General features: G+C 36.4%; 3 protein-coding genes and 1 non-coding gene across 6 annotated transcripts; 2 read left to right on the top strand and 2 right to left on the bottom strand.

Moving 5' to 3' along the window:
* Positions 1–5,117: 5,117 nt before the first annotated feature.
* On the bottom strand, positions 5,118–23,925 carry LOC129943116 (adenosine deaminase 2). 2 transcript variants are annotated; one of them, XM_056052356.1, is made up of 9 exons: positions 23,589–23,925; positions 23,216–23,236; positions 9,866–9,990; positions 9,409–9,772; positions 9,172–9,341; positions 8,930–9,111; positions 5,783–5,919; positions 5,360–5,717; positions 5,118–5,288 (listed from the first exon to the last, which is right to left on the bottom strand). In XM_056052356.1, the coding sequence occupies exons 1-9, from the start codon at positions 23,674–23,676 to the stop codon at positions 5,189–5,191; spliced, it is 1,545 nt and encodes a 514-aa protein (XP_055908331.1). In that variant the 5' UTR covers positions 23,677–23,925; the 3' UTR covers positions 5,118–5,188. The 2 variants fall into 2 exon arrangements, with proteins under 2 accessions (XP_055908331.1, XP_055908332.1); XM_056052357.1 differs by lacking the exon at positions 23,216–23,236.
* Positions 23,926–44,700: 20,775 nt separating this feature from the next.
* Positions 44,701–73,423, top strand: LOC129953883 (eukaryotic translation initiation factor 4E transporter). The gene is made up of 3 exons (XM_056067409.1): positions 44,701–45,113; positions 45,298–46,922; positions 69,759–73,423. Exons 2-3 carry the CDS (start codon positions 45,338–45,340, stop codon positions 72,674–72,676), a joined length of 4,503 nt encoding a protein of 1,500 aa, XP_055923384.1. The 5' UTR covers positions 44,701–45,113; positions 45,298–45,337; the 3' UTR covers positions 72,677–73,423.
* Positions 73,424–87,848: 14,425 nt separating this feature from the next.
* LOC129940687 (carotenoid isomerooxygenase) lies at positions 87,849–120,113 on the bottom strand. Of its 2 annotated transcripts, XM_056049100.1 has the most exons (8): positions 119,865–120,113; positions 108,016–108,157; positions 98,489–98,747; positions 98,312–98,419; positions 89,188–89,441; positions 88,348–89,117; positions 88,188–88,286; positions 87,849–88,114 (listed from the first exon to the last, which is right to left on the bottom strand). In XM_056049100.1, the coding sequence occupies exons 1-8, from the start codon at positions 119,967–119,969 to the stop codon at positions 87,938–87,940; spliced, it is 1,914 nt and encodes a 637-aa protein (XP_055905075.1). In that variant the 5' UTR covers positions 119,970–120,113; the 3' UTR covers positions 87,849–87,937. The 2 variants fall into 2 exon arrangements, with proteins under 2 accessions (XP_055905075.1, XP_055905076.1); XM_056049101.1 differs by lacking the exon at positions 108,016–108,157 and having other exon boundaries at positions 119,865–120,112.
* Positions 98,193–98,264, top strand: Trnap-agg (transfer RNA proline (anticodon AGG)). Its single transcript has one exon. It is a non-coding gene; the product is annotated as a tRNA-Pro (tRNA).
* Positions 120,114–122,876: the final 2,763 nt, after the last annotated feature.

Here is a 122,876-nt window from a genome sequence, read left to right as displayed (position 1 = left end):
AAGATCGTTTGTTGTTGTGTTGCTTTTTAAAATGCGATGGAAGGATTGTGGTCTTTTTATTTAAATTAGTAGTGGGCGTTCGGGTACTTATGATTTTGTGATTCAATAAAATAAATTGAAACATTTTTTTGACAGACGTAAATGATAGTTATTGTTATTTTTACATAACTTTTGATGCAGGTTCAGTTAAAATAAAAAAGTTTGTTCGTCAATAACCGGTAATGTCTTGAGAGTTCTAATTTGGAAAACATAGCTATAAAAGCATCTTGTCAAAAATTAGGTTGTTATTTATTTAAAATTGTATATTTAAAGTAAGTTTAACTAATATATGTACAAATTCTGCACCTTTATAGTAATAAGAATTGGCTAAAATAAATTACAACGTATAATAATTTAAAAAGACTACATATTCAATATTGCTTAAAGGCAAATCGGTTTTATTTGGAACAGCTTGTTATTATGGATGTCATTTTTGAAACTGCCATGTTTTGACAATTGGTAAATTAAAATAACGCTATTGGAAAACCCTTTACAATAGGCAAGTTCAGATAACATAAGAGACTTCCTTTGGAGTTAACTGACATCTTTAAACATGCATAGTTGAAAGCATTGCTATCCGCCTCAAAGCTTCATCGCAGTGGACTAACAACAACATTGACCACTCTGAACTCGTAGGTATGACTCAATACCAAAGCCTACAGACTACACCATCCCCCAACTGCGATTCGACAGAAACTTCCAGATTTCCATACCTTCCAGATCTTTCTGGGAGAATAGAGCATTCATGGAAGACGAGTCAATCCATTTTTTACAGATGGTTTAAAAACAAAAGAAGAGGTTGGTGGAGGTGTGTACTCTGAACGACTGAAATTAAGTCTCTCATTCCGCCTTCCCAATCATTGTACCGTGTTCTAGCGATAATATTGGCGTTAAAAGAAGTCTTGCCCTGGCTTAAAGAAAACGCATCTTCTCAGATGGTCAGGATGCTATCAAATCTCTGGACTCTACAAACTCTATAACAGTCCATAACTGTCGATCATCTCTAATGGAGATGGTACAAGAGTTCAATGGCTGAAACACATACACGCTTCAGCTTCGGCTTCGTCTGCGTTACGTTAGGCCTGCTTCGAGGTTGCTTTGAATGATATTTCTATTATTTCATCCCTGCAAAGGGAAAATATTTTGTTTGTTGACATTTTTTTACAGCTGATAAGCTGTCAGACAAAGCAAATGTTCAGATAATTGAACTAGAGCTTCCGTTTGGAGTCACATTACGTTACATTACGTTCTTTTCCTTACGATTGTTAAACGAAACGTGAGGTCGAAGCTCCATTGTGATAGCATGCATTGAATTCCTATGGCTGAACTCGTAAACGTCAGGCGAAGCCGAAGCTGAAGCGTGTTTGTGTTTCAGCCATAATATTCACGTTCGCTTGGTGCCGGGCTATAGAGGTATTCTAGGTAACTGTAAGCCAGACAAATTTGCAAGGAACGGTAGAGTACAGCCCATCCTACCACATTTGAAAAATTCTGGCATACCAATCGCTACTATGAAGAAGGCAAACTCCAGGTGAGACAACATCACCACGTGTCAGGTCACAAAAACCATCTGGCCAACACTAGATTTCAAGCGTTTAAGGTGCTTGCTATCTCTAAGTAGATCGCATATAAGCTCGATAATAGGTGTCATAACCGGACACTATCTAATAGAAAAGCACGCCACGCGGCTAGGCATATTCTAAAATGACTTTTGCAGAAGCTGTATGGACGAGGAAGAGGAGGAAACAGTTATTCACCTTCTCTGTACATGCCCAGCACTAGCTCGAAAACTATAGAATTACCTAGGAGAATTCTTCTATAACACTCTAAAAGATCTAAATTATATCAGAACAATCAGCCTCTCACGTTTTGCAAGGGACTCAAACTGGTGCCATTGATCTAAGGAGGAAGCCTCAAGATTCATGTGGTATCACATGTGTCATATTCTCTCATGGACAGCCACTTTAACCTAACCTAACCTTAAACGTACATTTTGACCAAGGCAACCAGTTAGTTTTGTCCTAATTTTCAAACTCGGAACTTTACTCCACTAACTTCTTTCTTCAGTTGATCGTGCAAGAACTACCAGAAATATTGTTTAAAAAACATTCTTTTAGCAAGCTATAAGTCTATTTTTGTTATAACCCGCGTCAAAACTGTTCAGCTAAAGAAGAACTCCTAAGAGAACCGTTTGGCAATAGGAGAAAGCCAACTGAGATTGTCTCAATAACTACTTCAGGATCTTTAACTGGTCACTATGCTTCCTCGATAGTGACGTTGACGCCAGCGTTGATATGAACACAAGTTTAATTCTCCTGGGAATGAGAACTTTTATACCGAACAGGGTTAAAACAATCACACCTTAGGAAAACGCATGGTTTGATTCGAGCTGGTCCACGGACCAAATTTTTACATGACCAAAAATTACGGCAAGAAATATTGCAATGTCCCAAAGGCAGTACAAATTTTTGGTCATTTGTAAAAAATATGAGGAATTCTTCCTTTTCCTCGGTTCATACGCTAGTTTTCAATGATACTCAATTTGTTAGCTCTTAGAGAAAGCTAATCTCTTTGCTAAGCAGTTCGCCGCCAATTTTCGCCAGTGAGTGTTATGACGCCGCATGTTATCGAGCAAGTTAGTGGTTCTATGAAACCAATCGCTTTGAAGAAAGTAAGATTATTGCACTTGGTATTTCAAAAGCATTTGATAGGGTTTGGCATTAGGCTCTCTTATCGAAAATGAGTGCTTTCGGTCTTCATGAATCCCTGCTTCGTTAAATAGGATTTGGTATTGATAAATCTCTTCTTCGTTGGGTTAGTACTAACCTTTCGGTTCGTTCAATACAAGTAGTATTAGATGGATTCAAGTCTAAAAACCATAAAATAAATGCTGGTGTGCCTCAGGGCTCTGTTCTATCTCCCACACTCTTTCTCATTTTTATTAATGATCGCTTGTCAGAAACTTCTAATCCAATACATTGTTACGCTGACGATAGTACTCTAATCTTTTCATATTCGTTTTCAGACTCACATGCCTCTTCTTTGGATGTGGAACTTCAACGACAAAATATGATAAGCTCATTTAATTCCGACCTAAACAGTATTGTTCAATGGGGATTAAAAACCCGCCTGGGTTTTTCCACCTCTAGTAAAACATACGCGATTTCGCTAAAAATGCCGTAAGGTGTTTGGGTTTCCTTAGGCGATGAACTAAATGTTTCACCCCTTCTGATCTGACTGTTATATTAAAGACTTATATACGTCCAAAGCTTGAGTATAACTCCCATCTCTTTGGCTGGTGCTCCTGCGACTTTCTCCTCTTGAACAGTATTAAACGTAGGGCATTTACATTGATTGGTGATATTACCATCATATGATCATTTTCGTCGCTTGAAAATCGTAGAAATGTTTCTTGTCTCAGCTTCTTTTATCGTTATTTTAACGGTTTATTCTCTAGAAAAACAGCCAGTTGCATTCCTCCTCTTAAACAGTTCAATCGTAATACTCTCGCTTCTAGAAATGCTCGTCAATATAACCTAGAGCCTAACTTCGATCGTACTGTCAAGTACAGAGATTCGTTCTTTAGCCGTACTACGCGAATGTTGAATACCTTACCACACTCTGTCTTTCCTATTCATTGCAATATTCAGTAATTCAAAACCTGCCCAAACAAGTTGTCGACAAATGAAGGCTTTGTAAATTGGAAAAACTTCTTGCACCGTCGGAGACATTATAAGCTACTTGCAGCGTTTTTGGCGATTTCGAATAAGTGCTTCTGATCATTCCATAACAGGTGATTTGTGATACTCTACCGAGCACTAAAAGTTAATTAGTTTCCTGGTTGCAAGTGCAACTCATGCATAGCGGCATCCGGGGTGGGTTATACTTTAACGACAGGAGACAGCTTTGAAATTTTGAAGGACGAAATTCTAAACGATTCGTAATTCTCCATTGCACATTTGGCAATGCTGTCAAGATCGGAACTTAAAGAGCTTATCGTATGCTGCAGTTCAATTTTCACATCACAAAAGTACAAAGATAAACTGAGGGTACTGTCGTCAGCGAAACTGTTAAATGGATAAAAATTGACAGATAACAGATCACTTATGAATAAGAGGAGGACAGTCGGAGATAAAACGGAGCTCTGGGGCCCTTCAGCGTTTATTTTGTGAATATCAGATTTGAACCCGTCCAATACTACTTGAATTGAACGGTCCAAAAGGTTAGTTCTAACCCAACGAAGAAGAGATTCATCAATACCAAATTGATGCAAACTCTATCAAATGCCTTATCAAGTGCAATTATCTTTCTTTCTCCAAAACGATGTAAAGATTAGTTCCATTGTTGGGTAAGATAAACCATAAAATCACCAGTTTATCCATTGCTACGAAAGCCGTACTGCCGGTCGTTAGCTGAAAATTAATCAGAATTTTCATGACGTTGGAAAGAAGGATTTAAGTGGAGCGTTTGAACCGAGGATGACGTGGTGTTTCTTACGTTTTTTACAAATGACTAGAAATGTTTACTTCATTTGGGAAATTGTAGTATTTTTTGCCGTTGCAGGTATTTCTAGCCTGTTTGAAGTTATACTGGTTTTCCACAGTGGGGTTAGCTTTATAACAACGGAAACTCACATCTCTGATCCTATTTACCCCTATACAGTTCGAACCAATTCATAAGTTCTCTTCGGTTTTTATATCATCAGGGAATAAATTTCTCATTCCAGAAAGAATTAAATTTGTAACAAAATTTTGCGCTGGAACCCTCGTCACTATTGAGGAAGCTAGGTAACCAGTTAAAGTTCAACAAGAATACACTTTAAGACCGTCCAATATTGCCAAATGGTTCTCACAGGAGTTCTCATAAAAAATGTATGACCTTTGGCACATGCAGTTTGGCGCGTCATGCCACACAGTCCATTGCTTCCAAATTCAATTTTTTACGCACAACATTCCCAAACCGTATTTTCAACTGTCTTGGCGATGTCAATTGGCTACCTCGGAGACCCGATTTGAATCCTTTTCACATATTTTCTTAGGACACGATGTTATGTTATTAGAAACAATGTTTTCAGTGATTTTAGAATAAATATTTATTGAATAACATGCATATAAGTACGAAAATACATAAGTTCCTTGAAAAAATATCTCTAAAATCTCAAATTTGTAACATCGTCGATAAATTCATCCCATTTCCTTCTGAAAACTTTATTGATCTTTCGACGTTCATCTCCATTTAACACTGAATATCTATTAAATAAAAAAAGCAAATATGAACATTTAAAAAATTTATACAAAGAAAAACATAAAAAAACACTCACTTAATTGAATTTAAGGCAAATTGTTTCAAAATTCTCAAATCTGCATCAACCGGAGCAAAGCTCATGAAAGCATAATAAAAATCATAGCTTAAACCTTTGGCATTCCATATCCCTGGATCATCGGCTGATATAATTATGGGTATATCTTCAGCAATAAAAAATGATGCTGGGTGATTTCTCAAATCCCAAACTAAACCAAGAACTTGATTTGAAATTGGATTAACTTCAATTGCAATACCACGATTCTTCACTGTATCCCAAAGTTGTGGATGTTTGGATAAGGCAAATCCATGTCCAATACGGCGAGTATTCAAAAGAATAGCATCCATAAGATTCCAATCTGTTTTGCCATACCATTCTGGAATCATCAACCAAAAACTATTTAAACACAAGAAGTTTGAGAAACTTATTTAAACTACAAACTTGTTTCGCCAGCATGAAAGAAGAAATGAGCTCCAGTTGGTATATCAGATAATTCTGTGACAAACTTGTGCAAGGGATCACCTAAATCTTCTTGGCCGACCAAATCAAATCCAATTATAAAATTCGGTTTAGCTGAGCTGAAAAAGAAATATCAAACTTAAATAAAAACTTTCAGAGAGACAATCGGGTTAGGGACTTTATGTGACATTATCAATCGTAATTGACAGTTTTCACTGATGTTTAGAAATTTAAATTAAATATGAATGACGGGATAGCATGAGAATAGACAGGTTTATGTCACATAAGGGATCCGAAAGTAGAGCAAGTTTCTTGATTGGCCAGGTACCAAAAACTTGCCCTCCAATTAAGGCTACTTTATTGGAAATTTGACTGGAAAGTTAGACAAGAAAAATCTCCCTAACTCCACTTATGTCAAAATAACAGCTAATCATGCTTTTACATTCAACTGAACATTGAAATTTATTGCTCTTTAATTTATTTATTTTATTTTATGTTTTGTATAAAAGGGTTCCTTGTCAAATTGGAAAAGGAATAAGTAATCTTTCTTCTAGTACAAAATACAAGTCGTGATGGACTTGTAGCTTGCCTAAGAAGTGTTTTGTAGACAACAAAGGTTTTTTCACACTATAAACTGAAGGTAGAGGTTTGTGAAATAAAATTCTGAGTTTGAAATGTATGAATCTTGAAAAACAAATAAGTTGCCTAGTTGTCAAAATGTACGTTCAAAGAATGCAGTAGACTGCAAATGAAATCCCTAATGGACACTATTAAGAATTTACAGCCCTTTTAAGTCATTAATTAAAAAAGGCACTCACAATTGAAATTACAAAAACAACCTAAAACTAATATTGGCTGCATCATGTTTTTAAACAGTCCAAAGTCATGTCAGAAACTGTCAAATGTTCATATGAATGACGTCTTCTAATATCATACATCAATAGCAATAGCTAACAATGTTAGTTCTGTCAATAGTGTCACACCTCATTGGCTGCGTTCAATCTCGTGTTGGATAGGGTACTTGAATCTTGGATAGATGGATTCTTAGATACCTTGTTGAACGAGTTGGATGGCTCCCTGAAATTACGCCATAGGAAATTACGCCAAAAACTGTTTTGGAAAAAAAGCCCAAATAATTTTGGCGTAAAATAATAGGAAAAAGCGCCCAAAAACAAAAAGGAAAATACGCCAAAAAGTGTGGAAATTACGCCAAACTTTTGGAAAAAGAGCCAAAATACTAAAATGGAAAAAACGCCAAGAAAATAAGAACTTTTTGGTGTAATTTCCAAATTAGTATTGAAAATTAAGCCTTTAAAGAATGGACAGAGCTTTTTCTGCCTTAATTTCCAAAATTAATTTGGAATTAAAGCCCAAAAAGTCTATGAAAGAATCTGAACGTACGACGTAACATGGAGCGGCGCGGTGCAACCCGCGTGGCGCGGCGCCGCGCGCGTCGCGCCGCAACGGCGAACGCGACGCGTACGCGCTGCCTCCCCCGCCGTTGATTATATCATAGGTACTTGTGCATTTGTTTTGTAGAACACATTTTCTTATAATTTTGTTTATTTCAATTTTTCAATTTTTGTATAGGTATTAAATGTAAACCTGAAGGACATCTGCCACATTTTCCCTCCCGACAACACGGACATTGGTCAACGAAGTTCTTTGCTTTTACACACAATCCATCACTTTTTACTTTCATTTTAGCACCACAATTGTTAATATAACAAATGTAATGAACATCTTTTTTATACACACATTTTTTTTTGTGTATTTGTTTTTGTTCTGTTACGTACAAAAGTTTGCTATTTTTTTGTTTACCACTTATAATTTCATAATCAAAACTTTCCATTTTGTCCATCGCTTTATCAAAATGCTCTTCTACTAATGGTAGGGAAACAACAAACTATCAATCACTACTGATCACGTTAAAAAATTTAACAAAATATTGTTATTTGCCGTTACATAATTTTGTATACCATATGAATACATTCGACAAACATGTACTTTTTTGTTTTTGATTTGGAAGAACGAACGGTTAATTTTCTGTTTTGTGGCGTTTTTTGCTTTAAGATTTGAAAAAAAAACTAAAAAGTTTATTTTTGGTCGTTTTTTTCCTTTTTTTGGTTGGAAAAAAAGTCCAAAAGCAAATTTTTGGGGTTTTTTCCAAACAAAAATTGTTTGGCCTTTTTTCATTATTCTAAAAGGAAAAAACGCCAAGAAATTTTCGGAAAAAATAGCCAAAAAATCCGGAATTAACACCAAACTATTTGGGTTCTTTTTCCTAGGAAAAAAAGCCAAAAAATTGTATGGAGAATTTTTGGCGTTTTTTCCATTTTATTTTTTTGGCGTAATTTCCTATGGCGTAATTTCAGGGAGCCAGTTGGATAGCTGTATTGAGATAGCTGTCAAAAAAATAAAAACAACTTTCAGCTGTTCACAAAAAAGCAGAGAAACATTTAAGCTTCAAAGTCAAAATTGTTGTAAGATAACACATTTAATGGATAATTCAACTGATTCGTCGGACGATGACAATTTAATAAATAAGAGAATAATAATCTGTAATCTATGTTAAATTTAAGCATAGCTCAATTGGAATTCTATTCGATTAATAATTTACTTGCGAAATCTGCGGTTTTAAACGATTTACGTATCTTTTTGTTTACCAACAAATACAAAAAGCTGAAATCAATTTTCAAATTTCTTGAAATTCAAACATGTGTTGAATCAGCTGTTCTGTCAGATACCTACATACCTCGGAAATTCTTAGATACCTTTGGATTCCTTTTTTGACATCTCAGCTGTTTTTGATCAGCTGTTATTTTACACGTAAAACACTAACAAAAAGGTATCCGGATACATTATCTGTCTGAGGTTGAACGCAGCCATTGTAATTTCAGACGATTGCAAGACATTTGCGTTTATTTTTTTAACTGATACAATATTTGACAATCGTTTTCGCTTTAAAACTGGGTTTAACAACTTAAAGGCACTAAGAGTATAAATTTTGATATTAACATTAACAAAATTTTATTTTTACTCTGCTAAAGAACATCCCATGCGGTAAGTAATAATTGCAATTATTAAAACTTAAGTACAAACAAATTAAAATAAATATTTCTTTCTTACTGTAACTCTTTAAATCGAACAATCCTCTCAGTCATATCATCAACCGTCCCTTTATTCTTTTTCGCATAAATAACTTTCATGCCAACAAAATCAGGATTCGAATCTTTGTATTCGTTAACGACTTTTTCTAATTCATCTGCAACTTCCAGGGCATCATATGTTTTATTTTTGTCACCATAAAGCTGTCAAAAAATATATTCGCCTTAAGCTTCAACCACACTTCATATAAATTTTAAACTCACCTCAGACAGTGAAGCCCGAATTTCTGCATAAATTATATTATCCTCATATAATTCTTCCATCATACGTCGATGGTAGGCTCGAAACACTGGCAAATACCTATAAAAGTTATCGATCGAATCAAAAACATCCTCGAAACGTCTCCAGATTTTCTGATTCTCTGTGATAAGTGCTGAAATCTAATATATCTGCAGAACTTTCTAAAATTGGTGCGAGCTCCGCCAAACAATTATACTTACACTCTGGATGCATGGTGTACATATTAACGTGTTTCTCTAGCTGTCGATCATATTGACGTCGATCGTCGGTATTCAATCGTTCAACACACACGTTTTTCAATTCACTCGAACATCGACTCGTATTGCGAAATGTAAACAACATCACGCCTCTTTCATCTCGACACGTGTAGACATTATATTGTGATGTTAGATTCTTGATGACCCATTTAGATGACACAATTCCCTTATTGTGTCCATGAAGAAAGGCACCTTTTGGCATTTTTTGAATAATCCGAAACACCTCACTTTGACGTATTAACGGTTTCGCATGAAAGAAATGCATCCCCGGTGGATACATGTCAGGTTTTTTAAGACCTTCTGCTATCTGAAAGTAGGCATTTATATAAAAATAATTATGGGAGCACAAAAACATCCAAGTCATTCCATTTAAAAAAAAATGTGTGAAAACCAATTTAACCTCTTGACGTTTGGCGTTCATTAAAATAGAATTGGCCTTCTCTTCTTTCGGTGACAGCCACAAATTACCACCAGTAGCAGATAGACGTTCTGCTTCCATGATTTTCTCGCGTACAGAATCATAAGCTGAAATGCAAATGTAATAAAGTTGTTAGTACCAGTTGACAGATGTTTAGCAAATTATAGTGTTAAATTATTTGCAAATTTTTATTAAGTGATTTAAATAGATTGATCTTCTTTTTGTTCAAATTATTTGGTTGAGGTAACTTGCGAGTTAACTGATTTTCTGTTGTTTAAGTTACAGCTAGATGTATGATATTCAAATATGGCTTTTTGTTAATTTTGTATTCAAGATATGACCTTGTTGTTCAAGAAGTGGGACAGGGAAGGGGACGGTGCAAAAGCAAACAATTATTGAAGCGTTTACAGTAAGTGACATTTTTAAATATGAATTTTATTAGTGTGTGAAAGTGTCGAACGGTAGCTTTTTCTTTTTATTATTATCTCATTAATTTTTGATGGATAAAAAGAAAAGTTGTTATATGTGAAATTAAAAACGCCAATAGTTTACATCGTAATATTCTTAAGGACCACTTCTGCAAACTTCTTAACCTCATAAGCAACGGTTCAATAATCCAATATGCCAGCCCTTTAGTTGTAAATGATTACCTAGACCATCACACATATTTAAAGGAAGTTAAAGAGGCTATTATCAGAACCAAACATATTGGGTTTGTTAACAACCCTGATGCAAACTCAGTATGATCGGGTTGTTATGTCATAACGTATTACATCCCTGGTGGCTAGCGGCTTTCGGATAAACAAATTTGCCGGAAGTTTCCGCATACAAATTGGCATCCATTTTAACCCTTTTTTATTCTACCATTTTCATTCCATAATTTGAGCACGCACAGAACCTTAAAAACTATAATTGTATAACCTAGATAATCTAATAAAATTTTTAAAAAATCCTAAAATTAAGAAACTAATGTGAGTATAGTAAAATGCTATAATTAATAAAATTTATTTCAAAGGATTTTATAACTCCTCCATACAGACAATTGTGTTTCACTGAAGAGTTAGTAAAAATAGTTTCTGTTGCTACCAAATCGTGCCAAAAGGGTTAACGCAAAACTTCTTTTCCCATGGATTTGTTCCCATATACGAAAAATTGGTATCGGGAATTTTTCAAAATTAGGAAAAAAATCCTATGGAAAATAAATATCAGCAACTTTTTTTTATGGGAAAATCTTGTGTTTTTCTCTCTGAATATTTCCCCGTTATTTAGTTGTCGGAATTGAAAGCGGAGCAAACAATGCAAACAATTCTCAACAATATAATAATGGAAACATTAATAAAAATGTATCTTTTTAAGGTCGAATTCAACAAATACCTACTCACAAAGTTCACGTTTTAATTCGTTTTATGGAAAAAATAACGAGATAATGCTATAATGGTTTCACAACAAATCGTTCTAAGAAAGATGTACCTATCCACATTTTGGAAAGAAGTAGAAAAAGAACTTAACAGTTTGGGCCCACCAACAAAATCTATTTCCGAATGGAAAAAAAGTAAGTAATAAGTTGATAACCACAATTTTTGTTGACCGACGGTACTTTGAAGTACCACAATGTTTTACATGAACTAAAAACTATATAGCGGTAAATTTTGGTTCTGTTGACCAACGGTACTTACAAGTACCATAATAATCTCTATACATTTTGGTGTTTGTGATTTTTTAATTTATTTTAGTGAGTGTTATAACTGTTTCTTTAATAGATATTAAGACTTAGAAGAGAGTAGTTTTAGTTGATTTTTGGTTTGAAGATCTTAGTTGGCTTGGTAGCTTTCGTATTTTTTTTTTAATTTATAAGCTTATCTGCATATCTAACTTTCTAAAAAACAATACATCAATTGAATTTATAAATATTTTTTATATATTTTTGACAAAAAGTAAAAGTGGACTGGTAAGTACCGTCGGGCTGTGGTGTTTGTAGTGTTTTGCAGTGATACAATTTTCATATAGGTATATCCAGATAAATTGAATTATGTCGGGTGTAAAGAATGTTTTATTCAACGATGATGAAATGTTGGCTATGGTTGAAGATTTGCCATCAGATATTAATGAAAACACTGATCTTGAAGATGATGATGAAGTGGATTTACTAACGATACGTTCAAGAATACGCGCTAGAGCCCAACTCAATATGGAACCTAATGAAGCTGTGCTTCAAGATCAGCTTGAAGACCTACCGGGTGAGGAAATTTCAGACAATCGTCCGGGATGTAGCCATTGGAAGAAAAATATACGCGAAGACGAAAAACATCGCCAATGGAAAGCTAAGGATAGTGTTTCACAAATTCCTGAATTCTCATTACCCGAGGGTCCTGTTCCTGGTCTGTTTGAAAGCTGCGTAACTACTACTGATTTTTTCGTCAGTTTTCTTGAAGGTGCTCTTGATAATATTGTTTATCAGTCCAATCTGTACGCCGTTCAGAAAAATAAGGTACTAGATTTGAAGAAAGGTGAACTACTGGCTTTCATTGGAATAAACTTCCTTATGGGATACCATAAACTACCAAGTGGGAGGCACTTCTGGAGTGAAAGTCAGGATTTGGGAGTTTCCTTAGTGGGCAAAGCGATGAGCCGTAATAGGTTTGACGCTATTTTGAGCAATTTGCATGTAAACGATAACAGCTGTATACCAAAAGATAATAAAGATCGTCTTTTCAAACTTCGCCCATTGTTTGAATACTTGAATGAAAAATTCGAAACTGCCTACCATGGAACAAGACAACTCTCTGTTGACGAGTCAATGATTCTTTTCAAGGGCAGAAGTTCCATGAAGCAATATAATCCAATGAAACCAGTAAAGAGGGGTTACAAGCTTTGGTGCCTGGCTGATCAATATGGATACATACAAAAATTTTCCATTTACCAAGGAAAGGACGAAAAGCTGGAAAACAAATATGCAACGTATGGGCTCGGTGAAAGAGTTGTTCTGTCATTGACTGAAAAGGAGTGGGGAAAAGAGAAAATTATTTTCTTCGATAACTACTTTTCTTCAGTCAAACTGCTGGAAAAACTAAAAAATGAAAATACTCTAGCTTGTGGTACCATTCGTGCTAATAGAAGAGGCAACCCAACAAATTTGAGGGATGAAAGAAAAATGAAAAGGGGAGATTTCGACTACCGATCTTCGACAGATGGAATCAGTTTTTAGAAATGGAAAGACACAAAAACAGTACTGTTGGCTTCAAATTACCATGGCAATGAGCTTACAACTGTTGCTAGAAGAGATAAATCAGGAGTGCAACACGAAGTCAGTTGTCCTACAGTCGTAAAAGACTATAACACATATATGGGTGGAGTGGACCATGCTGATCAACTTCGGGCTGCATATGGCCTAGACCGTAGGTCAAAAAAGTGGTGGCATCAGCATACATTCCATTTTATATTGAAATAGAAACGAAAATAAATTTTAATTTCTAAATACTTTTTTTTCTGTACCCTAAAGCCCAACGGTACTTTTGAGTATCACTATCATCTATGGTCCTTTGAGGGCCTTGGAAGAAAAAAAAATGAGCCATACTTTTTAAGAAACCCTAAATTTAAAAACATATCGACAAAAAAATATTTTGTGTACCATTTTTAATAGCTTGGTCAACAAAGGGTTAAGGTATGGCTCGATAGAAAAAAGTACGTGAAGAAGAAAATGTCTGAAAACAAAACGAGAAATTGAAATCCAAAAAAAGAACTCTGCAATATGGTTGAAGAGGAAGTTAAGGCTATGAAGCGACACCAAAAAGAAATAAAATACCATTACAAGAAAACATAAAGGTCCAATGACAAAATTAGTGAGTTTCAGAAGAAGATGTTGGATGAAACCTGAAGGCAAAACCTTGAAATGGAAGCGATGAGAAAGGAGGTTAAAGCAAAGCTCAAGTTCCATTTACTTGAGATGGCCTTATGGATTAATAATAAAAAGGATATTCTTTGCATTTTCCATTAAGGTTTAGGTCTATTACTAAGAACCGACTGTCAAATCATTCCAAAACTATGTTGGCAAAATTTGTTCCCAAGGAAAAAGAATTCCGTAGGGAATTCCCGATAGTAAGAGCTTGCTCCAGGGAAGGGAAAAATATTTCCCAACGAATTACCGATAAGGCTGAATAAACCATCAGGTGAAAACCGAAAACCATTTGAATTCTACAAAAATTTTATAAAAGAAGCTTTAATTGTGATGGTAAACTCGTTCAATCAAATATTTAGTGAAAGCATTTTACAACAAGGTTTCCGAAGGCGACTTGGATTCATTAGAGAATTATAGAGGTACTTCCTTCCTGAATTATTGTTCAATAAAGATTGTCGCCCTTGTACTTTACACAAGATTCACAGCATGGGTCGACAATAAAAAACAAATGTTAACCATTAGGAATATTGCGCAATCGTTTCAGGATAAATATAGGTAACTAAATACTTTTTATGTAGACTTCAAAACCGCTTTTAATTCAATCGATAGAAGTTCTCGTGCTTGGGCACAAAATCAGATGAATGGAATGGCAAGAATCCGTTAAAATGGCTTGCAACAACAATGGGAGTAAGACAAGGGTGCGTACTAAGTACCCTATTGTTTATCCTGTTTATTGATGACCTAAATGAAGTGCTTTGTGGTGGAATATTGTGGGCCGGGAGGAGAATTAAAATACTCTTTACTTTAATATGAACAGCCATCTTTCCAAAAAGCTAGAATTTGCAAAAACAGAACATAGAAGACCTGTATGCTGTATGAGTACAAATAAACTCAGTTTTAGTGTGAAGTAAAAACTGTTGGAGTCAACTTTTAAATCAGTTTTGTTTTATGCCGCTCAAGTTTGGGGTTATCAGCAAAATTAAGAAGTTGAAAAACTACTTAGATTTTTTCTGAAACAAGTGTTTAAACTTCTACTGAGGAAAGCCGGAAAACGTTCAAAAACGCCAGGAAGGCCTGCATCGCCCATATTCGACGGACCATAAAATTACGGCAGTAAACACTGCAATATCCCAAAGCCAGTACAAATTTTTGGTCATTTGTAAAAAAACATGAGTTCTTCTCTTTCCTCGGTTCCTACGCTCGTTGTCAATGACACTTCTTTTGTAAGCTCTTAAGAGAAAGCTTATCTCTGTGCTAGGAATTTTGGCGCCAATTCTACGCTGCCAGTGACTGTTATGACTCCGCTATTACTTGAGCGAGCAAGTGATTCCATGGGACCAATCTTTTTTCGCACTCGTACTGTGGCAAGAGTCCTTAGAGACCTAAGCACCGCTATTGTTCTGAAGAGGTGTTCTTCAACGCTGCCAAACCACTGCGTGAGCTTTTTCATCTATCCTACTCCTCAGGTCTCGTTCTGAGCGGATGGAAAACGGCATTTGTCCAGCCCATCCCCAAAAAAAGCGAATCTTCCTCACCTTCTAATTACCGACCGATCGCAGTTACGTCCCTTCTTTCAAGGTCATGGAAACGCTGATTAATTATCAACTCAAGAAATATCTTGAATATGGAAAGCTTCATGCTTTCGGTTTTCATGAATCCTGCTTTATTGGATTAGTAATTACCTTTCGGATCGTTCAATGCAAGTAGTATTGGATGGATTTAAGTCTGAAAGCCATAAAATAAATGCTGGTGTGCCCCAGGGCTCTGTTCTATCTCCAACACTCTTTCTCATTTTTATTAATGATCTCCTGTCTGCAACTTCTAATCTAATACATTGTTTCGCTGACGATAGTACTCTAAGCTTTTTATTTACGTTTTCGGACTCATATCCCTCTTCTTCGGATGTCAAACTGCAACGACAGAATATGATAAGCTCATTAAATTCCGATCTCAACAGCATTGTTCAATGGGGATTAAAAAACCACGTGAAATTGTATGCTTTGAAAACCCAATGCTGTCTTGTATCGTTAAAGCGATATATACCCCATTATGAGACTGAACAACCTCTTGTGGAACGATTACATACGCGATGTCGCCAAAAATGCCGCAAAGTGTTTGGATTTCCTTAGGCGATGCAAGAAATGATTCACACCTTCTGATCTGGCTGTTATCTTCAATACTTATATACGTCAAAAGCTTGGGTATAACTCCCATCTCTGGGCTGGAGCTCCTGCAACTTACTTAAGCCTCTTGAATAGTGTTAAACGTAGAGCATTTAAATTGATAGGTGATAATATCATCATAAGTTCATTTACTTCGCTTGACCATCATCGTAAGGTCTCTTGTCTGACCCTTTTTTACCGTTATTTTAACGGATTATGCTCTAGTGAAATAGCCAGCTGCATTTCTCCCCTTAAACAGCTCAACCGTAATACTCGGGCTTCTAGGAATGCTCATCAATATGCCCTCGAGCCCAACTTTGGTCGTACCGTCAAGTACAGAGATTCGTTCTTTAGCCGTACTACGCGAATGTGGAGTGCCTTACCACACTCTGTCTTTCCTAGTCATTGCAATATTCAGGAATTCAAAACCAATGTGCACCGACATCTCCTTTTAAACCCTCTCTCCTCTTTCTAGTATTCACACTGTGCCTCTCCATAATAAGGGTAGTGATATCCCCATAAGTGTGGACTTATTATAAAAAAAAAAAACATCAAAATGAAGTAAGTTACTGGAGAAATATGTTGAAGTGAATTGTAGCTGTTGTAAAATTGTTAGCTTCGAGACTCAAAAGGGTTGCCATTTCGTAGACAATTAGGTCCTCGGATCTCCCAAACCGAAGTGTCATTTTAGAAATGTCATTCAAAGCAACCTCGAAGCATGCCCAACGTAACGCAGACGAAGCCGAAGCTGAAGCGTGTTTGTGAATCAGCCTTTAAAGTTACATTACGTTTTGTAAATTCTTATGTTGCCCTTTATGACACATGATTAAGGAAAGTCTGTCAAAACCCCGATCGCTCTAACGAGTGGTTTAACCATATAACTGTTATACAATATCTTTACGATCTTATTAAATTTCTCTGGAATTCCACCTAGTTCAAAATGTTTTATGATTCCTCTCCTACGTACTTATCAAAAACATGTGTTCACTTGAGACTCTAATTTTAAAAGATTCAAGTGCCAAGCCAAGAGTAAATAGTCTAATAAACCTCAAGTCACTCTCAAGAATATGTTCTCAAGAGGATATACGCACGAATAAAATATAACATTGTTTGAGGCAGAGATAATTTATCAGTCGGCTTGTTGAGGATGAGTAGTAAAAGTTAAAGAAATGAAAAACAAAAGAAATCATTATCAATATCGTTTCAAAGACTATTAAAAGGTAGAAAAACTTAATGCGCACCAAAAATTTAATGTAACAATAAATAAGTAATTTATACTGATTAATTTCGAAAATTGAAAGTGACAAACATTTGTTACGATTCTTTAACAATTTTTATAGAAAGTTGTCTTTCTATTTATTCTTTGTATTCATAACACTACGATGGAAGATATAATAGGGGACTTCTCCATAGCAAACATAATCTTAATGAAGCAATTATTATTATCAAAATAGTGTATTTGATAATTCCCATGATAACAAAAAGAAACGTCAGAGTGAAATTAAATCATTATTCACCTAACTTAAAAACAGCGGTGAATTGCGCTTGAAATGATCTGGTTTTTTGTCTGTGAGATTTATATCAAAACATTTTGGGAAAAACACTTAAAATAAATATGTATCATTATGTTTAGTATTCTAAATTAAATTAAAAGTATTAATGTCACTCAAGAAAATTCGAATGTACTTGAAAGAGGTTGCATTATAGATTATAGTAATTATAAGAAATAAAGAAATGGTACACCTTGGCGAATAGAAACTTCTGTTATAATAATATAAGCGGAAGAGATACTGACCTTGCAAAGCGACGTAATTCGGTCAGTTTGGCAATTGAATAAAAATAATATCAGTAATTTCAGGTCTAAGTAATAATTACAATTTTTTGTTGTTCGCTGTGTTGGATGCAATGATTCTCCGCAGTGAATGTATGGCTGTAACTCAAACAGGCTTAACCAATGGGAATTCCTCCAAAAGAAAATGTATTCTACTTGTTGACTTTTTTTTTACAGCTGTTGAGCTGTCAAACAACGCAAATGTTCAGCAAATTTAATGGCTGAAACACATACACGCTTCAACTTCGGCTTCGCCTGACGTTTACGAGTTCAACAACAGGAATTCAATGCATGCTATCACAATGGAGTTTCGTTTCACAATCGTAAGGAAAAGAACGTAGTGTAAAGTAATGTGACTCCAAACGGAAGCTCTAGTTCAATATATCTGAACATTTGCTTTGTCTGACAGCTCAACAGCTATAAAAAAATGTCAACAAACAAAATATTTGCTCTTTGGAGGGATGAAATAATAGAAATGTCATTTAAAGCAACCTCAAAGCAGGCCTATCGTAACGCAGACGAAGCCAAAGCTGAAGCATGTTTGTGATTCAGCCATAAACTAGAGCTTCCGTTCTTTTCCTTACACGATTGTCAAACGTAACGTGATGTGAAAGTTTCATTGTGATAGATAGCATGCTGAACTCGTAAACGTCAGGCGAAGCCGAGGCTGAAGCGTGTTTGTGTTTCAGCTTCCTGCATATCTCTTTCCGCCATTAGAGTTTTTTTTAACTTTCTGTAATTCTAGATAGCGCAGGGTTTCATCTTTTTAAAAAGTAATAAGCTTAGTTCGTTATTGTAAACAAATAGCATAAGCTTTGCGGTCAAGTTGGCATTTGTTTTTAAAATGTAGCTGAATTTTCACAAAAATGACTGAATGAAAACAAAATTTGTATTTTACTTTCTAAACTTTGTTGTAAAAAGTAGCACTTTTAACTGTGGACTGGACCAAGAACATAATATGAATCTGACATTCAGCCCTATTCGAAAAATATAGCACAAATACATCAAATTTTGACCAATGGACGATCCAGGGCAGAGGGGGGTCATATGAGCCATAAAGCTTATACAATTAAGATGTAAAAGTAAAGATTTGTTAGTAATTTAACGACATTCACCAAAAAGTTGTTTGCTGTCAAAAACATTTTAAAAGGTTCAAACAAGCCAGAAAGACCTGCAACACCCATATTCGACGGACCAAATTTTTACATGACCAAAAGTTACGGCGAAAAATACTGCAATGTCCAAAAGGCAGTACAAATTGTTGGTCATTTGTAAAAAACATGAGGAATTCTTCCTTTTCTTCGTTTCCTACGCTCGTTGTCAGTGACATTCCTTTTGTTAGCTCTTTAGAGAAATCTTTTCTATGGGACCAATCTTTTTTCGCACTCGTACGGCGGCAAGAATCCTAAGAGATCTAAACACACATAAATCCGCTGGTGCCGATAGTAGAGGCGTTCTTCAACGTTTTCAAAACCACTGCGTAAGATTTTTCATCTGTCCTACTCCTCAGGTCTCGTTCCGAGCGGATGGAAAACCGCATTTGTCCAGCCTATTCCCAAAAAAGGCGAATCTTCCTCACCCTCTAACTACCGACCGATTGCACTTACGTCCCTTCTTTCCAAGGTCATGGAAACGCTGATTAATTATAAGCTCAAGAAATATTTTGAAAATCGAAAGCTTCTTAATGACCGAAAATACGGCTTTCGTAGCAATAGATTCACTGGTGATCTCATGGTCCTTGTCACCGAACAGTGGAGCAAATCTTTACATTGTTTTGGAGAAAGTAAGATTATTGCACTTGATATTTCCAAACCATTTGATAGGGTTTGGCATCAGGCTTTCTTATTGAAAATGCGAGCTTTCGGTTTTCACGAATGCCTACTTCATTGGATTAGTAATTATCTTTCGAATCGTTTAATACAAGTAGTATTGGATGGATTCAAGTCTGAAAACCATAAAATAAATGCTGGTGTGCCCCAGGGCTCTGTTTTATCTCCAACACTCTTTCTCATTTTTATTAATAATCTCTTGTCTGCAACATCTAATCCAATACATTGTTTCGCTGACGATAGTACTCTTAGCTTTTCATATTCGTTTTCAGATTCACATCCCTCTTCTTCGGATGTGGAACTGCAACGACAAAATATGATAAGTTCAGTAAATTCCGACCCAAACAGTATTGTACAATGGGTAATAAGAAACCGCGTGGAATTTAATGCTTCAAAAACCCAATGCCGTCTTGTATCGTTAAAGCGAGATATACCCCCATTGCCATTATCCATGGATGGCACTTGCATCAATGAGACTGAACACCTCGATCCTCTCGGTATGCGTGTCACCAACCACCTCTTGTGCAATGATCGCGATGTCGCCAAAAATGCCGCAAGGTGTTTGGGTTTCCTTGAGCGATGCAAGAAATATTTCACCCCTTCTGATCTGGCTGTTATCTACAAGACTTACATACGTCCAAAGCTTGATTATAACTCCCATCTCTGGGCTGGTGCTCCTGCAACCTACTTAAGCTTCTTGGATAGTATTGAACGTAGAGCATTTAAATTGATAGATGATAATATCATCATAAGTTCATTTACTTCGCTTGAACATCGTCGTAAGGTCTCTTGTCTCACCCTTTTTTACCGTTATTTGAACGGTTTATGCTCTAGTGAAATAGCCAGTTGCAGTCTTCCCCTTAAACAGTTCAACCGTAATACTCGCGCTTCTAGGAATGCTCATCAGTATACCCTCGAGCCCAACTTCGGTCGTACTGTCAAATACAGAGATTCGTTCTTTAGCCGTACTACGCGAATGTGGAATGCCTTACCACACTCTGTCTTTCCTAGTCATTGCAATATTCAGGAATTTAAAACCAATGTGCACCGACATCTCCTTTTAAACCCTCTCTTCTCTTCCTAGTGCTCACACTGTGCCTCTGCATAATAAGGGTAGTAATATCCCCTTGAGTGTGTGTTTATTATAAAAAAAGTAGTTTAGGGTATGAAAACACTGGTCAAAAATGTACTTAAGGTAGCAATCAAATTATACTTTTTCTAAGGTTTTTGATTGCTTTAGTTTTAAGGCCCCCGCAGACTACAGTTTTTTTTATCGGCCGATAGTTTATCTAAAAGGATATAGATACTTTTTATAGGTACAGTTGTTTAGTTTTCATAAACCTCGTTCTTGGAGCTTGGAGGTATATATGCTGATACAATAAATAAATGTCCTATTGCCATTTTAATTTTCAAGCATAGTATTTCATCTGTCTGTTGATTTGATCGAAAGTCGTCAATCAGGTAACCAGAGAGAGTATTGTTGATAGCGACAAGAATTTCGCCACCAACGGCGTTTGAATCGTCTGAGTTATTACGATCACGTCCAAAGACTTGATAATAGGAGTCAAATAGCTCCGAGTCCGAGATAGAGTTGTTGAGCCATGTTTCCGTCAATATTATGATATCGTGATGAAGATTGTTAATGTTTTTGTAAACCATGTTGGTCTTTGTACGAAGTCCATTTACGTTTTGGTAGTAGATTAATACCTTTTTAAGCTGCTTTGACGGTGGTTTAGCGTTGTCCGATACTGACGAAAAGAGTCGTTCGACTTATTCATTAATTCATGAACTATTACTCCTTTAGGCCAAAACAATGGTGAATTTAAAACATTGAAAATCGAGTCAGGTGCACGTATTTCAAACGACGAATACTTATTATGGTTACGATTCAAAGTTTTCTCAAAATTTAACGTAAATAGGGAACCCAGCTTTTCGGACAAGTGATTTTTTATGACAAGTGCATTTGTAGACGGTGCAAGTTTGTTTGCCCTTCAACAGCCTTTAGTCCGGATACAATTGGAGATGCTAGTGAAGTAGTTATTTGGGCTTTTGTGCCCAACCAAAAATAACCTCCTTCTCTTCTTTTGACGAACAAAAACTTTAATTTATTTAATTTTAATAATTTAAAAATACAATTATTTTTTGTGGTATGTGCCAATGTGATACAGTGTTGAGTGTTGCGGTCGCAGTCGAAACCACAATGCCAGCCTATTTTTTACCGCCAGACAGCTAACAAATAAAAAGGATAATTTCTTATTTTCTTACGGTGCTTTACTTTATTTAGAAGAGTCGCGTTGCATGACACTCGGGTCATTTCACTCTCTCCGAAAAATGTGTAAAAACTAAAATGCGTTCCGGGATTAAGTAAATTATTTTTATTGATGGTGTGTTAGCATGTGGAGGTCCGTCCGCCACAGTTTCATTGGTGAATTTTGACAAAAGTATGTTTTTCGACAAAGTAGAAGTCGAAGAAACCACATTCAGTTGGGTCGTTTAACTAGATGGCGAGGGATTAACAATATTAGGTGCTGATATCAGTGGTAATGTTAAAGAAGACATAGATAACGAAGCAGGTACATTGTTGTTAAGAGTTAAAATTGGCTAATGGGCGGGATATTGCAAAGTCTTTTAATACGGAGGTTGCAACTTTCTTTGGTAAATGGCATATATCAGAATTTTATTAGTCAAGATGATCGTTTTTACGTTTGGGTAAGGTTTTTGTTTTGCTTCCTAAATCAGAAGTTTTTTCTTTATTAATTTTATTTTCAATATTTCCTTTGGTGCATGTCAGATTTTCAACTTGAACAGGTTACTTGAAGTAATTCAGAAATCAGGAGGAAGCACACATCACTAAAAAGTATTTTAATCCATAAGAATTTTTGTTATTTTCTTTACTATAAATGGTCTAACAGATAAATTTATATCTAGTCCTTATCCATGTGATTCATGCAAACAGGTCCTTTTTACGACCTTCTTCAGAAAAACCACCATAAAACTTGTATTTATCAACTTAATCCAAATTTTGTTTACAATATAAGCTTAATACATACCTGATTCATTGGAAAATATCGTCAAATAAAAAAAGAAATAAGCTTGTCCCTATTCATGTGACTTAAAGTGTATGGACATCTAAAATCGAAGATTCGATTCGGAATCAGCACTTAAAAATAACTCAAAATCATAAAAGAATCAAATTCATTATTTTTCAAAAGTTCAAACGGAGTCAAATGAAGATCCATAAGTATTCTCGTAACTAATAAGAAATTAAGAAAACTAAAGTGGTATTAATTGTTAAGCGATGTGTTAACTTAACCTTAAAAACATATTTTTAGGAACATATTTTTATAACCTGACGTGATAAAAAAAAATTGAAGGCTAGATTCGAAATGAGGACACTTTTATTCTTCAAAAAGTATTGCTAAGTTTTTGCACCAGATTACAAAAATTTGTTTTCGATAGTTTTGTATTAGTTCTTTTTAATTCTCAAAACTCGCACTTTAGAAGTAAGTGGTTAGAAATGTAAAATTAACAAATTTTAGAGTGCATACATTTATTAGGTGTCTCACCAATCATTTGAAAACTAAAACTGAAATAATTTAAAATAAAATACATTACCCCATTTTTTAGTAAATCCACCTGCAAAAATTCAAAGAAAATATACATATTTGGATATCCAGTTCAACTAATAAGCCAACACAAAACAACAGGTAGAAAAGACAAAACTATAATGTTACTCACTAAAAAAAAAACACAAAACCATCAGGCATCATATCAACAAATTGTTATTATTGTTATCAACAAAAATCAAACTAAATTATTATCCAGGGGATGCATCAATCCCCTTTCTTCAGCTAAAAACACAACAACAACAACCAAAATCGAAAAGAAAAAAAACCAAAACGAATAAACAAAACGGTCATCCAATTCAAAATTATAAAATATGATTATGTAGATAAATATTCTATTTTAGCATTGAACTCGTACTTACATAGCTCCAAAGTTTGAACTAAACGCGAACACGATAAAAGCAAATTGATTGCGACAACATAAGCAATGAATAAAATAATTCGACTCATCTTTGCAAATTATTTTGCAGTGCAAGCGAATTTCGAATATATTTTCGTTTGAATACTTTTTTTCCGTTCCAAATTAGTTTACGTCAGAAAAATGTACAATGAAAAATCGAAAAACCCTTTGCGGACAGGAAATATTGATAAAAACTTCCCGACTTTGACGTTCCAATTAGATTTTTGACAGTGACATTTAAACAACAGACATACAAATTTAATTTTCAAACTTCTACAAATTCGAGTTCCGAAAGTGTTCCTTTTCCAATCCGACATTTATGAAATCGCGAACTCAACTGAGGCAATTTGTCGTGTGGATACGAGATATTTGCATAAGTGGGTGACGGAAAAAATGCAAACAAAAATAAACTATACTCCCAGCTGATGCTGGTCCAGTCCAGAACATCGCACTGGGTGATTCCCGCATATTATGTACAACCGAACGTCTACATTTTATGAACATATGTACCTCATATCAACATCATGATATTTACATATCAATCATAAACAACGCAACGAACGCCAACAACCAACGACGGCTCACTCTCCGAAGCTCTGAACTTGTCAAGTTCAGGTCAGTGTGGCAATATCTGACGTTGACATTCACTTGTTATGTGCATTATCTATGAGGTAGTTATACCGATGGTACATACACCTTTTACGATATAATTGAGCAATCTAGGGCACGAATCTTATGCAGCACAACGAAAAAAAGCTGAAATTGATTTAACTGGAAAAAAATGAAACCAAATGGTTTTTTTGATGGCACACATCAAGGACCAAAGTGTGTTCGTACCTTTAAGAAAAAAAAAGTGATGTTTTGCAGGAAATTTTTTGATTGGCAAATTAAGTAATCAATAGGAATAGGACTAGTGTCAATTAAGAATGATGGACATCTAAAGCTGTGTTAAAAAACTAAACACTAAAATTTCTTATACCTTTCTTCGAAATCTAGTTTATTTATTAACAGGCGCAGGATGATTGCACCACAAATTTTTTCTTTATAAATAGAACTTAATTTTTTGTATGAATAATGAATAATAATGCCATACCCATGGCAGTTGGGCAATATTATCGATGGCAATAAACGATAAATGAATTAAGATCATATTATCACATTTAATAGGATCTCATTGAATTCGGACCTGTGGAAATATTTAAATGCTTCAAAATCCAATGATGTCTTGTGTCACTAACTGCTGGAACACAATGCAAAATCGGAGCTGGAGCCGTAACTGGAGTCGGAAAATCTGTCACAAGTTGTGGTACGTTTCACAAAAAGTACGCACCCAATGTGTCGTACGGCTTTTTGATGTTATTTGGTATATTTGCAATTTACAACCATATCAAATTTCTCAGAAAATAGTTGTTTGTTCACTTTTATTTCTTATTTTAACTATTAAAACAAAATATAATCACCAAGTTATTCACTTAAAGAATGGAAACGTCACATGTGTCGTACGTCAAAGTTAAAAGTTGATCAACTCTTCCGACTCCGGCTGCGGTACCGATTCCAGTTGCCCCGGGTTGTGTTCGTACACTTGCATTTGCGTACATTGAATACTTTGACAGCTATTCCAGTTACGACTCCGACACCATTGTGTTCCAACAGTAAAGCGGAATATGTTAAACTTGCACTGCAAACACAAATTTTTTCTCCTTATGATCTATGATCTATAAAAACATTAGGGACTTAAAAACTTGTGAAATCACTGAACGTACACACTTCAAATGGTCCATCGGTTATAAAGTGTACTTTACCATAATGAAAATTGATAATGATAGTGAAAGGGTGTGTTCACAAACTAAATTGATTATGTTTGTTTCCCTGTTACACAACCCGATACAAACATACATATGTACGTCCTAAGCGCGATTACTGCTACCATTAGGGGGTAGGTGCACCACTATCTAAGCCTTTTATATATTGTTCAAAGAAGAGGTTTTAGAATAGTGGTGTGAGAAATCCCAAGTAGTCAAAGTAATCGATTACTTACTCGAGTAACGATTACCAGTCGAATCCATTACTTCTAGTTACTTTGGGATTTGATTACTTATTGCAATGGGTCCGATTTGTCAAATTGAAAATTTTGACATTTCTCGACGTTTCAAGGTCCCTAGAGTCGAAATAAAAGATTTTTATAAAGATGTCTAGAAGGGCTCTCAAGAAAATTGCGTTTGTTGTTTTTTACCAAAATATCTTACGAACCAAAAATGCTAGAGACTTGAATTAAATTTTATATAATATTGTAGCGTGATACCAAATAAATATATTAAAAAAAAAATTAACGGTTGTTTTATAAATCAAAAAAACTGAAAAAATATTCACCTCGAAAATGTTACGAATACAAAATTATATTATCTCCAAAAGAATTTTGTGCCACAAAAATAGAATTTATAACATTTGGTAACATTTTGAGAAAAATCGAATTTACAGTTTTATTTTATAAAAAATAAAAACATAAAAAAAACATTACTCAAAGTTTATAAAAATTGAATTTTGACTCAAATATCTTTTCAAAAATTGGAGATTACGGCTTTTAACTAATTTTAAGTTATAAGAAATATTGTTTTTAACATTAAATAAAATTTTGACAACAATCGAATTGACAGTTTTTTTACCAAAAATAAAACTAAAAAAAATTCAATAAAAGTTAATAAAAATTGATTTTCGACTCAAATATCTTTTCAACACTTTGAGATTATGGCTGTCAACTGATTTTTACTCATAAGAAATGTTGTTTTCAACATTCGGAAAAAATTAAGAAAAATCGAATTGACAGGTTTTGTACAAAAAATAAAAGCCTAACAAAAAAACAATACTAAAACTTGGTACAAAATTACTTTCGAATTAAATAGCTTTTCAAAAATTAAAAATATTGCCTTCAAATATTGTTTTCGATATTCAGTAGTTTTTCCAACCTTCCGGGCAGTATTATCGATGGCAGGAAACGATTAATGAATTAAGCTCATATTGTCACATTTTATAGGATCTCATTCAATTCGGACTTGTGGAAATAGTTAAATACTTCAAAATCCATAGAAGTTTTGTGAGTTTTAAAGAGAAATATGTCAAACTACTGGCACTGCAAAAATGTTCTCTCCTTCTGATCTATGATCTATATAAACATTAACGACCTAACAACTTGTGAATTCGCTGAAAGTACACACTACAAATGATCCATCGGTTTAAAAGTGTACTTTGCCATAATGAAAATTGATAATTGATAATGACAGTGAAAGGATGTGTTCACAAACTAAATTAATTTGATTCCATGTTACACAACCCGATCCAAATGTACATTCTAAGCTTCTATATCGGGGTTGGTGCCGTGCTTCACTATCTAACTTAAACCTTTTATATATTTTTCAAAGAATACGTTTTAGAATAATTGGTGACAATAACATTATAGCATTTACGTCACCTGCATATCCTCCTCGGTTCAAAAAACGTTTGAATATGCTCTATCTTTAGTGAAAATCCCGGAACTTGATGGGCCAGTTTCAATGAAAGATTTGCAAGATACTTTGAAATCAATGACAAATGATAAGTCTGCGGGAATTAATGGCATTCCCGTTGAATTTTACAAAAACGCATAAGAAATTTGTTTAGTTCATATTAATTTATTCTTTATTCCCATACAAAAATGATATGACGAAATCATAAACGAAAAATTTCACTGTGCTTTTCGTTTTTCAGTACGCTGCTGAACGACGAAATGTGTCATTTTAGTGGATAGCTGTACTAGATTTCTTATTACAATTCTCTACTCTTTTCGTCCTCAATTTAATTGCTTGCGAAATTTTGACGTTCAATTTATTTATTGAAAAAAAAATGTTTACCAATCGTGACTTTCGGTGTTCTGATTTATCTCTGATTTAAAATTCAATAAAATGGATTTTTCTAATGTGTTCCAACATTAAATTTCTTAATCGGAAACTCAGGATGTTATTAGTGATATGCAAGAAGTGATGAAGACAAGCAGTGAACTTCAACTTCCAAAAAATAAGCCGAAGAAAAAAAAATGATTTCTCTTCGGAGGGAAAAAGAAACTAGCCTCGTTGGTCGAAACCATTGGAACCACTATTTGGAAGTTGGAGCATAGGCTTCACAAAAATAATTCAGCCGTTGCGAGCCTCTGGAGTAATATAGCTGCAGAAATGAAAAAAACAGGTACTTACTTCTCAATGAAATATTAAAATAGAATTCCGCGTGTACGCTTTTTTTTATTCCAGTTGAGGATTGCAGGGCAATGTGGCGTTCCTAACGTGAAAGCATGCGCTACCAGCAGGAACAAGAGGAAGTCAAGGCGAGATATAACGGGAAGAATCACAGGAGATAGGCTAGGAATTCAATTGTTTTTGACAGCTGACAGAACTCTCCACAAATATTTTTCCGCTGTTGTTTTCGTTTTCATTTTGCTCTGCACTTGGAGACCGCTGAAAAAATTCGTTTCACTTCAGCTGCGTACTAGGCTTTAACAGGCTTCTTGAGGAAGAATCTTTTCCAAAATCTTTTTTAAGAGAATTGATTTGCGCAATATTTTCTGTGTCTTGGGAAAATATTCACCCATCTTTTATACCATAGGCTGACGAAATCGGTTGAAAAGAATCAACTACTTAGTATTTTCCAAATCGGTTTTTGATCGGGTCTATAAACAGTTGACCATATATTTGCACTCACTACTATAGTCGAGATGTTTTTAGAGAGTAAAAAAAACCTTCACGTTTTTTTGGTCGATTTAGAAACTGCCTTTAATACGGTTAACAGGAGTGATTTAATTTATTTAATTTCTACCCTAGGCTTCTCAACTAAATTTCTCAACTTTTTGGAACGTGAACCAATAGAAATAGTAAATCAGTTCAAATACTTAGGTTTCTTGATAACTCGTTACCTTGATTTTCACACACATGTAAAAGAAAAATGCACTGCGGCCAAAACGGCAATAAATCTTATGTGGAGTAATATCTTCTGCAACAAGTATGTGGATGGAACTGATAAATTTAGAATGTTTGATGCAACTTTTAAAACATGCCTGTGCTATACAAATCAAGTGTTTGGCTATCAAAACTTAGAAGAGTTTGAAATAATTCAACGCTTATTTTTCAAGCACATCTTTAAACTGAATAACTCAACACCTACATATGCAATCCATACTGAATCGGGAACGCCACAAATATTTAAACAAAATCTAAAATCAAATGCTATTACATAATAAAAGTTATGAAAAGGCCTGACTCAAAACTTCAAAAACAGATATTAAAATATGCACTTAGACGTCAAATATAACCTTTAAGAATGGAATGATCTAGCTTTTAGACACAGCGTAGACTTCGACCTCAATAATACAGCCCATACCAATTGGCAGGACTTATTTTACAGCTGTATAGCTAAAATATATGATTCCCTGTATTTGCAATGTCTGAATAGAGTGCAAACATCGACAACTAGGCTTATATATAAATGAATGTGTGTGAATAATCTTACAAGAAATCCGCAGGATTTACTTCTCAACTTTTCTATTTTCTTAATCTTCATGCTGTGTCAATGGCTTATCATCTTATCATAAACATTTTATGCTCAGATTTCTCAAAGCAAAAGTAAGGAATTTATTTGTATTAGCTATTTTGTTCATATTTCGGAGAATGCAGACATCTCTGAGATCTTAGATATGTAGGGTGATTTTTTAAGAGCTATAGCTACGAGTATATATTATAAAGGCTTTTAGTAAACAATGCGGGCTACAGCAGCAAATGCACAATTGTCTTTGAGCGACGCGTCGAAAATGTATTTATATGTTTTAGTTATGTCATCGGTGGCTGCAAAATGTTTTTATCGAAATCGTTTTTTTTTTTAATTTTATCAAAATCCTAAATCTACCTTAAATCTAGATAAAAATTCTTAAAAAACTAGCGTACATTTCAAATACTTAAAAAAAATATCTTACTGGCCCTATGCGGGCGCTCTAAGTTAATCCATTATCTTATAATTACTGCCTTTTGGTCAAAAAAATAATTTTAAAGCTAAATAAATCGGGTGCCTAGTACCTCAACTGGAGATTGGGTTCCAACCCCAGTGGAAAGTTGTTGGGGGCAGCAAACGAGAGAGGGGGGGAGAGGTGTTTCCACTAAGGCACCTCTCCTTATCCAGGCGGCAGCGGACGAATTCTCGAGATAGAATCAACGGTGGCGTCTACAGTTCCAGTAAGGTCGAACTACTTAGTGAACACCTTACAGGGCTTTTTCGACATATTCGGAGCCCAGGCCTATAAGGAGCGGTTCATCCGGCTCCCCTTCCTTGGAGTTATACTAAGGATCTGGCCCTCCAGGTTGGGGGTTGTGTCGTCGGGGTGACTTCCTGGCCACGTAAAAACATCATAGTTTCGAAGCAACAACAAGCCTCGGATACGGACGGATTCACTGTTGACAACCCACGCAAACGAAATAAGGACAACGAGCTTCGGATATGTACGTGGAATGTTAGGTCCCTTAACAGACCACGTGCAGCCGAACAATTAGCGGAAGCCCTAAACTGCTGCAAGGCAGATATTACAGCCATCCAAGAAGTGCGATGGGATGGACCGGGCAAACGCAAACTAAAAGACTGCGATATCTACTACGGCGACTGCTACCGACAACAAAGACAGCGTCTATTTGGGTGTGGATTTGTTGTTGGAACTAGGCTCAGGCAAAAAATCTTGAGTTTCAACAGTGAGAGCGAGCGCATCACGACGATCCGCATCAAAGCACGACACTACCTCCGACAACGGATTCAGACTGATCGATTACGCTGCGGGGCGAAACGTTCTGGTAGCTAGTACGCAGTTCACACATCTTAATATCCACAAGGGGACATGTAAATCTCCTGATCAATCAACCGTCAATCAGATTGACCACATTGCGATCGACGCACGACACTTCTCCAGTATCCAAGATATCCGAACATTCCGAGAGGCCAACATTGACTCGGACCACTACCTCGTTGTAGCCAAGGTACGGCTACGGATATCCCGATCCAAGCCAAAACAAGGAAGTACTGTGAGAAGATTCGACGTTAGACGGCTACAATCGCAAGAGACTGCCATGTCCTTTTCCGATCGAGTCTCTAATAACCTCCTAAGGAGTCCTATGCTTCCTGCATTAAGCATTGAAAACCAGTGGCAACATTGCCTTGCAGCCATCAGAGATGCCGCCTCTGAAGTGCTAGGTTTCACACGGCCACCACAGCGAAACCCCTGGTTTGACGACGAATGCCGGCAAGGTCACGCAGCGAAACAAGAGGCATACAAAACGGCGCTGCACAAAAGGACGAGAGCTGCTCGCGAGCTCTACGAGCAGAAGAGGAGAGAGGAACACCGGCTTCTTAGACGGAAAAAAAGAGAGCATGAGAAGCTCGCGATCGAGGAGATAGAGGGATGTCACAACAGGAATGAGGTTCGTAAATTTTACCAAAAGGTAAAAAAAAACCTCCCAAGGGTACCAGCCACGAACCGAAGCCTGTAAAGACGATCAAGGGAACATCGTAGTAGAACCACAGTCGATGCTGAGAATATGGAAAGATCACTTCTCCAAATTATATAACGGCGATGACGAACCGAATTCTGCTGTAAGGGAGATAGAACCACTCAACCTAGGCGACGCAGATCAACAATTCCGCCTACCCGACCTTGACGAAGTGAAGATAGCTATATCTAAACTTAAGTCAAACAAAGTTGCTGGAGCTGACGGCATCACCCCCGAACTATTCAAAGCAGCAGGCGATGACTTGGTACGGAGCATGCACCAACTCATCTGCAAAATTTGGTCGGAAGAAAGCATGCCCGATGAGTGGAATCTCGGCATAGTGTGCCCGATACATAAGAAAGGAGACCCTCTAAACTGCGCCAACTACAGAGGCATTAGTCTCCTTAACATTGCGTATAAGATCCGTATCTGCCGTATTATGTGAACGTCTGAAGCCATTCGTCAACAACCTGATTGGTCCTTATCAGTGTGGCTTCAAACCAGGAAAGTCCACTATCGACCAAATATTCACACTACGGCAGATCTTGGAAAAAACCCAGGAGCTTCAAATCGATACCCACCATCTCTTTATCGATTTTAAAGCCGCATATGACAGCATCTATAGGGAAGAGCTCAACCGAGCAATGGCTAGTTTTGGCATCCCTGTCAAACTTATCCGTTTGTGCAGAATGACGATGGAGGATGCACGCTGCTCTATCAAGGTCGGAAAAGATCTTACCGATGCATTTGATGTCAAAAAAGGTTTTAGACAAGGCGATGCACTGTCATGCGACTTCTTCAACATCGTTCTGGAAAGAATTGTGCAAAACTCAACCGTCAACACTAGAGGCACAATCTTCCAAAGATCCATCCAATTACTCGGATACGCAGATGATATTGACATAATTAGAAGATCAAAGCGTGATGTCAGTGGAGCGTTTTTGAGCATTGCGACGGAAGCGAAGAAGATGGGTTTAGTGGTCAATGAGGGCAAGACCAAGTATATGCTGTCATCAAAAAAGGACACTGAACGACGACGTCTTGGACAAAACGTCACCATGGACAGCTTTAACTTTGAGGTAGTTAACCCTAGAAAGATAACCTTATTTCATATCCCATAAGTGATACACATGATTTTTACGTCTATTTGACGTAGGTTATCTTTCTAGGGTTAAGGACTTTGTCTACCTAGGCACCGCTATTAATGCAGACAACGACACCAGCGCTGAAATCAAACGAAGAATAACTCTTGCAAATCGCTGCTTCTCTGGACTTAGAAGGCAATTGAGAAGTAAAGTCCTCTCTCGAGCATGTAAAATCACCATCTATAAGACACTCATCATCCCGGTTCTCATTTATGGCGCTGAGGCCTGGACCCTGTCAAAGAAAGATAAGAGCGTCTTAGGATGCTTCGAGTAAAAAATTCTTCGGGCGATTTTTGGTCCCGTACGCATAGATGGAGAATGGAGGAGAAGATATAACGACGAGCTGTACGGGCTGTACAGTGACACTGACCTAGTTAGCAGAATCAAAGTCCAACGGCTTAGATGGCTAGGTCATGTAGAGCGGATGGACATCAACGCTCCAGTCCAGAAGGTCTTCGAATCCAATCCCGAGGGACGGCGCAGTAGAGGAAGACCGCGACTCAGGTGGCGCACCCACGTGGGAGAGGACCTCAACCAACTTGGCGTGCGAAACTGGAGACAGCTAGCTAGGGACCGAGCTGGCTGGAGACGCTTGTTGGTTGAGGCCCAGGTCCGCCCCGGATTGTAGCGCCACCTTAAGTAAGTAAGTATCTTTTTCATTATTTTTTAATTTATATAAAACTTAAAACGAAATTAAAAAACCGAAACTCATTATAATACTTAAGCTGCTTAAAACCAATAATAATACTACCAAATCTGTAAACCTTTGTAAGCCGGCTAAGACCTTTGAAGGCACAAAAACTGGTTCTCCTGCTACAACCTATATCTTTGGTCCCTATCGGAAACAGTCCTACTGAACCGACCCAAGCTTCAGCAAGAAATTATCTATTTTGTTTATGTTGGCTCTGTTGTATACAACCTGGTTGGAATAGTTATGTTTGTACTCCGATTCTGGTGATCTGTGTAGTCAAAGGCAACGTCGCAGACATTGTCTCTCAAACACTGGAACCTTTTCCGTTTCAGATTGAGCGCAGTCCTGAACAGAATAGTTTCGAATTTCTGAAAGTTGATTTTCAACTTCAATTTAGATATTACATTACCAATTTTGACAATAAACCGTCTGCCATTAAGCATGTCATAAGACATATACAACAGTGGTTTACTCATGCCAAGTCTGTTTAACTACAGATACAGACAATATAACCATAATGTGTCGGAGGCCTTCTCCAAGTCAACCAAAGAAGCACCGTTGCATTGTCTTTTAGATTTGTTCCACTAGATATCAGCATGAATAGTGTCATTTCCCGCCTAAAAGCCGAACTGATTATCCGGAATGATTTTGATGTTCTTAGCCCACTTGGACAGAGCTCTATTAATAACCTTCTCGAATACCTTACTCATACTTGGCAGAAGCCTTATCGACCGGAGAATCGCCTGATTGGAGTTTTCTTTCCCTTTTTCGGGAGAGGATGTACCACAGTTGGTTTCCAACGGACCGAATAATATGCATTATTCAGAACGTTGTTGAACAGAGTGGTAAATGTCGTAGTACAATGTTGGACATCGACAACTGCTGACATTTTTTTTTTTAATTAATCGAAGATGATCTGGAGCTCTATCTTCGTGTCATATAGGGTATTAGTCCAGTTTTGCTCGGTGATGATGGTATTTGCCAATTTTTCGTCATTTTACCTGGTAAAACCGAGGTTCTAGAATTACCACCGTGTTATGTCGTTACGCAGGTAGAAGTGGTGCTGGAGGACTCTATTCTCCAGGTCGTGATTAGGGCGAATGCTAGAATCCACCTAGTACACTTTCTGGAAAGCCGCCCCAACCACCTCTGCTCTCTCCTGACGAATCTTCGACAGCAAAAATGTAATCGTCCAAGACGACGCGGCGGCGCGGCGGCCGGCGTCTCTTGAATCAATTCCTCCTGTTGGACGTACGTCTCTATTCTCTGTCGTACTCTGAAGCTGAAGACAAGGGAGGTCGGTCTGATCATTGCTTCTAAAGATCTTGTTAAACATACTCGGGTCACTAGGCTGCAAAATACTCATCATGTTCCCGTGTGGCCTGTGGTTGTGCGTATGATTTCATACCAGAAGTCTTGGGTTTGATTCCTACCTGTGCCATCTAAAGTTTTTAAACGGGTACTGGCTCTTGCGAGGAATTGACAAATCTTGACATATTTTATTCTCTTGCGCTGTCAATCTGACTGATAAAATTCTCAGAAATCTTAGAAATATAAACTGGTCAATAGTTATATCTTGACAATTGTCAAAAGACAGTTTCGAAATTGACAGCTTCCAATTTGCATGTTAATGTTGGAAATAATTTTTAAAGAGAGAATAGGAAATTTCGGTCTATCGGTTTAATACCTTGAAAATTCTCAACAAACTATTATTGATTAATTTAAGACCTTAATCAAATGCAAGATCTTCACAATGACTCATTTTTCAGGATTAATATGTCCCTTGGAAAAGAAAGTCCTAGACGTTCCAATGAGCTGGTCACTCAAAAAGCTACGCTTAGCTAAGGGTGAGGTACATTATTTTTAATAAATTTTCTATATGACTTTTCTAAAAACTAGTGTTAATTAGAATGATATTTTTTTGACAGGTGTCAGTGATTACAAAATTATATAAACTTACATCATCATAACGTATGCACCTTTTTACATGAATACTGCGAATTTTTGTACTTATTATACACATTTAAATAATACAATAAACACTTTAATTTAAAACAAATGAATATAAAAAGTTATGTATGTTAACCTTTCAGGTTGTCTTTTAAAATAAGAAAGAAATAAAATCGCTTAGTAGAAGAAATTTAGATAACATATAAGCAAGTTACCATTGAATTAAATATTATCTAAAAAAAAATCGATTTATTTTGACATAAACAAAACAAATTTAAATAAAAAAAATCACATTAAAACTGAAATTCCAGATTTCTGAACTAGACTTTTTACATAAGACAAAAGTTGTTTTAGTTATTTGTGCAGAATAAACATTTAAAACAAAATGAATTTGCATAAAAGAATAATAATATAAAAAACTTGAATTGAATTCGGGAATATTACATTAGATTAAAGTTGATAAGTTATTTGTTTATGCAGAATTATTTTTTTTACAGAACAATAACTATAAATAAACAAATGTAGATATTTCACCCCAAAATTGAATTTCAAATTTTATTCTATTAGTTTAGGTTAAAGTGGCTGTCCAAGATGGAAACGGACACACTTAGGCCAGTTTAATGGCCCAATGTGATACCACTTGAATCTTGAGGCTTCCTCCTAAGCTCAATGGAACCAGCTTGAGTCCCTTACGAAACATGAGAGGCTGATTATACCGATATGATTTAGATCGTTTCGATCGTTAAAGAAGAATTCTCCTAGGTAATTCTTGAGTTTTCGAGCTAGAGCAGGGCATGTGCAGAGAAGATGAAGAACCGTTTCTTCCTCTTCCTCGTCCATACAGCTTCTGCAAAAGTCATTTGAGAATACGCCTAGTCTCGTTGCGTACTTTCCTATTAGACAGTGTCCGGTTATGACACCTATTATGGAGCTTATATGCGATCTGCTTAGAGAGAGCAAGCACCTTGAACGTTTTAAATCCAGTGTTGGCCAGATGTTTTTTGTGGCTTGACACGTGGTGATGTTGTTCTACCTGGTGCCTGCCCTCCTCGCAGCGTCTTGCATTAGCAACAGTTTACAAGTAGCGATTGGTATGCCAGTACTTGCCAAACGTGGTAGGATGGGCTGTACTGTACCGTTCCTGGCGAGTTCATCTGCCTTACAGTTACCTGGAATGTCTCTATGGCCCGGCACCCAGCAAAGGTGAATATTTAACTGTTGCCCCATCTCCATTAGAGATGATCGACAGTTATGGACTGTTATAGAGTTTGGAGAGACAGAGTCCAGAGATTTGATAGCGGCCTGGCTGTCAGAGAAAATACGAATATCAGATGTTGATATCACGTTTTCTTTGAGCCAAGACAAGACTTCTTTTATAGCCAAAAGTTCCGCCTGGAACACGCTACAATGATTGGGAAGGCGGAATGAGAGACTTAATTTCAGTCGTTCAGAGTACACACCTCCACCAACCCCTTCTTTGGTTTATGACCCATCTGTGTAAAAATGGATCGACTCATCCTCCAAGAATGTCCTATCCTTCCAAAAAGATCTGGTAGGTATAGAAATCTGGAAATTTCTGTCGAATTGTAGTTGGGGGGATGGTGTAGTCTGTGTGCTTTGAAATTGATTCTAAGTACCTTAGAATTACGGAGTGGCCAATGTTGTTGTTAGTCCACTGCGACGAAGCATTGAGGCGAATAGCAGAGCTTGAAGCTATTTGTTTCCTAAATATGTCAAGAGGTGTAAGGTAGAGCAAGGTGTCCAGTGCCGCAGACGGGGTCGTTCGAAGAGATCCGCTTGTACATAGGCAGGCTGAACGTTGGACTTTATTTAACTTATCCTTGTTTATACCTTTCTCTAAAGCAGTCCACCATACTGCCACACCGTACGTTAAAATCGGTCTGATTACCGATGTGTATAGCTAATGCGTGATTCTGGGTTGTAAACCCTTTTTATTACCAATAGCTATTTTGCAAGAAAAGAGAGCTACAGTAGCTTTTTTGACTCTTTCCTGTACGTTGCGTTTTCAATTTAGTTTTTTGTATGTATTTGAGCGAGTCATCGGCGAATAGAACACTCTCACAGTCGCTGGATGCGGGTTGGTCGCTGGTCATCAAACTGAAAAAGAACTGTCCAAGTTTAGAGCCTTGAGCTACTCCTGCTCTTACGATTTTCACTGAAGATTTGCATTTTCAGAATTGAACAAAGAAGTTCCTGAAAAAAAAGAAATTAAAACAACATTTTAATTGGAACGGCTGCGGTATGGTGATTGAATTTAAACAGAATGTGAAGTGTTGAGCGCTTTTTCTGAAAGCCAAACTAGAAGTCCCGGGTTAGTTTTCTAAGGATGACCTCTTCTAGAATTTTGCTGATGTTCTTGAGGAGGGAGATAGGTCTGTAGTTATTGATTTCGTTCTTTGCTCCTTTCTTGGGATATCCAAAAATGTCGCCATTTTCTCTTCAGCATGAAGTTGGAAATTCCATCAGGTTTTGCGGACTTTTTTGATTTTTGGGTGCTGATTATTTCGCTGACTTCTTCCTTTGTGGACAAATTTTCATATTTGAAGGGGTCATTGTTTGGTTGACCAGCCCTTTGAATTAAATCTCAATTTCAACAGCTATTTTGTTTATTTTCTTGAATGCTCTGGGACCGGGTTTTATTTCCTGGAGTCTTCTAAGGAAATGAATGTTGTTCAATTATGCACAATGCAAAAAGGCTTGTTTTTCTTCGATAGAGGTCCTAGGAAATGTCAATTAATTTTCAAAAGTGTAAGTTAATTTTTATTGCTTTGGAAAGTTGGAAAAGAAAAATCACCCTAACTGTCAAGTTAAGTTTACTTATGTCAAATTTACAGCTGATTATTTCTTTTCATTCAATTGAAAGCTGAATAATCTGTGACTTATTTATCTCCTACAAAATTTCTTTTAATGTGTTATATAAAATGGTTCCGTGTAAAATTGGAAAAGGAATAAGTGATATTTCTTTTGATATACAAATCTTGATGGATTTGTAAATTGCCTGACATTTGAGGTTACTCATGGTAAGACATAATATGCCCAGTCACAAAAAAAAACAATGGATTGCGGAAGAGAAGCTGGATTGGATTTTACTCTTGTGGAGCCTCAGGGTTAGCTCTGTCTATCTATTTGGATTCTCTGCAAGTCAAAAATAAACGAGCCTTAGCCAACTAGCTAACACTCGGCTCTGTGGCTCTGTCGTCTGTGGAAAATTAACTAGCCAAGTAATTCTGTCCGATTACACGATTTCAGCTACAATCTTACAACTACATATAATGTCCGATTTCATAAACAAACACTATTATCTTAAAGCTTTATAAATTTTATCAGGCTTTTAATATAAGTTTTTAGTATCAGTTTCACCAAGCTTAAAATGGTAAATTTCAAGGATATTTTTGTTAAAATAGAGTTTTCTTCACAACCCTGTAAAATAAAACCCCTTTTTTCTTTCTATTAAGCAAATTGTGTGTGAAAAAATGAGAAAGCATTATATGTTGAAATAAATGACAGGAATCACAAAATACAACAGTGTAATCTTGTTCAAAATCAAAAACAACCATTTGAGTAATCGTGTATCGTTCAATCATAAAATATAAATACAATTTAAAAAAAAGAGAACAAGGAAACAATTATAAAGTGGCTGAAAAATGGGTTAATAGATCAGATATTGTTGCTCAATTTAGGTATAAGGAAACAAAGCCACAGATAGGGTGACTGTGGATAAAAAAACAAAGCATAGCAGGAGAAAACAAATATCTTTAACTCCACTGTAGCATTCTCGGGCGAAATCAAAGGCTAATATTCTAATTAGAAATTAAATCATAAAAATGATATCATAAATAGTAATGTGAATTTTACAAAACAAAACATCAGCTGTCAATCTGTCATATTCATTTTTTAATGACAATTTTAAAATTTATTGAGTCAAAAATGGGCATTTAGTTTTAAAAGGTAATTAAAAGGCTTGGTGAAACCAAAATATCCCATTTTACAGTTTAAACTCCTGTTAAATGTATGAAAGCTGTTTATGAAATCGGACATAAAACTATTTCAGTCTATCCCATATAATAATTGAATGAACAATTTTAAAAATTGTATTAAAGACAGCTTTAAAATAGAAAATATGAAGTACAGTTACCTTTTTTGGTCATATTCTTCTACCTAAAATTTAGTAATTTTAGTATTTTTGAAACAAATAGCCGTCAAATTTTTTTTTAAATTAATGAATAATTTTAAAATAAAATCTAAACAAATTAAAATATTTCAATGAAATCAACAATAAACTAAGTATGGCTGCACTGAAATGAAAATGACAAATTAAACCATTTTTAGATGTGTTTCAAGTCAAAAAGTTAATTTAGAAAATTAATTTCCAATAGAAGCAAATGTTTTCTCGCTCTTATATTGCTATCACGCATTTTTATTAAATACAAAAAAAACGTGAATATTCGTGATGCGGTAAAGTTAATACAAAAAATATGCAAATAATTAATTTGTGAAAGTGGTTCTTTCATGAATGGCCAACGTAAGATAAAGAAAGCAGTCACTGATGTCTGTATATCTGCAATATGAAACGTAGAACCATCATAATAGCCTTTTCACACCGAACCTAAAACCCGGCGAAATTTTCTGTTTTGGCCGAAAACCTACATCAAAAACTCAAGTCCTCCCATACATTTTTGGTAAACCACAAGTTTTATTTTATATATTTAAAACCTAGCAATTCAAAAATTGAACTAAACAAACAAACCTTTCGAAGCTGATAGTTGCTGTCAAAAGAAAACTTTGGGGAAGCCAAATGAAGATTACCTGCTGGATCACTGGGCCAAAAGTAAGAATGAACTGCGTACATACACTCCAGAGGAGATCAAAATGAAAATGCACAATCCCAAAACTAAATATTTGTAAGCACACAAAAGTCTGCATTATGTACTGTTTATTATTTTGCATTATATTCTCATTGTATTGAGTAGTATTGAAAGAAAAAAAAAAAACATCGGCCCTTCCGGAGGTTCACCATCTGAATGGCCTTTATTTAATAAAATTCATACAATTGTTGGTCAGCATAAAATCAAAAATTTTGATTACTCTGTGAATGACAGAAGCCCCCAGGTAATATTCATGCTTATTTTAGGATTCGGACGAAACGTTGATTCGAAGATTCAATGTAAATTCTGTGTAAATTATTTGACATTTTGATTTGGTTTACACACTAAATTTTTATTTTTTGAAGAATCTTATTTTTAATTCAGAGTATTTCACAGATTAACATTTTCTGAATTGAAAAATTAAGTGAAGTTAATAAAGTAATAAAGAAAAACATTCAAGACATAAAATTAAACATTTTTTCAACAAACGTAACCGTTTTGGTTTAAATTTACATGTTGTGTTTATACTGTTTAAAATGCTATGTATATTCGTCACACATGGTCACACTTTCAATTGAAATGAAAACAATCAAAGTTTATAAACTTCAAATCAGTGTAGTTTTTCTTATATCGGACAAAATGTTTACTTTGGCAAAAGTTTTGTTTCTTAATTCTAAAGGCGAAAACATAAGAACTTGTCAGCATCTACACGCGGTTTACAGAAAAACCCTTTTCTACCTCCGGATTCTCCTTCATCAATCTTATCGGGCTTTCTTTTTGCTCTTTATTGCTCCAATTAGAATGTGACTGTGCCCTTTATAAAATAACAAACAAAAGCTCGTCAATATAACCAACTTCGTTTAATAATCGTATACAAATTGTTAAAACTTACATGTCTCTCTAACTATTCACCAGAAAAATATTTGAACGACACAAAAATGAAATTTGATTCGAATCATTCGAAAGTCAAAGTTTACTTAGGCAGTATTCACATGAGCGCGAAAAACAAACGATGAATGAATTACAAAATGTGAGTTTATATACGTTTGAAGGCATATAGTTTCTATTTATATAAATTTAAGAAAACAAATTTATTCGTCGCGAAAAAAATTGTAGTTGATACGAACTGTCAAACTTTATTCGCGTTCCACATTATGCACACGAATAAAATAATCGCTCATACTTTACCTAAAAATATTATTCTTGTTTTGGTTTCGGTGGTGAATGGTGTTTGGCTGTGGCACCTTTTCAAACTTCATTAGCGACGAATTAAAAAGCCTCATGTGAAAGAAATGTCAAAATCGAGGAATATTCGTTCGTTCGTTGGTCGTGCTCATGTGCTTTAGTTTAAACAAAAAATGAACTTTCGATTGAATCAGCAGTCAGCACACTTTCGAATCGATCGAATCTCGAAATAAAATCTTCTCGAATTCGAATGAATTTCGATCGAAAACGAATATCAAAATAAGCGTGATTAATAAATAAGACAACACAAATTTCAGAGGAGATATCATTAGATGTATTTCCGGCTTTTGGTGACTCGAGAAGGTACTCTCCATCCCAATATGAAGATGATGTCAAAACTCCGTCGATCGAATTTGCATCCTGTTCTTCGCGCTCTACTTCATCGAGGAAGAAAATAAATAAAATATTGCATTGCAATGGCTATTCTTTTTTGTAATGGTATACACTTCCAGAACCTTTCAATGTCAAAAAAGGTTTTAGACAAGGTGATGCGCTGTCATGCGATTTTTTTAACATCGTACTTGAAAGAATAGTGCAGAGCTCACACGTCAACACTAGAAGCACTAATGGCTAAATCACAAACACGCTTCAGCTTCGGCTTCGCCTGAAGTTTACGAGTTCAGCCATATGAATTCAATGCATGCTACCACAATGGAGCTTCGACCTCACAACGTAATGTGACTCCAAACGTTAGCTCTAGTTCAATTATCTCAACTCTAAATCGAGCACCGAAACTATCGTGCTGTCGTCGTTTAGTTCAATTATCTGAAAATTTGGCTTGTCTGACAGCTCAACAGCTGTAGAAAAAATGTCAACAAACAAAATATTTGGTCTTTGGAGGGATGAAATAATAGAAATGTCATTCAAAGCAACCTGGGAGCAGGCCCACCGTAACGCAGACGAAGCCGAAGATGAAGCGTGTTTGTGATTCAGCCATAACTTTCAAAAGTGTGTTCAATTACTAGCATATGCTCATGACATTGACATACTCGGAAGAACTCAGCGTGATGACAATGGGGCTTTTGCGAGTATTGAGGCAGAGGCTGCAAAAATTGGCGCACACACCCAACTTAGAGCGCGAAACTGGAGACATCTGGCTAGGGACCGAGCTAGATGGAGAAGTTTGTTGTGTGAGGTCCTAGTTCACACAGGACTGTAGCGCCACCTTAAGTAAGTAAGTATACACTTTCCAAAGTTTGTATCTTGCAAATCCAGATCCTTTAGTTCATTGCAGAGCATATCAAAATTTCTGCGACTCAGTCTGAAATGTTGTTTGAAATACTCATCATCGTTTACTAACATTTCACGTTCCCAAAGAGCGCTGCTACGTACCTTCATAACATATTTAGATACGTATAAAGTTTTCTATTAATTGAATTTTTATAACAAGGTAACCTTTAACTACATATTTCTTGGTCGATTTTCAACTGCATCAATTAAAACTTTTCTTTCGAAGTTTCATGATTTGCAGAAGAAAACGACGTATTTTTTTATGATAGAGGCTTAAGATAATGAAAAAAAGTTAACAAAATCTTCATATTTTGGGTTTGGTGTAAAAAGGCTGTAATAGGCTTTTACACCAAACCGAAAACACGGTTTTCGCAAGTTTATCGGTTTTGACCGAAAACCTATGTACATCGAAAACTCAATTTTTCCCATACATTGTTGGTAACCTACAATTTTTCGTAAACCACAATTTTTATATAAATCCTCTCGAAAACTAGTAGCAATTCAAAGTTCAATAAACAAACAAACCTTTCGAAACATTCAGCGCTCAAATTAATGTAAACAAAACAGCTGATGGCTGTTGTCAAAACAAATAAATTTGGTCGTGGTAAGTAAAATTATTTATACAATTTCCTAACAAAATAAGATTCAATGCTTTTTGTTTTTTATTTACAGAATATGGAACATGTGCCAATGTCGAGAATAAAAACCCCGGTGACTATTTGCGGCACTGGCGGTTCTTTAAGATCCTCCACAGTTTCAAACGCTCTTCGTTAAGCAAGGAACCGGAATTCACTATGGCTACTGGCGTGACGACCCTAAGGACGAGGAAGACTTGCTCATAGTTTGTAATGACGTTTCCAAGGGATGCGTCTTCCAACTCGTCGCCACAAATATGTTCGACGCTTTCGCTTACTACCTGGAGAAAGACTTGCCTTTAACTAGGTTCAATCACAAGGGTTTCGGAGATATAAGAAAGGCGTAAAGTTCATTTGTGGAGGAGAATAATTATGAAAGAAAATTTCTGGTGGAGGCTAGGTCGCAGCGGGCTGGGAAAATTTGTGTCAAAACATTCCACAATATTGGGATCGTTGTTCCAGTGAATAAAACCACAAAGTGGGCTTTCGTCTCTTGATGGACAGCGTTGCCAATATCAAGAAGATCCTCAGTCCTTTGGACAAGCCATGCGAGTCCTCAAAGGAGGTAGCTAAAGAGATAGTCATCGAGAAATTGCAGCCCATCATAACAGCTTCATAACAGATCACTCTGAATGAGTGTGATTTTGGTACGAATATGGAACTAGGAATTGACTTTTTCTGCTCAGGCCATAAGGACCTACACGAAATCGTTCAGAATCTTCTCAACCCCGCCTATAAGTTGCTCTGACAGCCATAAGCTCAGTATTTTGGATTGAATTTGTTGTGAAAGAAGAAGAAAATGATTTAAATAAATCAATTTTTCTTGTAAAAGTTTTGTTTGTTGTTGATTCTATGAAAAAAGGCAAGATGGCAATACTGAATAAAAAACAGGTTAGAAATGTCAAAATCAACCATTTTTGCATGTTTTGTTTGTAAAAAAGTGAACTTTAAAATAGAAATTAATGTTTCCTCGCTCTAAAACTGCAATAGTTATTATTTATTTGCACATATCTATCAAATAAAAAAACCGCGAGTAGAAATTCGTGCTGCGGTTATGGAAAGTTGAGCCATCCTAAAGTAGTATTCACATGAGCGCGACCAACGAACGACGAATGAATTACAAAATGTGAGTTAATATACATTTGAAGACATATTTCCACACAAATTCTTACCAAAACGATAGCAATATAGTTTCTATTTGATTTATGACGCATACTTTTAATTTTCAATAACATATATTAATAAATTTAAGAAAACAAATTTATTCGTCGCGAAAAAAATTATAGTTGATACGAACTGTCAAACTTTGTTCGCGTTCCACATTATCCACACTCGCAACGAATAAAATAATCGCACGTACTTAACCTAAAAGAATCATTCATGTTTGGTTTTGGTGGTGAATGGTGTTTGGCTGTGGTTCCCTGTCAAGCTTTATTCGCGACGAATTAAAAACTCAAAACTCTCATGTGAAAGAAATGTCAAAATCGACTAATATTCGTTCATTCGTTGGTCGTGCTCATGTGAATAGTCCTTATCTCTTAACAAATTTGTGTTCTATGTGATAATAAGATTCCAATATGAAACAAGAGCAGAGAAAATATTGCAAAAAGTAAATGGAACACACCTTCTACAGAAAGTACTAACAGTACTAAACTAAAACTTCGCCATTGTATTTCCACCCCAATCGGCCCATCTGTGGTACGCGTTTTCTCACCCAGTGGAACGCATCGCACATATATTCCTTGACAGTTCTTAACAAACAGAGTCGCTCATTTTATTTGCAGAAAAAAAAAAGAAAAAATCGTTTTATTTTAATAAATTAAATTACTCAATATTTAACCATTCAAGAGTTGTCTAAACTAGCATAAGTCTATAGATTAATAATAAATATTTCATTTTCAGTTTATAAGAACATTGCACTTAGCCCCAAAAGTTCGATTAGAAATGTTTTATTCACAACACAGTTGTTCGCTCGCGTAGTCACCATCACCATCACCAACCAACCAACCAACTCAGTAGTGTCACATTCTAGCTGCTGCTCTGGCTCTCAGCTCAGTCTCAACTCAATGAAAAAAGTTCCTTATAATATGAATATGTATAGTCTACTTCTTCTGCTTTAATTTCGAAAAAAGAAGAAAGAAAAATTTTAAATCCTAAATAGGTAAATTGAAAGTGTTGATTTTGATTGTTGGGTTTTTCGGGGGAGATGGATTTTATTTTTTAATGGTTTTGGTTTTAGTTTTGTTTTAAATATTTTGCAAACAATGTGTTTTTTTTTTGTTCTGTGCCGATTCTGGTTTATTGAATTTTATTTTTCTCTTGTCAAAATTTTATTCTCGTTGTAGCCAATTGCAGTGAGGAGAAGGTGAAAGTTTATAGTGTGTGATGACTCTTTCCAACAGCCAGTCTTCAAGTGGCACAAGTAATGCGGACACGTCCACTCAGCAGCATCATCAGCAGCAACATCATCATCGATCATCCACAAGTAGCAGCAGGCATTCTGCTAGTGGTGTCGTTGGAGGAGGAGCTGTAGCTTCCTCAGCAGCAGCTGCAGGAGGTAATCAACCACCGTCTGCACGTCGAAGCGATTCCGATCGGACAAAGAACCCGAGGAATCTGCTGCACTCCAACCAAACGGTTGCTGAGAAATATTCTAGAACATCTCTAGATTCTTCTTATCGCAGCAGCAACGTCATGACTCCGACATCGACTTCCGATGACTTGTCGCAGTCGACGACAAAATCCAAAGATCAGTATGTGGACGAGTCATTGTATAAAACTGCCCCCGAACTCATCGATCCATCGATTATCAGTCGCGGTCCGCCGCTTGCCATTCGGCGGTACACCAGATCGGCTTTGTATCTGCTGCGCAATGATAATCGTTCGCGATACCGTCCAAAATGCACCTCGAAGCTGCAAGTTCTGTGCATCTGGAAGACGAGCAACAGCTCCTATGCAAAGAGTTCATCAATTCCCATGGAAGTGACTGCGTCTTCGCCGAGACGGACAACTATCCGAGCAGTCTCATCTAGCCACGATGACCCGGACAGCTTGCAACATCCCAAACACTACTACTTGGACCATCGGAGCATTTCGTCATCGCATCTGATGCCGGCATTTGCCAAGCGCCGCATCGGCAATCCAATGGGCATAACCAGTCCTCCAGGTGCAGGTCCATCTGCTGCAGGTGCAGGCAGTGAACCGTTGAAAGTTCAGGGCCCAGCAGGTGGAAAGAATCCGGAACACAACAAATTCGTGTCGCCACAGAGGAAGACCACCCAAAGTCATTCTTCCGATGGCGATCGTGACGGGATGGATCGGGAGCGTGGCGACAACGATCGGGATCGGGAGCGTGATCGCGATCGCACCTGGAATCGCGACAGAGATTTAAGTTCTTCAACTGCCGCCGGGCCAACTGCTCGCGAACGCAGAATCGGCAGTGGTCGACTTCAGCTCAGAGATGTCATTTGGGACTATCCCACAGAGAAGGATACATCTACTTCGGAGAAGAACCCCCCAAGTGGGTTCCTCAGCGCTCCGTCGGATTCCAATAACACGTCTTCGAATTCACGCTACGAAAACACTCGTCGATCTCCAACATCTAAGGACTCCTCCTATGTGGGAAATTCGGCAACTGGTCCCGGAGTCAAGAACCCACCACCACCGGGTCGTCAGGAATCGCGATTTGACTCGCGAAGGAGTTCGTTTGCACGTGGCGACTATGAGCGTGATAATCGAGGCGACAATTCCAATTATGTGCGACGTTTTATGTCCGATTTGATGAATCAAAATGCTAATAATAACTTTCCGAGTCAGAAGTCGGGCGGCGAGAATAGTCGTCGGCGTAATAATCGCAACGTCGAACCGGAATGGTTTAGCGGAGGGCCGACATCTCAGCATGACACAATTGAACTGCGCGGCTTTGATGAAGTCGAAGATTCCAATTCAAACAGCAGTGGAAGTATTAAAGGTAAGAAAGTTAAACAAGTTTTTTTAAATTATTATTTTATTTATATTTCAAAAAAAAAACAATCTTTTAACATTACAAATGCGGTCATTGAAATTTAGATTCATCTTAAAATTATGAGAATTTCAGGAATTCTTGAGAGATGAAAATATTTGTCACCCTTTAAAAATACCAGATAGATAGAGACATATTCTTTATTCTGTGATAACCATTTTGATATAAAAATTATTATATGAATAAATCTTAAAGACATGACATGGACTGTCGTCTGCCTGAGGGGCATTCTTGTACATAAAGGATAATTACGTATTTAGGTCCTCAGACCTGTTAAGTCGGTTGGAAACCCCTATAAGGGGCATAGGGCCTCTACTACGCCTACGCGCCATCGTCTACGGTTTCCGGAGATGTGTTTCATCTCCATCCAACTTTGCCTAGTGACGCCATGCGCCATGTGCTTCTCTGTCGTCCAGCTCTTCTTCCTTCTTGTGTGAGCGGATTCCACTGCATTACTTGGCCTGCAATGCATTCGTGACCTTTTCGAAGCGTATGTCCAATCCATTGCCAGTTACGCCAGGTTCCTAGGCTGTCCTTCTAATTTTATATGCGGTTTGGCCAGAAAATCCTTAGGTTAGGTTAGGTTATAGTGGCTGTCCAAGATGGAAACGGACACACTTAGACCAGTTTAATGGCCCATTGTGATACCACATGAATCTTGAGGCTTCCTCCTAAGCTCAATGGAACCAGCTTGAGTCCCTTACGAAACGTGAGAGACTGATTATACCCATATGATTTAGATCGTTAAAGAAGACTTCTCCTAGGTAATTCTTGAGTTTTCGAGCCAGAGCAGGGCATGTGCAGAGAAGATGAAGAACCGTTTCTTCCTTTTCCTCGTCCATACAGCTTCTGCAAAAGTCATTTGAGAATACGCCTAGTCTCGTGGCGTGCTTTCTTATTAGACAGTGTACGGTTATGATACCTATTATCGAGCTTATATGCGATCTGCTTAGAGAGAGCAAGCACCTTGAACGTTTTATATCCAGTGTTGGCCAGATGTTTTTTGTGGCTTGACACGTGAAGATGTTGTTCCACCTGGTGCCTGCCCTCCTCGCAGCGTCTTGCATTAGCAACAGTTTACAAGTAGCCATTGGTATGCCAGTACTTGCCAAACTTGGTAGGATGGGCTGTACTGTACCGTTCCTGGCGAGTTCATCTGGCTTACAGTTACCTGGAATGTCTCTATGGCCCGGCACCCAGCAAAGGTGAATATTAAACTGTTGCGCCATCTCCATTAGAGATGATCGACAGTTATGGACTGTTATAGAGTTTGTGAGACAGAGTCCAGAGATTTGATAGCGTCCTGGCTGTCAGAGAAAATAGGAATATCAGATGTTGATATCACGTTTTCCTTGAGCCAAGACAAGACTTCTTTTATCGCCAAAAATTCCGCCTGGAACACGCTACAATGATTGGGAAGGCGGAATGAGAGACTTAATTTCAGTCGTTCAGAGTACACACCACCACCAACCCCTTCTTTGGTCTTTGAGCCATCTGTGTAAAAGTGGATTGACTCATCCTCTAAGAATGTCCTATCCTCCCAAAAAGATCTGGTAGGTATAGAAATCTGGAAATTCCTATCGAATTGTAGTTGGGGGATGGTGTAGTGTGTGTGCTTTGGAATTGATTCTAAGTACCTTAGAATTACGGAGTGGCCAATGTTGTTGTTAGTCCACTGCGACGAAGCATTGAGGCGAATAGCAGAGCTTGCAGCTATTTGTTTGCTAAATATGTCAAGAGGTGTAAGGCAGAGCAAGGTGCCGCAGACGGGGTCGTGCGAAGCAGTCCGCTTATACATAGGCAGGTTGAACGTTGGACTTTATTAAGCTTATCCCTGTTTATGCCTTTCTCTAAAGCAGTCCACCATACTGCCACACCGTACGTTAAAATCGGTCTGATTACCGATGTGTATAGCTAATGCGTGAATCTGGGTTGTAAATCCCATTTATTACCAATAGCTTTTTTGCAAGAAAAGAGAGCTACAGTAGCTTTTATGACTCTTTCCTGTATGTTGCGTTTCCAATTTAGTTTTTTGTCTAAGACAAAACCTATGTATTTAGCCTCGTCTGAGAATTTTAATTGGATTCCTTTAATATAAGGAGGGTTGACAAATGGAATTTTGTATCTCCTCGAAAATAAGACCAAATCGGTTTTGTGTGGGTTAACACCGATCAGCCCAAAGTATTAGTCTGTCCAAAGAATTTTGTAAGAGTTCTTTTAGGATGTTAAGATGCTTTCCTAAAACTGCTATAGCAACGTCGTCCGCATAGGCTATCAATCTGAAACCCTCCGCATCCAGACTAGTTAGGATTTCATTCACCACTAGGTTCCAGAGGAGAGGGGATAGAACACCACCTTGCGGTGTCCCTCTACTAACGAATCGTCTGCTAGAAGAGTTGCCCAGTTTTGAATTAATTATTCTGCTAGTAAGCATTAAATGAATTAACTCTCTACATTTAGAGATGTCAGTGCAGAAGTGATTGCAGATGTGTCCACGTTGTTAAAGGCACCTTCGATGTCAAGGAAAGCAACCATAGTGAACTCTTTATGATGGAGGGAAAATTTGATGGTGCGTACTAAAGTGTGTAACGCTGTTTTCACCGATTTACCTTTACAGTAGGCATGCTGAGACGAAGACAGAAGTCTTGTATCGATACGTGCCCTTAAATGGATATCAATCAATCTTTCCAGGGTCTCAAGAAGGAATGATGATAGGTGCGGCCCCCTCAAGAGACCTTTCTCTCTTGGACGTAGAGTCCTTATTGGATCTTGTTGAAGCAAGGCCTTCAAGATTTTCGCCGCTTGCCGCCTTTGTCTATAAAGGCCTTAAGAGAGTTTTCCATTTCTGGAAGTATTCTCACTAGTAGTGGTAGGGCCATTTTTCACAACCCTGCCACTACTGAAATTAGGTATCGCTACCTTTTTATTCTCGTTGCTACCAACAGCAGAGGAGGGTCCATGGCAAGCCACTACTCCCTTCTCTGTGTTGGCCGCAAAAGATACGACAGCAGGCTTTGACACCAAGCTGCCGTCCGGTCCTGAAGAGATACCGGTCTCACATGTGTTTTTGTTTTTGTTGTTTGTTTTGTTCATATTTGGTCCCACGAGACGCGAAGAAAAAAGGTGCATCTGCACAGAGATTCGCATGTACAGATAAGGCTAGTTAATCCGGAGGTCGCCAGCTATCCGGATACTCCCTTAGAGACTGGGCTATTTTTGAATTGGGCCCCCAGCCAGACTGATCATCGGCACGGGTCGTTTAACACCTTAGATCCAGCCCAATAATGATGAGAGGTGGTTGGGGAGGAAGAGAAAGGGTGGGGAGTCAGTTGACGTTAATTCATCATTCTAACTTGTAAGGAAAAGATTGGGATCCGGTAACAGCAATTCAGCTAGGTTACCTAGATAGTAACGTTGCTAGCTTTTTCGCCATTACAAACGTAGGAGGTGGGATGGGACTTTGGTGACATCCTTAGGATGTTACGAAGACATTTTGTTGAAACTGCGCTCCAGATGGTTTCGATTGGTCATCCTTTCGTTTCCTAAAAGATTCGTAAAATTAAGGAAAACATCTTTTGAAAGTGGTTTTGTCAAAATATCAGCTCTCATTTCATTTAATGGACAGTATCTTAGTTCGATGATCTTCTTCTCTCTTAGGTCTCTTATATTTTGATGGTTGCAAATATCAATAAGTTTTGTTCGAGTTCCACACTTGTCGGATTCAATTAGGCGAATGGATCCTTGATTATCTTCATAGATTAATTGATTAATATCTACCTCCATTTCTGTCAAGAGACTTCGTAGCCAAATTCGTTCTCGACTTGCATGAAATATGCCGCTACTTACTCCGCTTCGGTGGAAGATATAGCTACTGAGGTCTGTTTACGACTTGACCCAGCTATGCTACTTCCTGCGAATCGCAATACATACCCACTGGTTGATTTTCTATCTTTCGAATCACCAGCCCAGTCAGCATCTACATAGCACACCAAAGTTTTGTCTTCATTTGTCTGAAACCTTAAAGATTTGTCAACATTCGTCGCCAGGTATCGCATAACCCTTTATACTGATTTCCAGTCACTTTCAGTTGGAGATTCTATTCTCCTGCTCAAAAGATTAACAGCTAAGGATACATCTGGTCTCGAAACGGTTGCAACATAAAGTAAAGATCCAATAGCTTTGCGGTATAAGTTATTATTTGGTAACTTCGGACTTTTTTCTTCACTTGGACTCAAGAAACCTGTTTCAATTGGTGTTAAAGTTCCTTTTGAATCTTCAAGTTTGTAGGTTTTTATCAGTTGTTTAATTTTTGACTTTTGGCTTAGTTTGAACGATCCATCTTTTTTCCCGGTCGATCTCTATACCAAAATAATGTTTCGCTTCACGCAAGTCTTTCATCTTTACATACTTTTGGAGTTCTTTATTTATGTATATATGGTGTTTATAAGTTCTTTAGAAAATCAAGCCACCAGATTGTCATCAACATAAATGTTGTTTGGTCGTTGCTTTCTTTCCTTGAAAACAGACACGGATCAGCTGTCGATGAATTGAATCCCATTCCAAATAAGATCTTTGTTGCTCTCTTGTTCCATTCCCGGGCTGATTGCACCTTTTCTTCATGACCCAACATTTTGAACCCTCTGGGTTGGCCCATGAAAATTTCATCGCTCAGTATTACATTTAAGTAAGCATTTTTCACATCAAAATGCCGCACATGCAAACGTCTCAATTGTGTAACCACTAGAAGAGTTCTTATGGTAGGTAGGTAGAAATGGCGATCTCAAGGCAACCTAGCCTGAGATCCAATTAGCGCTGTAGTGCGCCGTTTTTTGATACCAAAAACTCGTTTGATCTGTGATTGAAAGGGACAGATTTATAGAGAAGCTTCATAGCGATTATGTTAGAACCATTTTGTCGCATTGAGAAAAAAGATTAGGTCTCTAATCTTTGTCTCAGATAGCTCATCGGGTTCTTCAAAGAATGCTTTTCCAAAGCATTTCATTCTGGTGTTTGCCAAAGCAGGACATTTGCAGAGAAAATGGATTATGGTTTCACTTTCTCTTTGGTCACTACAGCTACGGCAAAAGGTGTTGTAAGAGATACCCAAGTTCTCTGCATGAACTCCTATAGGCCAATGTCCGGTACAAACCGCAAAAATCCTGGCTGTGTCTTGCCTTGGCCTGCATAGAAGATCGTTTGTACGGGTTTTATTATAGGTGGGCCATATCTTCCCAGATATAATGCAGTTGGGTAAATTGCTCCACCTTCGGTTTGATACAGTTTGGCAGATAGAAAAGATTATACCCTTCATAGCACCAAGATGAATGTTAACCATTTCCGCAAGTGAGCTATGAAGGGCCGATCCTTGCCTGGCTAGCTCGTCCGCCCGTTCATTTCCCACGATACCACTATGGCCCGGAACCCAGATCAGGGTGACACCGAGGTTAATATTCAGGCTCGCAAGCTCATCGCGACATTGCTGGACCAATTTAGATAAGGATGTGGCGGAGTTAATGGCTTTGATAGCTGCCTGACTGTCTGTAAAGATAGCCGTATTTCGGTTTTGGTTTGGGTTTTGTTTAAGTATCTTACATGCCTCCCTTATTGCCAGCAGTTCAGCCTGAAAAACGCTAGCAAAGTCAGGAAGCCTACAGGATTTGGCTACATTTAGGGACTCAGAAAAGATCCCAGAACCAACTCCGCACTCCATCTTTGAGCCGTCAGTAAAGATGGTTGTGTCGAAACCTATCGACACGATGTCATCCTCCCAATCTTCTCTGGATGGGAAAATAACCTTAAAACCCTTACTAAGGTTCAAAGTAGGAGTGCAGTAGTCAGTGTCTACCGAGATAATATCTGAGGGAATTAATTTTATTGCTGTGACCATAAGGTTTTGACAACCAGCTATTTGATTCCTTCAGCCTAATAGCGCTGCAGGAAACTATGTATTTAATAAAAAGGTCGATTGGTAGAAGATCCAAAATAACGTTTAAGCGTCCGTTGGGCAAGTACGCATGGCCCTTGTGGTGCCCACGCAAGCTGTTCTCTGAACCTTCTTTACTTATTAATGTTATAGGCTTTGCTAAGAGCAGGCCACCACACAATCGAACCATATGTTAAGATAGGGTGTACTTCTGCTGTTTACGTAGATAAAATCATCTTCGACTGAAGTCCCCACTTTTTGCCGAAAGTTTTGCTGCAGGCGTAGAAGGCAACACAGGCCTTCTTAACCCGTACTTCAAAATCTAGTTTCCAGTTTAGTTTGTCGAGTCGAGTATAACTCCCAAATATTTTGCACTTGAAGACAATGATAGGATTTGACCGTTGAGTCGAGGTAGCGTGAAGGGCGGTACTTTAGTTTTGGTGGTAAAGAGCAACTGTTCAGTTTTACTTTGGTTAACTCCTAGTCCACAACTCTTGGCCCAGTTGCTAACTTTCTTTAAAGCTATCTCCGTGATTTCACTAATCACAGAGGTGTACTTTCCTGACACCAATAGCACCAAATCATCCACGTAGGCTACCGTCTTCACTCCATATCTCTCTAATTTAACGAGAAATGTATCCATGACCAGAAGCCATAGAAGAGGTGAAAGGACACTACCCTGGGGTGTTCCCCTACTCACGTGTTTCGTTGCGATTGTATTGCCTAGAGAGGCTCGGGTCTTCCTACCACTGAGCATGGTAATTATCAATTCTCGAATGAAGTCTTCTACACCGAACTTAACGAGCGATTCTTCTATGGATTCTGTAAGGACGTTGTTAAAAGCACCTTCTATGTCTAGGAAGGTGGCAAGAGTAAATTCATTATAATGGATTGTTTGTTCTACAGTACGCACTACCTCATGGAGGGCAGTCTCCGTAGATTTGCCCTTAAGATAAGCATGCTGAGAGCTTTCGAGAGGTCGTCCAACTAGGATTTCTCTAATATGGTAATCAATAATGCGCTCCAAGGTTTTAAGCACAAAAGATGTTAAGCTTATTGGTCTGAAATCCTTCGCGGATTCGTGACCTCGCCTACCCACTTTCGGGATAAAAACTACTTTGACCTGTCTCCACGACATGGGCACATGTTTGAGATGGAGACATCCCTTAAAAATTTGTTCCAGCCATGGAGCTGCCACATCATGCAACTTTTGAAGCATAACTGGCAGTATGCCATCCATGCCTGGGGATTTATATGGAGAAAAAGTATTGATGACCCACAAAATATTTTCTCTGGTTATAACGGAATTGACTTGCTCTGTGGTTTCAAGCGATTCGGGGTGATCACTCTCGCAACCCGCAAAGTGCGTCTTCATCAGTAGCTCAAGAGATTCGGCTGGAGTGGCTGTCCAGGTTCTATCAGGCTTTTTTAGAAAAGAAGGATTACAATGTTCCTTCGATAAAACTTTGCTGAGCCTTGCGGAGTTCTTTATGTCTTCGATTGATTGACAGTATTCTCTCCAGCCTTGTCTTTTGGCTGACGACAGGGCTTGTTTGTAAATTTTAAGAGAGTCTTTATACGGTTGGTAAAACTTATGTTTGTGGCAGATATTGAAAATTGTCCTCGTCATTTTCCTAAGACTCGACAGTTCTTCATTCCACCATGAAAGAAGGGTTTTACGGCTATATTTAACTGGGCAAGAGACTCTAAGAGCTTTACTTATAGAAGTTTCAAAGGTTTTCACCTTTGATTCAAGGTCTCCTATCGATTCAGTGAGAGAAGAGTTCTTATAGTTTCGTGTTTAACCACTTCCGCAAAGGTCTCATCGTAATTTTCACCGAATTTTTGAGAAAATCCTCATGCAACAAGTCGGGCTTTATGAGTACTAATGCTTTCGTCTACATTTAGTTTGGTTTTAAATACCTATTTACAACTTACTGTTCTTCTTTCAGACGGCAGATCTGTAAGTGTCCAAACTTAAAGCTCGTTCATTGACTTGATTTCCTCTTGTGCAGCTTCAGTCCATTTGCGCTTCTCGGCAAGTGGTAAACACAATACTTTATAACAGGATTCTGGTTCTTTCGAGATACTAACTAGAGCTTTGTACGACAGACGTATTGGAGGAATGCCTTTATTTGAACACTTCGAAATTCGGATTTCCTGACTTTCTGTCTGATCTTGAATGTCGTCACCCCCTTGGGCTACTGACTCTTCTATAACGAGGGGCTACTATTCTTCAAATACTTGCTCCTCTTCAATGACAAGCGAGTCATTAAATGAGATGCTTTTGTCTATTCCCAGTCTTATTGAAATATTCTGAATTCTCTTTCGGAGAAGTATCTTGCGTTTCATAATTGTGTACAGTTCTGGATTCTTGGCTTTTTGTGGGTTGCTGATTCTTGGGTTCATTTTCGATAATTTTCAAAGATCTGGATATCCAAACTCTATTAGATTTTGGATCAAGTATACGATATCCTTTTGAGTTGAGATCGTATCCAACAAGAATGCCTTCTTCTTCCTTGTCATCCCACTTCTTCTTCTTCTGTTTTGGAACAAAGGTAAACGATTTGGATCAGATCAGGTTTCTCCCCATTTAACAACCCAATTGGAGTCTTCTCAAAACTTTTACTGGGTAGCCTATTCTGCAAATAGGCTCCTGTTGACACGGCTTCTTCCCAGAAACGATTTGGAAGATTTGCATCAAGTAACATACACTTCGCTGCTTCAGTTAGGGTTTGGTTCTTGTGTTCTGCTACACCGTTTTGCTGTGGTGTGTATGGAACCGCGTACTGATGATGTATTCCTTTCCTCTTCGGAAATTCTTCCAAGTCTTTAGATACGTATTCCTTTCCATTGTCGGATCGCAGAATGCAAGGTTTTCTACCAAACTTGTTGAACATAGCTGCGACATAACCCTTTATAGCACCAGCTACCTCATCTTTCGACTTTAGCAAATGCACCTGTGTAACCAGAAAAATCGTCAATCAGTGTTAAAAAATATCGGTTACTTCTTGGAGTTGATGTCTGTATAGGACCACACAGATCAGAATGTATCAACTGTAATGATTGGTTTTCTCTATTTTGTCTCACAGGAAACTTATACTGTGTCAGCTTGACTTTGATGCAATGTTCGCAAGTGATCTTCTCAGTACATTTCCTCAAATGAATTCCAGTGCAAGATCTTCCTTCACAAGTCTCTCAATAGCTACTGGATCTCTATGTACAAGTCGACGATGCTACTGATGAATACACAATGAATTTATAGGACAGTTTCCAGCTTGTAAAGACTGTAACTTCGCTTTGCTACAGCAATCATTCGGGATCCATTGCAGATTTGACAAACATTTTGCTCGAAAATGACTATGACCTTGATTTGCTATTCGTTGTACCGAAAGCAATCCTCCATCAAGCTCAGGAACAAATAAGACTTCTTTGAGAAATATCTTCTGGTTATTGCCATTAGGTACTAGGCAATTTAACCAGCCATATCCGATTCCTGAAGACATCACCGACGAGTCATTAGCATTTTGAATCGAATCAAAGAAGTTTTTATCGTTGGTCATATGGTCAATATACCACCCACCGCACTCAGCTCGTACTTCAGTACAAACTTCAAATGAGAGAAACTTCAAACGAGAGAAAATCTTTATTGCTGATGCTGTCATGTGATGTTGATGCAACAGATGACTTCGCATGCTTCCCATTTTGTAAAGTTGACTTGTATTTGTAGCAGTCCGCTTTAACATGTCCTATTTTGTTACAATAAAAGCACGTTCTTGCTTCTTTTACATCCGTCTTCTTCGGTTTTGTAGACTTTTGATTTCTTCTTTGGTTAGACGACATAGCAAATTCATTTTCATTTTTGTCATCATTGCTTTCAAAACGTCTTTGATATTCGTCTAACATCTTACCAGTGACATATTCAATTGTTAAGTCTGCCTCATCTCGACCTTCGAGTGCAGTAACAAGCCCAGAGTAAGACTCTGGTAGACTCACCAACAAAACTGCAACAACTTCATCTTCCTTTGAAGGTTTTCCAGAAGCTCTCAACAAACCTACAACCTTAAGAATAGCATGTATATGGTCACTCATCTTACCACTAGTATAATGGATGCCATATAATTTTCTTCTTAAGTAGAGGCGACTTCCAAAAGTTGACCTCTCGTATTTCTTAGAGAAAACTTCTCAAATACTAAACGCATCTTCTAGATGAGCAATGTGCATCAATTGACCATCCTCTACGCTCAACGTTAAATATGCTTTCGCTTTATTATTATTCTTCGTCCATTCATCATTGATTTCTGCTAGTTTAGTTTTGCTAACAACATCCCATTATAAAGACAGCTTAAATGTTTGTCTTCCAGAAAATATAATTTCCTCCATTTAAAAGAGAAACATTCGCTTTCAAGTGCATCATAAGATTTGCAGATTATACTTTTGAAATGTTGAAAATAATTAGCAATTATTATTTGTGCCACGATGCTGGGCCAATAATCTATTGAAAGTATCCTCTTCAATATATATTTCCTTTAAAAATAAAAACAAGGACTCCTTTATATTGAAGAGGATACTTTTAATATATCTATTCACGAAGTTTGCAGCTTTCTTGGAATAGATGAAGTAACCTTCCAGGTGCTGCACCTATAAAGAAGCATAGATTCGACATTTGTGCGAAACAGTCGTAGCTTTGTTCTTAAGCTGATAGAATTATTCCTCCAAAATTTTCGACATCATACCGAACGCCGCTTTTGCTTTGCCGATGCGGCAGATGACGTCTTGTTCGGTCCCGCCTTCGATGGCGACGATACTTTCAAGGTATTGAAAGCTCTCCACCTTTTCCACCGTTTGCGAGGAAATATTTATTTGAAAGGAAGGTTGTGTTTTAAGGCTCATCATTTTTGTTTTGCAGGAATTAATTTTCAGCCCCACAACTTCTGCTTCTCTCTCCACACTTGTTTTCATTTGATGGAGATCCATGATCCTGTGAGAGAGTAAGCAAACATCGTCCGCGTAACCCAAGGGCTTTAAATAGGATGTCAAAGTCCATTGGATCTCTCCGCTACCAACAAAAACAATATTGGCGGCAGAATACAGCCCTGTCTGACTCCGCTTCGGATTTCAAAATCATCTGACAACCAACCATCGTGTAGAACCTGGATTCACCATATATTGCTTTAATAATAGCATTTAGTTCTTCTGAGATGCCTCTCCTCCGTAAAGCTAACTAGATATACTCCCGGTTGACGGTATCAAAGGCCTTCTCGAAGTCGATGAACAGCAGGTGTAGTGGTGATTGATATTCTACGCACTGTGCAATAATAATAATGATCCGCAGGGTTTTGATATAATCAATTCAGGATGATTCAGCGCGGAATCCTGCTTGTACGTCATCGTGTGTGGCCTCAACGTGTTCTCTGATGTGTTGTATAATGACTTTTGCTACTATTTTGGTAGAACGCAAATTCCTCTCCAGTTTTCGCACTTTGTTAGATCTCCTTTTTTTAGGGAGCTTGACGATAATTCCCTTCTTCCACTCATGGGGGAAGCTTTCGGTGTTCCAGGCTTCTTTTATGAACGGATGAAGCAGTTCGCTTAATGACTTTGCCGCTGCTTGTAATAGCTCTGCGGGAATTCCATCTTACCGCTTTGTTGTTCTTAAGTGCTTTAATTGCGGCAACGATCTCATCTTTACTGGGAGGTACGGTGTGAATTGGGGGATTAGTTTGTTTAAGCGTTTCAGAAGGTATCGGCTGCACGTTGTTCGCAAACACTCGGTTTAAAACCGAGGAAAAGTGCTCTGTCCACCTTTTGACTTTCCCATCCACCGAACTTGTCACAGTACCGTCTACTTCTTTCACAAGGTCTTGCTTTGAGCGTTTGTATTTATAAAGGATGATTTTTTAAAAGCTATAGGAAAGTCTTTAAAAAAAAACACATACAATTCAAAAAAATGCTTGAAATCTTTATTTGAATCGAAAGTACGGTCCATATTTTAATGTTTGAAGATTATTTCATGCAAATGTTGACCTTGACTGCGCCTCAAATGATCCATCCGCTTAATCCGGCCGGTATCTCACGAATAAATGCTTCAATATTGTCTTCCAATACGTCAATTTAAGCGGGCTTGTCTGTATAGACATGAGCTTTAACAAATCCCCACAAAAAATAGTCTAAAGGCGTTACATCGCACGATCTAGTCGGCCAATTGACCGGTCCCAAACGTCAAATAAACTGTTCACCTAACTCGCCGTTCAATAAGTCCATTTTTGCGCGTGCTGTGTGGCATGTGGCACCGTCTTGTTGAAACCACATGTCATGCAAGTCAAGCTCTTGCATTTTGGGCTAAAAAAAAGTTGGATATCATCTCACAGTAGCGCTCACCATTCGCATTTACGTTACGATTCGCATCATCTTTAAAGAAGTATGGTCCAATGATGCCACCAGCCCATAAATCGCACCAAACTGACTTTTCTTGGATGCATTAGTAGCTCTTGCAATGCTTTTTTCTTATATTGACTCCAAAATCTACAATTCTGCTTATTTACGTACCCATTGAGACAAAAATGAGCTTCGTCACTGAACACTATTTTTTGGTAAAAAAGTAGACCTTCGACCAACTTTCCAAGAGCCCATTCACCAAAAATTTTACGTTGCAGTAGTTGGTTCGGCTTCAATTCTTGCCCCAGCTGTATTTTGAAAGGAATCACACCTAAATCCTTCCGTAAAGTGTTCCACATTGTTGAGTAACAGAGGCCCAATTGCTGCGAACCGCGACGAATCGATAATTGACTATACAGCTGCGATATTTTTGATGAAAAACGAGTTAAAAACAATAAACCGAGAAAATTCGGGAAGAAATAAAAAACTATGTTTATTCTTTGATAATCAGAAATAAAGTAAAGTATATATTTATTTTTATAATAAAAATAAATTACAAAGAAGAAGTGATTATTCACTCAGTGTTTAAAGCTAAGATTATAAACAAGTGTAAAGTATTCATTCTTTTTGAACAACACTTTCCCTGAATGAATAATAACAAAATTAAAGATAACTTAACTAATTAATCCTAATCGCTTAGCATCTACTATGTGCTTGGTAGATGGCAAAGCTTTAGTAAAAATATCGGCTAACATTTCCTTGGTTGGAATGTATTTCAAATTTATAATTTCATCTTGTATTTTTTCTCGAACAAATTTTGTTTTTGTTTCTACATGTTTGGTTCTGGCTGAATATGAGTTATTTTTCGCAAGTTGAATAGCGCTTTTATTATCACAATAAATAACCATTTGCTTGGAACATTCTGGAAACATTTCAGCCTCTAAACGTTTGAGCCACATTGATTCTTGTACAGCAGCAACCATAGCCATGAACTCCGACTCAGTTGTAGAAAGCGCCACAGTTGCTTGTCGTTTTGATGACCATGTAATTGCGGCACCTTGCATCGTAAAAACGTAACCTGTTGTTGACTTACGCTGATCGATGTCGCTTGCCCAGTCGGCATCGCAGAATCCTTGAATCTGGGTAGGTTCCTTCAAGTAGATAAGTTTCTTGTTTATAGTGCCTTTCAAATATCGAAAGACCCGCTTTATGGCCATCCAGTGAGCTTTCCCTGGATTGTTGCTGTACCTACTTAACAAATTGACTGCATAACTTATGTCCGGCCTAGTTGTTTGAGCGGCAAATAGCAGGGAACCAACAGCTTCCATGTATGGCACTTTGGACATCAATTGTTTTTCCTCTTCTGTAGTTGGGGACATTTTCAGCGATATCTTCTGATTCAAATCTAAAGGTGTCGATACTGGATTGCAATCGAACATTCCAAATCGCTTCAGAATTTCGGAAATATTTTGAGATTGGTCAATCCCAATTGTTCCAGCTGACCTATTTCGAGTAATGCGGATTCCTAAAACTGAAGATGCATCACCCAAGTCTTTCATTTCGAAGTTCTTCATTAAGATTTCTTTAACAGATAATTCTTGTCTTTCATCGTTGGAGAAAATCAGAACGTCATCTACGTAAACAGCAACGAAGATCATGCTGCTTTTGGAAACTTTATAATAGATGCATTGATCGGCATCAGAACGCTTTAGACCAGCCTCCAAGAGCACATCATTCAACTTTTCATTCCATACTCGACTGGACTGTTTTAATCCGTACAGAGATTTATTGAGCTTGCATACCTTTTTTGATCCATCACTGAAGTTATCTGGCTGTACCATAAAGATGTCTTCTTTTATGTCTCCATTCAAAAAAGCAGTAACAGCATCCATCTGACAAATATTGAGGTCATATTTTTAATGCAATCGCAATTAAGAAACGAATCGACGAGTATCTAGCCACAGGTGAAAAAGTTTCTTGATAGTCGATGCCTTTTTTTTTGGGAGCAGCCTTTAACTACCAAACGAGCTTTATACCTTAATACATCGCCATTCACATCTCGCTTCGTTTTAAATACCCATTTGCATTTGATGGGATGTTTGTCTTTGGGTAGGTCTACTAAATTCCATGTGTGATTCAAATGGAGAGAATCAAATTCGGTTTCCATTGCCTTTTGCCACATAGGTGCTTCAGGACGTGACAAAGCATCTTCAATAGTTTCCGGGTCATTTTCTTCAATCTTAACATTGAAACTTGCCTGATATTTTGGATTTGGCTTAGGAACTCGATCGGACCTACGAACAGGAACAACATCTTCTTCAATTAAACCAGTTGTAACTTCAACATCATCATCGATATGTATTGTGTCTTCGGTTTCGTTTTCGGTTTCAATGGAACTCATGTCGCCTTCATCAGTTTCATAATTGCTGACATCGCTTTCTTCACAATGAATTTTAGATAAGGAAATAGCATTCGATTCACGCTCAATTGCCGGTTCTTGTTCATGGTTTCCCTCAGAATCGGCATTTGGTTCATTAAAGTTTTCCAAAAATGAAACAAAAGGGTTAGTTGTACTTTCTTTATCTTCAATTACCTTTTCACTCCAAGAATTCTCAAAGAAAACAACATCGCGGCTCACAACAACTTTTTGTGTTACCATATTGAATAGACGATAAGCCTTCGATTCAGTGCTGAATCCAAGCAAAATACATTCTGCAGATTTGGCATCTAGTTTCTTTCTTTTTTCACTTGGGATATGCACCATAGCCTTGCAACCAAACACACGTAACATTTTTAAATCTGGTTTGACTTTTGACCATAATTCTTCAGGTGTTTTCGACTTTTCACCTCTGCAAGGGATTCGATTTAAAATATATGCTGCGGTTGATGCTGCTTCTGCCCAAAAACGTTTTTCAAGATTAGCATCAAACAACATGCATCTTATTCGTTCAATAATGCTTCGATTGATCCTTTCCGCAACTCCGTTCTGTTGAGGGGTGTAAGGGGCTGATTTTTGGTGTTGAATGCCACATCCAGATAGATATTTTTGAAACTTTGAATTACAATATTCCATACCGTTGTCAGTACGCAAAACTTTAATTTTCTTTCCACTTTGATTTTCAACGAGAGCCTTGAACGTTAGAAACGTCTCGAAAACTTCGGACTTCTGCTTCAATGGATAAAGATATAGCTTTCGAATTGGTCCACAGACATCAGAGTGAATCAACTCCAAAACTTCTTTCGCACGGATACCAGTTGACTTGAAAGGTTCTCTTGTGTGCTTCCCCTTGATGCATATTACACATTTTTCATCCATCTTTCCGCCGATTGATACACCAGTGACTGCATTCTTCAATTTCATCAAATTGTCTTCACAAATGTGCGCCATTCGACGGTGCCATAGATTCGTTTCATTCTGTGCAAGCAACGCAACAAAATTGTTCAGCGGTGATGGTTTGGGTATAATGCAATTTAAACGATACATATTGTTAACTAGAGATGCCGATGCTACAACCTCTTTATGTTCATTTAAAATCTTGCAACAATTTTTTTCAAAACGTACTGTTTTGCCATTTTTGACTAATTGGCTCACAGAAATCAAATTTGCGCATAAATTTGGAACATATTGTACATCGTAAACGGTAGCATTCGTTTTCTTCTTACCATCTACAAGAGTCAAATTAACATCCCCTATACCTTCTACCGCCAGCTTTGCATTATTGGCAACAATAATTTCTTTGTGGGTTGGTGACCTAAGATTCTTCATTAATGACTTGCACATCGTCATATGTGCTGATGCTCCAGAATCTACAAACCATGCTCGTTCTGAGACTTCATTCTTGGCTAAAAAAGATGAAAACATGGCAATTTCATTCGATTTATTTCTTACTCTTTTCTTATTTGGACACTGTCTTGCGAAATGACCAATTTCTCCACAGGTGTGGCATCTGAACTTCTGTTGTGGCTTATGTTTTTGTTGCTTATACTTTGGTTTCACAAACATGGCGCTGTCAGTTGATTTCGGATTGTATTTAACTTCTTGCAATAATAGAGTCTTGACAGCATCACAAGTTAGTATTTTTGTAGAGTTTTCAACAGCCATAACCAAGGGTTTATAATCTGCAGGCAACCCTGCCAACATCAACGACGCAACAACTTCGTCATCAATTTTTAGTCCAGCCTTTTTCACCTTTAATGACGTCATAACCATCTTGTTCACGTAGTCTTCCATGGAATCACACTCGTTCAACTTCAATTCAACAAGTTGTTTCAGCAAATCCACCTTCCTACTAAGACCAGTATCTTCAAACGCATTTGTGAGGCTATCCCATGCACTTTTAGCTGATAAAGCATCCGCTATGTACGAATAGTTTTGGGTTTCAAGCAACAAAATAAGCTCAGACTTCGCTTTCAGATCAGTTGCTATTTGAACAGGTAGCTGCAGCGTCCAGTTCATTCTCAAAGCAATCCCATAATCCTCTGATTACCAAATATGATTTGGCCGCAATCTTCCAAACATCAAAATTTTCTCGTCCCTTCAGTTTTTCTACGGACACAGCATTTGAAGCCATGATCAGTTTTTATTTCGAATTAAAATTTAAATTTAAAAACAAAACAAATATCTTGCGGGACCTGGGCCCATAACCTGATGAAAAACGAGTTAAAAACAATAAACCGAGAAAATTCGGGAAGAAATAAAAAACTATGTTTATTCTTTGATAATCAGAAATAAAGTAAAGTATATATTTATTTTTATAATAAAAATAAATTACAAAGAAGAAGTGATTATTCACTCAGTGTTTAAAGCTAAGATTATAAACAAGTGTAAAGTATTCATTCTTTTAGAACAACAATTTTCTTCAGTTCGCACTCTACGTAAGCGTGTTGGTGGTTTAATGGGTTTAATTTCCAACAATGTTAATTTGGTGCGAATAGCCGCTTTAGTGGATCGATTAAACTGACCATACAATGGAATAAGCGAGCGATGAACTTCATTTTGATAATAAAATTCAATAATTTGCAAGCGTTGTTCGTTTGTAAGGCGATTCATTGTTAAATTATAGACCAAACAGAAGATGTTTGACAAAGAAACGAAACCCGAAACGTGCGTCAGCTGTTTAAACCAGTGTTGTCACAAAGATAATTGCTAAAAAATAACCCTTTATTTTGTAATTTACATATTAAAATATAATTATTATTATTTTTCTAATTTACATTTCAAATGACAATAAGTAACAAACCTGTAATGTATTAAGGACTTTTGTTATACACTCTCTCTCTCATACTGATTACAAAGTGTGCAACGATCGCTAACCTAGTACGATGGGGCCTTAAGTAAAGTCTGACCAGTAATCCTCTAAGGTTAGGTTAGGTTAAAGTAGCTGTTAATGATAAAATCGGACACACTTAGGCCAGTTTAATGGAACATTGTGATCCCACATGAATCTTGAGGCTTCCTCTTAAGCTCAATGGAACCAGTTTGAGTCCCTTACGAAACGTGAGAGGCTGATAATGCTGATATGATTTAGATCGTTAAGATCGTTATAGAAGAATTCTCCTAGGTAACTCTTGCGTTTTTGAGCTAGAGCAGGGCATGTACAGAGAAGTTAAAGAACTGTTTCCTCCTCTTCCTCGTCCATACAGCTTCTGTAAAAGTCATTTGAGAATACGCCTAACCGCGTGGCGTTCTTTCCTATTAGACAGTGTGCGGTTATGACACCTATTATCGAGCTTATATACGATCTGCTTAGAGATAACAATCAGTGTTGGCCAGATGATTTTTGTGACCTGACACGAGATGATGTTGTTCCACCTGGTGCCTGCCCTGCTCACAGCGTCTTGCATTAGCAACAGTTTCCAAGTAGCGATTGGTATGCCAGTGTGTGCCAAACGTGGGCTGCACTGTTCCGTTCCTGGCGAGTTCATCTGCCTTACAGTTACCTGGAATGTCTCTATGGCATGGCGCGGCACCCAGCAAAGGTGAATATTAAACTGTTGTGCCATCTCCATTACAGATGATCGATAGTTATGGACTGTTATATAGTTTGTAGACACAGAGTCCAGGTAATTTGATAAGCCAGGACAAGACTTCTTTTATCCCCAAAAGTTCCGCCTGGAACACGCTTCAATGATTGGGAAGGCGGAATGAGAGACTAAACTTCAGTCATTCAGAGTACACTCCTTCACCAACCCCCTCTTTCGTTTTGAACCATCTGTACAAAAACGGATTGACTCATCTTCCAGGAATGTCCTATCCTCCCAGCTGGAAGGTATAGAAATCTGGAAGTTTCTGCCGAACTGCAGTAGTGGGATGGTATAATCTGTGTTCTTTGAAATCCACTGCGACGAAGCTTTGTGGCGAATAGGAGAGCTTGCAAGAGGTTTTAGGTAGAGTGAGGTGTCCAGTGCCGCAGCGATCCGCTTATACATAAGAAAGCTGAACGTTGGACTTTATTTAATGTGTCGCGGTTTATAGCTTTCTCTAAAAAAGTCCACCGTATTGCCACACCGTACATTAAAATCGGTCTAATTTCCGATGTATATACCCAATTCCGATGTATATACTTTGCAAGAAAAGAGAGCTAGAGTATCTTTTTTAACTCTTTCCTGTACGTTGCGTTTCCAACTTAGTTTTTTTTATCTAAGACAAGACCCAGGTATTTAGCCTCATCTGAGAATTTTAATTGGATTCCTTTAATATAGGGGGGGTACATCCATGGACTTTTGTATTTTCTCGAAAATAAGATTAAGTCGGTTTTGTATTTTTAAGAGAGGATCTTATATGCAATGTTAAGGAGACTGATGCCTCTGTAGTTGGCGCAATTTAAAGGGTCTCCTTTTTTATGTATCGGGAAAACTATGCTAAGATTCTACTCATCGGGTATGTTTTCTCCCGACCATATTTTGCCAGATGAGTTGGTGCATACTCCCTACCAAGTCATCGCCTGCTGCTCTAAATAGTTTGGCACCGATGCCGTCAGCTCCAGCAGCTTTGTTTGACTTCAGTTTAGATATATCTATCTTCACTTCGTAGAGGAGGTCGGGTAGGCGAAATTGTTGATCTACGTCGCCGAGGTTGAGTGGTTCTATCTCCTTACAGCGAAATTCGGGTCGTCATCGCCGTTATTGGAAAAGTGGTCCTTTCATATTCTCAACATAGACTGCGGTTCTACTACGATGTTCCCCTGATCGTCCTTACAGGCTTCGGTTTGTGCCTGGTACCCTCAGGAGGTTTTTTTACCTTTTTATAAAATTTAGTAACCTCATTCCCTGTGTGACATTCGTTTATGTCCTCGATCGCGTGCTTCTCATGCTCTCTTTTTTTCCATCTAAGAAGCCGGTGTTCCTCTATTCTCTTCTGCTCGGAGAGCTCGCGAGCAGCTCTGGTCCTCCTGTCCAGCGCCGTTTTGTTAGCCTGTTGTTTCGCTGCGTGCGCTTGCCGGCATTCGTCGTCAAATTAAGGGTTACGCTGTGGTGGCCGTGTGAAACCTAGCACTTCAGATGTGGCATCTCTGATAGCTGCCACTGGTTTTCAATGCTCAATGCAGGCAGCATAGGACTCCTTAAGATGTTATTAGAGACTCGATCGGAAAAGGACATGGCAGTCTCTTGCGATTGTAGCCGTCTAACGTCGAATATTCTCTCAGTACTTTCTTGTTTTGGCTTGGATCGGGATATCCGTAGCCGTACCTTGGCTACAACGAGGTAGTGGTCCAAATCAATGTTGGCCCCTCGGAATGTTCGGATATCCTGTATACTTGAGAAGTGTCGTGCGTCGATCGCAATGTGGTCAATCTGTTTGATAGTTGATTAATAGGGAGTCCCCTTTTGGATATCAAGATGTGTGAACTGCGTACTAAACGGTGATTTTTTAAGAGCTTGAGAACTTTAAAAAAAAAAAACGCATAAAATTTGCAAAATCTCATCGATTCTTTATTTGAAACGTTAGATTGGTCCATGACATTTTCTTTTTGAAGATAAATTCATTGACCGCGGCTGCGTCTTAGGTGGTCCATTCGGAAAATCCAATTTTGGGTAACTTTTTCGAGCATTTCGGCTTGAATAGCCCGAATTTCTTCGGAAATGTTGTCTTCCAAAGCTGGAATAGTTGCTGGCTTATTTGTGTAGAGTTTAGACTTGACGTAGCCCCACAAAAAATAGTCTAAAGGCGCCAATTTTTCTACGGCCCATTCACTGAAAATTCGACGTTGTGGCAGATCGTTCGGCTTCAGTTCTTGCACGAGCTGTATTTTTTATTTTATTTTTTTATTCACAGTTATACACCAAGATCTTTGCGTAAAATCTTCCATGTGGTCGAATAACACAAACCCAATTGCTGCGAAAGGCGACGAATCGACATTTCACGGTCTTCAGCAACACTCTCAGAAACAGACGCAATATTCTCTTCTGTACGCATTCGTGTGGTTGGTTTAATGTCCAATAAAGTAAACTGAGTGCGAAACTTGGTCACAATCGCATTAATTGTTTGCTCACTTGGTCGATTATGCAGACCATAAATCGGACGTAAAGCGCGAAACACATTTCGAACCGAACATTGATTTTGGTAATAAAATTCAATGATTTGCAAGCGTTGATCGTTAGTTAGTCTATTCATGATGAAATGTCAAAGCATACTGAGCATCTTTCTCTTTGACACCATGTCTGAAATCCCGCGTGATCTGTCAAATACTAATGCATGAAAATCCTAACCTCAAAAATCACCCTTTAGCTACCAGAACGTCTCGCCCCGCAGAGAAATTCCGTTGTCGGAGGTGGTGTCGTAGGCTGTATCTGCCGATTGTGCCAACAAAGATGTTTTCTCCTCCTAGCTTGACTTTAAAATCTCCTAAGACAATTTTAATGTCCTAGCCAGGACATTGCTCATATGTCTTGTTCAAGAGCTCGGAGAATATGTCGTTGGTGTCTTCATCTTTCTCCTCTGTTGGGACATGCGCGCATAGTAGGCTTGAATGCACATGTCTACCATTTTTTTGTTTAGGTATTTATTTAATTTCATGCTACCGGTTATATTCTTTAACGTTCTTTATTTGATTTGCTCCTTTGCTCCATAGAACCATCTCTCGGAATACCATTGTTTTTGACTTATATATATTCACAGTCGAATTTCAATCAGAGCAGTAGTAATGTAATTTACTAATTGCCAAATGGAATGAATCGGGAGACATAAGGGTCTTAATCTAGAGTCCATCGTGAGGGATTACACAAGTTATTACTTTTTGAAGATCTTCAATATTAAGAGCAAAAGCTGATGGGCTTTGCTTACATCCTTGTTTTTATCCTTGTTTTAATCCTACTGATAAAACCGGTCCGATAAACTTACCCCAATCAATACTGCGTTCAGAGTTCGGCTGTAAATGCCTTCAAATATGTTACCAAACTTTATTGACTATACAGTTTATACATTAGGGCTCTTCTGTTAATTGGAGTCAAATGCTACTTGAAAATACACAAAGAAAACAAGGCTTTTGCGTCGATATATTTCTGCAATGTTTGTCAGTCTGAAGATATGATCTACCGCGTATCTTTTATAAATTGCGGGTAATCCAACACACATTCTTTTCTTTTGAATTTGATGGGTCTTAATAACTCAGAGCCTGTATTAGATTTTCATTAACGACTGGTTTTGGCGGTCATAAAGCAATCTTTTTAACACGGGCGTCGTCGTATAGTTTGGAGTTCGTGAAAATTGGATCCTTGCATCGCATTCTGTGGCGTAGAACAAGGTGTTTGATGAAATGTCTGCTTACAAACATTTCTTACTTACTTAAAGTGGTTTCAGTCTGGAACCGACCTGGCCCTCAACCAACATGCGTCTCAGCTTACTGTCTCGAATTTTGCGTCACCCGAATCGCAGTCTTCCTTTACTCTGTGTGCCTCGGGATTGAATTCGAAGACATGCCGTGTTGGAGAGTTGATGCCCATTAGCTTCACATTGTATTTTCTACTCCAAACTCCATTTATGCAGACGGGATGCAAATTCACCCATAAAATTTGTCTCTCGAAAAATAATAAGAAGTTTTCTTCTTGCCTTGACAAAGCCCAAGGCGAACCAATGAGTATCTTATATAGAGTGACTTTAGGTAGACAGCAACAACGCCATGTCCTTATTTTCTTAGCTTTAAATTAATGTAATTTCATTATAGAAATAAAGAATTTAATCTAATCTAATCTAATCAACCACACCATCGATCCATAAAACAAAACAGAACGTAAAACGGCTCTGTGCGTCCACAAAATCATCTTCGATTGAAGGCCAAAAGTTTTCATACAGGCGTAAAAGGCATTGCAGAACATTTTTAAGAAGGGTTTTCCAATATTTAAAAAAAATAATGAATTGTTCAAAAAAATCTGTGTTTATTATGAATTAAAACTGTATAAGAATTTATATTTTTTTCTAGAGATAGTAACTTCCTATTTGATTAAAAATGTATAATTTTTATTGATATATTTTAAACTCCAAACAGGTCGAATTTCGAAGCCAACTTCTACCAAAAATGACGCCGGAAAATCACCTAAAGGCAGTGAAAATGATTTGCGTCCCAGCAGCAAGATGAATAAAGACGAAGATATCTCTAACCACAGCGACGACGAAGGAAATATAATGCCACGTGAAACGTTGCCAGATAATAATTTTGATGCACCACCAATTCATAAAACTTCTGGTAACCTCCTAAAAACCGAATCTGAGTCTCTAGATCCAATGGAGCAGAACAATTTCCTTGGTAAACCAGATGATAAACAAGCTGATACCCAAAGCCAAAATGAAGATAAACAAGGATTCAATTTTGATGCTTTCCTCAACGAGGATTCTTTAAATAATTTATTACTTTTGGGCGAACAAAGTGGTGGAGGAGAAAAAGAAGCCGGATCACGTTTTAGTCGTTGGTTTGGTCAACAAGCTGATAATAATTCATCAAAGACCACCACAAATGGCGACACCCCCAAGCCAGAAGAAAACATTGTTTCCGCAATGCTCGAAGAGAAACCCCAACTGACTTCTGTGAATTTATCAAACCAAAGTAATACTCTGATGGAATTTCTACAACGAGGTAAAATGAACAAACAACTCGCACCAGGTCGGCCCAATTCGCATTTGAGTCTCGAAGAGCTTGAAGCAAGAATGCGCAAGGTTGGCACAGATGATGTTCCAATGATTAAGGAACAGCCAGATCCAATGAAAATGCATGATAACCCTTTGAATCAATTCCTTGCAAATAACAATGTACTTCAACATCAGCAGCAACAGCAACACCAACAACAACAGCTACAGCAACAAGTCAAGCCGCCAAATGCTCCTGACGATGGACATCCCATCCACCACCCACAACATATCCCGATATTTCCATCCCATCCAATTGGTCATAATCTAGTGCAGCAACAACAGACCCAAGACATGGATGCATTTAAGAAGCTCCTCGAGCAAATAACTCCGGCAGGAAAGCCTCCCACCAATATAAAGCAAACAATTGCTCCACTCCAACAACAACAGCAACAAATGCATCGCCCTCCACCTCCTCCAGCTCTGTCAATGCCTCCGCCACCACATTTCATGAAAAACGATGAACTCACTAAGTTTATTCATCAACAGCAGCAGCAACAAGTTCAGCATGGACCACAGCTTGGTGCTAATATCAATCAACAACAACAACAGCAACAACCACAACCAAACGATCACGCTATGTTCTTAGCACCTCAACAACGATTCGAAGCTCAATTACTCCTCCAAGGATTGTCTCGCGGTGAAGTCACCCAAAGTGCGCTGGGACAGCAACTTGCAAACCCCAACATATCGCCACGTCGAAAAGAGGTCCTAGTGGCTGTTCTAAAGGAGACGTCGCGAGACACTTCTCCAAATGTCATTATGCCACCTGGCCCACAAATAATGTCGCCAGTTCTTGGTGGCCAAGGTCATACTAACTTGAATATTCCATCACAACCGCCACCACTCATCATCCCTGGGCCCCCTATCAATCATCCCATTCAGCCTATTCCATCGCCACGTGAGTTGCAGTATCACACACAATCGATCATGCAAAATGCTTTGATTAAAAAGAAATTGGAGGAACAACAAGAGAACTTTAGGCGTCGCCGTCAAGAAATACAAAAACAACAACAGCAGCAACAACAACAACAGCAACAACAAGTGCAGCATAAACCCCCATCACAAGGTGATGGCAATGATTTTGGAAATATCAATGCATCACAGCAACAACAACAACAGCAACAATATTCTCAAAACCAACAACATGCTAAGACCCAACAGCAACAGCGCCATGTTAATTCACCTACTCCTTTGGCTTTTACCCCAACATCTGTGCTGAGGAAGATGACTGCTGAGAAAGATTCAGTCGGTGGTGTATTTCATGCCGCTTCTTCATCCAACAACGTCACCAGAACCGCCAACACTTCTCCATTGATGGTTGCCACCAATTCTGGACCTGGTAATTCAAATTCCAACAAGCCAATGCATTCGCTTCTGATGCATTTCCAACAACAACAGCAGCAGCAGCAACAGCAAACCAATGCATCTCAAAACCAACCACGTATGATTTTGGGCATAGGCAGTCACTCCCAGCAACAGCAACAACAAGGCATGCCCATCCTTTCTGGCCCACCCATTCAGCAGCAACAGCAACATCAAGACAATTCCAGATTAAACCAGAATCTTCGCAACAACAATCCCATGAAGTGGACAGGACCAGGGGCCACAATTGTAAACCAAGTTCCAACAAATAAGCCAATGGGACGACCAATTCTCAAGGGAAATCTAACACAGCAAATGCCAAACGCCGGTTTGAATCCAATCCACCAGCAACAACCACCAACTCCACAAATGGCATTCGCTTCGAAGATAGAATTCCAGCAAATTCAACAACAGCGTGCCGCCAACAACCAACAACAGCAGCAACTAGGTCACTCCCAGCAACAGCAACAACAACAACAGCAGCAAAAGCAACAGCAACCACTTTCAATGCCTCCACAGCAACAGCAGCAGCAACAACAACAATCTCAGAACATTATCATGACACAATTGTATCAACAGCGCGCTGCCTTGCAACGAGTTCAACAATACCAATTCGATCAACTCCACCAGCAGCAACAGCAACAGCAGCAACAACAAATGAACCTAATCCAAAACAACGGCAACCGCCCAGACCGTAGCGGCAACAATGCCATTCAATCCGCCTGCGGCAACATCATCAACTACCAACGCGATGGTGGTCTATCTCCAACCAGCAACCAGTTGGCTCGATGGTTCTCACCTGAGCTCCTGGCACAAGCCTCCGCTGGCAAGTTACCACTTTTGAACATGAACCAGGCCTTGAGTTTGGAAGAATTTGAGAAAAGCATACAACATTCCTCAACGGCTGCGAATAATTAAAAATTAAACGATTAAAAAACAAAAAAAAAACAAAGCAAAACAAAAATTCAACGGTAGTACTTTTCAAACATAAATAACAGTAATATTTATAGAAACATATTTTGGCAAAACATTATTATTATTATTATTATTTTATTCTTTGCAAGAAAATGTTTCCTCAATATTAAAACAAACAAAAAAAAAAAACAAGAAAAGAAAAAATTGTTAATTAAAAAAAACAAAAACAAAAGAAAAATAAAAATAAAAATATTTAATTAAAATAGTCACAAAATACGCTAGTAAGTGTATTTTTCATTGAGAAACCTAATTCAAGGCGCCAATTAAAGCCCAACATGATTTTTAGGTAGTTTTGAAAAATTATATATATTATATAGCTATAAACTGTCTTCGAAAGAATTTCTCTTCATTACATTTATATATTTTTTTTGTCTTTTTATTTTGTATTTCTTTCTTTTTTTATATTATTTTCTTTTAATTTAAAATTTAAAAAATAAAAAAACATATATATTCAATTATAACTAAAACAAATAAAATAGAAATAAAAAAAATAAAAATTTAAAATACATTTTAATCGGATAATTGGGGAATCATTTTAAGTTCATTTTATTTTAGAATTCATATACAAAAAAAAAAAACAAAAAAACAAAAAGAACAGCAAAAAAGAATAACATTTAAGTTTGTTAAGACTAAGGAAGTATAATTATTAGATTTTAAGTGAATAAATAAACATAAAAAACTTACTGCTTACATATTTGTGTTAGTTGTGTTTATTTATGATGGAGAGGAGATTTTCTTAAAGCCTTAATTAGGGTTAACGAATTAAAATTGTTTTAATCAATTATCTGGGCGTGGATAGTCCAACTAGAGGAGTACTGAGATAACATAAATTTTTACAGTCATGTTTTGATCAAAACGACAAAGTTTAAAGGAAATTTAATTGTTTGTAATAAGTGTGGTAAAGCATGCCACATTCGTGTGGTTCGGATCAATATGAATCTCTTTACTTTGTAGTCAGACTGAATTTGAGGGTATACTATTGAGCCTTCCTAAGGACAAATACAGTCCCTGGCCATATTATTAGACGCACTGCAGAATTTTTATAATTTTAATTTTTAACGTTCAAAGTTAGAGAAACAAAGTTTTGCTTATTAGACTTTTGCTTGTGGTTCTATTTTCTTTATGTTTTATTTTAATATGTTGCATTATAAATGCATAATGTCAAAGTATTGGCAACAGAGCGTAAACAAGTACAGAATTCTTGCAGTTGAATTTTTTTATTCTGGATGTTCTTGTGACTTTAAAAGCTTTGTGTGCTTATTAACGGTATTCAATTGCATTGTTTTTTTTGTGTGCTTTTTTTATTGTTATTGAAAAACATTTTTGGCAAAACAAAAATAATAAATAGTAAAATTTAAACCATGGGTAAGAGAGGAGACCTGTCACCAAGTAAAAGAGCTGAAGTAAAATGTTTGGTCTCGTAAAGTGGGCGTGTCTGAGGGTAGCGTGAGACGGATTAAGAAAAAAATGAAATGTGATGAAGATTTAAGCCCAAAAAGAAAGAACAGATGCGGAAGAAAGCCAATTTTCACATTAAGGTCTGAAAGATATGTTAAGAAAATTTGCGTGGAAAACAGGTTTGCAACCACAAAAATGGTACGAACTAAATTGGAAGAAGCTAATATTAAAACTTCGGAGCGCACCGTACGCAGAAAATTAAAAGATTTGGGTTTTAGAGCCCTCAGACCAGCCAAAAAGGCAAAGTTAACAACTGCAATGAAGAAAAAGCGTCTGAATTGGGTTAAAAAGTTCCGAAATAAGGATGTGGACTACTGGAGATAGGTAATTTGATACTAAATTTATATAAACAATAAAATAAATACAATTATTCATAATTATTGTCCTAAGAATTTTTAATTCTTTTTTGTGTTTTAGATAGGTGTGCTTCAGCGATGAAAGCACTTTTGATATCTTGGTCAATAAAACTCAGTTTGTTCGTCGACGCCGTGGAGAAAAATTTCATCCCGATTGCGTCGTTCAAACTGTGAAGCACCCTACCAAAGTGATGATCTGGTCAGTCATCAGCGGCAAAGGTACGGGACGTCTGTACATGGTGAATGCGATAATGCGACAAGACCAGTACAAAGTCTTGCGGAATCGTTTGGTGCCGCAGATCAAAAAATGGTTCCCGAATGGAAAACCATACATTTTTATGCAAGATGAAGCTCCATGCCACACAGCCCGGTCCATAAAAACTTATTTGAGGGAAGAAAACATCCCTCTTTTGGACTGGCCGGGAAACAGCCCTGATATGAACCCAATAGAAAACGTGTGGGAGCAGATGAAAAGGGAACTGGCTAAAGATGCGGTCACAACAAGAACTAAGCTTATTGAAAGAGTAATGTGTGGAATCACCACCCACAAATCCAGGAAACAATTAAATCATGCATTGACAGTATGCCGCGCAGAATTGAGGCTCTTATTAAAGCAAAAGGAGGTTCAACAAAATATTGAAAAAATTACAAAAAAAACTGAAAATATTAATAAAAAAAAATCTACAAATATGTTGTTTTATTTTTATAAAAAAGTAGGAAATAGTTTATATTCTACATACAAAATAATTTAAATGCATTACAATATTTGAAAATCTGATTAAAATAGCTTAAAATTGAGATTTTGCATAAAATATGAAGTGCGTCTAATAATATGGCCAGGGACTGTAGTTTTAAATTGCTTAAGTTAAGGAACGCTATTTTATTTATTTATTTATCTACAAGCAATATTACAACACTAAAAGAGTCAATTAAAATATGAATTACAATAATGTTAAACAATGCGTTATACTTTTTAATATTAAGTTTTAGGCAGTTAACCATGTTGAGAAAGAACCAAGTTGTGACTGAATGTGTTCGCAAATCAACCCGTACTTTTCACTTTAAAAATAGTTTCAGATCATCAGCATATAAAAGACATTCAATATATTCGGTGACCTATGTAGATAATGTCGTGAGAAAAGAAGAGGCCCAAAGTGAATATCTTGTGGGACAGCAGATGCGCAATTAGTTTTGTTTGAACATGTCTTACCTATTTTTACTTTCTGTGTCCTGAGTAAGATCACGTCAAGAGGTCCCCCCTTTTTCCACTTGATTATTAAATTCAGGTATGAATATTTGTTTATGAAGCATTTACTGTGAACAGGACCGGAATTAGAAGGGCCCTACAACAGAGACTTTGGAACATTTTTGTATCAAATTCCAAATAGTAAACCTCTTTTCCTTTCATATGCATTTTTTGTTGTTGTTTACCTTTACCTACATACGTGATTATTTAATTATATTAATCTTAAATAACAGAAAACATTGATCTATATTTGTTCACTCCAATCAGGTAATCAGAGAAATATCACAATCTCAAATGGCGCTGATAAGAAGTGGCAAATACAAGGGGAAGCTGGCTCTTATTTTGGAGAAAAATCATTTATTGGCGTTAGTACCTTGTTTTGGTCATTCTCTGAATTTAGTGCGAAAGGCAGTTGCTAATTCTTGTCCATCGGCTGTTCAAATCTTTGATTTAGTGCAGAATTTGTACACGTTTTTCACAACCAGTACAGGCACCGAATTCTGATTGAGAAATTATCGGAGAAGAGAAGCGGCCAGTTTTTAACTTCCCATAGGAAGTTATTGTAATGGGTCCGATTTGTCAAATTGAAAATTTTGACATTTCTCGACGTTTCAAGGTCCCTAGAGTCGAAATAAGAGATTTTTAGAAAGATGTCTGTGAGTGCGTTAGTAAATCCGTACGTCGTACGTTCGCGACGTTTTTTTCGTCGTCCATAGCTCAAGAACCAGAAGAGATATCGATTTCAAATAAATTTTGTTGTACAGATAATAAGGCAGAAAGATGCAGAAAGGGCTCTCAAGAAAATTGCGTGTGTGGTTTTTTTTACCATAGCAGTTTGAAAAAAAGGTCAAAATTTTGGTTAACCCTAAATATCTTACGAACCAAAAATGCTAGAGACTTGAATTAAATTTTATATAACAAACTGTAACGTGATACCCAACAGGTATATTTTTTAAAAAAAATTAATATAATGTTTTTTTTTATAAATCAATAAAACTGAAAAAAAAATTTGTGACCCCTAAAATTTTACGACTGAAATATGATTTCATCTCTAAAACAATTTTGCGCAACGAAGAATAATGTTTTTGACATCTGATAAAATTTTGAAAAAAATCTAATTGATAGTTTTTTTTTATAAAAAACGAAAATCTAAAAAAAAAACATTACTCAAAGTTCGTAAAAATTGAATATCGATTCAAATATCTTTTCAAAAACTTGAAATTTAGGTTTCAAGCTTATTTTATCTTATAAGAAATATTGTTTTCAACATTTTGAAAAATGTTGTGAAAAATCGTATTGACAGTTTTTTTTACAAAAAATTAAAACATAAAAAAAAATGTATTAAAGTTGGTAAAAATTGATTTTCGACTCAAATATCTTTTCAAAACTTTGAGATAATAGCTTCTTACTAATTTTTTTTTATAAGAAATATTGTTTTTAATATTAGGATACATTTTGAGAAAAATCGAATTGACAGTTTAAAAAAAAAAAATAAAAACCTAAAAAAAAATTTATAAAAGTTGGTAAAAATTGATTTTCGACTCAAATATCTCTTCAAAAATTTGAAATATTGGCTTCAAAATAATTTTATCTTATAAGAAATATTGTTTTCAACATTTGGTAATTTTTTTTAAAAATTCGAATTGACAGTTTCTTACAAAAAAATAAAACTCTAAAAAAAAACAATACTAAAACTTGGTCAAAATTTACTTTCGGCTCAAATAGTTTTTCAAAAATGAAAAATATTACCTTCAAACTTATTTTATTTCACAGAAAATATTGTTTTCAATATTCAGTAATTTTTATATAAAAATCTAACAGTCCGTTTTTTTCATAAAAAATAAAATCTACAAAAAATAGTTCGCAAATTTGGTAAAAATTGATACGAATACATATAGACAAACTTTTAAGCAAGACAAATCGACAGACGGGATGGGAAGTTATCAGTGTGGGTCGCATCCCAGCCTCTTTTTAGTCTTGAAAAAGATCAGCGACACTCGGTGCTGTTGTCGAGCTGATACTACGAAAGCCTTAGTCAACGGCTATTTGGAAATCGAAGAAGCTCTAACCAGCACATCTTCCAATAAAAAGCAAAAAGACATCGTGAGGAATGAAGTAGTACCCCTTCTACAAAAAATGAGTTGTCTCGAAACCGCTTTGTTTGCAACATTTTGGAACGATAGCTTGAAGCTATTCAACTCTACAAACAAGATGTTGCAAAAACCGAAAATGATTCTTGAATTGGCAATGCGTGCACTTGAATCATTGAAATCATTCGTGAAATCCAAACGAAATAATTTTGATAAATACGAGTAGCAGCCAAAAAAATATCCCATACTGGTGAATACGTACAATCACGAGAAATATGAGGTTAAATCCACTCGATTAAGGAAAAGCACAAGACGCAAATCTGTCACATAAGGACAAATACAAAGTATCCGCCTTTATCCTAGTGATTGACTAGCTATCCGTTTCTTTTACTGAAAGATTGCAGTTCGAATCACACCGAGAAGATGGATGCTAAAAATTTGCACGCTGCAGCAGAGGCATTGGTGAAAGTGTATCCGGATGATTTAGAGCCTAGTCTTGGGAATGAATTGGTTCAACTTGTGTCTTTGATTGACTCATACAAAAAGGAAAAGGACTATGGAACAGATCAATCGCCGGAACTATTTTACTAACAAATTCTCGAAAATCAAAATTTCAGAGTTACATTCGCAAACCTCGAAATTGCATTGAGAATATTTTTGGTTTTGATGGAAACAAATTGCAATGGAGGGCGCTCATTTTCAAAAATGAAAATTATAAAACAAAGGCTTCAAGCCACGATGGGACTAAAAAGTCTATCGAAGCATTCTCTGCTGAGCATTGAAATCTATTTGCTCCGAGAACAATTTTTCCGCGAAAAAAGCTCGAAAGGTTTTGTTGGTTAACCCTAAAATTTAATTTCAGATAATTCTTTTTGCCGTTTGTTCAATAAAGGAATCTACTTGGTTTCACAATAAATTATTTATTAAAGAACTCGAGTGAAAAAAGGTTTACTTTATTTTGAAAATAATTTTAGGCGAGGAGGCCTACGCTCCTTTAATGCCCCGGGGCATCTGGACCTCTAAATACGACCCAGACTGTGAACAATTAATCCCCAGAACATTTTTATTTTAACAACATTTCTTTTGTTAATGAAGATTTGTATGACTTTTAATTACAAAATTAATAAAGCTATTAAAGATATTTTAATGAAACTTCCAGGATTTAAAGTTTAATAGTTGTACTTTGATAAGATATATGAAAATTTAAATTATTTTTTATTTTCATATTGTTAATTAATTTTTTAGTTAACAAATGAAAATTTTAATGTTTTCTATCTTACAAAACAATTTTTTTTTCTCGATATTATGCATTAATCATTTAAGTAATATAAAAATATAAATTATTTATGACGGACAGTGAGCGATGTTGGCACTTACCCTTTATTTTACTCAGTAATTCTTTATTTTTTTTTAATAAAAATAATGTTGTTTAATGGACAATTTTACTAAAACACATAATATAAAATTAATTAATAATTTTGGCTCAACTTTCCATTACCGCAGCACGAATTTATACTCGCGGTTTTTTTTATTCGATAGATATGTGCAAATAAATAATAACTATAGCAATTTTAGAGCGAGGAAACATTTATTTCTATTTTTAATTAATTTTTAAAGTTCACTTTTTTCCATACAAAACACTCAAAAATGGTTGATTTTGACATTTCTTCCCTTTTTTTGTTCAGTGTTGCCCTACTTGTTTTTTTTTTCTTGGTAATTTCTTTTATTTTAGTGCTTAAATGGAAAAGTATTTTTCATATACCCAAACTCGCACCCACCCCAAATCCTATAGTGACCCCAACCAGGGGGGTTGCAATTAAAAAAAACTTGTTTTAGGCTCAAAAAATGCAATACAAAAAAAGTAGGGTTAAGTCCGAAAAAGAAAATATTTTTTTTTTATGACTTAAAGTTGTTTCCTCGCCCTAATATTTAAAACATGTTCTATTGAGACCCCTACCTAACTGTACAAAAAAAATCAGAAGGAAATTCGTGCTGCGGTAATGGAAAGTCGCCCCATAATTTTTTTTATTATTAAATAAACGAAGATATCAAAATTTTAGCAGTATTCTATTATTTTATTTATGTTACAAATGGTACTTATTATAATATTGTCAATTTTCTATGAATAAATGTAAGCTTTACTAGTTATCCAGCGTTACTCTATTGTTAGACAAAAAAATTATGTTCGGTTATTTCCATTTAACTGTAGTGTTTAACGGTTTTTGTTTATCTAAATTTAGTAGGGGAGATCTGCTTAAGATGACATAGTCGACAAGACGACATAGTCGCATTTTCTCAGTAACCATAAGCCTAACTGTTCTTTTAAACACGCCAAAACATGCAGTTTTAAAATATCAGTTTCTCAATTATTGTTGCTTTCTTCAGTTGGCAAGAGTGTTTCTACAGGAGCAGACAGAAGAATTTTGCTCACGAAAATTGTTTTTCACTAAAAAGTTCTATCGAGTATAATTCCCGTTAAAGTAAGTACAATGTTGTGTCTGAAGTGTTTTATGAATACAGTTATTTGTGTTTTATGAAGTTTTTGTGTTATTTAAGTGCCAGATTGTGTAGTTTTTGTGCCTTTAACATTGAAACCATTTTCGATCGTGTCGGGCAAGATGACATGGCGCTCGTCGTCCAAAAACAAATTCAAAATTAATTTAGAATTTTTTTTATTTCAGTATGCCAGCAAATTACAAAAGGAAATCAACCAGGCTTTCTTGGTAAAAAAAGAAAACATGGATAAGGGCATTGAAGATGTCAAAAACAAAAAGTGTGGCTGGCTTTTTGCCGCTAAAAAGTATGAAATGCCACAAGCCACTTCAAAGGCATTCCAAAAAACATGGGGCGCTTCAAACCAACGTTTAACGAAGAAATCGAAAAGCAGTTGGTTCAGCACTTATTGGATTTCGAGAATCGTTTCTTCGGTTTTACGACAACTGAAGTCAGAAAATTAGCATTTGAATTTGCTGAAAAACTTAAAATAAAACACACATTCGATAAGAGGTCCCAAATGGCTACTTGGGACTGGCTGGATGGTTTTAGATCCCGGAACCCAAAACTGACTTAAAGATCACCTGAGCCAACTTCTGCTGCGATTGCAAAGGCTTTAAATAAGCCATAGGTGATGAAGTTTTTTGAACTACTAAGTTCGTTAATCACTGAAATACCGCCCCAACGAATATATAATATGGATGAATCTGGACTAAGCACAGTTCAAAAGCCACCCAAAATCTTTGCGCTCAAGGGAAAAAAAACAAGTTGGTGCCTTAACCAGCTCCAAAAGAAGCCAACATGCCACTGTCGTAGTCTGCGCAGGTGCAACTGGAAACCTTGTTCCTCCAGCTTTGATATTCCCTCGTAAAAATCACAAACTGGAATAATTTGATGGTGCACCAGCTGGATCACTAGAGCTGTGCTATGAAAGCGGATATATGGTGGGTGAACTATTTTGCAAGTGGATGGAACATTTTGTGAAGTTCACTGATTGCAGCCTTCAAAATAAAGTTCTCCTTATTCTTGATGGCCATTGAAACCAAAAAAATCTCCAGGCATTGGAATATGCCAAAGCAAATGGTGTTGTCATGTTGTGCTTGCCGCCTCATTGCACACATAGAATTCAGCCTCTGGACGTATCATTTTTTGGTCCACTTGACAGTTACCATAATCGGGAATTGACAACATGGCTTAAAAACCACCCCGGCAGAACAGTTGGCCTCTACCAAATTAGCGCTTTGTTTGGTAAGGCATATGGATGCGCTGCTTCAGTGGGCAACATTACAAGTGGCTTTGAAAAATGTGGAATTTATCCATTCAACCCGAACATTTTCCCCGATCATTTGTTTTTGCCTAGCGATGTAACAGAAAATGAATTAAACATGGATGAAGTTGCAAGTTTCAAGTCCTACAACATTGTCATCTTATCCGTTCGTTGAACAGATGCTAAAGTCTATTACGCCATTGCCAAAATCTATTTCGACAGGAAGTGCCAGAAAAAAAGGAAGGCTACAGCTACAGGATCTTAAGTTCTCACTTTAAGCCCATATATGAGTGAAGTTAAAGCTCAGGTCCAGGCAAAAAATGAAAAAGAAAATCGGAAGAGTCTTAGAGCTCGAAAAGTAACAAAACAAGACGATGATGTTTCGCAGGACTTTTCAGAAGATGATGACGATGTGTCTTGCATTTACTGCAATAAGCTGTTTTCTAAAAATAGTAATACATGTTTGAATTCTATAATTTTAAGTTTTTTTTTTGTTATAAATAAATAAATAAACTTAATTGACTTTATTTTAATTGCTTTGGTCTTAGATTTTTCTATTTTCAGCTTTATAGAAAAAGTATGTCATCTTAAGCAGATCTCCCCTAAGTTTCTATCAAATTTCTGTTAAAAAGTATAATTATTGATAAATTGTGTTTTGGTTCATCATGGGTCGCGTGAATAAATGCTGGTGAATTATCTGTTAATAATTGTTTTGATGTCTATGAGCCTGAGTCATCGAATGAATGAATGAATTATAATATTGAAGATAATGAAAAAAAGACCCTTCTTTCCGATGTGACCCTGTCGACAACAACAAATAGTGAAAATTGTAGAGCTGAGAAAATTCAAGTTTTGGCCACACTTCCTTCACATTGGTCAAAAAAAACGATAAGGAGAGAATTTAGTTTCTAAAGGAATGGTTAAACCCTCAAAAAAATCTGGGAAGAAAGGGAATTCGCTTTACAGCCCACAATTAAAAAAGGAAAGACTCTAAAAAATGAAACAATCGAGCGCTTTAAAGCTTTTTATTTGTTGGATGATGCTAGTCGCATAATGCCTGGAATTGAAGATTATAAATCTGTGATAGAAAACGGAATTAAAATTCATTAACAAAAACGCTTTTAATTATTTAATATTCATGAGTTAAATAAAAAATTCGCAGAAGCTTTTCCCGACGAGAAAGTTTCAAAGTCTCCGTCTACGCGAATGTTTATCTGCTGGCAAGAGTGGTACTCATAATGTGTGTGTATGTAAAATTCATCAAAATATTAAACTACAGTTGAACGAATTAATAAATTAACTAAAAAAACAGGGCACAGTTTTATCAGAAACTTCTAATGATTTAATTAAAAGCTCGGTTTGCCAAGAATCAACATCATTATGCTATTTTTCTAACTGTACTAAATGCCCAGGAACTGATAACGTTGTTAATAAATGGAAATTATTACTTGATAATCATGAAATTGATGAAATTACATACAGCCAATGGAAAAGTACCGACAGGTAAGGATAAACTCATCCAAATCACTCTTCTATTTTACTTCATTTACTAAACTTCGTAATATAATAAATAATAATTAAATTTTCTCTAACAAAAGCTCAAGCTTCATATTTTACTGAAAAGAAGGAAACATGAAAACTGTGATATAATTTCAGACAGTTTATCTCAAATGTACAGCTTGCATCTTCCCAAATGTACTTAAACGTAGATGTATTTTATATCAGCTAAATAGTGTTTTTTAGTTCTTCAAACTTTATTTTATTTATTCAATAAAAAGTCGCACAGTCTTCTATATTTATTTATCAAACTGATGAACATTGTTCAGTCTATTTCCAGTGGATTTTCAATTAATATCGAACGTTTTTGGACTTACATATACCCGAGAGACCGCTGAGTTATACGTTAATTTATATGCCTGGTATCCAATGCCAGCAAGCGTTCAAAAACTGTTGATTCATTCTCATGAAGTTATTCAGTCCTGTTCCATGGCAATCGGGATGATGTCCGAAGAAGCGCTCGGAGCAAGAAATAAGGATTTGAGAAAATATAGAGAACACCACACGAGGAAATTTAACAGAAAATGTACAATGGAAGATTTATTTCACACTCTTCTCTATTTATCTGATCCTTACAATTTTAATTTATCGTCAAAAAACTGTTGTTTTTTTTTTAACTTTTCATGCTTTAAAATCTGTTACTCTGTAACTTTTAGATCGATTTTAGATTTTTTATTTCATTTTTGAAAACAAAACCTTCCATTGAATATCACACTAATTACATGGATTTACTATAAGGGAAAAAATCTTTTTACAAATTTAGTTTTTATACATAAAATAAAATATTTTATAGAAACTTTTTAATTTGTTAAATATTATATTTCTGAAATTTTCAATGCAAAGTATTAAAAAATCCGCCATTGTAAAGTCATTTCAAAAATGTGTGTTTTAGTAAAGACCATAGGTAAACTAGCTTTTTTTAAATAGTTGTAATTGTAAAAGAGGAAAATATTTCGTCCAAGTTCAATTGAATTGTATCACAAAGACATGTGTTGAATTTCATTAAGATCGGTTTAATAGTTTTCGAAAACTTTTGACAACCAACTTTTTAAAGACAATTTCGAAAAAAAACACATTTTACGTTTTCAGTGTAATAAAATTAACATCGAATCGTCGATTCCTGGGCCATAAAGTAAAGAACCTGTATCAGTTCCAATGTTCAGTGCATCTTTAAAGCCTAGTACATACTCGTGAACCCATACAAATTTCAGTTTTTGGTTCACCCGTGAAGCTGAGTGTAGAACAAAGTGGAGAGTTTTCGTTCACGGGCAATTCACGTGCAAAATGTACGGGAACTGTTGGTGAAGCTTTTACATTTGGTTTCCACATTTTAAAGTTTGTGGCTGCTTGCGCGTTGTTCTAAAAAAAGTTAAAATGGTGTTATATGAAATAGAATACCTATTTGAAGATTCAACTGATGAAGTTGACGATGTTCACAACGTGTACTCACAAGTGTGTACCAGTGAGCAATGTCAAAAGTTCACTTTCTGCACTGGCGAACGTTCACTTCACTAGAAAGTATGTACTAGGCTTAAGCTCCTGTAGATGACGCGAGTCTTGCTTGCGCATTTTTCTTTAGCTGCGAACACACAGATTTCATATTTGCTAAAGTGTAACCAAACCTATTAAACAATGCCCTGTTAGTTAAGAAAAATCTCCCTAATCAAGTGACTTTTGTCAAAATGACAGTTGATCATATCTTTTCTTGCAGCTGAAAGCTGAACTTAATTACTTTATGATTTATTTATTTTCTGCACAATTTCATTTAATATTTTCTGTAAAAAGGTCGATTTGGCAGGTAAATACGTATATATAGAAATAATAAGTAAGTAATACATCTGAGGAGTGTTTTGTAGACACTAAGGTTTTTCGTAGATTTTGTACAATCAACTTCAAGTAAAGGTTTGTGAAGTAAAGTTCTGAATTTAAAATTAATGACACTTACAAAAACTAACTAGTTGCCTTGGTTAAAATGTACGTTCACAGAATGAAGTTGACTGCAAATGAAGTTCCTTATTTTGTCTGAACCTGCCCATTGTTTATTCTTTTTTTTAGTTTTTAATCGTTTTAATGAGTGGAATCGAATTGTGGTATAGTGATAGTGATACGGTTACAGAAGGAAATATTCACCCCTATCACAGAGTCCCTCGTAGCAAAGTTCCGAATGCTTTGTTACGCTACGAATACGAATAAATTCACTTCATCAGCCCCGAACGAAATCAAAACAGCATTGCCTCACAGCAATCCTTTCAATCGATTTCAATTTTTGTTGTTAGTATTTTGATGTTGGATAATTGTTTTGTTAATCAAAAATGGATTCGATAGCAATTGCAATTTTTGAAATAAATTCGGAAAATACCCAAAGAAGACGGAAATTAAAATTACAACGCAAGATTTTGAGAGATGCGTTCAATCCATTCGAACTCGATGACAAAGTGTTAGTAACATTTTTATTTTATCAGTACCTACATATTTTATAATTTAAATTCATTTGCAGATTTAAAAAAAACTTTCGGCAGCATTCAAATACATGTTGGAGGAGCTGGACGAAGAACTTGATCCGTGTGTCTTTTCTTGTTTAAGGGGAGGAGTGCAGCTGCCTATTTATTTAGAGCATAAACCGTAAAAATAACGGTAAAAGAGGGTGAGACAGGAAACTTAAGTAAGTTGCAGGAGCACCAGATATGGGAGTTTTACTCTTAATAATTCTTGTAAATAACAGCCAGATCAGAGGGTGAGAAGAACTTCTTGAAAACCCAAACATCTTGCGGCATTTTTGGCGACATATATATGTGATCATTTCGCAAGAGGTGGTTGGTGGTACACATACCTACAATATCGAGATGTTCAGTCTCCTCGATGCAAGTGCCATCCATGGATAATGGCAATAATGGGGTATATATCGCTTTAACGATACAAGACAGCATTGGTTTTTCGAAGTATTAAATTCCACGCGGTTTGTTTTAATCCCCATTATACAATGATGTTAAGATTAGAATTTAATGAACTTATCATATTTTGTCATTGCAGTTCCACATCCGAAGAAGAGGGATGTGATTCTGAAAATGAATATGAAAAGCCAAGAGTATTATCGTCAGCGAAACAATTTATTGGATTAGAAGTTGCAGAGCCTGGGCACACCAGCATTTATTTTGTGGTTTTTTCGCATGGTAATTTATAATCCAATGAAGGAGAGATTCATGAAAACCGAAAGCACGCATTTTCAATATGAGAGCCTAATGCCAATTACTATAAAATGCTTTTGGAATATCAAGTGCAGGAATCTAACTCTCTTCAAAGCGATGTAAAGATTTGCTCCACTGTTCGGTAAGATGAACCATGAGATCACGAGTGAACCTATTGCAATTTATTTATTTTATCTTATAAAAAATATTGTTTTCAACATTCGGAAAAATTTTGAGAAAAATCGAATTGACAGTATTTTTTATAAAAAATAAAAACAAAAAAACAATACTAAAACTTGGTAAAAATGTACTTTCGATTTAAATAACTTTTTAAAAATTAAAAATATTGTCTTCTAACTTATTTTATTTCACAGAAAATATTGTTTTCGATATTCAAGAGTTTTTTTTATAAAAATCCAACAGTCCGTTTTTTCATAAAACAAATAAAATCTTCAAGAAATAGAACGCAAAATTTGGTAAAAATTGATGTTCAGGTCTTGATATCTCTAAAATTCATTTAATTCATCTAATTTGTAAAAATTTAAGAAATGTTACTAAAATTTGTAAAAACTACAAACTTTTAAGCAAGACAAATCAGTGTGGGTCGCATTCCAGCCTCTTTTTTAAACTGCTATGGTAAAAAAAACACACACGCAATTTTCTTGAGAGCCCTTCCTGCATCTTTCTGCCTTATTATCTGTATAACAAAATTTAATTGAAGTCGATATCTCTTCTGTTTCTTGAGCTATGGATGACGAAAAAAACGTCGCGAACGTACGTCCACACGCACGCACAGGCATATTTCTAAAAATCTTTTATATCGACTCTAGGGACCTTGAAACGTCAAGAAATGTCAAAAATTTCAATTTGACAAATCGGACCCATTTCAATAACTTCCTATGGGAAGTTAAAAATCCGTGTTATTTTGCATAAGAAAGTCTACCTTTTTTTTGATAACGGTTAAAACTAATTCCCATGTATGTTATTGTTTTAATTTGGTTTTACTGTTTGCAACTGTCTCTGTGTCTATTTTAAAGTCCATGTCTGTACATATGTCCCTTAGGTCAAAATGTACTTGTGAATTCTTGAGAAATAAAATAATTAAAGTTTAGTTCTTAGATTTCTCACAGGAAAAGTGAAAGTTTAAATTTCTGAGGACATGGAAATCTCTGAGATCCTATAAATAAAACATAAACTGAACAATTCTCTGAAAATTTTGCACAGAAACCTTGGTTACTTAGAGTGATGGGACTTTACTAACGTAAGGAATTTAAAATTCCCAAAACAGTTTTTATTCATATGGCCCTGTTCTTTCCCCATTAATAAAGGGGATTCTTCTCAAGTTAGTGGACATAGAAATATGTCTTGACATTGGTGTTATTTTCAAGTTAAAGTCAAGAAAATTCAAGTAATCTTAGTTTTTTTTAGTATTAATCATTTTAGTAATAAAATTTAAAGTAAACTTTAAAGCTTAACAATAAAAATGAAGTTTTATTATTCGAGAGTGTACTTTGTTCTTTTTTTGTAAACAGATCAAATTTGAATATTAAAATCAAACAGTATTTGGCGCGAACCATCCATGCAAACATTTAGGAACTGGACCACTCGAATGGAATTCACATCGTCCCATCTCTGTCCAAGTCTTGGCACACAGTACTAGTAAACCAACATGGTTGTCATTAACGCCTCCCCATACCATAGCTGCCAGCACAACGCCATCATCTTCATCCTTTAAGAAAAAAAAACAAAATTATGCTTCAGTAGAAATATAAAAGATAGTTTTGTGAGTTTGTTAACATTACTTGAGATCCAGGTGTAGGAACAAAAATAGGTTCACTAGGGTAGCAGTTTTTCTCACACCATTTCTTTGAAGTTTTCGTTATAACATCCACCTTTATCAGCTTTTAAAACATAGGGAAGAACATTTGTAGTTATTCAAAAACATATAAAATTGAAACTTACTGTTCCAGGATTTTCGTAATCAACATCTGAACTTATTGCGTAAAAATATCGATACTTCTGACCTAGGTACAACTCGTAGTTTATTCTTGGAGTCTCACATCCCAGATCGCAGAGCAGCTCCGGTCTGACCATGATAGTTTTATCTGGCATCTCATAAGCTTCTGCTTTGGTATCTGGAAGCTTGACCAAATTCACCAAGCACTCATATTTGAACTCGTTAATCCGTTGGGATTCAGTCATAATGGACTCGCAGTTGTTCGTGGGAAAGTGAGTGATATCATCATATTGTGACTCTGATCGTTTAAACTGGCCTTGTGCTTTGGTTTGTTGTAATCTAGAACTGATGCCTCCCAGCGAGAATGACTTTGTAAATCCCCGACGTTGACTAGCAGTTCCATTGAGAGGGAGGACGAATCTAAGTGGGCGACCACGAAACATTGCCGCATAGTTGGGATTCGTTTGCATATTCATCATGCTATCCAGGTACATACAATTGATCATGGATGGATCCTTGTAGCAGCAAATGTCGATAACTACATGGTTGTCCTCCTCGTATTGATTTATGATGTGAAGGTAGAAGAAGGCCTCCGACCGAAAAGTGTACATGAGTTTGCCAGTTTTGCGACTTAATAAATAGAAATGCGTGCATTTGTTATCGAACCATTTGAGGCAGGACGAGAAGTTTTGACTATTTAGGTGGGATCTCACAAACTCCGAGAGGGATATGGATAGGGGTTGTTCAACTACGATGAAATAGTTTTCTGTTATTCCTAAAAAATCAAAATAAAAATAAAAGTCTTAAATATTCTATATTTATTCATAAGTATTTGTCGTCTTTACCAAATGTGTGCATATAACCGGGATTCAGGAGCCAACGACAGGGCACCGATGCGACGATATAAGCGTCTTGGAACATAGAATCACCAGCGGGAAAACATATAATATTATACGCAGGACCGGAACGACCAGCTGACAAACCTAAATTGTAAACCGTTTTGTCGGCCAAGACATGTGGATGGGATGTATGACTGACGACTCCAATATAGTCGTTAAGGAAAACCCGACCTTCGGTTTCTAGTGTTACTGGATTTATTCTGGAAAAAGGAAAACAAATTATGTTAGTGAATCTATGTAATAAATTGTGAACTATTAAGATAGATAACTGCTAAGTAGAAACATCTTAAATCGAACAACATATGTCCCAAGTTCAATGGAGTCTTCACTATTTACTTAACCTCACATAGATGACCTACTTTGAATTGGGGTATAAATTATGTGATTCTTTTATGGACGATGAAACGTGGTTATCTTTCTAGGATCAATGAACTCTTAAAATCAGTGACATCTTATCGTGAGGTACGGTTGTTCTTCGTCTTCAGTAAAGAACTAGACTGGAGACTTCTATTTGATTATTGCAAAATTGCACATTTTTTGGATTTAAGAAATATTGATTTTTTTTTTCAAAGTTCTATAATATTAAAAACGGGTCAACATTTTTGTACAAAATTCAAATGTAGAGCGTATGTTTACAATCACTTAACAATAATAATATTTTTAAATCAAAATTGAAAAATTTTATTTGTAAAAAACTAATTTAATAAAAACCGCTCTAACGATTTTCGAAAAAAAAAAATGTTTAAACCCAGGGTTTTTTGATTTATAAAACGGCATTTATGCTTAGTACATGTTAAACGGGCCAGAAAGAGTATATGTATTTTCTATTAGAATTACTTGGTCGACGTATACACATTATACCTATGTGTATAGGTAACACATATATACATCCTCTACAACTACAAAACGCACAAGAACCTGACTGTAAACAACACATGAATAGCAATTTCTTGTACCTGTTCGTGAAACGAAATAATAAACTGGACGTAATAACTCCATGTTTGCGCTGAAAACTTGTAGGAAAGAAGGAATGTGATTGGATTGTAGTAAGTACCTTCTACCTAGCAATAACATTCCTTCATTATCATCATGAACATGCCTTTATCTATCTATCTGCAAAAAGCTGAGCCGCCAATGAACTATTCTTTATTCATTTTAGACACATACCTAACTACACAACCCATAGGCGATCGCTTTACAATTTTAACATACATATTCTTCCTCTTTCTTATCTTCAGATAATTTACTTTCCATCCTGGTTCTTCTAATATGAAATTAAAATAAAACTATCCAAAGGAAAAAGCTTTGAACGAACTAGTTGAATACACAAACAATTGTTTTCGTTAAGTATGCTTACAAATATTTTTCAATTCCGGGATGAGTTGTCCTAGGATGAGATGTGTTTTGGGATGATTCGCGCCTTTGTATATACAAAGGAAATACCTGGAAACTAGCTTAACGACAACAAACGGTGTGTATTCGATAAGTTCATTCAAATACACAAACCCTTTTCCTTAACATAATATTTTCCGACTATTTTATATTACATATTTGCATTAAATAAAAAGTTAAGTTTTTTCAACAAATTATAAATTAATATTCAGTAAAATACAATTTTGTTCCGGTTCGATTTACCGCAACAAAAATCATCCGTTACATGATTCTTAAAATCGTTTCGGACTATGTATTTGCGCCATGGTTTATTCTCGTTGTGTGTCTTCCCCTCCATCCCAACCTCTCCCATATCTTATAATTTCATTTTCAGCCCGTTGTCCTCGAGGGTCATGAGAGTAGCCCTTAAAGGATGACAAATGTGTATTTATATCCCAGGGGCGAACGCAGAAAAAAATTTCGGGGGGGGGGGGTTTCAATAAATATATGTTATATTATTTTTTTTATTTTAAATTTCAAGTGTTTTTTTTTGGTTTTTTGGCACTATTTTATATATGTAGGTACTAATAAACATGTTTGAATAAAAATTAAAAATATACACATACATACTCGTATGTAGTTATCTACATATCATACATTTTTGGTTAGATATATACAGAATATTTACAAAGTGAAATCCAAGCGCCTTGGTACTTTTGCCATAATGTTTAGTACATCCTCATAATCGATGTCTATTTCTTTGTAGATGGTCATTCATGAGTAAATACTTCAACAGTTCTTTTCATGTCTTCTTCATGGAGTTTGCAACATTTTTCTGGTAAAATATTTTGAATTTTGGAAATTGATTCACGATGGTCGAGAAACCGACATTTTAACTGAACCAACAAATGGTCCAAAAAAGGAACATAGCGGTCTGTCTAAAATATACTTCCGGACCACCCGCATAATTGTCTCGTTTTGTCTATTTGGCAATAATTCGTGGGAATACCAATTGTAAGCCCATTTTGTCAGCCAATTCCTTAGCTTCTGTAAATATGCTACCAAATCTTGTTTCGGAATTATGTCGCATTTCGACAATTTTTTCGTAAGGACGGTTGGCATATTCTACGCAGCTGCTGAGATCGCAATCTTTTTTTTGGAGAAACTCACTAAGATTCTTAAAAAGGCTAAAAATTGGCTTTATCACTGTTAAGGAAACAATAAATTGAGCATTTTGTATTGCTGTTAGTAAAGTTTGAGGTTTGACTCTATCACTTTTCAAATTTTGTTCATCCAGGATCTCTAACGAACAGTAGATATGCTCATAAACGTCATAAAACAAACTAAAGGAGTTTAAATGCTCAACCCAACGCGTTTCGCAAAATTTTAAAAGCCGTGTTTGTTTTGCTTTTGGACAGGAAGCGGTCTTTTAAAATTGTAGCTGCTTTGTTTGAAATTCTGAACAAATTAACAACCTCTTTGATGGTTCCTACTACAAAATAATAATGTAACACAGATTTTGTCAAATTGCAATCTGATTTATTTGAATTTAATTGATGATTATAATGATGATGACACACACACTACGGCGTATGAGTACTTTCAGTTTTTTTTACAAAAACTAAAAACCTAACAAAAAACAATAAAAACTATACTTTTACTTTCGACTCAAATACCTTTTCAAAAATTAAAAATATTGTCTTCAAACTTTTTGTATTTCACAGAAAATATTGTTTTCGATATTCAGTAGTTTTTTGTATAAAAATCCAACAGTCCGTTTTTCATAAAAAAATAAAATCTACAAGAAATAGTACGCAAATTTGGTAAAAATTGATGTTCGGTTCTTGATATCTCTCAAATCAATTTCATTCATCCAACTTGTAAAATTTTTAAAAATGCTACTTAAATTGGTAAAAATTTGTTTTCGGCTAAAAGTCTGTTTAACAAAACTAATCAACTTACTTATCTATCTTTCCAATTGAAGTCGCTTTGTTTTTTTTTTTTGTTATCACTGTATACCAGTATAATATCTTACAAACAAATATAGCTTTTGCTCAGTACTTGTTCTACTTTAAATACAAACTCAATATTGTGTGTCTTAAATACAGTCAGAGTGTACGTACAGTGCCGGTAACAAAAATAGTACCACTAATACATTTTTCACCATAAGAAACATGGCGTAATTTTTAAGGACGGACGAAAGCAAAATTGTTTTGCTTGGAGGAAAATGATCACGCGGAGAACAACTCAAAATTCACTCTCAAAATGGTAGGTCATGGAGGATAAAGCATAATGGTTTGGGCTTGCTTCTCCTATTATGACTTTGAACCAATGTTGGATCAACACGTTTATATTGACATTTTCAAAAACATTATGCTATCCTATGAAGATCAAGAAATTCCGCTTTTGTCGGTCTTCCAAGAGGTTAAAGACCCAAAAATATGAGCAAGAAGGCTATTTGTTTGGTTTCAACTCCATACAATAAATGTGAAAAAGTGGCCAGTCCATTCGCCTAATCTCAATCCAATTGAGAATGTGGTGGGCTGACTTATACAAAGCAGTTTCAGAAATGAAACCAACTAGCAACGAAGCACTGTGGGACGTAATAAAGGTCTCCTGGAAAATATTTCGCTATAGAACATTCCAGGATATGGATCGATGACCAGGTGATGTGAGTTGGTAATAGCCAACAAAAACTTTGTCACGAAGTATTAATTTTATTTCAACACACTATTTAGAATACAATTTTGTTGATTGTTTTTTCATGTTTTTTAAAGTAATAATTTTTTGTTAAGAAATGTAGTAGTGGTGCTATTTTTTCAAATATGTTTTTGGTGCTATTGTTTTTACAGCAGCTGTATACTGCAATATAATAACTTACATTTCGGTTTTCACTGTTCTGTGACACCTCTAGTTTTTGCTTTTTTGTGGGGGGACTTTTTTCGTCAGCATTCGTAATTGTTGCACTTGTAGCATTTGTGTTTACTGTCTGTTTAAAAAACTTCAGAATATTATTTTTCCTCATTTTACTCTAAGTTTTCAAAAACTAAATACAAATCAGATCCAAATATCAAAAAATGCTAAAAAATGACTTGCTTTCACGATTCACAAAACAGTTTGACTTTGACTTCAAAGCTAAAACTTAATTTTCATATGCATTATGCATGTATATTTTTTTTCTATTTTCACAGTTCTCTTTTTTTTGTTTTCGCATTTTCAAATTTCCCGTAGATTGCTTGATTGAATTTTGAAATTGTAGCAAATTTATACAAATTTTTCGTTTAACATAGTTTGAAAAATTAATTTTGTATCATTTCTGTTGAACAATAATGGATATTTGTTTACTGCACATATTCTGATATTTCGGAGGGGGTTGTAACCCCCAAAACCCCCCCATGCGTTCGCCCCTGGCTATATCCCGTTTGGAGATCGTGCTGAGCCAGCGGACGAGCTGCAGACTCACACGACAAATCGTTTAAAAGAGTGAGGAGCGCTCCCGAACATCATGGCCAGTGAGCCCAACATATTGTTCTAGTATGGACCTTGGGTCCACCATAACTTTCTTAATTGCTAACTAAATTAATTCATAAATTATGTACAACCGAAATTGAATGAAGCGCTAAGTGTTCATCCCTAATATCTTTAATCAATAAGATCAAACGAATTTTAGGTTATAAATTATTTTGAATAATTACGCTGGTACTTTCTTCTTCGGACCTCTTCCACAAATAGTTTTTATAGTAGAGTAGCTGAGAGAAGAGACCCTCTAAACTGCACCAACTATAGAGGAATAAGTCTACTTAGCATCGCCTATAAAATCTTCTCTGCCCTAATATGTGAACGTCTAAAGCCCATCGTCAACAACCTGATAGGTCCTTATCAGTGTGGTTTTAGACCAGGAAAGTCCACAGTTGATCAAATATTCACATTACGGCAGATCCTGGAAAAAACTCAAGAACACCAAATCGACACCCACCATCTTTTCATCGATTTCAAGGCCGCATATGACAGCATCTACAGGGACGAGCTGTATAGAGCCATGTCTAGTTTTGGCATCCCTGCCAAACTAATCCGTTTGTGCAGGATGACCATGGAGAATTCACGCTGCTCCATAAAGGTTGGAAACAACTTACAGAACCTTTTGATGTCAAAAAAGGCTTTAGACAAGGTGAATAGTGCAGAGCTCACACGACAACACTAGAGGCACTATCTTTCAAAAGTCTGTCCAATTACTGGCATATGCTGATGACATTGACATTATCGGAAGAACCCAGCGTGATGTCAATAGGGCTTTTGTGAGTATTGAGGCAGAAGCGGCAAAAATGGGTTTAACGGTTAATGAGGGCAAAACAAAGTACATGCTGTCGTCTAGAAAGGACATACAACACCGACGTTTTGGTCAAAACGTCACAATCGACAGACGTAACTTTGAGATAGTCAAGGACTTCGTCTACCTAGGCTCCGCTGTAAACGCAGAAAACAACACCAGCGCTGAGATCAAACGCAGAATAACTCTTGCTAACCGCTGTTTCTTTGGACTAAGAAAGCAATTGAGTAGTAATGTCCTCTCTCGAGGGACCAAAGTGTTGCTATATAAGACCCTTATCATCCCCGTCCTGCTATACGGTGCAGAAGCATGGACCATGACAAAAGCGGATGAAAGCACCTTGGGTCGCTTCGAGAGAAAAGTTCTTCGTGTGATCTACGGTCCCGTATGCATCGAAGGGGAGTGGAGGAGAAGATGGAACGACGAACTGTACGGGCTGTACAGCGACGTAGACTTAGCCAGAAGAGTAAAAGTCCAACGACTAAGATGGCTGGGTCACGTAGAGCGCATGGAAACCAATGCTCTGGCCCGGAAAGTCTACGAATCCGCACCCACAGGACAGCGCAGTAGAGGAAGACCGCGGATCAGGTGGCGCGCACAAGTGGAAGGTGACCTCACCCAACGCGCGAAACTGGAGACATCTAGCTAGGGACCGAGCTAGATGCAGAAGTTTGTTGGGTGAGGCCCTAGTTAACACAGGACTGTAGCGCCACCTTAAGTAAGTAAGTAAGCTGAGAGAATGCTCACGCCAATTTATTTCAACTTTGAATTTTCTTTTATTCTTCTAATTTTTCTGTTAGTTGTATTTTTGAACTGGTTTTGGGAAAACTCCAAAACTTAACAAATCCATAAAGTATGTGTGTGCGTGTGAGAGGCTCGCCTGAATTCGATTTCGGAGTGACACCGTAACTTTTAATTCAGCGAGAAATCTGGTTGGGTGAGAGAATGTGTGTTTGTTTAATGAGGCCACAGAAGAAGCTTGAATGTTTAATCACTTTTTGGTTGGTCTCCAAGTTTAAAGGAAGCAAAGAAGAAAGTATAAGGAAAAATATACACACGATAAGTAGATTAGTGTTGAAACCTGTTTCTTTTTGTTTCTTGAAATTCGTTTGGTTTTCTTGCGTTCAATCCCAAGATTTGTGGGAGTCGAGTTTTAATTTTATCTTTCGGGACAGTATAATAGCGGTCCATTCAAGCGGTTGCGGTAAATTCGCTTTTGCATTGTTCTTTTCCATATCTGTTTAAATTACTTCGTTGCTATTTTACTTATCTACCCTTGTATCATTGTCATCTAATTCCTTTGAAAAGATTCCTAGGTTTTTATCCGAAGCCTTCTCCCACGGTTTCCTAGGACATTTTGTTAAACAAATAAAATTATCAAACTCCCCGTCAGGGGTTAAAAAAATGTCTTTTCTTTTAAAATTTTGAAGAAACATTTTTAGCTTCCCGGTTTAAATTTTGTCTTAAAAATAACTGTCGTATAAGCACTAAATAAAGAGCTTATAACTATATGAACATTTTAAATTTAAACTTTGTCAAAAAATGTTGTCCCCTTTCTGAGATATCGAGTTTTGTAAACAAAATTAGTTTTGTATTAAAAATAAAAAACAACAGTTTTGATCATAAATAATCATCATCAATTTGATCGTTGACAAGAGCTTGCACGGAACGAGAAGAATTTTGAAATCGTTCCATTTGTTCTTAAGAAAACTTAAAAACAAAATAAAGGTTTTTTGAGGGGTACCATTCTGGAGCAATACGAAAATATGTTTTTCTTGTAGAAAGAAGCCAAGAACACAAAATTTAGAGAAAGTTTTAGAAAAATCATATGTTTGAACCAAAAAATTAGTGTGGGGACTGCTGTTATTTTTCGTATAGATAAAATGAAAAAAAAAACGCCTTATACTAATCGGCTGAAAATCTTAATTTCAATCAGCACAATTGTTTGGACTGTAGGGGATAGGAAAGACAGACAGACAAAAGGAATCGGGGTACCCACTTTTTTCGTAATGTCATATTTGATTAAAAACTCTAGTTTGAAATTGTTTACTAATGTAAAACTTGCTATATAGTTCCTATATGTCGCAATAAAAATCACTTCAATAATCACTATTTAAGTGTGTCAAAAAAATGTAATAATAAAATTGAAGGCTAGTTTAAGAAATTCAAAGGCAACTTAATATAAAATTGATGATCTCCTATTCAAGGTTTCTTCTTAAGAACCGGAATATTTGCTCTTTTTCTTAAAAACAATTTTTATGAAAATAATTTAAAACCTGACTAAATTTTTTTTTAAATTCTTAATTGAACGAAAATCAAAATTTGAGTTGTTTTTGACAGCAAACCACTTTTTGGTGAATGTCGTTAATTACTAATAAATCTTTAAATGAAATCTTTACTTATACAACTTAACTGTATAAGCTTTTTGGCTCATATGACCCCCCCCTCTGGATCGTCAATTGGTCAAAAGTTGATGAATTTGTGTTGTGTTTTTGGAATAGGGCTGAATATCCTATTCTAATTATATTCCTGGTCCAATCTCCAGTCAAAAGTAGTACTTTTAGCAACAAAGTTTAAGGAAGTAAAATACAAATGTTGTTTTCATACAGGTACAAAAAAAATAAATAATTCAAAATATAATGGGGGTCATATCCATTATCGCAATACGATTAGTTTTGAATTGAAGGGAATTCTTACGAAAAAGCAAACGACCCCCCCCCCTGGATCCGCAATTGGTGTGTGTGTCTTTTGTAGGCTTTTAGTCTCGGGTCTTAGCATGGATTTTTGAGAATTTCTGTTTTCCTAGTGGTTTTCTTCTGATTCGAGCCTGCACGGCTTTGATATCTAACATCGCGTAGAAGGCCGGTCACTTACTTTCCAATATTCTCAATAGATTTTACCGTACGATAAACAAAACAATCAGTGATTCCTAGCAACCGCAAGATTCGAAAAACATCACCTTTTCACAAATTACACTTAAAAAGCTTTATTACAACAATACGATGTTCAATGCCACCCCACTGCATGATTATTTTTGACTGCAAACAAAGAACTTTTACGCGGCAATTGATTATAAATGTAATAGGTTAAATAACGGTTAACATAAAGAATGGGCAGAAATAGTTTATTATATGAATGCGTTTAGGCTTGCATCAGTATTTTTAACTTGTTTAAGTAGCTGATAGATATACAAAACTTGTTTTTTCTAATAGCTTCTTGTTTATAAATCCAAATAAGCTCTAGTTTCCTAACTGGCTCGTTGGTCTAGGGGTATGATTTCCGCTTAGGGTGCGGGAGGTCCCGGGTTCAAATCCCGGACGAGCCCAAGTAAAATACATTTTTTTTAAATTTTTATTTCCACAAATCTCTCACCTGTGAATAAATGGAGCTTCAGTAAATGTATAATATTCATCGCCAAATGGATAAATTGATATCATCGTGTTGTCGGAGGCCACATCAGAACGAAACATGGCAGAGACTCTGTAAATAAAATAAACAAATATATCTTTTACTGAGGCACACACAAAGCTTTAACGTTTTCTATTTTACTTATCAAATATTGAATGACATGGATCAGGTACAGAGGCGGTTCCAAATTCGGTCACAATTATCCGTTGTGCCTGAGTATTCTTTTTGAGAGTTTCGGTTTGTATAAATCTATTTTGATAAGTAACAGTGCCATTTTTAATTGCAAAACGATGAAGCAACGCTGAACAATCGAATAAATGCTGGAACGTCATATCACCAACTTTCCAATTTCCGGGTCCGTTCCGTAGAAGACTTCCATTTAACCATGTTGGAATTGTTCCTATATGTATAGAGATTAATAAAAAAGTGTTTCTTTTATAGTTTTTGGTGGTGAAAAGGTGTTACTTTATGTACAACTAAATATTATGAATAATGCGGATCTTATATAAGATGTTTAGTAAAAAGTAATAAGAAGTCTTATTTCTTTATTTTCAAATTAAGAATAGATTTGTGGATATACAAACATTTAAATCCTACAGCCTTAATGAATTTTCCAAATCAAAGATTAACAAAAATGTTGAAAGGTTCACTTTAACCATTCTACATCCAGCATAAGATTCCATCACCTAAAACATAGTGTCACACTGAACACATTCATCGAACATGACGTTTCTTCATCATACTTTTTTTTTTTTTTTTTTTTTTATAATAAGCGCACACTCAAGGGGATATATTACCCTTATTATGTAGACACAGTGTGAGCACTAGGAAAGGGAGAAAGGGGTTGAAAGGAGATGTCGGTGCACATTGGTTTTGAATTCCTGAATATTGCAATAGCTGGGAAAGACAGAGTGTGGCAAGGCATTCCACATTCGCATAGTACGGCTAAAGAACGAATCTCTGTACTTGACAGTACGACCGAAGATGGGCTCGAGGGTATATTGATGAGCATTCTTAGAAGCGCGAGTATTACGGTTGAACTGTTTAAGGGGAGGAATGCAACTGGCTATTTCTCTAGAGCATAAACCATTAAAATAACGGTAAAACAGGGTGAGACAAGAAACATTTCGACGATGTTCAAGAGACGTAAATGATCTTATGATGGTAATATCACCAATCAATCTAAATGCTCTACGTTCAATACTATCCAAGAGGCTTAAGTAAGTTGTAGGAGCACCGGCCCAGATATGGGAGTTATACTCAAGCTTTGGACGTATATAAGTCTTGTAAATAACAGCCAGATCAGAGGGGGAGAAAAACTTCTTGCATCGCCTTAGAAAACCCAAACATCTTGCGGCATTTTTGGCGACATCGCGTATGTGATCGTTCCACAAAAGGTGGTTGGTGATACACATACCAAGAATATCCAGATGTTCAGTTTCCTCGATGCAAGTGCCATTTATGGATAATGGCAGGGGGGGTATATTTCGCTTTAACGATACAAGACAGCATTGCGTTTTCGAAGCATTAAATTCCACGCGGTTTCTTATTCCCCATTGTACAATGCTGTTAAGGTCGGAATTTAATGAGCTTATCATATTTTGTCATTGCAGTTCCACATCCGAAGAAGAGGGGTGTGAATCTGAAAACGAATATGAAAAGCTAAGAGTACTATCGTCAGCGAAACAATGTATTGGATTAGATGTTGCAGACAGGAGATCATTAATAAAAATGAGAAAGAGTGTTGGAGATAGAACAGAGCCCTGGGGCACACCAGCATTTATTTTGTGGTTTTCAGACTTGAATCCATCCAATACAACTTGTATTGAACGATTCGAAAGATAATTACTAATCCAATGAAGTAGGGATTCATGCAAACCGAAAGCACGCATTTTCGATAAGAGAGCCTGATGCCAAACCCTATCAAACGCTTTTGAAATATCTAGTGCAATAATCTTACTTTCTCCAAAACTATGTAAAGATTTGTTCCACTGTTCGGTGAGATGAACCATGAGATCACCAGTGGACCTATTGCTACGAAAGCCATACTGTCGGTCATTAAGAAGCTTCCGTTCTTCAAGATATTTCTTGAGCTGATAATTAATCAGCGTTTCCATGACCTTGGAAAGAAGGGACGTAAGTGCAATCGGTCGATAATTAGACGGTGAGGAAGATTCGCCTTTTTTAGGAATAGGCTGGACAAATGCGGTTTTCCATCCGCTCGGAACGAGACCTGAGGAGTAGGACAGATGAAAAAGCTTACGCAGTGGTTTTGCCAGCGATGAAGAACACCTCTTCAGAACAATAGCGGGGATACCATCCGGACCAGCAGATTTGTGTATGTTAAGATCTTTTAGGACTCTCGCTACAGTACGAGTGCGAAAAAAGATTTGCCCCATAGAATCATTAACTCGCTCAAGTACAGGCGGAGTCATAACACTCACTGGCAGAGTTGAATTGGCGGCGAACTGCCTAGCAAAGAGATTTGCTTTCTCTAAAGAGCTAACAAATGGAGTGTCATTCACAACGAGCGTAGGAACCGAGGAAGAGGAAGAATTCCTCATATTTTTTACAAATGACCAAAAATTTTTACTGCCTTTGGGACATTGCAGTATTTTTTGCCGTAATTGTTGGTCATGTAAAAATTTGGTCCGTCGAATATGGGCGTTGCAGGCCTTCCTGGCTTGCTTGAACTTATTCCGGTTTTCCTCAGTTGGATTGGCTTTAAAACAACGGAAACTTACCTTCTTAACCCTAATAACCTCTTTACAGCTCGCATCGAACCATGCGTTTTCCTTAGGTCTGATGCTTTTAACCCTATTCGGGATAAAAGTTCTCATTCCCAGGAGAATCAAACTTGTGATCATATCAGCGCTGGCGTCAACGTCACTATCGAGGAAGCATAGTGACCAGTTAAAGATCCTAAAGTAATTGTTGAGACCGTCCCAGTTGGCTTTCTCGTATTGCCAAACGGTTCTCATAGGAGCTCTTTCTTTAACTGGAGAGTTTTTACACGAGAAATTTGCTGATATGACACAATGGTCAGATGTGCCTAGAGGAGATAGAACACTAACAGTGTACTTACCAGGGTCAGAGGTAAGAAACAAGTCAAGAGTGTTTTCTGCTCGACCTACGACGTCCGATATTCGAGTGGGCTCGTTGACCAGCTGAGTTAGGTGGTTTAACTCAGCGAAGATCTCAGCACACACTCCTTCTGGTGTTGACTGGCCCGAATGTTGAAGCCATGAAGAATTGTGTACATTGAAATCGCCCGTAACAACGATTTCAGTGCGAGGATAGGACGAAACAATTCTTTGAATGGAATCAGACAAAGCATCAAATTCACGAGAAGTTGATACTCTGTCTAGATTTGGGCTTCGATAAAGGAAGCAATAGTGAATGATTTGCTTGTTCACGGAAAATTTAAACCACATAAAATTGAAAAAAGAATTGGTGCAGAGACCATATTGTGGCAAAAACTGATAAGCAACATCATTCCTAATGTATATGGCGAGACCATGGTGAGAAAAGAATAATGGCACCAAGTTATACCCTTGAATAAAGAATTCAGTGGGATCGGAATCCTCACCCACTTGGGTTTCACTTAGTGCCAAAACAGCTGGCCTGTTTAAAGCAGTATGGGAGTACACAGAAAGAAAATTCGCTCTAAGCCCACGAATATTACAATAATCTACCCTGAAATTTCCAGCCATTGCAAATAAAAGAATAACAAAAACCAAAACAGACGAAGACTTTAAGAAAAATATTACTGCGTTGAACCACAGAATGCTAATCGATACTTGAATACATTTTTCCTTTAGTTTATTTTCTTTTCAACCTCTCGTCTGTCGTCACTTCGTCAGAGCAATCAACCATTTTATGTTACTTATTTTTCAACTAAATATATATTCGTATATTGAATGTAAGTTCTAAAGTTTAATCTTCGTTTTCCTTTATTCTTTCACGATCCTCAACAAAAAATTATCGAGCTCGAGATTGTGACTAAGCTTGTTAGGGATGATCAAGAAGACCCTTTGAATCTCCGACATGGAGACGTATGATAAGATCAACTGTTTTTGGATTCTTCTTTGATGTCAAATGTTTGTTTAAAATTTTAGATTGTGTCCTGAGTTTATGTTTACATTGGAAGAAATACTTGCCCATAAGCAATAATTAAGAAATGTTCTTCCTGAAAAGGTAAATTTAATCTATTGTAAATTCTTTTACTAAATGCTTTTGGCGCTATAACGAATTGCCCATGTTTCCATCTTGTGGTAGCCATCCTAAAATTACGTACAGCTGCAGTTCTGAATTCGAATTTCAACATTAGAATGTCCAAGCTTAATACGGTTATATTAAAGGCCCCTAAAACTTATTAGGGACAACTTTTCACAACACATGACAATAAACAGCAGTATGGGACCATACACCATAGAAAATCATTGGAAAGGAAAGCAAAGTGAAAAATGTTTCTGTATTAGTTGCTGAAAGGATAGTCGTTCGTATGCAAGGTAGAAACAACATAATGGCCTTTGGAGGTGACTTTGCCCAGATTACGTAAGGAGAGAACTTAAAGCTTATTTAGCAGCTGCTCGAAGCGAAGACAAAACTGAGCTATAATGCTCATACACTTCGTGTCACATAAATAGGGAGAAGTTTTTTTTCGTTTTTCATTTGCCGATATATCTTTGGAAAAACCCAAATGTGAAATGAATGAGGTATGGTATTAAGTATCTTTTCCAATGAAAAAACAATTATTTAGACGGATTTGATTGATAAAGATGCTATTTTCATGATTTAAGAAAGGAAAAAATCTATATTGAAAACCGGCACAGCAAAGAAGGTGGTCCAATGGTATGGGCAGCAATTACCTATTACGGGAACCTGGAGCTGGATTTTCAAAGGTTTAAGATGACGGCAATCACTTACAAAATTGATTATGGAACGAGCTTTTATTTATAATCTCAATCCAAACATTTTTGCTTACAATATAAACTTAATACATACCTAAGGGTTTAAGTCCAAAACCCGGTTTTTGTGAAATTATCGGTTTTCGCCGAAAACCTACATCAAAAACTCAAGTTTTACCATTCATTTTTGGTAAACCACAGGTTTTCGTAAAGAACAAGTTTTATATAAAACCTCTCGAATACTAGTAGCATTTAAAAGTTGAACAAAACAAACAACCATTGACATACTATACATGGACTGCTAGTATATCCAACTTTACGATGGTTAAACTTTTAACGGACAAATCACTAGCGCAAGGAGGGCTATGCGGAAAAATTGTGTAACATTTACATTTAATACTCACAGCGCATAGCCTGCTTCTGCTTTATTTTGCACGAAATGTCAAAATTTTTCAATAACATACAAAAAAAACATAGGATCGTTTGTCTTCAACAAATTATACTAGATGGCAATACTTTCTATGTCATAAAAAGCTTATCTCAATAAAATACAAACAGATGTCGCTAAGTATTTCATAACTTTTTTTGCCACTGTGCCTGGAAGGGCTAGTGTAGCTAATTTGAAGTGGAACAATTTGTATTCAAAATTTGTATGGAAAATTCACGCCACTAGCAGTCCATGTAATAGTATGTCAATACAAACAAACCTTTTGAAACATTCAGCGCTCAAATTAATGTAAACAAAAAAGCTGATGGCTGCTGTCAAAACAAATATTTCATTTTGAAATAAATTTGGTCGTGGTAAGTAATATTATTTATACAATTTCCTTACAAAATAAGAATTATTTCTTTTTGAATTTTATTTACAGAATATGAAAGAGAAAAAAAAAACAAAAAAAGGAAACGTTGGGAGAGCTGCGTAGCAACAGAAAAAATTAAGGGAAAATTTGCCAACGTCGAGAATAAAAGCTCAAATGCTCTTTGTTAATCGAGGAACCGGAATCACTATCAACAACATCAAGAAGATCCTCAGCACTTTGGACAAACCATGCGAGTCCTCAAAGGAAGAAGCCAAAAAGATAGTCATGGAGAAATTGCAACCCATCATAACAGCTTCAGTGATCGCTTTGGATGAGCGTGATTTTGGTACGAATCTGGATTTAGGAATTGACCTTTTCTGCTCCGGCCATAAGGGCCTTCACGAAATCGTTCAGAATATTCTCAACCCCGAATATAATGGCGATTATAATATATATGGCCATTCTGAAGGCACATTTGACCAACAGAAGTAATAGTCATAAGCTCAGTATTTTGGATTGAATTTGTTGTGAAAGAAGAAGAAATGTTTTAAATAAAATTAATTGTTATTGCAAAAGTTTTGTTTGTTGTTGATTATATGATATATTTTCTAGACAATTAGCTTCTCCTTAGTGCATTGTTCGGACCGGTTAAAGTAAACAAAGAGGATAGCTGCAGCCAAGCGAGCTTTTAGTTGTTGTTGGTTCATGTCGTGAGCCCATTCCATCCGTCCCCAAAACTTCAGTTGAAACTCTTTCTATACGAGCTAGTGTCACGTTAAAATCAATTTGAATTCATTTTATTTTCACAAATAATTTGAGAAGAACACAACACAAGACAGCCGGTGTTAAACAAATTTAAATGTCAAATGAAAACTTGTAAATATTCGGTGTGAACGATTTTCAGGTTTTCGAAAACATTGTGCAGAAAACCCGGTTTTGGGTTTGGTGTGAAAAAGCTATATGACTTGATAAACGCAATTACATCAATGCTTTGACTCAAGAAGAAGAAGCAGCCGCAATTAGGTGTGACAGCAGAACCCTCTAAAGAATAACTAAGGATCTCGCTTCGTTATTAGAGAAGTGAGTATACTCTTTCATTTAAAGAAAATATGGAAGAAGTGAAAAGGAGCGTGTGGATTTTGAGTATGACTTAGTATCTGTCCAAGCTAAGTATCATGATAAATGTTTTTCAAATTTTGTATAAGTCAGTGGAAAGGGTGAGGCAGGCCGTCCATTAGATAAAAATATTAGAATTGCCTTGAAAGATTTTGTTCATTACATAGAAAATAATGACGATTGTCAATTCACTTTGGCTGAGTTAAAAAATACAATGAAGGATTACGTTCCAGATGATAAAACAATAATAAAAAAAACTGATTGCTCGATATGGGAATAAAAAATCATTAACAATTATTTGCTTTCAAGATACTGCAAGTAATATTTAAAAAAAATTCGTGGTACGAAGATAAAAAACAAAGTCATTGTGATGACCATCTTCGAATTGTAGAAGCTGCTGCATCAATAATTAAAGAAGATATTCGATCTGTTACAATTATTCATGACTCATATCCACTACCAAAAAAAGGAAAAAACAATGTTGAAACAAAAATATACACGACTGATAGCCTCAACAAATATCCACATTGCAAGAAAAATATTCTGTTTCTAAATTCCATGACCGAATGTGGTACAACTTCAGCACTTTTTGGAAAAGGAAAATTCAAAATCAAGAAGATGTTTGAACAAAGATCCGATTTAACCAATTCTGCAGAAATATTCCAGCAAGAAAATTGCTCTCGAGATGTCGTTGTCAATGTTGGGACTTCCACTAGCAATGTACGGTGCTCCAAAAGCAGAACTTTCGATATATACTTACAGATACTGTAGTTTTTCTAAGCTAACAAGGCAAAGAACAGCTGTAAAATTTCCATTATAACCACCTACTTCTTCAGCTGCTCAACAGCATATTTATCGAGTGTATTATCAAATACAAACCTGGCTAGGAAGAGAAATTGAACCAGAACATTGGGGTTGGGAGTTATAAAATAATATACTGCAACCAATATCAACCAGCACCCGATAATCTACTAAACACAATCTTCTGTAATTGTACAAAAGGTTGCAGCGGCAAAAAAATTGGATTGAGATGTTCAAAAGTGTGTGGACATTGCCGTGGCCGGTCATGCTTAAACGCAGAGTCAACCAATGATGAAAATGATGAAGATGTTGATTAAAATTATATATTAAAGTTAATTCTTCTGTATTTTTCTGTATCCAAAAAAAAAAATTTACAAAAAAATGCAGGAAGCTGCTCTAAGTGAAGAAAGAAAAAAGTTAGGATTCTCATACCGAATGAAAATGAGAGTGAAAGAATTACAATTCAATGCAAAACGCGATTATCGCAATTACATCAACGCTTGGCTCAAGAAAAAAAAGGAAATATGATAGCAGAATCTTCTATAGGATGACCAAACAGCTCGCTGGATTTCAGCAGCTGGATAACAACACCCGGTTAAAGATAGATATGGCTTCCTGATGATATTGGTTGAGAACCAGCTTGGAAAGCAATAGGAACATTTTTCTTTTGTACCGCGATCAAAGCACTGAAAAACATCAATGGGGAAGGACTATACGTCTATACGGCATTCTTAAAGAATTGTTTTAAGAAGCGCCAATAAGCAGCACGGTTTTCTAAATGCTTTCCCGAAAAGTGGAAAGCATTGTTTGTTTGTCAAGCTCCCAAAAAAAAATGTCCTAATAATATACGAAAACTGGAGACGTATTTGCGCGTTGCCAGTAGTCACCAAAATAGTAGAAAAGATTATCTTAGTCTTGACACTTGGCGCTAAACAAACAAGATTTCGCATTGGTCCTCCTGCAACACCTTGTGGCCCATTGTCGAACAGTGCGTTAAATCACTACTTCACCTGTTTTTCATGGATTTTGAGAAGGCTTTTAGACAACGTCAACAGGAAGTTTATCCGGCTTGCTTTGTGTAGAAGAGGTTTCCCGTATATGCTAATTTTTTTTTGATCAAGGTAGGTTGTTATAGGAGCTGGATAGGGCTGCGTACTGTCACCAATTCTTTTTAGTGATGTGCTGAGGGCGACTTTGACACGAAACGGATTAATTATATGGACTCTGACAACATATTTAAAACATCTAGACTACATACGAAATACATATGTATATGCTTACTGTCTTAAAGGATATTGGATGAAGAATGGAGAGAGAAGCAAGTGGTGCTGAAAATCGGCACTGGAAAAACTCTGTTGTTCAGCCTCGAAACCTGCCACTCATCCTCTCTGGTAAAAAATTGCTCAACAACCAGTTGAAAAAGTATAGAGTTTTTAGCATTTTGGATGTATGATCTCAATACTGAAGTCAGGATAAATCGCCAGCCAAAGAATCAACACTGTTAAACGGTTGAACCACATGGAAAATAACAGCAACTATTACCAGAAAATTGCAGATCTTCATTAATAAGCGCCTACGAAACATCTTACCGGTTTTCTGGCACAATCGTATATCCAATCATGAACTATATATGACAACGGTTTTCTTAACCCAATACGAAGACGCAAGTGGCAGTAGATTGGACACACGCTTTGAAAAGGTAATGGCTGTATTTCTGGATATTGAATCGAAAATTAGAAAATATGGACATACAGAATAAGAGAATTTCTAGTTTTCAGTCTCCTTGTTACAGTTTTCTTACTCCTTTCATGTTCATCCTCTATACATTTCGTTTAAATTTAAAATGAAAAACGGTCTCCAAAAACATTGCACATAAAACTACCTATCTATTAAAAATATTATATGCGACCACAATTCTTCAAATATAAAATGACTTATTTTATGTTTAAAATTTATCATGCTCTTTCTTTTATAAAATAGTATTTTTAAAATGTATATAATTTCATATGGCAATGATACAACATAGCAGAATCAAACAAACCTTTCACTTGTCCTTGAATTGGCTCAATTACTTCTTCTTTACAAGACCGAAGCCATACATCTGATGCACAGTTTGGAAAACATCGTCCACTTCCGTCAATACGTTCTGATTCTGGGTCATTTTGGCTAGCGTCATATTTAACCTTGAAAATAAAACCGAGTTCTTTTATTTATGAATGATAATTTGTTTAAAAAAAAAACACAAAACAAAACAAAACTTTCGTCCTTCGCTTTGAAAAAGCTAAATAAGAAAATAAAAAATCTAACCGTGAAGTCAAAAAAAAGATATACACAATATTAATCCGCTCACAAGGACAATTATATCTGAATGTCATTTGAATTTAGTTTCCATTTCGATTTTTTGGTTCAAAGCTAAACCATACAAATATTAAAACTACAATATACAAATAATGGCGTTTTCCAAGGAAAAAAATAAATCAATTTATTTTTGATTTAGATCTGTCAAAACATGAATTTCCTATTTTGCACTCCATGAAGCAAAATAAATTGATTTATTTTTGATTAAAGAGCAAATCTGCAGATCTATATTTTTTAGAATTACCCCTCTTCATATACAAGTATTTTAACATTGCAAGTAACTTGCAGCATTTTTTAAACGATGTTTTGACTCAACTTAACTTTATCTTCAATAAAGATTAAAAATACTCATCATTGATGTGCCAATTTTTAAGATACTAATTCTTTGTACAGGATAACAATACCCGTGTTTTTTTGGAATTCTATAAATACAGTTTAATAGAAAATTCCAAAGAAAGCGCATCGGCAGTAGCCAGATTTTTTTATTCAAACATTGGTACAATTGAATTGAGATGTTCATCTGTCAGAATAATAATTAAAAAACACACAAATAGAAGAAAGTTTTGTGAAAATCAAAAATCAAAATTAACTCAGCAACAAAAAAAATAACTGAAACTAATAAAATGGACAATTTTCAAGAATAAATGGTAAGAAAACATCCGGAAATTGAGATTCTATAAAAAAAAGTTCATTTAACAATTGCTTCAACGAGGGGGTTTGTTCGAAGAACACCATGAAGATTTATTTATTATAAGCTGGGTGGAATTATAGAAAAACTATATTATCTTTTCTATTGTTTTCTCTTGCAAAATAAGCCCAGTTTGTTCATTTTAACTAACAAAACTAAATAATATTAACAGTAATAGATTGATTTATTTCCCCAATGGGAAACACATGACTCAAAGTGCACAACTACTCAACGAACACAGCCATCAATCGTACCAAAATTTGAGAACGAAATCGCATAAGATCCATCGGAGACTCGTGTGAATTTCAAAAACCCATCCGTAGTAAGATTCTTCTTTAACTTTTATCGGTAGTATTCATACTACGGATATTGTTATTGTTAATCGTGTAAAATCCTAAAATCCTAAATAGATTTGCCAACAAAACACGGGTAATCTCATCTGTTTTGTCTCCATTCTAACTTCAGAACTATTTTAATCGAAAACTTCAAATACACATTAGGTTAGGTTAACGTGGCTGCGGATTTAGAATCCACACACTTAGGCCAAGAGAAAGGCCCATTGTGATACCACATGAATCTAGAGAATTACTTCTAACTAGTCGAACCATTTTGAGTTTTTTATAAAGCGAAGCTCAAAATGGTTCGTCCATGCAGCTCCTACAGAAGTCATTTGAGGCTACGCCAAGTCGTATTGCGTGTCTGCCTATAAGACAGTGTCCTGTAAGGACACCTATTAGGGAGCTAATATGAAGTCTGCTTTGAGATAACAAGTCTTTAGAGCGCTTTAGGTCCAGTTAAGGCCATATGAGTTTTGTGGCTGCACATGTTGGTAAGCCACCTAGAATTTGCTATCGCAAAAGCTGTTTCTTTTAGCATAAGTTTACATGTAGCTATCGGTATACCTATCTTCTCCCTTTCAGGTGAAATAGGTTTGACGGTTCCATTTTTAGCGAGTTCATCGGCTCTACAATTACCTGTGATGTCTCTGTGGCCCGGCACCCAACAGAGGTGAATGTTAAATTGCTGCGCCATCTCCATAAGAGACGATCGACAATCGAGGGCCGTCAAAGATTTCGTCGAGACACCGTCAAGGGATTTGATAGCAGCTTGACTGTCAGAGAAGATGCGGATATCAGAAGTTGATATCACGTTTTCTCTTAGCCAGGAGAGAACCTCTTTGATCGCTAAAATTTCCGCTTGAAAGACGCTACAATGATTATGGAGGCAGAATGAGATGCTTAGATTAAGCTTTTCTGAGTACACACCACTACCAACTCCCTCATTTGTCTTGGATCCATCTGTATAAAAATGAATACTTTTGTTATCCAGGAGTTTTTTGTCTTCCCATTCATCTCTGTATGGAATGGATACCTGGAAGTTTTTTCCAAATAGGGGTTTAGGTATAGTGTAGTCTATGTACTTTGGTATAGAACCAAAGAGGTTCAATATGATGGAGTGCCCCACATTGTTGTTGGTCCATTGAGATGAGGCGTCGAGTCTTATCGCTGTACTCGCTGCCACTTGTTTACTGAAGATGTCGAGGGGTGTCAGATGGAGGAAAGTGTCTAACGCTGCTGAGGGTGTGGTTCTCAATGCCCCGCTTATGCAGAGACATGCAGTGCGCTGAACTCTGCTGAGTATGTCGCAGTATCTGACTTTCTCCAGTGCAGTCCACCATACTGCAACCCCGTACATAAGTATTGGTCGGATGACCGATGTGTATAGCCAGTAGGTTATGCGAGGTTGAAAACCCCATTTGCTTCCTATAGCTTTCTTGCAAAGGAAAAGAGCTACTGTAGCTTTTTTAACTCTTTCCTGTATACTGGATTTCCAACTTAATTTTTTGTCCAATATCAGACCAAGGTATTTGGCTTCATTGGTAAAAATTAGTGGTATACCTTTTATTGAAGGAGGTACAATTACTGGGATCTTGTATTTCCGTGTGAAAAGGACGAGGTCTGTTTTTTGAGGATTAATACTAAGTCCGCAGTTATCCATCTAGTGAGCATATTGAGTGCATTTTGGAGGAGGTCTCTCAGTGTATTAGGATGTTCCCCTGTGACAGCGATAGCAACATCATCGGCATACGCAACCACTCTGTAGCCATCCCTCTCAAGGGATATTAGTAGTTGGTTAACCACTATGTTCCACAGGAGAGGGGACAGAACACCACCTTGCGGAGTGCCTCTACTGACAGACCTTTTTGTGCAAAAATCTCCCAAACTAGAGTTGATGATCCTGCTTTTTAGCATTAGATTAATCAACTCACAGATTGAGTATTCGACGTTTAAGGTAGTCATAGCAGAAGTGATAGCGGATGTGTCAACGTTGTTGAAAGCGCCCTCAATATCCAAGAAGGCCACCATAGTGTATTCCTTTTTCTCTAGGGAGTATTCGATAGTTCTTACCAGAGTGTGCAAGGCTGTTTCTACCGATTTCCCTTTGCAGTAAGCATGCTGAGACATTGATAGTCTCTTCTCAATGTTGTTACGTATATGGATATCGATCAATCGTTCCAGAGTTTTGAGAATGAAAGATGATAGGCTAATAGGTCTTAGGTCCTTAGGGTTGACATGCTAGCATTTGCCCGCCTTGGGAATGAAAACTACCTTTACATCTCTCCAGCGCTGAGGTATATAGACCAGATTTATACAACTTTTAAAGATCATCTCAATGATGGGCGAATTTATATCAATGGTATATTGTAGCTCAGCTGGTATGATTTGATCTGGACCTGGAGATTTAAAAGGTTTGAAACTATTCAGAACCCATGTCAATTTTTCTTTTGTAACCAGACCTTGAGGAAAAATTAAGTTAATACCCGACCCAGGACTGTATGTTGTATTAACGGATTGGGAGCTATCTGGGAAGTGGGTGTCTAATAGCAGGTTTAGCGTTTCTTCGCAAGAGTTAGTCCATGTACCATCTGAGTTTTTAAGACAACTAGGCATGGTTGGATTTGTGGAGAGAATCTTCCTTATCCTTGATGCCTCCGCGGATTCTTCTATTGAGTTACAGAAGGATCTCCATGAGGATCTTTTGGCTATTCTCAATTCTAGTTTATACTTTTTGAGAGATTCTTTATAGGAATCCCAATCTTGGGGATGTCTAGTCTTTTTTGCTAATACACATTACATCCATATATATTTGCTAAGCTAGTAAAAGACTGAATTTCACCTCCAAAGCCGAGGTAAGCAAGAGATCAACTAAAATACTGAAAAATTAAATGTTATCTATAAGGATGTTAATTTTAGTTTGGGGTTATTTCTATATGAGTAGGTATACTTTAAATTCCTTTGAATCATGTCCTAATAATCATAAAACTAGCCTCATTATTTTAAGATGTCATTTAGTTTTGTTTGTACATTTTATGACTAACCATTTTCACAATGGTGATAAATATCTAAGCAAATCCGTGAAAATCTTTTCCTTAAGCTTATTAAAAGCAACACCATGACTTTTTTTATATACATTTAGTTTCTATTTATTTCTAACTAGGGGTTATTCCACCCTGATTCTTTGTTTTAAAAAGTTGAACAATATATTGGATCATAGATAAATTGAGAACACGTGCAGTGTGTTTTATTGTTTTGTTTATGTGTTTATATTAAAACAATTTGTAAAAATAATGAATCTATGAATAGCTGTGGGGGCTAGATGTTCTCGATCAGGTCGAGGAACGTTTGAGGCTGAAAATTCGGAACTATCAGAAAATTTTATATTATTGGTTCTATTGTGTAGGGTGTCTTTTTTTTAGTTGTCTATGGTTTGACATTTGTTTGTGTTTTGACATTTGAGATTGTCAAACTGTGTTGACATTGGATAGGTTCAGACAACTTGCAGTGAACTTAATTTGCAGTGAACTGCATTCTTTGAACTCAAATTTTGAACAGCAGCTAGTTACTTTTTCAAGTGTCATACATTTCAAACTCAGAACTTTACTTAACGACTAACTTCTACCTTCAGTTTATCGTACAAAAACTACCAAAAACAATATTGTCACTCCTCAGGCAAGCTACACGTCAATCAACAATTGTATTGGCTGCGTTCAATCTCAGACAGATAGGGTATCCGGATACCTTTTTGTTATTGTTTTACGTGTAACATAACAGCTGAAGAAATACAGCTGTGATTTTAAAAAAGGAATCCAAAGGTATCCAAGAATTTTTGGGGTATGTAAGTATCTGACAGAACAGCTGATTCAACACATGGTTGAATTGCTAGAAACTTAAAGATTGATTTCAGCTTTTTATATTTGTTGGTAAACAAAAATATACGTACATAAATGGTTGAAAACCGGAGATTTCGCAAGTAAATTATTAATCGTATAGAATTCAATTGAGCTAAGAGGAAATTTAACATAGCTTACAGATTAAGGTTCTCTTATTAATTAAATTGTTACGCTCCTATCAATTCATCATCGTCCGACGAATCAGTTGAATTATCCGTCAAATGTTTTATTTTACAACAATTTTGACTTCGAAGCTTAAATGTTTCTCTGCTTTTTAAGAACAGCTGAAAGTTGCTTTTATTTTTTGACAGCTATCCAACTCGTTCAACAAGGTAACTAAAAATCCACCAATCCAAGATACTCTATCTAACACGGGATTGAACGTAGAAATTTTGTATTGTAAAAATATATTACTTATTTCTTTTCCAACTTGACAAGGAACCCTTTTCCAAAAAACATTAAATAAAATAAAGAAAAAATTATAGAGAAATAAAGTTCAACTTTCAGTTGAATGAAAAAATATGGTTTACTGTCATTTTTTTTTTCAATTTTTCAAGTAAGCTTTTTACAGAAAGCATTAAATGAAGTTGTGCTGAAAATATATAAAACATAGAGTAATAAAGTTCGGCTTTCGGTTGAATGAAAAAGCATTATTAATAGTCATTTTGACAAAAGTAGACTTGACTTGATAGTTAGGGATATTTTACTTTCTTTCCAATAAAGTTGCTTTATTTGGAAGTCAGTTTTTTGACAGCTAGCCAATCAAAAACCAGAAACTTGCCTTAGTTTGAAGTCCCTTATGTCGCCTGAACCTGCCCATTATGTCAAAACATTGATATATTCATGACAAAAGTCACTTAAGAATTAAAAACTAACAACTTTTTTAAAAATTCTGTACTTCAAAATGCTCGATATGGGCAGATTCAGACAACACCAGGTACTTTATTTGCATTCAACTGCATTCTTTGAACGTAAATTTTAAGCAAGGCAATTAGTTAGTTTTTTAAGTGTCACAAACTTGAAACTATATTTCACTAACCTGTACCTACAGTTGATCGTGCAAAAACTACTAAAAACAAAAAACACTCATCAGGCAAGCTACAAGACTACCTTGACTTGTATTTTGTATTTTAAAGAAATGTTACTTATTCCTTTTCCAATTTTACACGGAACCCTTTTACATAAAACATCAAATAGAATTGTGCAAAAAATAAATAAATCATGGAGTAATAAAGTTCAGCTTTCAGTAGAATGCAAAATTATAACTAGACGTCATTTTGACGTCACTGGAATTGACTTGATAGATAGTAAGGGGGATTTTACTTGGCTAACTTTCCATTCAACTTTCCAATAAAGTTGCCTAAATTGGAATGCACTTTTTGGTAGCTGGCCATTCAGATACCAGAAACTTGCTTTATTTTCAAAGCCCTTTTGTCGTCTGAACCTGCCCCTTCTTGTTCAGAGAGTTTTGCAATTTATCATGAAATGTTTAACGCCAGAACAACGCTTCTTAATAGTGAACATTTACTTTGAAGAAATAAATAGAGCACTTCGCCTATTATATGTACGTAGTGATGAAGGCATGTTCATAAGTCTGCAAAAGTTTTTTTTAAGTCGGCAATTGCCGTATATGGATTTAAGACAATATTCAAGCCAACAGCAAGTCACCATTTCTATTCAAATAAACTGTTTGGTGCTGTTTACACGCTGTGGATTTACAGACGGTTGTAGATCCATGATGACTGAACTTTTGTTTCCAAAAAATTAGTCGCAACTTGTTACATAAACCAAGTTAAACCATTAATTGATTGCTTAATTTGTTTTGTGAACTGGTCCTATTCTCCTATTGTCTGCGGCCCCTCGTTTGTGGAGTTATGTTAAAGTATTGGAAACCTTTGCTGACGTTCAAATGTATTGAAAAAGGGATTAAATAAAATTTAAATAAAGTTTTCTAGATAATATATCTTCACGAATTACGTTCTTAAGCTCTTAAATTAATTTGATCATTGGGGTGGGCCTTATTTTCCACGTAGCCCCAAAATAAAAAGTCTGAAGGTGTTAAACCTCTCTGCCGTATTATGTAAACATCTGAAGCCGTTCATCAACAACCTGAACGGTCCTTATAAGTGTGGCTTTTGACCAGGAAAGTCCACGATCGACCAAATATTCACACTACGGCAGATCTTGGAAAAACCCCAGGAGCTTCAAATCGACACCCACCATCTCTTTATCGATTTTAAAGCCGCGTATGACAACATCCATAGGGAAGAGCTCTGTCTAGTTTTGGCATCCCTGTCAAACTTATCCGTTTGTGCAGAATAACGATGGAGAATGCACGCTGCTCCATCAAGATCGTAAAAGATCTTACCGATGCATTTGATGTCAAAAAAGGTTTTAGACAAGGCGATGCACTATCATGCGACTTCTTCAACATCGTTCTGGAAAGAATTGTGCAAAACGCAACCGTGAACACTAGAGGCACAATCTTCCAAAGGTCCATCAAATTACTCGGATACGCAGATGATATTGACATAATTGGAAGATCAAAGCGTGATGGCAGTGGAGCGTTTTTGAGCATTGCGACGGAAGCGAAGAAGATGGGTTTAGTGGTCAATGAGGGCAAGACCAAGTATATGCTGTCATCAAAAAAGGACACTGAACAACGACGTCTTGGACAAAACGTTGCCATGGACAGCTATAACTCTAAGGTATTTAAGGACTTTGTCTACCTGGACAACGACACCAGCGCTGAAATCAAACGATGAATTACTCTTTCAAATCGCTGCTTCTTTGAACTTAGAAGGCAATTGAGAAGTAAAGTCCTCGCTCGGGCATCTTTAATCACAATCTATAAGACACTCTTAATCCTGGTTCTCATTTATGGATTTAGGATGCTTCAAGAGAAAAATTCTTTGGGTGATTGTTGGTCCCGTCTGCATGGATGAAGAATGGAGGAGAAGATATATCGACGAACCGTACGGGCTGTACAGCGAACTGACCTAGTAAACAGAATTAAAGTCTAACGAATTAGATGGCTAGGTCATGTAGAGCAAATGTACATCAACGAACCAGCCCGGATGGTCTTCGGATCCAATCCCGAAGTACGGCGCAGTAGAGAAAGACCACGACAAGGTGGCGGATGCAGGTGGGTGAAGACCTCAACCAACTTTGCGTGCGAAACTAGAGACAGCTAGCTAGGGACCGAGCTGGCTGGAGACGCATGTTAGTTGCGGGCCAGGTCCGCCCTGAACTGTAGCGCCACCTTAAGTAAGTAAGTAAGAAGGTGTTAAACCACAAGGTCTCGATGGCCAGTTTCGATACCACGGTCATAATTGTTTGGTTCCTAGTATGGAATGTATGACGCCATTTGTAATGAAATGTAACAATTTAAATTTAAACAAGTTAAATGCATCATGTATCATTCCATTTTTCGAAGTAACGTATCTTTTGATTGTTTAATGTCAAAATATACCACTTTTCAAAAGTGACAGTTTCATAAATACAGTGATGTTTAAGATGGCACCTATTATTTTAAAACCCTATACCTAAATAGGGAACCACTTCGAAATGAAAAGTAAACCATGCGTTATGTTATTTATTAAATTCATTCAATTGGTGGTTTTAACAAAAAATAAAGAGTATATAAATTGTTAATAGATTAACCAGTTATATTTTATTTTTTCGTTTAAAAACAATCAAATCAAATGGGGTGGCGCAACAGTCCGTTGTGAACCAGGGCCTAGTGGCTTACAACTCTCAACCATTCCTGTGTGCGAGTACTGTTGTCAGGAATGGAAGGGACCTACAATTTAAGGCCGAATCCGAACGGCTAATTTGAGAAAGCACTTTTTCATGACAAGAATTACTCTTGAAGGATTTGTCAATTCCTCGCAAGAGGCAGTACCCGCGAAAATTATTTTTTTTTTTTTTTTTTTTTTTTTTAAACAATGTCTCAGCTAAAATGATGCAATGTGTAGGTTTCATAAAAAAAGCTGTTTTAACTGTGGAAAAAAGTCGTAAAATGTTCTTAGTATTTTGTAGGATACCCTTTTTGCTTAAGCACTGACACCAGTCTCTTTGACATTGATTTAACAAGCTTTGAGGTGCATTCCAAGGATATTGTGCACCATTCTTCCAAAAGTGCCTTTTTAGATCTTCCTTGGATGAAATCACATGTTTTCGAATTTCTCGCTCCATCTTCGACCATACATTTTCGATGGCATTTAGGACTGGCGTCTGGGCAGGTGGTTGCATGACATGAGGGCAGCTCCAGATTAATTAAGTTTGCACAATTCCAAACCTGTGTTTAGGTCGTTATCTTGATATAGTCGAAAACTGTCCTTGATATTGGGGTTTTCATTACTTTGCAACAAGTTTTGCTTCAAAATATCTAGATGCATGTTTTTGTCTATATTATCTTTCATAAAAACCACGTTACCTACGGCAGCAGAAGACATACAGCCCCACACCATAACATTCTCCGTATTTGTCTGCCTCCAAACGTACCCCTTACCATCCGATCCGCCAAGATTAAATTTACTTCCATCAGTAAATATTACGGTGTCCCAAAAAAAATTCGTCCATTTAAAGATGCTCACGAGCAAATTTAATTCCTTTTATTTTGTGTTTACTGCTGATGAAGGGCAATCGGCATCATTTAAGATCCGGCTTATTGTCTCAGCGCCGCACTTTTTATGGAAATATTTTGTCAGCTTCTTGGGCTAATTGTAGTACCCGTGGCATGATGGTTAGTGCGTTGGACTGTCATGCCAGAGGTCTTGGGTTCGATCCCTGCCTATGCCATCTAAAGTACAGCCTCTTGCGAGGAATTGACAAATTTTCCAAGAGTAACTCTTGTCGTGAAGAAGTGCTTTCTCAAATTAGCCGTTCGGAATCGGGATATAAACTGTAGGTCCCCTCCATTCCTGACAACATTACTCGCACACAGGAATGGTTGAGAGTTGTAAGTCACTAGGCCCTGGTTCTTCATGGACTGTTGCGCCACCCAATTTATTTATTTTATCTTGGGCTAATTTTGGTGCACTTAAGGTAGGATCTTCCTTCATTTTTCTTACAATGCATCGGCAATCACTATATTTCATTTGGAGCTTCTTTTACCTTACTGACCACTCGATTTTCACGGATATAACGTTCAATTATGTGTTGCACTGTTGAAGAATTAATTTTTACCATTTCTGCAATTTTTCGTTGGCTTTTTCCATCTTTTAAATGTTTAATTATTAGTTCGCGGGTTTCAATACTCGTATGGCATCCCATTTTGAAAACATAAGTTCGAAATATTTTATTATGCGATTGAAACACAAATGAAATTGAAAAGGAGCTGTTACTTCAAATTCATTATACAACAAAGTCAATACATTATACTACCGTTAAAACTGAGTGCATCATTCTGGCTGAGACATTGTTTCTAAACAAAATAATTATTATGACTGGTTAAGCTATTAAAAATTTATAAATTCTTCATTTTTCGTTAAAATAATCTTTGGAATAAACATAATAAATAATATAACGTATGGTTTTCTTTTCATTTTCAAGCGGTTCCATTGTTATTTAAGTTTTTCAGCAAAGAAATTGAGTGCATCATTTTGGCTGGGAGCCACTGTACGTTCAAAGAATGAAGTTGACTGCAAATGAAGTCCATTTTGTTTTCTGAATCAATGTCAAATATAGAGCTTAAGCAACGATCACACTTTTGACAGGTATGTTGGATTCCTGTTGCTCCGATAATAAAAAACTAAAAACACAAATTTCACAGACTAAAATACATTATATTGCAGATCCGTGCAACGAAGGGTTAAACAAATTGAGTTGTGGCCATAATAATATCTGTTTCAAAATTTAAACGCATTCAGTAACTTAAGTTTCAGATCACATTGGACTTACAAAAAAACAAATATTATTTGAAGTCATGTCACATTACTTATTATAGTTTTTAATTCTATATAAATATATTTTGCTGCTTTAAATAGAATATTTTTTTATATTTTAATTGTAAAGTTGGTAAAATAAACCAAAAACATATTAAAGGTTTATGTAACTAGAAATAAAATTAGTGTAGATGAATTCACAATTAGTTTTGAAAATAATGAGCACGTTCTTTTAAAACATTTCATATTGATACAATTCGTGTGACATTTGAAAGAACAGATCCACTATTCATTTTTTGGTTAAGGACTGTTTCTTTTTTTCATTTCAGAACGAAAATATTAATTTTGTCAGTGCGCTCGAAAAATTGGATAAGCACTCAAATTTGTTAATTAAAAAGTTAAAAAAAGGATTAAAACTCGTTTTTAGAAAAAAAAATCAATAATAATGGATGACACTTAGATGACAAGCACAGCCAACTGACATTTTGAGTCTTGTTTTTTAAACGTTTACATTTGACACTTTATTATAGATTTCTAATCGAATATACCAAATATTAATCAATTTCTTTTCAAATTATTTTAAATTGTTTTATTTTAATATTATTTCTTATATATTTTTGAAATAATTATTTTTTTTGAATTGTTTGGCATTCTTTCTTGAGGTTTAACAAAAATTAAATTACTTTCTAATAATTTAAATAATTATTTTAAGAAACACAACTAACCGCAAAAACGTCTCGAATAAAACTTTTCAGGACTCCATCTCCCATTTTGTTTCGAATCCTTTTAATCCTTTGGATATTTATTTTTGAAATGATATTTGAAATCATGCACTTGATAATAATAACTTCTTTTCTTAAGCCCAACGACGCACGATGAGGTAAATTGCAAACGTCTAATTCAGATTTATTTTTTAAAAGACCGTTAGAAGTGTATCCGTTGAAATCTTACTGCAAACTAAAGGAATAATTTCAAAAAATTATTTTCCATATAGAACAGACGTATAGTCACAATGTTTAGTAGTTATTGAAGCCGCTTGGCGGCGGCCGGCACGGTGACGGCGAGTTCATGCAAAATACCTACCTTCATATTTTACTGTGGTGGAAAATAATCCATCCCCTCATATTCTACGTAGAAGGGCAGTATTCTATATGGAGATGATTTAATGCAAAACCGTAAATATTTCATTCCACATTTGTTCTCTTGAGGAGGGGGTTGAGGGTGTGCGAAAATAAGCTTTCCACATATAACTATGAGTACATGTGGTGGCGTTCAAGTTAATAACAACTATAGGAGTATATGCGTCCCATTCAATTAGACTTTGACTTATCCATGGTCGACGACGACGATGAACGACGAACGACGACAAACTTTAGGGGTTTCTTGCATATCCATGATATATTTACCTTCTCTATGCCAAAGTCCAATAAGTAAGCCTCTAAACTATGCCGAGCGCCGATGATGGGTCTTTGAGCAGATGTTTTATTTCTACTACAACGCGTATTTTTGAAATTCCTTAAATTCCTAATGTGGGGTAGAAAACAACTGGCTTGGCTGCCCTGGGCTGGGCAGCACGGTATACCTATACAATGCGACCTTGACTTGTTGAATAAATTGTAACCTGAGACACGATGGGAAATTATGGCGAGGCGTGGGATAGGAAAATATATAAGCGAAATTGTGAATGGAAACAAAATACTTGCGTATTTTAGTGTTGTTTTATAATTACGTTGTTGAATTGTAATCACTAATAAAAGGGATCTACACGTAGAGAAAAAAACAAGATTGGTCAGCTGCCGAAAAAGTTGCATTCCAATAAAGTTTAAATATATTGGGTAGTTGACTGAAAAGTTAGTAAACAAAATATATCCTTTAATACCAAGTCAAGACTGTTTTGTTAAAAGGGGCAGGATCAGACAACATAAAGGGACTTCATTTGCAGTCAACTGCATTCTTTAGACGGGAATTTTGACAATCGGTAACTCGTTAGTTTTTGAAGTGTCATAAATACCAAACTCAGAACTTTTCTTCACTAACCTCTATTGTCCGCAAGTCCCTACCCACTATCAGTGAACAAACCGAATATGCCCTCTCGTTGGTAAGCAAATTGGACTAGGATAGGTTCAAAAAGGCATCGATTGCCTTTTACTCCTGCAATAGAATTTTCGGGAAAACCTGGAAACCAAACCCTAAAATTATCAGATGGATGTATTCGACAATAATTAGACCAATACTAACCTATGATAATTTGGTATGGTGGAAAGCTTTAGAAAAGAGCACGAACCTGAAAACTTTGACAAAAGTTCAAAGACTTGCGTGCACTGGCATTACGGGAGCAATGAGATCCACTAAAACTGCGGGACTGGAAGTTATACTCAATCTAATTTCCCTAGACCTCCTTATTCAAGAATCTGCAGCCAAAGTGCCCTGAGATTTAGTCAAACTAAAGACTCATAAAGTTATGGGTCATAGTATTACAACAGACGGTAAAATACCCGAACTTGATTTTCATTAACCATTCCAGGCTGCCATCCCAAGCAGAGAGGAATGGATAGATAATATACCATACTCCAGTGAGTCGTCAATAGCTTTCTATACTGATGGCTCTAAAATGAACACTGGTGTAGGGGCCGGCTTCTATTCTGAAGCTCTCAAATTAACTGCCTCGCTTAGGCTTCCAAACTACAGTAGCGTCTTCCAAGCGGAGGTCCTGGCAGTGCAAACAGCTGCTAAAAAGGTATCAATGATGGCGATACCACGAGCTGATATCACCTTTTACATTGATTGAGGTAAAATCAAAGCTTGTGTCATGCTGCCGCGAAGAGCTTAAGGTTCTTGGCGCACAGCGCAACTTAGACTCTGCTGGATCTCAAGCCACCGCGATATACTAGGCAACGAGAATAAGCAAGATTAGGGTCAATGCTTGACGTAAGCTAAATTCAGCTAGTACCCTTACCTGTTATTTAAAACGGGAAATCTGAAAAAGAATAACTATCAAGGCCGATGAAAGGTGGAACCTTTTTGACACCTGTGGCACTACAAAAAAGATTTGGCCTGTTTTAACAAACAAAGAACGGAAAGAATTATGCAGCTACAAAAGAGATCACTTCAATCTCATGTAAGCATTATCACCGGACATAATCTTTTAGGTTATCATATGAAAAAGATGGGAATCAGTTCAGATGATCTATGCAGAGGATGCGGTTACGAGGAGGTGCATGAAGACACTCCGCACTTTCTGTGCCAATGTCCCGCACTTCCCATCAAAGGAAGAAACTGCTTGGCAACTATTTCTTGGGGGATTTAGAAGAACTCTCTAGTACGCCAGGTACGAAAATTCTGAACTTCGTCAAAGCCTCTAAATGGCTTGACTAACTGAACACATAGGTTTTTCTTATTAGCTTGAGTAGAAATACTCACGGGTTTCACTCCATTGTATTCTGTATTGATCTCAGTGTGACGGTAAAGACATCAACTGTCAGCCTCTCAGCCCAACCTCTACCGTCAGTTTATTGTACAAAAACTACTTAAAAAATGATTGCCTACAAAACATTCCTCAGGCAGGCTATAAGTTCATTACGATTTGTATTGTGTATAGTAATGAAATATTAATTATTTCCTGTTCAATTTGGCATGCAACATTTTTACACAACATATTAAATGGAATTATTCAGAAAATAAATGAAATAAATAATGAATGAAAAAACAAGATCAACTGTCATTTTGACATAAGAAGA

This window comes from Eupeodes corollae, chromosome 1, assembly GCF_945859685.1.
Source record: "Eupeodes corollae chromosome 1, idEupCoro1.1, whole genome shotgun sequence".
NCBI lineage: Eukaryota > Metazoa > Arthropoda > Insecta > Diptera > Syrphidae > Eupeodes > Eupeodes corollae.
Note: the sequence above shows the minus strand (reverse complement) of the source record. Positions and strands in the feature narration are given on the sequence as shown.

Excerpts from the sequence above, each read along its gene's own strand:
- LOC129953883 (XM_056067409.1), top strand. The coding sequence starts at position 45,338 with ATGACTCTTTCCAACAGCCAGTCTTCAAGTGGCACAAGTAATGCGGAC. Across the intron at positions 46,923-69,758 it reads CAGCAGTGGAAGTATTAAAG|GTCGAATTTCGAAGCCAACT; the intron begins GTAAGAAAGTTA and ends AACTCCAAACAG.
- LOC129940687 (XM_056049100.1), bottom strand. The coding sequence starts at position 119,969 with ATGATTTCAAATATCATTTCAAAAATAAATATCCAAAGGATTAAAAGG. Across the intron at positions 98,748-108,015 it reads AATTCAAGGACAAGTGAAAG|GAACAATTCCAACATGGTTA; the intron begins GTTTGTTTGATT and ends CTATACATATAG. Across the intron at positions 88,115-88,187 it reads TTCCTACACCTGGATCTCAA|GATGAAGATGATGGCGTTGT; the intron begins GTAATGTTAACA and ends TTTTTCTTAAAG.
- LOC129943116 (XM_056052356.1), bottom strand. The coding sequence starts at position 23,676 with ATGAGTCGAATTATTTTATTCATTGCTTATGTTGTCGCAATCAATTTG. Across the intron at positions 9,991-23,215 it reads TGGATTTACTAAAAAATGGG|CTTATGATTCTGTACGCGAG; the intron begins GTAATGTATTTT and ends TTTGCATTTCAG. Across the intron at positions 5,718-5,782 it reads CTTTCATGCTGGCGAAACAA|AATGGTATGGCAAAACAGAT; the intron begins GTTTGTAGTTTA and ends TGATGATTCCAG.